Below are 144,179 nucleotides of genomic sequence, written 5' to 3' on the forward strand. Positions count from 1 at the left end.
ATAGAAGGTGTTTCTACCCCCAGGCTAGACCAACATGAATGACTTTCTGAGAGAAGCAGCCTCTAAGCTAGGACCTGAGGGCTAAAGGAAGAGTTAGTGAGATAGGAATGGGGTGGCATGGAGTCCCGTGAAAAGGCGAGGAGGTATGAGGTATGGGAAGAGGAAAGGAAAGCCTGGAGTTGAGAAGGAAAATGGTGTGTCCCAGTAACTGACACAAGAGCTTATTTTTTTGAATTTTTTTTTATTCATTACAGACATGCTGAGTATGGATACAGCATGTGTTGGTACCACCCTGTCCCTCATCCCTGCCCCAGTTCTGCTGGGGGCCCAACAGAGGCAAGTTCTGTGTGAGTGCAGAAGAGCCGCCAGCACTCTCCTCCCCATGTGCGCACGGTCACTCTTTCCCCCTGCAGGCGTCTGCCCCCAGGCTACTGCTCAGAGAGGCTTCCTCTAGCCATCCCTGGCATCTGCCAATACCACCCACCATATACAGTCCCTATTTCCCTCTTGTATTAGCTCACTATTGTTGTGTAACAAGTGGCTCCAAACCTTAGTGCAATGAGTATTTGTCAGCGCATTAAATTTTAAGGGTTCTGTCTCAAGTCAAGTCAAGATGTTGACCAGAGCCACGGTGCTCTCACTCTGTATTAGTCAGGGTGCTCTACAGGAACAGAACCAATAGAAGGAATTGCATAAAAAGGGAATTTATGGGCTGGAGAGATGGCTTAGCAGTTATGCGCTTGCCTGTGAAGCCTAAGGACCCTGGTTCGAGGCTCAATTCCCTGGGGCCCACGTTAGCCAGATCACGAGGGGGCGCATGCATATGGAGTTCGTTTGCAGGGGCTAGAAGCCCTGGTGCTCCCATTCCCTCTCTCTTCCTCCCTCTTCCTCTCTCTCGCTCTCACTCTCAAATAAATAAATAAAGATAAAACAAAAAAAATATTTTTTTAAAAAAGGGAATTTGCCGGGCGTGGTGGCGCACGCCTTTAATCCCAGCACTTGGGAGGCAGAGGTAGGAGGATCACCGTGAGTTCAAGGCCACCCTGAGACTACAGAGTTAATTCCAGGTCAGCCTGGACCAGAGTGAGACCCTACCTCAAAAAAAGCAAAAAAATAAAATAAAAAAGGGAATTTATTGGATTAGCTGATGGAAGTCCAAGAATAGCTACCTATAGACTTGAGAGTCAAGGAACCCTGCAGCCTGCTCAGTCCACATGGCTGGATGCCTCAGCAGTCCCAGTCCTGAACTGAAGGCCTGCAGAATCCCCAGAGAACCGCTGGTCTTCGATCCACGCTGGAAGGCTGAAGAGACTTGGTTCCAATGCCAATGAAGGATACCTGAACAGGGTGGAGGCACTCACCAGTGAGTAGAATAGCACAGGCAGCCAGGTGGGAAAAGGGGACTGTTTCCTCTTAGAACTTCCTTCAGTATTGACCACCTCCAGGAGAGCTGGCCACTCTGGAGGAAGGACTCACTCTGGAGAAAGGGCTTCCTCCTTCAGTCAATCCTTCCTGGAAGAAACCTCAGAAACCCACCCAAGAGGAATGTCTGTGGGTTTCCAATCAGATGGAGTTGACAACAGAACTTAACCATCACATACAGTTATCAGAATGTTTGAATGAGGCTGGAGGGACACACAGAGAGCTGCCGTAGAGGGGCTTAGCTTCTCCCTGTGGGGCACTGTCTCTGTAGGATCCTCACAACATAACAGATGGTATCTTCCACAGTATGTGATGAAAGAAAGAGAAGGCACAATACCTCTTGTGACTTAAAATCACATACCCTCATTTCTGACATACTTGTTGGAAGTGAGCCACTATGTCTAACAGATACCAGAGTAAAGGTGAGTTAGGCTTAGCCTCGTCAAGGAAGGAGCATGGAAGGATTTACACACATTTAAAATCACCTCTTCTTTGCTTTCTCTCCCCACCGCCCATGGCATTTCTTGTTAAAAATATTTTATTTATTTATTTGTGTGACAGAGAAACAGGAAAGAGCGAGAGAGAGAAAGAGGGAGAATATGGCCACACCAGGGCCTCCAGCCACTGCAAACAAACTCCAGATGCATGTGCCACTTTGTGCATCTGGCTTTACATGGGTTCTGGGGAACCAAACTCACATCTTTAGGCTTTGCAAGCAATCACCTTAACCACTGAGCATCTCTCCAGCCCCCTCCATGGCATTTCTAACTACCTAACACAAGCCATTTTTCTAAGCTCTTTATTGTTTATCTTACCTTACTGGACTATAAACTTAATGAGGGTGTGATTCTGTTTTATTTGCTGTTGGATGCCCAAAACAGTGTCTGGTACAAAGTGGGAACTAAGTCAGTATTGAATAAATGGCTTGATAAGAAATGAATACATGAAACAAAGTCAGACAGACCAGTCAAAGCCAGGCTGCAGAAGGTTTCTAGACCATGTCCAGAAGTATGCACTTGTTCCTCTGGGCATGGGAAGCCATCAGTGAGTTTTAAACAGATGATTGACCTGCCACCATGTCATGAGTAATGTAGGGAGAGTCATGCATTGAGAAGCATTTGAAATCCTTTCCTCTGAGCTCAAGTGTGGCTCCTATTGCAGTGTCACAATCCCTCACCAATGTCCCTGCTGCAGATGCCCCCAGCCCTACCCCAGAGCGCTACCTGTGGCTGAAGCAGACGCTCATCTTAGAAATTCCTAACTTTTAAGTACCTGACAAACTTTTGCTTTTGCTCCAGAAATCATCATCCACTGAATTATAAGGAACTAAATTTTTTAAAATACATTTACTTTACTAAAGAATTTTGTAGTTGCAAATATTTAAACAAAAGTTAGGAGCAAACATTGGGCTCTATTTTGAGGCTGAGCACAGTCCCTGTTTCAGAAGTTGACAACATTTGCATAGAGGAAGGTCCACATGGGAGGTGTTCTTCCCAGGATATGGAAAACAGGACAGTGAAACAGCAGCGATCCATCCAACTGTTACCTACGGTTGTTCTAGACAACCTGTCTACCCTGAAAAGAAAATCAAAATTGTCCCAAGAGAAAGTTACAAATAAAAAAAAAAAGTTTTCAGGGTTGGAGAGATTGCTTAGCAGTTGAGGTGTTTGCCTGCTAAGCCTAAGGACCCAACTTCCATTCCCCAGAACCTATGTAGGGCAGATGTACATGGTGATACATGTATCTGGAGTTTGTTTACAATGGCTGGACATCCTGGTGTGCCCATCCTCTCTCTCTCTCTCTCGAATAAATTAATTAAATAAGTATAAAAAATAAACAAACCCAAATTATGTACCATTCAGTAAGCTCAGTATTTTCCCATTGAAAATATGGCATAGAAATATTTTCCATTGGGGGCTAGGAAGATGACTCAGCAGTTGAAGGCACTTGCTTGAAAGATTTTCCATTATGCAGACATTATGCAAAAAGGTTTTTTATTGTGCACTTTAAGCCGTTTGGAATTTTCTTCAACCAGTGCTGGAATGGTTAATGTGAATGAACTTAGATGTGTGGCTCAGGAAAGAGACAGCATGGTGATTCCAGAAATTTGTTTGTTTTTCATGGAACACGGTCTCCTGTGTTGTCAGAAGAACTGTAAGTGGCATGACTTGTCCATTGGTCAGTCATTTATACCAGCTTAACAAGGCCTATGAGCAGCACCCATGTCTTCACTCAATAAACATCTATACCTCACCTCCTCCATGCTGGCCCTTAGGCTATGATTTGGGTGACACGGAGGTCCTACCTATGGGTGTTCAAAGTGCCCCATGCTCAGACAGTCATGGAAGTATTACCAAAACTGAGCTCACCCACAGCAAGGGCATCGCGTGTAAAGAGGAGATCTACAGAAAGCAAAGAAGACATTAAACAGCAAATGTGGTAAAGCAATGCTGTACTAGAACTTTATACAGAATATAATGGGGACAAAAAAGGGGGTGTGGTCAGCTTTACTTGGAAAGTTCTGTAAGTTTGATTCAAGGAGGTGATGTGCAAACTGAATGCGGTCGGTTGAGTAAATTCTCACTCACTGTGTAGACTAGGGAGTAAAGATCATGGCACGAGGAGGTCATTGATGGAGGGTAGCTTCGGAGAGGTGCTGAAACACAAAATATTTAGGAGAGGCTAAGTAAATTGGAAGCCTGCAGCGGGGGGGGGGGGGAGGGGTGCACTAGGAGACAAGAAAACATTCACCAAACACAAAACTGATAGAGTAGCCAGAAATGAATCATGAAGTCTTATGCTCTAGCACTTAGGAGTCACGGATTTCATCACCTGTGAGTCGGTCTTCTTTGAGTCACCTTTCCAATGGATATAACTATATACTGTGTTATAGTTCAACTGTGCTGGATCTCTGACAATGCCTGACACACAGAGACATGAAATCAATGTTTACCTCCTCTGGCCTCAGTGTAGAAGATGGGTTGAAGGTTGGCTGCAGATAGAGGAATTGAAATATATTTTCTCAATATGACATAGGACAGCTTATTATGCTTAGGAACATTAGACAACTCTCCTGTACTACAATTGAGAACAATTTAAAATCATAAAATCATTAAAAGAGGCATAAAAATGTGAAAAATGTGCACTAGGCAGCTTATGATGAAGAAACTTCGCTTATCATTTGGGAGCTGAATCAAGAAGGCAGAAGGTTGCCTTGCTTGGCTTCAGCTGTGAATATGCAATTTGTGGTCGTTGACCATTTCTGCAAGTGACAGAGAAAGTCCCATCAAGTATTAGCTTTAGAGTTACAAATAAATTTTAGCAGAGTTTATAACCACGATCTCAAGTAAGAAGAGTGGACTATGTTCAAAAGGAGGAATGTACGTCCTCAGATGCCAGTTTCAGGAGACTATTAGTAAAGAAGAATCAATTAAGAACAGTGAGCTCGTCTAGTGCCGGAAAGTGCTACATGAGCGACTGGGGGAAAATGGCCAACATCTGTCCAAGCAACTTGTGGTCTAAGTTACCCAGCAGCAAACAACCTGCTATGATGCTCACACAAGTGCAATAATGGCACATAGCCATGGTGGGAAACCAACTGCTCTTGATTTGGCTAACTGATCTGCCCAGTGGAATGGAACCCACAGATGGAGCTGGGAAGCAAGCCAGAACCATATCCAAAAATGAGCCCACTCTCCATTATCAAGTACCCACCAATTATGGGCTACAAGAGGGCCTACACCTATTCAATTCTCTTAAAAAAAAATAGTTATCCCATTTATCTGGCACTAACATTACTCTCCATTGGAGAATTTGCTTCTGTTTTTCAGATGCATGCAGATCCTAAGGACAGAAACAGCCTATCACACCTCAAAAGGGCCCCAGTTGAAACTAAGAGTAATTGGAGAAATAAGCAAGAGAGCTGCTTTCTTGCTGAACCTGGTATCAGCACAAGGGTGAAGGAGATCAACACAGAGAACACTCAACTCCTACCAAACCAGATATCCAGAGACATAGAGGATCCCAAGATCTCATCACTGAGGCAGACTTAAAATGAACCCAACATGGCTCAGAGAAATTTGCGGAAGAGGAGGGTGGAAAGAATGATAGAGCCACACATTGGGTCATTATGCACAAAGATATTGCCTCTTACCCATAACTGATGTCTAACCCTGCAATGCATGACCCATATTCCCCAATAAGGTGGGTCCCTGCAGAGGGGGGAGGACAGGGAAGAGGCTAATGGTGGTACCAACATGACTGTATACACACTGTGTACATAACTAACAATAATAATAAAGAATGTCATGTTTCACAGATAGCTCAAGGAAAATGAACGCTGGGTAGACTCCATTGGATGGCATCAGCTAAAGGTCATGGTCAATATTTGTAAGGGAATTTCATGGAAGTGGTTGAAACAAGAGCCTAGTTGCTATGCATCAGAGAATAATGAGGAGATGGAGAAATGGAGGGCAAGGAAAGAGGTGTTCTGGGAAATCTTGCTCTGCCATTCAGAGGGGTATATTCAGCACTGAAATGGAAGCTTTACAAGGGCTAAGGCTTTCTTCCCTCGTGTTCATAGCTGCTTCCTCAGTGCCTAGAACAGTGCCCAAAATAGCTTAGTCCTTATCTGTTCTCAGTGGACCTGGGAGGAACTTCTAAAATAATGGGCCCAGCACTTTAATTTACAGAATGAAACAAAAACTTGAGGCCAGGGAGGCTGAGTGATATATCTATAATCACAGGGCTAGCTAGAGGGAGCATTATTCTAGAAACACAACTCCTCTCTCCTGCTTCAGTGTACCTTTCTCCTGTGCAGTGTGGTAAAAGATGGGAGATAAGTGGAAACACGGGAGCCAAAGCACATCCTCACCATCACGGATGGGATAGCAACTTGGGAAGTGGTGGGGTAGACTTCCCAAGTGAAGAAAGCAAAATGCAAAGCAGTGCCCAGAGCATCAGCCCATGTTTATAAAATCAACATAATTTGTCAACATTGAAAAAAAAAGTGAGACCCACCACCCAGTTAAAATGATGTTATCTGCAGGGTGGAACTACAGGGGAACTTTACTTTTAACAGTATACTTTTAGTTTATCTAATATACATTACCTTTGTTAGGAAAAAAAATAGAAAAAAAAAACTTTTAGGAAAAAGTCCATTGTTGTTAGAAATGAGTTGTATAACATGTCCAAGTAGATTGGTAGATCTGTGACCAACATGTGAAAATGTTAAAGGATGCCAGCCACACCCCAGAATGGCCCCTGAAGCATTCTTTAAACCAGAGGTATCTAAAAGGATGGAGATGATAGAATTGCCACTGCAACATTGGAGAAAGAGAAGACAGTGAGAAAAAATGAAGACACATTCCAAGCAAAGGACTGAGGTGGGCTGCAAACAAACCACAGATAATCTAGGGATGAATGCTGAGCCCCTACTGAGAAAGTGACTCTGAGACCTGTAATATCGAGAAAGGAGGATTTCCTGCCTCCTCCATGTCCTGGCCCACTTCACATTCACACAAGCATGCTCCGGCTGCTCTGCCGTGCTCCTGCTGTGTGCAATTTGGAAATGACTAAACCCCTGGAAGCTAACTTTATTAGGACTGCTTGAGGAAACAATGCAGTGACACACAAGTGGTCAATCACTGCAGTGGGCTTACAATAAACACTATAATGGTAGCTGTTGCAATCAGGTTCACAATGCTGATAGAACTCTCCCAACCAAGAGCAGCTTGTGGGGGAAAAAAAGAGGTTTATTTTGGCTTACAGGTTTGAGGGGGAAGCTCCATGATGGCAGGGAAAATGACGACATGAACAGAGGGTGGACATCACCGCCTGGCCAACATCAGGTGGACAATAGCAACAGGACAGTGTGCCAAACACTGGCAAGGGGAAACTGGCTATAACACCCATAAGCCCACCCCCAACAATACCCTGTCTCCTGGAAGTGTTAATTCCCAAATCTCCATCAGCTGGGAACCTAGCATTCAGAACACCTGAGTTTATGGAGTACACCTGAATCAAAGCACCACAGTGGCCATATGGAAAGGTAGCCACAGGCTGCATACACCTTGGGTGAGCTCACTGCAGCCTGCCCTATGCTGCGCATAGATTTGTCTCACTTGAGCTTCATTCCAAGGCCTGGTTTGGACTCGGGCATCTTTCCTTGTGCATGTTTCGGGATGATGACAATGCTCAGAAGCCTTATGCAATTCCCCCTTCCCAGTCCTTTCTTGAGAACGCGTGAACAAGAAGCAATGGCGTAGGGAGCTCATTAGCCAACTCTCAGAAGCTCTCTCTCTGCCTTTCTAGGCCTCCAATTAATAGAATCGTTAGAAAAGTTAGTGAACACAAGATTTGGAACTCCAAGAGATAGTCATGTAGCATAAGGCTTTCAAACTAGATACCATGTGGTAGTCATTGAAGATTCCCAGTATTGGTTTCTGAGTGATCCTCCAATAGGGATTTTGAAATCATTACAAGCATCCAAGTAGAGCAGAAGACCAGCCCACTTCCCACCCCCACTGCCACACTCTCCTCGTTGCTGCCTGGCACCACATTATCCATCATATTCAGCTCCCTTGGCAAGGTGATTGGTGAGGGAGACATCCTGGTACTTAAGTACAATGATCCCTGACCAAAGGTAAGTGTTACCCACAAGGTGACTGAGCCAAGTTTCTTTCTCACTGGATCCCTGAGAGAAGGGCTTCCTCTCTTTATAAGAAATATCAGAAATGTGCCAGCACCATGGCTTGTGTGTGTAATCCCACCACTCAACACTAAGGCAAAAGGATTGCTGTAAGTTCAAGGCTAGCCTGAGCTATAGTATGAGACGTTTGTCTCAAAACAAATGAACAACAACAACAACAAAAAAAATCAAGTTATTAAAATACGCTCTAGGTCCAAAGCGAGGTCCAGATGCAGAGAGTCCTGCATGTGAGTGGACAGCGGGGAGGGGTGAGCAGTGGCTGCGGGCAGGGCTCAGGAGCCAGTTCCAGTTCCCACTCACAGAAAGACAGGTGCTGCGGGGGGGGAGAGGTGCAGTGCAGGCAGCTATGTCAGTCACTTTCCTGGAGGCTGCGAGCTTGCGGCCGCCCTCCACCCGCTCCAAGTATGCCTGGCCTGGCCCAGCACAGGTATAACTAAGACCTGAATCCATAGGCATGGGTGGAGGCATATCCCCTCCACCATGACCCCAACCCTAGCCAGCCCTGCGTCTTCATGCCCCCTTCCAGCTCCTCAGTCCTCATTGGGCTCTGGAATTCTCCCTATTTGCTCCCCACCCATCACCAGTGACCCTCACATTATTGAATGTTATTAAGGAATGATCCCCAGCCATATGGGATATGCTAATGGCAATGTGGCATGAAATTAAAAAACAAAAAGGACATACTAAAAAAATGTTCTATACCAGCCAGATACATCCACACTAGGTTAATGGAAAAGAATAGAAAGTGAGGATTGGAACTGTGTGTCTGCAGGAATTTGGTAATTGATAAAGGCAGTCTCTCTAATCAATGGCATCACAGTAGACTCTTCCAGCAGACCATGTGGGGACAATTGAGTGGTCAGCTGCAAAGACCCGTAGCTTATGTAATATGCATCAATATACCTCCACATAAATGAAAGAGGTGGCATTAAACTGTAAAAATACAAAACATAGGTAAAGCCCTTGTCACATCAGTTGGGAGAATCTTTCTAACTATGGCTCAAACTCCAGAGCTCATGAAGAGATACCTGCATGAACAAAAGTGCTCTGAATGGTAAAGTAACAGTAACCTCAGGAACAAAGTAAAAGATCAGAGATGAACAAGAAATTTCTTTGAAAAATTTTATTTATTTGAGAGAAAGTAAAAAAGAGAGAAAGAAGCAGATAGACAGCAAGTGGTCATACCACTGCAAACAATCCCAGATGTATACCCCACCATGTGCTTTTGGCTTTGCATGGGTATTTGGGAATCAAACCTGGGTTCTTTAGCTTTGCTGGCAAGCACCTTAACCACTGGGCCATCTCTCCAGCCTGAAGAAAAAAAATTAACTCATCTCAAGCAATGTCATCTTCCTAAGATATATTTTGTTACTGAAAAGGAATAAAGTTGCCATTAAGCATATGAAAAGATTATCAACCTGTTTGAAAAAAAAAAAAAAACAGCAACAACTGTCTGCATAAGGAAACCATTTCTGACCTATCAGATTGGCAAAAATCCAGCACTCCACTGTCTAGGCAAGAAGAAGAAAGCCCTCTTATCTAATGCTGATTGAAGAGGCCCAACAAAGACAACTGAACTGGAACTATCCAAAGTTTATTTACCTTTCAACCCAGGGATGCACCCTATGAATACAGAGACATAAGAAAAACAATGTACAGGTTTTTCCCTTACGATGCTGTTTGTCACTACAAGAGTGCAAGCTGCTTATCTGTCTACTGGTGGAGCCTGTGAGCTTAGGACTAGTCTAGCCATACAATGCAGTACTCTGAAGCAGGGGCGGCCCATGTAGTGCCCAGAAGGAGCACCGGGATGTGTCATGACATAATCAGGAGGAGGCAGCAGGAAGTTCAGCCTTAGCTTTAGCATGGGAAAGACAAATACAATATATTTGCATTTTAACAGCGTGAAAAGGATTATACAAATAGAATACAAATGTTTATCAATTTAGAATCAGATTAAGAAATCTGGAAATAAACTATGTATAAAACTAGATTGTTTTGATTTTGAACCATATGAATACATTGTTTTATAAATAAATAAAATGTCAGCATAGAGACCAAAAGGTACCCCACCCATATGTCTCCTTTCTTTACTGCAACATATATGTCACATCCTCAGGTAAACCCGCCAAGCTTTTCAGAATGCAGCTTTCCTAAGGATAGTTGACTGAGTCCTTTTCCCGCTGAAGGGAGGGTTAGTGGGACAAAGGTCTTTAACCGCAAGGCAGGCTTGTTCCAGGATTAAGCACAGCAATGGATCAAGTACAGACTTCCCATTTGAAGGGAAAGCAGTATTAGATGCATGGTGGAGCATAAGCAATCACTGTAACCCTTCAGCTTCGGAGAGGGAGCCCGGCTCTGCTGCACAGCAAGCACAGTCCACAGTCAAAGGACTGCAGTGTGTGGATTCAGTGTGACTGCTGGATGGATGGCTACACGTCTTACAACAGGCAGCCTGCCTGGTACTCAAAGCTGGGGTCGCCACCAACAGTGAGGCCCTCGACTCACCATTTATGTGGGATGTGAACTTGGCTCAGTTCCTCATTTTCTATTAGCCTCAGATTCCTCATCTGTGAGATGCATAGGATGACCCACACGGGGGCACTCTGCAATACCCGGCACGTCCTAAGTGCTTCGCAAGTAGTGCCTGTAGTGACGGGAGCCCACTGTTCTGCATCACAGGAGGCAACACACCAAGCACAAGCATGGCAGTGTTGGAGCACAGATAGCACCTATCTTCCCCAGCTCCCTCTTTTTCTGTCCACTTCAAGTCGTATCTTAACCTTAAGAGTACAAGATCTTCCTTTGTGCACCGATTGGAGCCACGGGTATGAGGATGCATGGGCTTCTCACATGCAGGTCTGCGGAGCTACCCCTCTCAGAAGAAAGCAGGCCATTTATGAATTCATCAGAACTGAGGTTTGACTTCTTGGCCAGCAAATCCTCTTCCCAACCAGTTAAATCACAATCCCAACCACCCAGGAGGCCACAGCAGGAGGATCACAAGTTCAAGGCTTGTTTGGGCTAACAAAGGAGTTCAAAGTCAGACTGACTGATCAACTAGGGAGAACTTGTTTCAAAAGTAGTAGTAATAAAGGGGTAATTAGGAGTAGAACACTTGCCTAACACACACAAGTCCCCAGGCTCAATCACTGGCTCCCGTCTGACTTCAGCTATTTTACAATCACCTTGGTGCTTCAATTTTCTAATTGTACTGTTTATGATAATAACATGTATATCTTGGAGGCAAAGAATTCATCCAGAATCCAGGAAGAAAAATCATTTCATTGCCACATCAGTCAGGAACATTTATCTACTGTCTTCTGTGATGCTGCAGGCCCCAGAAGGCTGGCACTTACCTGTCAATCCAATTTAAGGAAATTGAGCATACTTAACTCTAATGGTCTTTCTACACACTCAATTCAGTGATACAAGGAGGAAGCAAACTGAGTAAGAGCTCTATTGAAAGTGATACACTTGTGTGGCCTAGTTTCACAAGTACTTTGGCAAAGCTGTGTTCTCAAAAATCAACATTTACAGTTGATGTGCACGCAAGACTGCTTCTCGAGGACTTGGGACAGGCGAACTATCAGAAACAGGGCAAGGCTGCTTCAATATGGGAAGGCAGGATACAACAGTGAACAGAATGAATAGAGAAGATTCATGGCTACACACTGAGGGCCTAGACTAGACCAATTCATTTCAAATCCCTCCCCTGCATGCTACTAGCTGTGTTATTTATCCTGAGAACATTCCTGAGCCTCTCTCAGCTGGAGATGCTCCTCTGAAGATGGGGGAAAACAGATGCACTTTGCTCCTCATGAGATCATTCGTACAGAGTATTTAGTAATACACAGCAAGCATTCAAAACTGCCAACATTTTTATTAATTGGCAGAGCTGCTATATGTAACCGCATAACTCTGTCCATGTCAATGGTGACGGCGCTCACTCCGCACAGTGATTGTGGTGCTGAGTGAGTTAATATATTCAAAACACTCAACCAAATCCCAGAGCAACCCGACAGCCTGTGAGCATGTGAGCTACAGCGGTAAAGGCTTCAGCTCCTTTAACTCTAGTCATCTAGTCCTACTTGGAGGAAGATGAAAACTTGTGTTGGAATTGAGGTTGCAGTTTACCATTACTTTGATACTTTGATCCATGTCAATTGCTAACACTTGAACCATTTTGTGCCTGCAAAAATGGGCATTCCTTCTGTTTCAAATCTACTTTTAAGGTTCTGTTATTAAAACTATCTCCCCGGTGCCTAGCCATCTCTTTTCTTTTTATACAGTCCAGGACTTCATTCCATGGAAAAGTGCCACACACACAAAGTAGATCTTCCCGCCTCAATCTCTAATCACAGGCCTGTCCAGAGGCTGACCTAAGCTAAATCATCCCTCACAGGTGATTCTGGGTCCTGTCAGGTTGCCAATCAATATAAAGCATCACACCAACGCTCACAGGCATGGCTCCATTGCAATGAGCTCTGAGTCCTTACCCACACAGGGCATACTTGCGTGCTCTCCCACAGCCTCCAAAACCCCAGGAAATGTGGTGGTGCTGCTTGTCATCTTCTGAGAGAGGCCACAGACCTCACAGCCATTTCTGCTTTCTACCAGACATGGGAAAAGGAATAGCAGATAGCCTGAGTTTTGCCAACTTCCAGGACTCACTCAGGAAAGGGAGACAAGGCCCCCTTTCTTCTCAAGAGCTCCCAGAGCAGTAGCATGCTGGTAGTGTTTAAAAACATCATAGCACTCCATGGTCAACTTTAAGCTGCCACCAAGAGAACACAGAAGATGGATACAAGTTCCTGCCTGCAGGTGCTGGGAATCTGAACTCAGGTCCCCACACTTGCATAGCAAATGTCTTACCAACTGAGCCATCTCCCCCAGTCCCTATTGAACCATTTTTGTCTCCCATTCAGCACTAGAACATAATCCATTATTACCTACTCCATTCTATAGCCCATTAAAACCACAGGACTTGCATTATATAATAAAAGAAGTAGAGGGTCAAGCATTTAGTTTTTGTTTTCACAAGGTAAAAATTAGGTAAGTAAACCACTGGGCAAAAACAATTTCTCTTAGCCCCACTTTCCCCCCACCCAAATTAAAACTGGCCAGACTGGGGAAAGGAAAGGGATGCATACTAATGAGTTACTGAAGAAGAGGGGCTGTTCCTGGGGACTCTCCTAACCCTACATGGAGACCTGTCCAGTTGAGTGAGACCTGTGCATTTCATTGAATTCTGAGTGGTGACCCGGTGGAGCCAGCTTGAGCCGTGCGAGTGCAGTGTGTCATCCTGTCTGCACTCCACCTTCAGTGTTGGTGTGAGTCACTAACACAGGCAAACATGTACTCACATGCACACAGACCATACACAGCATATATTGCTGTGGCTTAGATGGACACCTTCACCATTAGTATGTAGGAAATAGCTTAACAAAGGGAACTTGGCACAAGAAAAAGTTATGCTGGCTCTGCTAGCCTTCAGAAAGTAAGAACTGGAAATTACTTGTCACTGAAAATCTATGAAGAATGAGTGGAAAATATTCTTTCTTCTTATATGGAATTTACCTAAAAGTAACTGCATGTCTTTTCTTTTTTTTTTTCCCTCAAGTTGTAATTGTGTCTTATTTCAGTAGGTTACTACTGAAACTGGGATTGATGGGTTATACATACCAGAAAGTATCTGTGGAATTTTTACATGTAGTTTGAATGAATGAATCAAATAATAAAAATTAGCATTAAATTTGTATAAATGGATATATTATGCCCACCAAATTGCCCTCCAAATGCTTATGTTTATGTTCATATATTGTTACTCGCACTTTTAGATAGAGAAGCTTCACTTTCCAGATGATGGTGACCAGAGGAGAATCAAAATTCATTAAAGTCCTGAGAAGGAGAGACAATGGAGTGTTCAACACTAAGGACATCACTGTCACTCCCTCCAAGGCTCAGGGGCCACAGCAGAAGAAGTGGAGGAAAGAATGCACGAAGTACAAAGAAAGCTTTATAAACTGGGGTCTCTATGGAACCAGACTGTTAGTATTGTCACACAACCTATTTTTTCAGTTTTGGCTTTTTTATCATCCAGCTCTTCTGACCTGAATAGCTTTTAACTGGAACATCAGGTGCAAAGGTACTTACTGTGGGCAAAATTTTCCTGAGTGAAGAGTCCAAACTCTGACTAACTGAAGTTATGAGTATAAAGCTGTTCCATTTTCTCATAATGTATGGCATTTAGATTACTTTTGTTTTCTTCTTGAAATGACAGAAATTAGTTTCTTTTTAGTTCATCTTAGAAATAACTTGCAGCCTTTGATATTGAACATATTCATTCAGGGACCAAGCTGGCCTATCTTTCCTTTCATCAGAAATTACCATGGCTCCCATATCTCTGCATTTCCTGACTCATGCCTGATAGCATCTCAATTCATGGTTACACTAATCTGGTTTGCATATATCAGGTAAATGATTCCACCTTCTATAATCGCTGAGTCACAACACTGAAGTTTTTCTGCTTTACCACATAACGGAAATATACAAATCATTTCAGCACCTTTACCCTAAACTGCCTGTGAGCTGAATGTAGGTCATAAAAGAGCTACGATGACAGATGCTATGATTTCAGGATACTATGTCTCTTGCTTGCTAGATATATCCCGAGTCTCTGAAATAAGTCTTTTTTCCTACTGTTTTTTTTTAAATGCCAATATAGTAAAATGAATATCTGGGGCTGAACAAATTTGAATAATGAATATCAAATCCCTTTATAGACTACCATTTAATCTTAAAACTACATCTGAGCTGATCTGCAAGATAAGGAATGAAAGCACCAAGCTTGCTTAAGGCAGTGTGAGGATTAGGCCAGAGGTTATTATAACTCCTACCTGAACATCAGAACCATCTGAAAATTATTCATGTAGAACCTTCAGCCTATCTCTGACAGGTCCACAGATCTATCATGGATGTCCCTCTATCAATCTGTTTTCTGTGATTTGGTTTTATTTTCTAGGTGAATTTTAACCAAGGAAGGAAACAAGCCAAACTTTTCTCTGTATAATGCTAGAAAGGGGAGAACAGACCTGTTTAGAAACTTGTTTTAGCTGCCTCTCCTCTCCTTTATAAAATGGACTGTTGGGCTTAAAAGTTGGCTTAGCAGTTAAAGTGCTTACTTGTGAAGCCTAAGAACCCATGTTCGACTCTCCAGGTCCCATGTAAGCCAAACGCACAAGGCGTTGCAAGTGCACAAGCTTGCACGTGCGAGCGAGGTGGCACACGCATCTGGAGCTTGATTGCAGTGACTGAGGCCCTGGTGCACCAATTCTCTCTCTCTAGCTTGCTATTATTCTCACTCTCGTAAAAAATAAATAAATAAACTGAAATAAAGATGAATGTACTTTCATTCAAAAAAAAACACAAAAAAATTGACTGCTTTCTCCATCAGACAAATGGTAGGGAAGGAAGGAACCCTGCAATTGTAGATATGAAGAATCAGAGGGAAGAAGCCCTGACTTACCGGATGTGCTGATTTCAGTGGTTTAAACATTCCTACCATAGCTAGCTTCAAAATGTACATGGTTTAACAATGTGCTCAAAAATTCCTAAATATGAGCTGGAGGGATGGCTTAGCAGTTAAGGTGCTTGCCCACAAAGCCAAAGGACACAGGCTCAACTCCCCAGTACCCATGTTAGGCAAATGCATAAGGTGGTGCATGCATCTGGATTTCATTTGCAGTGGCTGGAGGCTCTGGTGTACCCATTCTGTTTCTCTGTCTCTTTCTCTCAAATAAATAAATATAAAAAATTTTAAATTCCTAAATATTAGCCAGGCATAGTGGTGCATGCCTTTATTCTCAGCACTTGGGAGACAGAAGTAGAAGGACTGCTGTGAGTTCAAGGTCACCCTGAGACTGCATAGTGAATTCTACATCAGCCTGGGCTACAGTAAGACCTTATTTCAAAACAACAACAACAAAACAAAAAAAAAAAACCCTAAATATTTAAACAAGGGGCTCATGAACTAGCTCCATATACTGCAGGGTCTAGAATACATGGAGAAAATAATCAACAATTTCACATATTGTGAAATTTGAGTTGGTTTGAGCTCCTTAAAAAAATCAGTCTACATATTGGCCTTAGGCTCTGGCTTCCAAAGGCAGCTCAGTGTTCCCCAAGTCCTTATCCTCAGTTTCCAAGGAAATGCTGATAGGTATCTATTAGAAGAGCCTTTGGTAGAAAATAAGTGAGTGCCACCTTTAGGGTGGCTACCTGCCCTTACCTGCCCCATGGCAGGGCAGATAGGATGAGGCTCTGCCCCTTGCTTGAGAGTACCAGGGTAGGAAGATATATACAGTGGACTTAAGTAAGCTTGGCTCTTAAAGTTAGAGCAAAGGATGGGTCTTGGGGCTTGAGAGACGGCTTCGTGGTTAAGACACTTACCTGCACAGCTGAAGGACCCAGGTTCAATTCTCCAGGACCCATGTAAGCCAGATGCACAAGGCAATGCATGTGTCTGGAGTTTGTTTTCAGTGGCTGAAGGCCCTGGTGTGCCCATTCTATTTGTCTCTTTCTCTCTCATTTAAAAAAAAAAAAAAAGAATGGGTCTTTCCAACAGGAAAAAGGCACACATTTAGATTAGTAGTCAAGGTCAACACTACCATCAAAGTCCATCAGCACAGAGCTAAGAGACCCCTGGCCTGCTTTTAATCAGTGAGGTAAACTAGAGGGACAAACTGTGCCCAGGCACAAGAGGGCTGGGTACAGCCCTAGTTGTCAAATAGCAGAGACCATGCCTTTGTTTGGAGTCACTTTGGGGAATGAAATGAACCCTAAGTATATCAGACTACATACCACCCACCACACATGAAAGTACCCAAAACCAAATATAAACGATTCTCTGATCACCTGACATTTTAAGATTATTCATTCCTGGGCTGGAGAGATGGCTTAGCAGTTAAGGTGCTTGCCTGCAAAGCCTAAGGACCCATGTTCAATTCTTCAGGTCCCACGTAAGCCATATGCACACGGTGGCATGTGCATCTGGAGTTTGTTTGCAGAAGCCCTGGCATGACCATTCTCTCTCTCTCTTCTCTCTCTCTCATAAATAAATAAAAACAAATTTAGAAAAAAAGATTAGGTGGGCTGGAGAGATGGCTTAGCAGTTAAGCGCTTGCCTATGAAGTCTAAGGACCCTGGTTCAAGGCTCAATTCCCCAGGACCCACGTTAGCCAGATGCACAAGGCAGCGCACATGTCTGGAGTTCGTTTGCAGTGGCTGGAAGCCCTGGCGCACCCACTCTCCTCTCTTTCTCTCTCTGCCTCTTTCTCTCTCTGTCACTGTCAAATAAATAAATAAAAATAAACAAAAACAAGATTAGTTAATCCTTTGGTAAACTTCCAGAAGTCTTATTTTGGGAAACTGGTGTGTATCTACCATATGCATATACAAAGGTACATGTATCCTTAGCTCCTTGGAGAGTGAGCCTCAACAATGATCTACCTGAGGATGATCTTGCTTTGCACTATTTTCATTCTCATTCAGGCCACTGGAACAATGAATGCCTCAATACTCAGTCTGTTTTCTTGACTAGAAAAGCAAGGTAGATATTTATCTTTCAAGAAGACAAGGAGGAGAACTTAACTCCCAAATGAATCAAACAGGGAGAACTCATGATTCACAAGTCTTATTTTAGCATAGATACTTCAAAGAAAGTAAAGTAAGTAGAGCTTGAGTAAGAAGGCCTAGGTTGAATTTACGAGCTATAAGGTCTCTGGCCTGCTGCTGCATTGACTGTGCTATCTGTAAGAATGAAGGCATTTGTGCATAAATTGAATGGCAACATTTTCTGCCAGTGGACCAAACATGTTTGTTAGGTGCTTTATCTTCAATTCCCAATCATCCTTTAAACATTCTCTACTTGGAATTTGAACCTCCATAGGAATCCAGAGATGTGGCTAAAAATTAGCATGCAAGACCTCTCAGGTATGTACATATATTTTTGTATGTTTGCACCCGGATTCTCCGCCCAGGGAACACTGATGATAATGTCAGCATGTGCAGCGAAGATGGTGCTGGGGAGAGGGAGTAGGTGCATGCAGTGTGGAGAAAACAAGAACTTTCCACAGTGATATTAATGTTCTACTCTTTGGTCTGGCTTTTGAGATACCAACTTAAGACAAAAGTAGCAAGCTAGGGCTGGAGAGAAGGCTTAATTGGTTAAGTGTTTGCCTGTGAAGCCTAAGGACCCCGGTTCGGGCCTTGATTCCCCAGGACCCATGTTAGCCAGACACACAAGGAGGTGCACGTTCGTTTGCAGTGGCTGGAGGCCCTGGAGCACCCATTTTTTCTCTTTCTCTTTCTCTCTCTCTCTCTCTGCACCTCTTTCTCTCTCTCTCTCTCTCTGTCATCGCTCTCAAATAAATAAAAATGAACAGAATTTTTTTAAAAAAAGCCAAGCTACCCATGTATATAGATTATGGTATACTGCACCTCTATACATAGGCTTAAAATACAATGTATACTAAAGGTAAATAGTGAGTGAATTTGCCCCAAACTGCAAACAATCCCAAAGTCCCTCAATGGGTAAATAAATTCAAAAGGATCATGCATACCAAAACATGATGGCTCTCAAAATAATACATTAAGAGAAAGCCAGGCATAAAAGCTTTCATTTAAATAAAATTTTCCCACACTGCAGTTAACAAGAGAAAGCAGATTGGTGGAAATATGGATTGACTGCTAGAGGAAATAAGGAAACTTATAAAGTAAATGAATCTATCTTGATTGTTGTGGTTTTACAGATGAATAGACCTTCCCAAACTCACTGATATAACAATTCCAATTTATTATTTATTAAAGTATATCTTAATAATAGTTGATAAAAAAATCAACTAGGGGCTAGAGAGATGGCTCAGTGGTTAAAGGAACTTGCTTACAAAGCCTGATGGCCTGGATTCAATTCCCTAGCACCCACTTAAAGCCAGGTGCACAAAGTGCTGCATGTGTCTGGAGTTTGCAGTGGCAGGAAGCCCTGGTGCATCAATACTCACTCTTTTTCTGTCTCTCAAATAAATAAAATAAAATAAAAATTAGCATTTATAGATAATTTCATGGGAGTTCTTGTGTAAATAAGGCTACATGCCCATCCACTCAAATCTGTGTTCTTCAAATTGCTCTTCCAGTCCCAATGAGAAAGCACTGGTAATTCCTAAACTACTGTCTCCCTGGAGCCATGGAGGTTATAAGATAGAGGTGGTCAGTAATAACACTCTAGCGCTAAACTGTCATGACTGCAGTGTCATGATCTAGACCTATGAGAATCATGCCTGATCAAGTTAATACCTGGTAGATCAAGTTCATGTAGCTTGATTCACTCTGTGGGTGTACCTAAGAATTACAGACTGCACTGTACGAGATTGGCTGCCTGACATTAAAAACTTTTCTAACCGTATGATAAAGAAAAGTATTAAGACCTTTAAACTTCCAGAAACAGTAAGTTTCAAACATACTTTATAACTAACTAACTTGCCTCAGAATACACATTTGTATAGAGGCCAACTAGTATTCTATAATTCAGTTATTCCCTAATTCAAAGCTCTTATTTCTGTATCTAGTGTTGCAGTATATGTTTTTTATGTTTTAATATTTTTATGAGGAGAATGGGATGTAGGCAAAAATTTGTAAGCCTACAGTTGTACACAACTTTATAACATAAGATCTTCAGTAATTCTGCTGTGAGCTGATTTTTAAAAGCCCTTTCACCACACTAAGCTCTTAAGAACAGACTTCACTTGCTGTCTAACCAGCAAGCATTAATATTCTAAATATTTAATCATCAACACTGTGTTAGTCAACATTGTCATTGTGACAAAATACCTGAAAAAAAAACACCTTCAAGGAGAAAAGATTTATGCTGGCTCACAGTTTCAGTCCACAGACAGCAGGCTCCACAGCCCAGGGCCCATGGCAAAGCAAAGAATCATGGTGGGAGGCTCAGGGTGGAGCAGAGTTCCCTCTCCTCAAGGTGACCAGGAAGCAGAGACAAAAAGATCCAGGAGCTGGGGATAAAACATGCCCTTCAAAGCACCCCCATGAGCTATATCCCTCCAACCAGGCTGTACCCCTTAATCTCCATCTCCAAGGAGTGCCACCACCTGGGAATGGACTTTCAATTCATGACATTATGGGGTCATTCAAGATCCAGACTTGGCTGAGCATGTACCTGGATCTCTCATAGGAGGCTGAGACAGGATCAGGAGTTCAAGGACAGCCCAAGCTATACACTGAGTTCCAGATCAGCCTTGGAATCAAAGTGAAAGAAGAATCAGGGCTGGAGAGATGGCTCAGCAGTTAAGGCACTAAGTTCCTGCAAACCCTAAGGACCCACATTTGATTCTCTAGTACCCATGTAAGGTAGATGCACAAGATGGCATGTGTCTAGACTTTGCAGTAGCTAGAGGCCCTGGTGCATCCATTATCTATCTGCCCCTCTCTCTCAAGTAAATAAATACATAATTTTAAAAGATCTAAAACATAACAAGTACTCTGTATGTAGTATTGCAAAGATTTCATATAGTATGCTTATAAAAACAATTATTTTTCGAATCTTAGGATTCATCATGATTTCTATAATGAATAGTAAGACAACAGAACATCCCCTATGGATGAAAAACTTAACCAAAAAGTTGGTGTTACATGTTTATAAATGAGTCTGCTTTGAAAAATTTTCTATTTGTCCCACATTTCTGTAAAAATATTGTAAACTCAGCTTCACTGCATTCTATCAGTTGCAAAGCATAATTTCTGATTAAACAGTTACCAGTAGAATGCTTCTAAAAATAAAATTTATTTCACATAATAACATTATGGAGAAGCTAAACACACTTGATCAACTGTCGTTCAAAATGTCTACAAAGTTTTAATTCTCCACTATATAAATAATTTTTAACAGCCAGACATTATTCAAATGTATGCCAAAGTTATTATACAAATAGAATAAACCCAAGGGTCAAAAATATACATATTCTCTCAGCAAACTGTTACATAAGAAAAATATATACAGCTGGATTTTCAAAGTACACGTATCTTAAATAACACTGCAACCATCTACAGCTGGGACTAAAATAAACACTAAAGGAAAAGCTGAAAGAATAACAAATTCCTTTGAAGACATCCACAATACAAAGACAAATAAAACCAATCTTAATAGAATATATGTTCATACTTGGATCTTAATTTCCACTTTTCTCAATTTCTGTAGAATAGTCTCTGGATGAAATTCACAATCCTACCAGCTACCACTAATGCCTGATACAAAAGAATATGTTTTAGAAAACTAACTAGTCTATGACTTTATGTTTCTAAAACAGCTGCAAAGGAATCCCTCAAAAGTTAAATTTGGATAAGCCAGTGTTAAAAACTTCTGGGTGAAATGGACTGACTATTGAAAAATCAAGTAATTTAAGTTGGAAATGTCAGAAGAAATCCAAACATTCCAAAAATCTTAACACAGTGAGCAATGAAGAAAAATTATACCAATATTGCCCTAGATAAGAATAGCCCCACTGGGTTTATGTTTTGCCCCAGAAATTCTCCCTCCTTCTTTGCGCTCGCGCCAGAGTTTGAAAAGCCTGGAGGCTAGATGCTGCTGATCGCACAGAAATCTCAGACAATCTGTCCACATCTGTAATGAAAGAATCCCAGAATGAAAATCAATGTAAAAATACCTACTAAACAAATAGGCTTAACATTAACAGAAAATTTAAAATCATCAAAACTTAAATATCAACATTGTATGTAACAGGAAAAAGGTTATCTACTAAGCATAAGATTTTAACACTTTCATGATAGTTCATAGTGATTTTACAACCATTATAACACAAAGATGTCAAACATCTTTGAATGGTATGCGAACATCTTTTCCCCTCCTGAAATCCCATGCCATGAGCTAGACACAGCCCATGAATTCAGTATTATCTGAAAACAAGGCATCTTCATATTCTACTTTCAAAGGCACAGCTATATGACAGCAAAAGCTTTTCAAAACTTTTAAGAAATAAAATGCCATACCTTACTATGGAATTTACAGTTCTAAAGTAATTTCAATAAATGTAGGAAAAATGTTTGACTTATTATGCAATTCTTCATTATTACTAAAGTACCCCATTCTTAGTAAATCTACTTTAAGTTTATAAACATTGTTCTTTCTTTAAAAAAAAATCCAGAACTGAATTCAACTTGCTAAACACTTTATATTTCAAAATATAACAAGTCCCAAACTTGCTAAAGAGGGAAAATAAACTTTTAATGTATATAATCTTCTAACATGTAACTAATATTAACTTAGAACTTATTTCCTAATTCAAAGTTAATAAAGTTAGCAATTTTATACTTCTTGGAATGAAAATACAGGAATTTTGATTGTTTATATCAAGATTTCAAAATTCTTTCTGCCATTATTAAAAACAAAATTTTAAGGATGAAAACTACACAGGAAGTAAGTCCATTTTCCCCAAATATATATATGTGTGTGTGTGTGTGTGTGTGTGTGTGTGTGTGTGTGTGTATTTATTTATTTATTTATTTATTTATTTATTTATTTATTTGGGAACTAAAGGTTGCTTCACAGTAAATAAATAAATAAATGGCTAATGGGGCACTCTTTAGAGCTGGAGAGGCGGCTCAGCAGTTAAAGGCACTTGCTGGCAAAGCCTGCCAGCCCAAGGTCAATTCTCCAGGCACCTATAAAAAGCTGGTCAGACATTCCTTAGCAGCAGTAAGAGACCTTAGTGTCCCATACACACCCACACAAGCATGCAAATAAATTAACTAAATAAATAAATTTTTAAAGAGAACTACAAATTGTAATGCATAAAGTGCTAATCAAATGAAATATCACTGCGTTAATTAGAAGCTGGTATTTTATAAGCTAAAATTTTATGACACTAAAATACCTTCATCATTAAAGGTGTCATGCTGAGGTAACTGGAGATCATTCATCCTTGTTTTTCCCTCTTTAAAAAAAAAAGCAAAAGAAATTATCCTTCAGAGTCACTAAACAGCATAAATAATGAGATGGCTTAAGTGCTCCCTTCAAAATTCAAGGCAAAACTGAATTTCCATTGAGATGGCACTGGGATGTGAGAGCTTAAAAAGGTGTGAAGTTATCCCTCCACTAGAAGGAACCAATTGCCCGGCACAGGAGGGTCTGCAGTTCCTTTTCCTGATCTTCTCTCTACCTTCCTGCCACGAGGCGGTGCAACATAAGAGCTGTCACTAGATGCCAAAGCAGCCTCCCCACTGTGTGTTTTCCAGCCTCTAGAACCAAAAGCCAAGAAGTTTCTGTTAGGCTGGAGAGACGGCTAAGCAGTTAAGGCATTTGCCTGCAAAACCAAAGGACCCAGGTTCAATTCTCCAGTACTCACATAAGCCAGATAGATGCACAGGGGGCGGGGGGGAGGGAGTGCATGTATCTGAAGTTCGTTTGCAGTGGCTAGAGGCTCTGACATGCTCTTTCTCTCTCTCTCAAATAAATAAATAAATATAATATAATATAATATAATATATATATGTTTTAAAAGTGTCTGCTGAGTCTCAGGTGCTCTGCCACAGCAGCACAAAACATACTAACACAATGATAGTAAACTCTCAGGGAAGGCAGACAATCAGAAACATCATCATTAATTTTATATCTCATAAAACCTACAATCAGAATAATCTAAAATTCTTTTCAGTGATAATAATGATCTAACTTTTAAAGAAACATAGTAGGGTTCTACTGAGAGCTGACAGACTAAATCTACATATTTATAAAAATTACATAAACCAATAAGAAAAGGAATAAACGACAAGAAAACAACAAAATTTTGATAAGTACACAACTTTATGCAAGCAAGCTGAGGAGCAAAATGAGAAAGCAGTAACCACTTGTTCACCTGAAGGCCTGGGGCCTGGCATGTTGCTTCTCACTAAAAGCTGTAGTGAAGATGAGATGAACCAGGCAACTGGTTAAAAATCTGTGTTATTAAATAGCTACACCACTGGACTCTTCTTTAAATTTATTCAGTTACATACTGCCTCCTCCAAAAGAGGAGCAAAGGTTTTGTCTAAAAGGTTATCAGAGATGCTGTGACCTATGAACACCAGACTCACCTGAGAGTAAGAGGGCCAAATTCAAAATAGGGGGATTCTGTAATGAATGCATGTATGTATGTATGTATGTACATATGTACGTACATACATAGTGTGTATACATTTATCTCTTCAGAGATAAGATTCTACCCGTTACATAAGGGAATGAGATGCTATTTAAAAATCTTGGAAATTAAAAGTATGGCCAATTTTTAAAAACCAACAGAAGAGACAGAATCAACAACACTTTCATATTAAAATACAAGCACAGTGATAGAAAACAGAAAAGGCAACTGTGCCCAATATCTGAATAACAGGAATGGTAGACATGGAAGAGAAGAGATTAATACTCGCGAAAATTTCCCAAAAGGATTTACCAAATTGAAAGGTCTACAAGATGCTGATAGAATGAATGGCGAGGCAGAGACGCCTGCTTCAGGACACTAGGTCAGCATCAAGAGCACAGGACCTAACTCTAGATCCCAAAGCTGCAAGAAGGGAAGACCACATTCAGAGAAACAAGGAAAATCATGATGGGGCTTCTCAACCCTAACAGAGGAAGCGAGGAAACACACAGAAACGCCTAGGAAAGCCAGCTCAGACCTGGAATCTTACACACAGGCAACACTGGGCCACATCCAAAGAGATCTGCAGTGACCTTGCCTGGAGTGGTGGTGCTGCCGGCACCTACGGGTGCCCTATAGTGGGTTCTGCCATGGCAAGCACTTGAGACATCTCCACTCCCACTTTAGCAAAGAGAAAGTGAACTTCTGGGCAGCAGCACAATGTAGTGTCTCAAAGAGAAACGTTAAAGAAATACATTAACTTGGGCTATCTAACGAGATCTTGCTAACAGGAGGAGGAGGAAGGAAGGAAGAGAAGGAAAAAGGGAAAGTAGGGAGAGAGAAAGGAGGAGGGACAATCCATTATAAATTTTAAAAGCTAAGCAATGTAATTCATTCACATGTTGCATACTATAACACTGTACATACCAACGTATATGTTCATTTTAAAAGTCAAAAAATTAAAAGTTAAACAATTACCATTATGCTGAAATTCTGGATCTCTCATACATCCCTGAATCCTACGGGAAGGATGCCAGTACGAGAGAGGGCATGGCTGAGAAGGCTGTCCAGGGCTATTTGTTGGACATTCCAGAGTTTTTGAAACTGGAAGAGCAGCCTTGGTAAATCTGGAGATACTGGCTTCAGTTTCTTCCCGCAAAGGCAGGGGATCAACTGTTTTCATGCCCGCAGCAGGAGAAGTCATGAGAGACATGGCACAATTTCCTTGCTAGATGATGGAAAAAAAAAAAGATGTGTTCGTATGTCCATTTATAGATAAAGAAACTAAATATACAAATGCAAAACAACCATAAGAATAACAGAAAAAGGTGAAATTTTTATATAACCCCCAAATGGAGAGGATTTTATAAACACAACAACTGCATAGAGACTAATTATGTAAAATGAAAAAATATATACATTAAAACTGTATCTTTAAAAGACAAAATTAAGGAAAAACATACTTTAAATGACTGACAGTGAATTATTATCATGCTACATAAGTATTTCCTTAAAGCAATAATGGATAAATTTAAATGAAAGTAGAAAAGGCTATAAGTAACTCATATACACACAAACATAGCAAACATATTCCACTTTATTGGCTCTCAAAAATTACAAAATAAAAGCATTGAGGTAATAATTTTTCACTTACCAAATTATAAAAATTAATTTAACAACACATAATACTAGAGATGGTAAAGATGTAGAAAAACTGGCTCTCTCCATGTGGACTTACTGGGAGCATAGTCTTTCTTGGAGAGCGAGACAACAGTACCAGCCTTAAAACTTTGAAACTGGACTGGAAAAATGGTTAAGCAGTTAAGGTGCTTTCCTGTAAAGCCTAAAGGCCTGAGATTCATTTTATGAGTACCCACATAAAGCCAGATGCACAAGGTGGCATGTGCATCTAGAGTTTGTTTGCAGTGTCCAGAGACCCTCTCACATGCCTTTCTCTATCTGCTTGTTTCTCTCTCTCTCTCTCTCTCAAATAAAAAAATAAGTATTTTTTTAAAAAATAACTGCCTCCTTTCACTATGCAGTACCACTTGTGGAATATTTATGTAAAGATATGACGATATGAGCAAAAACATAGCTAAAATGATGAAGTTCTTGACCAGCCAGGTATGGTGGTGCCTAACTTTAATCCCAGCACCTGGGAGTTCAAGGCCATCCTGAGACTATAGAGTGAGGTCAGCAGGGACTATGAGACCCTACCTTTAAAAAAAATGAAAAAGGGCTGGAGAGATGGCTTAGCAGTTAAGGCGCTTTCCTGAAAAGCCAAAGGACTCAGGTTCAATTCCCCAGGACCCACTTAAGCCAGATGATCTACACAAGGTAGTGCATGCATCTGGAGTTCATCTGCAGTGGGTAGAGGCCCTGGCACACCCAATTTTCTCTACCTACCTCTCCCCCTCCCTCTCTCTCTCTCAGAATAAATAAATATTTTAAAAAGATAAAAAAGATAAGACTTCTCTATAGTATTTTTCAAAACAGAAAAAATGAAGTAACAATAGAAATCTGAAAGAAAACCAGATTTTAACAATATCTGGTTTGTAACTAGATTAAACTACAGATAGAGTTACATTGGCATTAAAATAAATGTTTAATGATACAGTAACAAATTAACAATAGAGAGCTAAGGAAACAATAATAAATCATAGATTGTTACAATCTGAGGAAAAAACAAGAGTATAAAGAAAAAAATTGGTTATAAAACATTACCTACAGTACAATACTTGCTAATATACATGTATACCTAAATATCCCAAACAGTTCACAGTGAATGTCCACAGACAATAGATATGAAAGTATCTTTTGTCATTCTGTCAGTATTTTCTGTTTTCTACATATTTTAAACAAGTGCAAACTACTAAAATGAAATACAGGCAGAAACTTTCTAGATCATTTCTTGTAATTGCTGCCTGTGCTTGCTCTCAGTCTAGATACAACACTGAAAATATGGGTTTTGAACCCCAGGTGCATTTTCTACACTGAAGGCTGACTACTTCAAAATGGTGATAGCTTAAATAACTCTATCAGGAAATTGTTCTTTATTTCTCCTTTTTCCACATAGGTCAACATCTCTTGTTAAGGTGGATTTAGTATTGTTAAAAATGCATGTGTGTGGGCTGGAGAGATGGCTTAGCAGTTAAGCGCTTGCCTGTGAAGCCTAAGGACCCTGGTTCGAGGCTTGGTTCCCCAGGTCCCACATTAGCCAGGTGCACAAGGGGGCGCACGCATCTGGAGTTTGTTTGCAGAGGCTGGAAACCCTGGAGCGCCTATTCTCTCTCTCCCTCTATCTGTCTTTCTGTGTCTGTCACTCTCAAATAAATAAATTAAAAAAATAAAAATAAAAAAAAATGCATGTGTGAAGGGGGAGCATGCATCTGGAATTCTTTTGCAATGGCTAGAGGCCCTGGAGCACCCATTCCCTCTCTCTCTCAAAAAAAAATAATAGTAATATTTTTCTTTAAAAGGCATGTGTGGGGCTGGAGGGATGACTTAGCAGTTAAGGTGCTTGCCTATAAAGCCAAAGGACCCATGTATGGGCTCTCCAGATCCCATGTTAGCCAGAGATGCACAAAAGTGAGGCAAGCACAAGGTTGCACATGCCCACTAGGTGGCCCAAGCGTCTGCAGTTCGACTTCAGTGGCTGAGGCCCTGGAGCACCAATTCTCTTTCTCTGTCGCAAATAAAAATACATAGATAAATGAATATATCAAACCCACAAAATATTTTTAATCCAGAGGGTTGGCAAGTGTGGTGGTTTCATTCAGGTGTCCCCCATAAACTTAGGTGTTCTGAATACTAGGTTCCCCAGCTGATGGAAATTGGAAATTAAAGCCTCCTGGAGGGAATGTATTGTTGGGTTCGGGCTTATGGGTGTTATAGTCAGTTTCCCCATGGAGTGTTTGGCACATTCTACTGTTGCTATGGTCCACCTTATGTGGGCCAGAAGATGATATCCACCCCCTCTGCTCATGCCATCATTTTCCCCTGCCATCACAAAGCTTCCCCCTCGAGCATGTAAACAAAAATAAACCTCTTTTTTCCACAAGGTGCTCTTGGTTGGGGGATTTCTACCAGCAATGCTGAACCTGTACAACAGTGAAGTGGAACCATGGAGTGGGATTGCTGCTAGACACCTGACTGTTTGGCTTTGGCCTTTTGGAGCTGATTTTCAAGAGGAATGTGTATATGAAACCTTGGCCTAAGAGATGCCCTGCAGTGCTGTAAGTACAGCTTGATGGACTATTCTGGTCAGAGTTCAAAGACCTGAATGAAGTAAGAACTATGGACTGTGAAGTTTGGCTTATGAGGGTGAGAAAGAGCTGTGCCTGGACTAGGCTAGCAGTTTGTGTGGGAAGCTTGCTGTCTATGCCTGGGTCCTGAGTTGTGCAGGGTTGCTTTGCATAGAAATGAACTGGTATGAGCAGAGGGATATAGCACAGAAAAAATGAAATCTTTGGGCTTAAACTGCTGCCTGTTCACCTGCAAACTGCTTGAGAGATAACAACTGTTGAGATTGGGCCAGCTGACCTGCACTACTGAGGCAACAGGAAGAATGCAGACTCTTTCGAAAGGGCCTGAGTGCTCAAGGAGTGTCCTGTTCTTTCAAAGTCTGCTTTATTTCCCCCTGGATTAACAAATTGGCACCCTACTTGGTACCATGGAGTATAAGAAATGCAGGAAAGAGAGGGTCACTGAGTTTGCAACACGGTCTTATGTTTTGGAAATGGTCATGGGCAGTGTGAAGCAGGTTTGCTGGTTGCCTGCATGGAGACCCCATGAGGCCATGAGGATGAGCCGTGGATTGCAGTGGAGACGCCAGGACCACGAGATGGCTGCTAAGGAGCTGCCGGCCCCAATAAAAAGTTCTCCAGGACTTTGAGTAGCCTAGCTGGAGGGGAAAATTGGAAGTCCAGACACTTGGTTGCTTGTTGAGTTATGGGGCTGGGAGATTTGTCACTAACTAGAGTTGTTGGACTTGAAGCTACAGAGTTTGGTGTTTGCCCTGTTTAAATCACATAATGCTCGAGTATTTATTTGCTATGCCCAATGCCATCTTTTGCAGTGTGAATGTTTATTCTGTGCCATTAACGGGTTTGAGGGGATATTTTGGTATTATGGCTCAGTTAGAAGATCTTGGACTATGGAGATGTATGGACATCATTGGAATTGATAAAAACTATGGGGACTGAATGCATTGTATTTTATATCATGTATGGATATCAGCTTCTGGGGGTCAGGGGCGGAATGTGGTGGTTTGAATCAGGTGACCCCCAAAAACTTAGGTGTTCTGAATGCTAGATCCCCAGCTGATGAAGATTTGGGAATTAATGCCTCCTGGAGAAAGTGTATTGTTGGGGGTAGGCTTATGGATGTTATAACCAGTTTCCCCTTGCCAGTGTCTGGCACACTCTGCTGGTGCTATGGTCCACCTTATGTTGGCCAGGGGGTGATGTCCACCCTCTGCTCATACCATCGTTTTCCCCTGTCATTGTGGAGCTTCCATTCGAGCCTGTAAGCCAAAATAAACCTCTTTTTCCCAGAAGCTGCTCTTGATTGGGTGATTTCTACCAGCAATGCGAACCCAACTGCAATAGCAAGTTTGCTGAAACTGACTGCATGGCCAGGTGGATCCTCCAGCCTCCTTCCTGGACGGCTGCTTCCACTCTCTTCACACACAGTGGTTCTCCTGAGACCACAGTAAGCTGATGTACTTGTAAACCCCATGCTATTTGCTCTGCTACTTCAGACCTCCAGGGGCTCCCCTAAGCCACTGGCATAGCATCCCTAATTCCTCCCCTCCCCTTGCAACCTCACCTCATTTTATACATTCTCTTGCTCCCGGGCACTTGCTGCCTACCTGGAAAACAATCCCCACCCCAGAGCTCCACAGCAGCACCTCCCTCCTTACTCAGTTCTTCTACAGTTACCAACAGTGACTGCGTTAGTGGCTTAACTACAAGACCTCAACATCCCTAGAAGGTCATTTGAACTTTAATTATAGTACTTCCTCTTACCTGGAATTATTTTCTTAAAAAAATCATTCGTCTGTTTCTTCTGATAAAAATGGAGTTCTGGGCTGGAGAGATGGCTTAGCAGTTAACACATTTACCTGCAAAGCCAAAGGACCCCAGTTCGATTCCCCAGGACCCACGTAAGTCAGATGCAGAAGGGGTACATGCATCTGGAGTTCGTTTGCAGTGACTGAAGACCCTGGCATGCCCATATTCTCTCTCCTTCCTCCCCCCCCCCCGTGTGTGTGTGTGTGTGTGTGTGTGTGTGTCTCTCAAAAAAAGAGCCTTAAAATTTTTTCAAAAAGAAATAAAATATACTTCCTGAGGTTACTATGAAGATGAGACATGCTAATACATGTACAGTGTCAGATGCCCAAATGCTGCTGTTACATAATACTGCCAGGATTCAGGGGATATTATTAACAGTTAACAGTGAAAAATATATTTCACTGTATTACCATAATAAATCTTCCCTAATTCCTGTAGTTAAAAAAAAAAGTATTTATGGAAGCTGCATGTGGTACACATGCTTTTAATCTTAGCACTTAAGAGGCAGAGGTAGGAGGCTCACCATGAGTTCAAGGCCAGCCTAAGACTACATAGCGAATTCCAGGTCAGGCTGGGCTACAACGAGACCCTACCTCATTAAAAAAAAAAAAAAGTATTTATTAGAAATAACAAAATAATGGGAATAATTTTCTGGAAACTAAAAGACTATGGGTATACTTCTATGTTTTAAAAAGAGCTCTCATAGAAAAAAATCAAGGAGAAAAACTATGCATGTATCAAGTTTAGTGACTTCTCTGCTACCAGTAACCAAGGGGGACACAATCAAAAATAAGCAAATACTGTCCAATTCCTAGGACACCTCTTCTAATGCTAGGAGCAAAAACTTCACATCATGGGTGATATGTCTAATCAGTCACCAGTAAGAAATCTGCTTGTTTCAGAAAAGCATGTAAAGAAAATATTACAATTGTATGGCCCCTGAGCTAGAGATTGGTATTCAAATGTCAAAATATTAGTCCATTTAGATTATTCAATAAACTAATTCCATAACAAAAGAAAGTAATTCATACAAATCCAGCTGCAAATACATATGAGGGTTTCCCACTGTGGCTGAATTATGCTTGTGTGCACAGCTGCCTAAAGTTTACACCATCCAGATGGCAGCCTTGACTCGAGGGAGTAGAACAGTCCATGGGGGCAAAGGATTCTAATATTCTATTCTGAACAACCCTCCAATAATATTCCTATCATCAATTTCTTTTAGTGAGCCAATATGTGCATAAACAACAGGACATAATTTAGACAGCCCATCACTCCAATCACATTCACTCAGCACACATTTAATAAATACATGCTATGAGCTGGGCTCTGTTCTAAGTAGGAGTGGAGAGAGCTCTGACCCTATCTCACAACTCTCCTCAATCCCTAAATACTCTTACTGTGCATGTTGGAGTTGATCAAGAGCCTTTATAAAATCCCACATAGATTTTCAGTATCTTCTCTGAATGATCTCTGTCATACTTCAGCAACATACACCATGATTATATGTGAAGCCTTGCCATTTCTTCTAACTGCAACCTTTCCAAAGTCTTAATATCTGAAGAATACTTCCTACTGCATTTTTGTGTGTGCGTGTGTGAGTGTGTATGCATGCATGCGAGCATGTGTACAGGGTGAGGACTGAATTGCAGGGCCTCACATATGATAAACAAGCACTCTGTCATAGAGCCTTATCTCCATCACTATAGCTCTCAGCCTTAGAACTAATCCCCATAGGTACCCAATTCTAACATGTCTAAGATCTGCCATCAACTGACCGTGCCCCATCTGCACTCACTTCTTCTTAACCTCTCAAGTTCAACTGTTCCTCCCTGTCCAACTCAGCTTCCACAGCCAATCATTATCATGACTTGCCTAAAACTACCTTAACTCTCTTAAATTCTTTCCTTATCTTATGCTCTTGACAAACATTTTACAGACCTAGTTAAGTCTGAGTACTATCTGTTCTACATCACTGTAACTACACATATCAAACAAATATTCATGCTATCCCAGGTACGTCGGGTCAATCCTTCGCCTTGTTCACATTCAACTCCAATACCTCTTGGTGAGGACCTCCTTGACCACTTCCTACACACTTCCCCTGCTCTATTTTTTCCATCGTCCTGACCAATATTGATGCATTTTACCTTGGCTATACTTACCCTACTAGAATGTAAGCTCAGTGAGGACCAGGACTTGTGTGGCTTTGACTGCTGTATCTACAGTGCTTAAACACTACCTGGAACATGGATGGAACACAACCACCACACAAGAAGTAGGAGTCATTTTCTCCTCTGCCTGTTGAGTCACTACTAAGAACACCTAGAAGCACATTAGCAGCAAGGCAATAAGATGCCCAAAAGCTGAGAAAACAGTTCAATGCCTTTGGCATTGTAAGGTTAACAGCAGTATCTCACACACAATAGGTTGAAATTGGACCCTACTGTTTACTGAGTACATGAATCCAAGAAGAGATGTCTTCCTCCAAAATGCAAAGATTTACCTTAATAAAGCCATTCTTTACCATTTCTGAGTCATCATGAGAGGCCATTCTTTTCCTCTGCTCTGGGACTGAAGGCTTCACTTTAGATGGAGACACTAAAACAGCTCCACCTGGAAAAGAAATGCAGGAGCAGTCAGGTGTCAATCACACTAAATTCCTATGTAAAGGGGGAAGGTTAAGAACAGCACAGTGAGGCTGGAGGGGTCACTTAGTGCTTAAGGCATCTGCCTGCAAAGCCTAAGGACCCATATTCCATTCTCTAGGTCCCACAAAAGCCAGATGCACAAGGTGAAGCAAGCACACAAGGTCACATATGCACACTAGCTGATGCATGTGTCTGGAGTTCAACTGCAGTGACTGGAGGTGCTCACATGCCAATTCTTTCTTTCTCTATCTCTCTCTCTCTCTCATAAAAAAAAGGCACAGTGTTTGACTATTACCAACAGCTGGAGTAGTGAGATCGTGATGAGTCCGCTGAATGCCGCCAAGTTCTCTCAACTTCGGAGTAGGCAGTCGGCCTCCTTTTCCTGAGGATATGGAAGAAAACTCTGACCTGAAAATTGAAACAATCTCTTAGGAAGCATTTCCTCCAGAGAAATATGATCAAAAATATATTGCCAGCATGGGCAAAAATAAAATATACGAGAAGTCTATTTTGTTTCTAAAAAACTATATCCATATGCAGGGAGCCTGGCATTGACATGGTGACACATGCCTCTAATCCTATCACTCAGGAAAGGAAGTAGGAGGATCATGAGTTCCAGGCTAGTCTGGACTACACAGCAAGACCCTGTCTCAAACGATTTGAAAAGGTTTGTTTGTGCCAGGAGTGGTGGTGCACACCTTTAATGCTATCACTTGGGGGGCAGAAGTAGGAGGATAGCCATGTGTTCAAGACTACCCTGAGACTAAGTGAATTCCAGGTCAGCCTGGACTAGGATAAAATCCTATCTCAAAAACCATAAAACAGGTTTGTTTTTAATTTATATATGGTTTATAGGAACTAAATACCAAGAATGGGATAAAAGCACTATAATCCAGCAACAATGCAGCTGAGAAGTCTTCCACTTCACCAGCACCCAAGTTCCACATTAAATACAATACCTTTGAATGAACAAGCCTAGGGTTGGGAATACAGACAAAAATGTGCCATGACCGAGGCTAAGGAACCACCCCACAATATTTGTATGTGAAACAACAGGGGTTGGCTACTTTCATAAATTACTTTTTTTTAAAAAAAGATCACAAAGCAGCCTTTCTTTTTGGATAAAACCATCTGATATTAATGAACGCCAGCTTTTTTTCCACGAACATAGTCATTCTTCCAGACACATTTGTAAATCTGGCTAGTCATAACTACAGGACATAAATGAAAACAATCCTACTTCCTCCTCGAGTAGTACAGTGTTTAAGTGTTCAATTACAATTCATGACAACTCAAGGATCTGAGTGAATCAAATTCCAGGTTTATATGTAGCAGTGACTACTCTGTGACATTAAACTAAAACTCCTGTTCCTTATTAGTCACAAAACTGAAAGTGCAAACCACTGTACCTCGTGACAACAAAATGCCTATCAGTCATGTCCCCTGAGAAAGTGAAGTCTCACCCTTCTTTTATTTTGTCTGCCTTAGATGTCTCACATAGATCGCGCTTCTCCAGCTCTCCCAAATAAGGCTGCTGCTTGTCCTTTTCCATTTCCCCTTCCTCCTCCTCTTCCCCCGTGGGCTGTTTGTGTGTGTCTTCATTGGTGTTTTCCTCATCCCAAGCCAGCCGCCGGCTAACAGGTATGGTCGGGGCATCTGACACACCAGGGGTGCTTTTCTGGAGCTGTTCTTCCAAGACAACTCTTTTGTCTTCCACTTTTGTAGGAGAATGTTTCTGTAAGGTCTTCTGGCTTGTTGGATCTCTGTATAACAAAATAAGTTTCATTTTACATCTGAGGTTGAGGTTGTTAGTCTATATTAGTTTAGTGAGCTCATCCTGGTCTTCCATGGTTCATGTTCCCTACACTGACTGCCTTGTTCAGATATGGAAGTCTAGTTAAAAGTACAGTGTGTAGTATAATACATGAAAGTTATCAACTAACTTCCCATTAAAATACTCCAAAATATATTAACCTTCCCTTACTCCTTCCTTCACACATAATGTGCCTTAGGACCTCTGGTGACAAAAGTCATACATAGCCCCAAAATTATACAAATAGGATCATACACAGTATAATTTTTGTTACTAAATTAACATCTGTGTACAAACTCAAGAATACTTGTGAACAAAATCTCTGATCAAATCTTCACTTTAGATTCATCTTTTCAACACATTATTAAAAGACTTGCATTTTGTGTTGAACTTTTAAGTCAGAGGTCACATAATTAGAATGTATAGATTAAGTTGATTTGTATGACTTTAATACATTATAACTAAAAAAAATTTTGCAATGTGCAATTTATGTTACCAACAGTTAAAATATATTCCCTTTAAAACCAAAACAGAGAACTCTTCCCATAACATCAGGGGCCCAGCTCCACATTAGCCACAAAATAAAATGAATGAATGTTAGTGGATGCTATTAGCTTCTATCCTCTCAGTGTTCAGCGTTACCTCTGTAAAGTCTTTTTACATCTGCTAGACAATCATTCTTGTTCTGCTATTGCTACAATAAATGTGATTAAATTCAGCCTTCCAAAATTATATTATGCATTACTCATACACAAACACAAAGAGCAAGTATATACAGCTTTATTTGTCACAGAGAATAGATTTAAAATAATGAAATAAGTGGCTGGCACGTTTCTGTTTAACTGAGACAACATGTCATTTTCCCTGTTATCACTCTATGAGCCACATAAGCTACAAAACACTTTTCCCACCATCTACAAAAGCATCTCACCCGGCAAGATCTAATGCCCGGATGTTGCTACTAATGGTTCCTTCTGAGCTCGTGGTTGAGGAGACGTCCCAACAGTAGTTGTTATCAGACAGAATCTGATTCAGATGATCCCGAGAAAAATGTGTTCCCTGAACTCGCTTCCTATAAAACTGGGCTTTTTCTCGGAGTTCTTTGACCTATGCAAATGAGTTCAGACATATTCTATTATTGTCAATGAACCTTTACAAACATCATGAAATACATATCAAAGACATTGTACAAATACAGCCAGAGACACAGGGGGAAGGAAGGTAGAAACAGCCGCATCCATTCATCAGCCTAGACACTGAAGCAGAAGTGACGCCGCCCAAGCTGAAGCACGGCAGGTGCTATGTTTCAGATCGGTGGGCAGGCAGGCGGGAGGGCGGGCAGGCATTTGGAAGCAGCTCAGGAAAGTACTGACACCTTTTTTACTCCAACTCAAATTATACAAATATTCTACACATTAGTAGGTTTTAAAAACTCAAGAAAAACAAAACAAAACAAAACAAAAAAACTCAAAGGCAACCAACCTCTGCATACCACATGGCATTTAGAGAGCCCTGGGGGAGGAATACAGAAACACACTTAATGACAGGTTAACGCCAAATGGAATCAATGAGATATTGTACGTCATTATATTCCTTCTCTTCTAAATATATACGAGCTTGCCAATCCGTATTTATTGCATTTTTAGTGGTGTTGAATTCAGTCACCGAGACATGTTATCTTACCTCGAGAACCAGCCACGTTCTGGCACAGCCGCGATGCTGCTGGTGGCTTCCTGACTACTATCCCTCACCCTCACCTCCAGAACAGTGCCCACATGCCTTAACTCCAGCTGGCTCTAGTCTCCAGCTCGACATATAGCCTTGCTGGCACAGACACTCCCTCCTCAAATCCTTCAAGTTCCCTTGGAAACAGCAAAAACCTCAGCTTTAATAAAATGTATTTACTATATAATTTAAAGTATTCCTGCTAAATAATTATAATGCATTCAACAAAGTAACAAAATATTTAAAAATTCTTTTTTACTGTAACCCAGCTAACCTGGAATTCACTATGGAGTCTCAGGGTGGCCTCGAACTCACTATGGTCCTCCTACCTACCTCTGCCTGGGATTAAAGGTGTCACCACGCCTACCCAGAAGTATTTAAAAATTCTTATGAGCTAAAGAATAATTTGAAATTCCTTAATATGTAAGTAACATACTTTCATATGAAAGTAGCCTTAATCCCTATATGAAACCCTTTAATTTTATACATCACACTGCCACCTGCTGGTTTCACTAAATGCAATTGCAAATGAAAAAGAGCTGAGCCCTTAAATTCTGCTTAAAAATATCTTTGAGTCGGGTGTGGTGGCACACCACAGAGTCTGTGGAGGCAGAGGTAGGAGGATCACTGTGAGTTCGAGGCCACCCAGAGACTCCATAGTGAATTCCAGGTCTGTCTGGGCTACAGTGAGATCTTACCTTGAAATAGAAATTTTAAAAAACTTGACAATATTTTTATAACAAAGGTAAAATGTTAGAGTATTAAAGGTGTACCAGAGTACCATATACTAGAATTGCTTTTGTTTCCCTTACAGGCAAAAAAGAAAAGAATGAAACTTGGCAATGCAAAAGCAGTTAGAGAAGCATTTCCTCAGCTCCTTAACAAGACACTGAATGCAGAGTTGAAAGCACTACATCTCTACGGAGATAACAAAGCAAAAGATAGCACTACTATTGCATAAAAAACCATACAAGCCCTGGGCAGTTCCAACTGCTCTAATGAGCCAAGCCTAAAAAATAAAATCATAAGGTTCATTTAAAATGTCGCTTTTTTTACTGCCAAAAACTATGTGCTATACTAGCATGACACAGCCTAAGTCACACACAGATGAAGTCTGCTGAACTTGATCTAATCAGGGTGTCCTGAGTGCACAAGAACCTTCATACTTTAGATATTCTGCATGCTGTTGTTAGGAAATGTTCACATGCTTCAGATGTTTTCATGGCCACTCCATCACCTCCGTAAAGTGTGGTATCTCCTCCTAATTGTGTTCTGAAAGGCCTCCTTAGTGAACCTAGAACCTCCTAGAGGCAAGGGCCAATGCGGCACAAGTAGTGTCCTCTGAGGGTAGACTACGCTGTAGGCCAAGAGGAGGCCAAACCATATCTAAATTATCCTAATACTGGAATAATCTATGCCCATGAACAAATGAGACACAGCTGAAGGAAAGGATCAAAAAGGATCCAACTAACACTGTGTACTGGGAGAACGGGAAGCAACAGCCAAAGGGGGTGCATTCTATGTAAATGGGAGCACCACAGCACTTGACGAACGACAGCAAGGGGGGCACTCCATGTACATGGGAGCACCACAGCGCTTGACAAATGACAGCCAAGGGGGGCACTCCATGTACATGGGAGCACCAACAATGACAGCCAAAAAGCTCGAGTTCCACCCACATGGGAGCAGCACAGCACTTGATGAACGACAGCTCCTCTATATACACAACTATCCAGTTCTTAGACCAGTCATATTTAGAAAACACTTTATAGAAATGTGGTAAAAGTTTATTCAGGAGCCGGGCATGGTGGCACACACCTTTAATCTCAGCACTCGGGAGGCAGGGGTAGGAGGATCACATGTGTTCAAGGACACCCCACATAGTGAATTCCAGGTAAGCCTGAGCTAGCATGAGACCCTACCTCGAAAAACTAAACATATATATATGTTCTATTTATTACTAATAACTGAAACTTTATGCTTTCAATTATTACCAGCAATTTCAATAACCTCACTGCTGTTAGAATTTTACAAATGCAAGCTTTGCAATGTATGTAACCCTAAAGAAGACGGGTACTTAGGAGGCTGGTATCTCCCAAAGCAGTGTCCTACTGGAAAGAGAACAACAGTTAATAGTGTGGGTTCCAGAACCACCCCTAGAACCAATGACTGGAACCACCAAAAATCCAACTCCAAACAACCTACTTTTCTGATTCAAGAAATGCCATTAGAGTACATGATACAAGTACTGCAAAAAGCATGTTTTCATTATTAAATTGCTTTCCCCAGACTGAGAACTCAACTAAGTTTAAAATTTACATGCAGAAAAATCAAATTCTGAAAAGTGGGGAGTAAAAACAATTTTTTTTCAAAAGTTATACCCCGAAAATGAGAAGTAATCTTACACTTGCTGCTTACAACATCTGTCCAATTATAAAATGTCTCTTAAAAGGATACATTTTGAATCAAAGCCCTAATCATCCTGAGAAATTAAGTCACAATCAGGCTAAAAAATAATTGAAGGGGCTGGAGAAATTGCTTAGCAGTTAAGGCGCATGTTTGTGAAGCCTAAAGACCCAGGTTCCGTTCCCCAGTACCCACATAAGCCAGATGCACAGGTGGCGCATTATTTCTGGAGTTTGTTTGCGATGTATGGAGACCATGACACACCCATTCTCTCTATCTGCCTCTTCCTCCCTCCCTCCCCCCCAAGTAAATATATAATATAATATAATATAATATAATATAATATAATATAATATAATATAATATATAATATAATATAATATAATAAAAAATAATTTAAGGGTCAGGTATGGTCATATATGCAGGGGCAAGATGATCACTATGGGTTTGAGGCCAGCCTGGACTACAGTGTGAGACCCCATCTCAAAAAACTGAAAAATATGAATTGAACATAGATTTAGTAATTCTTCTGATAAGGATCTGACAGTTGCAACAGCTGCTTGTAACTCAAAACAATCTTTTGTTATTACTATGATGATGATGATGATGATTTGAAAGTGAAAGACCAACAGACAGAAAAAGAGGCAGAGAGAGAGAGAGAATGGGTGTGCCAGGGCCTCTAGCCACTGCAAATGAACTCCAGATGCATGTGCCACCTTATGCATCTGGCTTATGTGGGTCCTGGGCAATTGAGACTCAAACCAGGCTTCACAGGCAAGCACTTAGCTGCTAAGCCATCTCTCCAGCCCCTGAAAGCAATCTTTTTTAAAAAGTATAAAGCAACAGTTTAAGAGACACACGACCAAGTGACAAAATCAACCCCCCAGTGGCTAAATAGGTATTTGAGACTTGGAATGGAATACCCACTGGTTTTACTATAAACAGATTGAAAAAGCATACTATTTGAACTCTATAAAAGGAAATAAAGATATATTTGAACAAGAAAACTATAATTACTCAAACAGTAAGTTAATACTCTCATGATCAAGTCCCTGATACCAAAGTGCATTTGAAGAGTATAAATATATCAGTTAATTAAATGTTAGGAGTACAGATGACAGATCACTTTATATTCAGACACCTTCCATGAAAAAAGTACAGTATTTAATTGTTTGTTTGTTTTTGTTTTTCGAGGTAGGGTTTCACTCTGGATCAGGCTGACCTGGAATTAACTATGTAGTCTCAAGGTGGCCTCAAACTCATGGCAATCCTCCTACCTTTGCCTCCCAAGTGCTGGGATTTAAGGCATGCGCCACCATGCTCGGTTCACCAATTTAATTTTTAAATGTTATTTCTTCATTCATTTGCCCACATATACATGGGTATACCAGGGTCTCCTGCCATTGCAAATGTTCATCCAACTTTATGTGGGCAACTGGAAAACTGAACGTGGGCTGGCAAGCTTGACAAGCAAGCACTTTTAATTGCTGGGCCATCTCCAGCCCCAATGTTTAATTATTTTGCTCAAAAAAAAGCTAAGGCAAAATATTCTCCTAATTTATGTATATATGACCACCAGTGGCCAATGATGCAGCAAATAAAAAAGTTACATCATCAACATATTAAAACAGGAAACCTATACAACAGGGAAAAGTAGATCTTAAATTAACAGCAACATGTTCTTTCTTCAGGGCAAAGTAAGGAGTTTTAGCTTATCATGACTTTAACATAACTATCCTCTCACTCCATTCAATGTTTAGATCTGGGGCCTATCAAATCACCTTAAAAACATCTCAGACATGAGCATAAATCTTTCCAAAACAGACTTTCCCTAGACTTCACCCCAGTGAAGATACCTGAATACAAGTGGTCAGCCAACTCCTATATACTGGCTCTTGATGGCCACACTGCTCTCCCTGGGTTTCCAGATTTTCTCCTGGCCTATCTGATTCCTCAGACACCAGCACCTTGCTAAGATCTTGGATGCTCTTAGGCTGCTCAAGAGTTTAGGGGACTTGGGTAGGAGGGATGGCTTAGTGTTTAGGTGCTTGCCTGCAAAGCCTAAGGATCCATGTTCCACTCTCCAGATCCCATGTAAGCCAGACACAAAAGGTGATGCAAGCACACAAGTTCACACATGCACACAGGTGGTGCATGCATCTGGAGTTTGAGTACAGTGACTGGAGACCTTGGCACACTAATTCATTCATATTCTCTCTCTCTCTCTCTCTCTCTCTCTCTCTCTCTCTCTCTCTCTCTCTGACATGTGCACGCATACAGGGGTGTGCACTTTCGCACTCATACTTTTTTTAAAAAAAGGACAGTCTACTGGGCTTGCCTCAAAAAAAATTAAATAAAAGTTTAGGGGACTTGATAAATCCACTTTCTACCATAACCACTTCATGTTCAAATGTTTAACCTGACTTCACCAGGGGCAGCTGTGCTTTGCCTCTCGTTCTGCCACTGCTCAAGCAGCCTGGGGAGGGAACAAGGAGCCTCCTCCAATAGCATACAGAGTACAGGAGCTGCCAGGCATGTCTGGGAGCTGCCAGTTCACATCAGCACGGCACCCCACGGAGATATATGACACGTAATTGTTGGCCATGGTTTTAAGCTCTGAGCTGAATAAAGATTCATCACTCATCCAAATTAACCCTTTATTCCATGGTAGGTAGAGAGAATGTTTATTGTCATCTAATCTTACTAAAAGCGTTTTGATTTAGCTTACGCACACAGCAAAGGATAGAAACCTATCAAGATAGGATTTTAAGCATGCTAATTATATAATAATCAAAATGTTTCACTCTTGAGCCAGGTGTTGTGGTGCACACCTTTAATCCCAGCACTCAGGAGGCAGAGGTAGGAGGATTGCCATGAGTTTGAGGCCACCCTGAGAATGCAGAGTGAATTCCAGGTCAGCATGAGCTAGAGTGAGACCCTACCTCAAAAATCAAAAAAGAAAAAAAAAAAAAGTTTCGCTCTTTATCCTTTGACTATAAGAAGCCCCACTTTTCAGACGTCTCAGATCTAAAAGACAACTGCCCTGAACTCAAGTCTCTATCTAGATTCTCAGCGTTTCTCCCTATGCCAGATACCCAACACCAGAACTTGAACCTCTAAGAGCTCAGGTTGTATTTACCCTTTTCCTACAGACTGTAGTGGCACAATGACAATGGGCCCATAATCAGGTGTATTATTTAATAATTGAAACATTAATCTTTGAGAGACTAAACATCTGGATATCATGAGACTCAAAAACATTATATTCCTATAAACTGAATTTATTAAAACAATCAGATGTGTGATGACAAAAAAAAAAAAAAACTAACTTGGACAATGAATATCAATCAACCTCCAAGGAGGCTGTTGGTATAACAAGTGAACACTGATAAATTATAACCTAACACATTCCTGGCATTTCATTGCTATTACTGTATCATCTGTCTTTGTGAATGAGACTCACTGTAAACTGCTATACCACCTGAAAGAAAATGTGAACACACACTCACCTGACTCGGCATGTTTTCCTTCATAGGAGTCCAAGCTCCTGCTTTATATAAATACTGAGCTGGGCTCAGAAACTTGGCTCTGTACTCAGAATTTACCTTCCTAAGAGAGATGAAATCACAGGTAAGTGTCTCAGAAGGTCAGCCATCGAAATATGGTAGATTCTCAGAAAGCACATACCCAAGCCGCTGGTGTCGCCAAGGAGTCGGCTTCTTCTTAGCTTGGTTTGGGTCTTTTGATGCCATGTTTGCCACGAATTTTAAAGGATCGTCTGTTTTATTATACTAAAATGTAAATAATTTAAACCTTTATATGTAAACATGTCACACATTCAAGTAAAAACATAGGTGTTATAAAAGAAATCTTGGATGTAATAATATGCTTCTGATTTTAAAAACTTTCACTACTAAATACAACAGAAATCACAACAAATCAACAAGCAAGTTTTCTAAGCAAGACACCTAGACAGATTCTGAGTATATGTATATGTGGTATATTTGCATGTGTATGCATTTTGTACTGCATGAGGGCACGTGTGTGCATGCATGTAAATGCCAAAGGTTGACACCGGATGTCTCCTATCACTCTTCACCTTATTTATTGAGACCGAATCTCTCTCCAAACTCCAAGTGCCCCATGGATTGTCCCATCTCCACTCTCTAGTACTAAGAATACAGGCATGCACCACCATGCATGGGGCAGGGGATCCAAACATGCTGGCACAGAAGAAAGCTCACTTCACTCACTAAGCCTTATCCCCAGCTCAGAGTCATTTCTTTTAAGTATAACTCAAGATATAGTTTCATTTGTTAAGCACTAAGAGTCAGATCTTTGTCTAGGGAAGAAATTTTAAGGATTAACAAATACTATGTAAATAAATAAGCTTAATGTTCATGCTAAACAGAGAACTTTATATTTGTCCTTTATGTCTAAATTTATTTACACCTTACAGTAATCATAAGGCTTTGCTAATTAAGCACCACAATGTTTTACTGAATAACATTTCCCCCCAAGAATGTCACAGGTCCAAAAAAAAAGACTTCTGTATACTTATGAAGTATGTATATACATGTATATAATTTTACTTTTAGTCATATACTTTCTTTCTTTTTATACTTTCTATTTTTAACAGCCACAAAGTATTAGGTATCAACATTACAGGAAATCCAAAAATAGTAATTAAATTTCCTTTTCCTATAATTTACAATGACTTTTAGCCTGAGGCCGCAACTTAAAATAGCTATAATTTCATACACAGAACCAGGTGTTTGTATGCAATGAAGCAAATGATGTGAATTACACTATAATTTAGTATACTAAAATCTTATTTTAAAATGTAACTGTTTTTCTAAGTTTACTTTCTATTATTTAACTTAAAATACGTGTTTCTATCATTTATGCTACCCTGGAGCTTAAACTACTGTTAAGTTAATTGTTCAATATCAAACATGGAAGACTTACCTACTATATTGCTAAGTATTGTAACAATGTATTGTTTTAATTATCTGTCTCTCCATGAACCCACTCAGTACTGACTCAGGGCCCAGCTCCAAGTAAGTTCTCAATGAATGTCTGACAGCCAATGAATCAATAAATTTGCAAAAGAAAAGGAATTTCAAGTGGTAAAGAAAAATGTGTACAGTGTAATCTCACAGAAATTCTGTCAAAAGGGAAGGAACTACCAGGCTTGGTGAAACATGCCTTTAATTCCACCAGGGGGGCAGAGGTTGAAGGACTGCTGTGAGCTCAAAGGCCAGCATGGAACTACAGAGTGAGTCCCAAGTCAACATGGGCTACAGTGAGACTCTACCTTGAAAAAGCCAAAATGTAGTAGGGGCAGGAATTCCTGAATACCTTCTTTTCCGGAGATAATGTTTCAATATTTCCGTTTTCTTTTAAATCATCTCTTAATTTTGGTTCTTTCAGTGGAGATAAGCCTTTAAAATTTCTTTTGTATTCAGTTTCATGGATGATTGAGTTACCTCTAGATTGTGGAACAAAGTTGCTTCTATTGTGGACAATCTTAAAATAAAAAAACTCGGTTAAGTTTTTGATTGGCTAAGTAATATAGAAGTGGTCAACTACGTTTAGAACTTCATAAAATTGTAATAGAACAGAAAAGAGCAAAATTACATAAGACTGTAATTTCATTTCACACATCCAACTAATATGCAAAGGTAAAATTTCTGTCCTGATTACTGTTTTGAAGAAATAGTAAGTGCAATCAAAATAATGCTTAAGCAAAGATAATACACTATTTCTGTATGTGACCTTTCTCCCCCAGAGTTCCCAGGCCATCCTCCCATCAATTTAGTAGTAGGAGGAGTGACACAGTATGATTAATAATATGAACACAGACATTAGCATTTATTCAAGCAACTCTTGTCAGCTCTACAAAGTATTCTTCTCCTGAAACAGTATAAAATTCTTGATATTTCGAACACCTGATATGTTCTGAGTGGTTTTGTTTCCTTTTCCTCTGCTTGCTTGTTTTAACCTTTCTCATTAAGGCAAGGAACTCCTTCCAATAATTACCATATTTCTCTTTTTAAATTTTATTTTATGTATTTGCAGACATAAAGAGACAGAGACAGAATAGCATGCCAGAGCTTTCTGCCACTGCAAATGAATTCCAGATGCATGTGCCACTTTGTGCATCTGGTTTTACAAGGGTACTGGGGAATCAAACTCAAGTTGTCAGACTTTGCAAGCCAAGTACCTTTAACCACTAAGTCATTTCTCCAGCCCAATATATTTCTCTTTTAATGTGTTTCCTTTTACCTATAACATTTTATAGTACAGTTTCCATACTATGGTATTTACCAGTGATTAAAAGGAAAACTATTGAAACAGAGAGGGAAAGCTCAGATAAGGTATACAGCATACAGTTGCTTATAGCACCAAACAGCCACAGCACATCTTCATATAGACCTGATCAAAACAGTCTATATTCCTTAGTACTATAGAACCTCAAGGGCTTTCCAGAAAAAAAACCAATGACTCCTTTAAATATTAATATGACTTCCTTTCAAAACAGTCATCTAATAACAACAGAATGGAGTGGCTCCTTTATGGGCTCCCATCAACAAACATAGAGAGGGCTTATCACAGAGTTTGTCACAGCTCTTCAATCCAGACTCCAAAACTGGTATGTGTGAATTTACAGACAGCATTTGCTTCCAAAAGAAGTTCTTTGAAAGCTGCACTAATGAAACCAATACATTAACTAGAGAAGTTATTACTGGCCATTTATTTCTATTGTACTTATAAACCTATGAAACATTTCTATAAACGCTTTCATTGGAATGTAAAATGTGTAATAGGGCTGTGCTTTGAGTCAGCTCTATGTCAAATGTTCTGCAAAACTGAAAAATTCCAATTTTCAAGTCATAAGGAATTTTTAGTAATAACTGGTATCCAAGAACATCTACAAACAAGCAAAAGAATCCTATCTATCTATCTGTCTATCCTATGCTATCCTATTCATTAGGTTAATGAAGAGTGCATATCAGAAAAAGAGTATCACTTCATGTTACGTCACACATTCCAAAAATGCTTCAAAATCAATGCTGCCACAATTCACATGATCAATGGTATGATTGTGTTAGTATAAGCTGGCAGATGTTACTGTCCTGCCAAATCTAACTACCCTCTCAGTGTTGGGACATCTATAAACTATACACATGAGCACTGAAGTGCAGGAGAGCTGATTGTCAGGGTGTGTAGAGCATATGTATGCTTATTAAAAATATTACAAAGATCAAGAAAAAAAGAAAAGACAAAGCTGTCATGAACATTTGAAGACAGTAAAAATGGAAGCATTTTGTACTTGGAACTGGAAGTATACCTAGGAACATAAATGACAATTAGGTATAGTTAAGAACATAAATGCATAGAAGTATAGTTAAGAACACAATGAGAATTCACAAATAAAAACACTGGTATTAAACGAAGTGTGCACTGAGAATGATAGCACAATCCTAAAATGCTACAAGCAATATAAGAAAATCTGATTTCACATTGAGCTCATTATAGTTTTGAATTACTTTTCAATTCTATAAGTATAGCTAAACTGACAACTGCTGTCATTGTTGATCTGATACAAGAGCAAAATGAAGGATGTATGTAGTGCTACTTTCCACCTGCTTTTTATTTATTAAAGTAAATCTCCAAAGTAGTTGTCTTACTTAAAAACAGAAATCATGAAAATATTAGTCTGCTAAAGGATAACATTTTAGAATTTAATTAAATAAATTTAATTAAATAAGTTTTTTTTATAATTTTTTTAAAGTTTTCAGCATGCAAACACCAGTCCCCAAGTTTTCATCATCCTGCCTCATATTTAGTGGGCCTGGCACCAATGACCATCAATAACTTAGGACAGTACAACAGTACTGCTATAAATCCTAAGTAATGGGGTGATTTTAGCAAAATGCTCACACTTGGTCTTCTAGAACCTACACCAGTGGGTACTTGGCTCTATGTTCTATATACATCTCCATCCCTACATCAGGTAAGAACACTCAGAAACATAGTACATCCATTAAACTACCTGATTGGCTGTGCACACTGGAGCACTTTCTTTAGAAGTCTTCCAAACAAATTGCCTTTGATATTCAGAACTCCTCAAGGCATTGTGTAAAGGAACAACAGTCAGTCCAGCTTTCTTCCGTAGATGTCTGTCCAACTGTTAGGGGAAAAAATGTTCACTCAAAGCCATTACAGATCTCCATGCAAACTTTCTTTTAAATTGTACTATGAAACATGTAACACAAAATCTACCCTCTGAACAAGCTTTAAATGTCCCATAAGTATTGCTAACTATATGTGCACTGTTGCACAATAAACTTTTTTCAACTTCCAAATAATGGCTTTTTAAAAAATCATTGGACAATTAGAAATTCCTTTCTTAATACTGTTAAGGCACTATAATACATTCCCCCACACACAAAATACAGCATTTCTCAGTTCCTTCCTTCTAATCATTCATAACTAAACCTATTACCAACAAAGAAAAAACACATGGCACCATGCCCTACCCACACCCTGCTTCTGTAGATACTCCCTTCCCTCCCACCAGAATCACGTATTCCCCTCCTTGGCTCCCCTGGCCCCCTTGGCTTTCTGAACAAGCCAGGGACCCTTCTTCTGCACTCCCCAGTGCCTCTCTCGGCTTCCGGTCAGTGGTGGAGGTGAACTTGAGAGAGCAGTAGGCTGCAGAATGAAATGTGGGAGGTGGTGAGATCCCCACACAACTGTCCCTTCAAGCCTCTGCTTATGTGCTTGCAGGGCCCTGCTGTAGGCCAGATGTGACATAAGAGAGCAGAACAGCAAGATCCTGCAAGCTAGCCAGAACGCTCCTTCCTTCTGCCTTCTGTCAATTGAGATTCTGTTTGTTTTCTTGCTTGTGCACAATAAGAAAGTGAAATGAGGGTAAGCAGAAGTCTGCTTGGCCCCGGTGCCAGGAAACAATGGCCTACTCCCCTTCTCTGTCTCAATCTGATCTCTCCCTTAGGACTCAGGTGCTGGTCTCCAGTGAACAAAATCCACAGGTAAACTGTCTATTTAATGAAAGCATGAGTCAGTATAACTAGTACAAAAATATCAAGTATTAAGAGAAAAACCATTCTTAATAACTCAAATTGGCAGCCTGTCAAGTACACCACAGATATGAGACCAAGAAATAACAATGGGAAAGTTTTAATGGCACAATGTGATAATGCAACCCAGAATGAACATTATGCTCTGGAAGAAAAATTTCGTGAATGTGCCTACCCCATTCTCTGCATTTTCTGAAAGAGGCTTGGTAGAAGGTTCCAGTTCCACATTTTCATCAACTGCTCCATGGTTTGTTACCACATCGTCATTCCTTTCCACAGTATCTGAAGCCCCTTCAGCTCCAGAGTCCACAGAATGAGATCTGGTTCTCTTGGGAACCCTGGAGGCCTCTAGTGAGAGAACTCTTTCTTGGTTAACATCTTTTTGTTCTGCCTCTTGTGATTTTGGTATTTCTGGGGCTTGGGGTACTGCTGAGACGACCACACCATGCTCTGAAATGGGTCCATTCCATTCGAGAGATTTTGAAATCTGAGTATCATGGTAGGGGACTCTTCTTTTTGAAATAAAATTTGGCTCTTTTGAGATCCCTAAAAAACAGAGTATACAAAAGTAGCCACCACCAAAGAACTGAGTGACAAACATAACTTTCAGTAACATCTGTAAGAGGAGAAAAATTTTAAGTTTAAAGTTCAGTTGAAGGCTGGAGTGATGGCTTAGCAGTTAAGGCACTTGCCTGGGAAGCCCAAGGACCCTGGTTCGATTCCGCAGCACCCATGTAAGCCAGATGCACAAGGTGCACAGGCATTTGGAGTTCGTTTGTAGTAGTTTGGAGGCCCTGGCATGCCCATTCTCTCTATCTGCCTATTTCTCTCTCTCTCTCAAATAAGTAAATTAAATTAAATTAAATTCAGTTGAGGTATACACATACGTAAACACATACAAATTCCACCAGAATATGTGATTTAAAAAAAAAACTAGCTATAGCTCTCAACAGCAAGAGGTAGTAAAAGTTTGACAATAACAAAATATTAAAAAATGGGGTCACAATGTTCAAGTTCCCCTCACATGGGTCACTGGAAGCACAGCGGGAGGGACCTGGCAAGTCAGGCAGCACATGTTACCTCCGTTTCTAATTACTTTCCTGTGCCACTTAACAGAACAATGGGCCCCGTCTGTCAAAATCTGGAACTTTCCACAAAGCTTCTCTTATGCTGAACAGACCAAGATGAAAAGGGATGAGATGTCGTTATGCTAGACCTTGGTTCTACTTCTGCCTTGATTTCCTGAGAATAAAAAGAATGAGCCCTTTAACAAAAGCTAAGGCACAATTTCTCTATATTTCTGCCTGGCAAGCAATATCCCAAAGCTTCACCTGCTGAGGTAAGAGGAGCTCTGCAGTGACAGCCACTGAGATAATGCCCTACTTTGGTCCATCCTTTAAATAGAAGACTGTGCTTGGGTGATGAAGGAAGAGTAAGACTGGAGCATCTCTCCAGGATGCTTCTGCTGTTGAACCAAGGGTTACTATCCTTCACTAGAACAGCGGTCTTCAGATGGGTGTATAAAAACTCCTGAGAGGAATGGGGTAAGCAAAAATGAGCATTTTCTAGATCTGAAATTTCCTATGTGTTCTTGCTTGACAGTGATCTCTCTGCCTGAGAGCTGCACCTGCCATTTGCAGTTCCATTTGCCATGGCCCTTCATGATCACCTCCTCTAACCCTCCAGAAGGCAGGCATACCTCTCAACCAGCCTGAAATGTATCTTGACGCATCATCCCAACCTGTCACAGAGGAAGGAAGACAAACAACAGGACAAGAGAGTACAGCTCCTCAGGAAAAATCTGATAGGGAAGCAAAGGCAGAGACTACAAATAACAAAAGAATGGCACTTTTTTTCATGAAGCATCTTTTCCACCCTCCTGTCTTAGAATTAAAATGCAGGTGCAAAGGGGGCTCTTATGCGAAATGCACATGACTATGCATGTTACTCTGAATCTGGAGGTGAACTCAGACTTCTCTCACAGACAATCACTCTAGTGCAGCAAGTCAACTTGTCAATGAAAACAGAAATTTTCCATAAACTGAATGAGCTGAGTTAAGACACTGGAAATCTTAAATATATATTTACATATATAAAAACATATCCAATATATATCAGGAAGTCTATCCTTTGAAACTATTTGTAAAATCTTACAACAAAACAGGAATCAATTTTAAAGTATAGTGGGGGGGTAATTAAATTTTTTAAAACATTTTTGGTGGCTGCTGGGGAACAAACTCAAGGCCTTACATATGTTGGACAAGTACTCTACTGCTGAGCTACACTCCCCAGCCTTCTACATTTTGTTAGAAAGCAGGGTCAGGATTTGATAATAAGTAAAATGAAAGGGGAAGATTGCCAAGTGGTCTGCTCTGGATCTCCCAGCACCAGCAAATCCCCAAAGGAAAGAAAAGTACTCTGTTAAGAAAACGCAGCCTGATGTGGTGGTGCATGCCTTTTATCCCAGCACTTGGGAGGTAAAAGGAGGATCAGCGAGAGTTTGAGACCACCCTGAGACTACACTGTGAATTCCAGGTCAGCCTGGGCTAGAGTGAAACCCTACCTTGAGATGCCAAAAACAAACAAAAAAAAAAAATTATATACCTGTAACTAGCTCTAGGGAAAGCTGCTGTGATTCCTTGTTCGCCTTCCACCTCCATCTCTAAATAGAGTTCTCACTCTGTCCCTCACTCTTTCCAAAAATTTCCACTGGCATTCTCCTACACCATCTGTCTTTCAAAACATCCCCTGCTCCACACACAGTGGCTTCACTTGCATGGGCTCCTCTCTGTCCTTAAATGTAACTGATCTCAAACACTATGGGGTCAAGTCATGGAGTTGACCAACTGTCCCAGTGCCTAGCTCTTCAGTGGGATGGCATAGATAAAGACAGAGGTAATTTAAATTCTTAATCTAATGAAGTTTTAAGTGGGTGGAATTTATGAGCAGAGGGGTTCCCAGCACCCTGCCTCAGAAGCAGGGCCACCCAAGTCAGTTAATGGACTATAAATAAACCCTGATGCCTCAGAGGCGCTCTAAAAGGCGCTGTTCATGAATCTTCAATGCTAATCTTGCAAACACTTCTTGTTTTATGACCTTCCCAGGCCTGGTATCCTAGCCATAGGTCCTGACTCAAACACCTAACATTCGAAGGACTTAAATACCCAAAATCAGTCATTCTCACATGACCCCTACCCAGCACTCAGCATTATTAAAGTACATATTCAAGGCCCTGGCCTAACAACATCTCATTTAATCCCTCCCCAACACTCCTATGTAGTGGGCTTCCTAAAACCCACTTGCCAAAACAGGTTCAATCTGACAAGGAAGGAGACAGAGACCTGCTCTCAGAGATCTTCTATTGCACTGAGGAGAAATTAAGCAGATACAATAAAGCCAGTCAGTCTCTTTTCTCTCTATCCTGCTGTGGAAAACCATTGCCCAGGTCTCACATTCCCTGAGGTTGAAGCAGCAGCCTGTGCAATGGGATGAACATGATCTCTGACTTCAAGGGCTCTAACAAAACAGATGACTTTAAAGCACTCCTATGCCACATCCTAACTGGAAACCTGGGGCAAGCTACCCTATCCATGACTCGTGACTTTAGGAATCCTCTTCCCCAGACCTGTCTCCTCAGTATTCATGTCCAAGCTCAGCTATCATCTTGTCAAAAAAAAAAGTCTTCCTACTACTGTTATCTGGCTAAATGGATGTATTATGCCCACCAAACTGGCCTCTAACTATATTTATGCCCATATATTAATGCTCGTCTCACTTTTGGTTAGAGAAGCTAGTCTTTTTAGATAGCACTGACCACAGGGGTGACTCCACACTCACTGCAGTGCTGGGGAAGAAGTGTCAGTGGAGTGTTCAGCACTATGTGATAGATATATCCCTATCACACCCTCCAAGGCTCAGGATCATTGCAGAAGAAGTGGTGGAGAGAATGTAAGAGCCAAAGGAAGGAATGGAAAGGCTTTGTAATACTCTTCCAGACCCAAAGGGGCCATGGTATTCATAACCTCACAGTGGCTCATGCTACCTACACCAGACCTGCACAATAGGACAAAAATGATGAAATCAAAATAGGTGAAACTAGTTGGAAAGAGGGGATTCAGTGGAGGAGGTATAGGTGAGGGAAGAAAGGGAAGGTGGAAAGAGCTGATAATGATTATAGGTATGTTGGCTACATGTACAGAAGTTGGTCAATAAGAAGTTTTAAAAAAAGTTTTCATACTATCAAACCTAAAGCGTTATCCCTTCAACTCAACTTTGTCTTATGTTATCTCAAACTATTTTATACACAGCATAAATTTTTAGTTCCCAAGTTTCTTGTTTCTTTAGTTAATGGACTTTGCTTCAGAGGCATATGACCAGCAGCTAGGAACACTCTGAGACCATGGCACAACATTAATAAATACTTGTTAAATATGAATGAGTCAACCACAGCCACTGGATTTTGAGTAAATTATTTTGTAACTTCACCCTAGGATTCTGATGTATAATCGCTATTAAATTGCTCAGCTTACCTAATTGATCTGATCTAAGTCCAGCCCATGGGTACTTCTGCCCCACTGAGGGATTACGAGACTCTGACAAATAGGACTTTTTCCACAGAAAATTTCTCTGGTATTCACTCAGCCCCTGTAATGCAAAGTACAGTTTGAGTGCAATGCAATTAACGAACAACAATTTGAAGCAGGTATCAATAACTATACCTTCTGAGCCTCCAGGGAGAGTTGAAAGGCCTAAGAATGATAGTTAAACACAGACAAGCTTCTTAATAATAAGTGATATTTACCCAGCCTGTGCTACGCAGTTTGTGTGTTATATCCTTTAATCCTCACCACTACTTGAGTCAGACGCCAGCAGGGGTCTGGGGCTCTCATTCCAAAGTGTGACCTCCTCTGATAATGGGTGACAACTTAAGTCCTCCTGAGTACAGATTTACCCTGAATATACACCAAGTACATAACATTATGTATTCTGTCTAGTTGCTTTTGACATTTGCATAAAGTCAGTCAGAGATAGTCATTCTGGCTACAAGTCCTTAAGAATCAGGGTCAGGATTTGTGGAACAGAGTGGTCACCTGTTGCGTGGACGGGTGATATTCCCTGACAGCTACCTGGAACTTTTATCAAGCCCGCTATCAAGTAAGAAAGCTCTATTCTACTCATGTTCTCCTTTTAGTACTCTCTTCACTTACTATTTAAAGGTCTAAAGGGAAGGGTGATTAAAGCTAGACTGGGAGCTGGACCACGGGTGTCCCCAGTCTCAAATGTCCTCCTCCCATGTCCGCTCCGGGCGCCCCCAGGACACGTCTGTCCAGATCCCTTGGACCTGCCCACAGCAGCGCGGTAAGCCGAGGGAGCTGGGCGGCGGGAGCCCAGCATCCTCCAGCAGAGCATCCTCTGGACCAGAGCCCGCTTCGGGGCGGGAGGCGCCGGTGAGGAGCGCAGCGCACACCCCAGCGCGGTCCCCACACCCGCCGCGCGCGCCGCGGCTCCGAGACCCCGACTCACCTTGAAGCGCACCGGCATGTCGCCCTGCGCTGGAGCCCCGCCACTCCGACAGTTAAGCGGACCGAAAGCCCCGAGGGGGCGGGGCGACAACAGCCAGTTCCCTAGCAAAAGCCTGGACCCGGCGTCCCCGACGACGCGCCGGCGCACTCGGCGCCTCTCGCCAGAGCCCTGTCGCTCTGCCTAGTCTCCGCCCATCTTGGGACCTAAAGACCAATGGCGCTTCTTACCGTCATTACGATTCGACCAACCAGAGCTCAGCAGGGGCCGCTCCACCTCCGGGGCGCTAAGAATGGCGGGCGGAGAGCCGGCCAATGAGGCTGCGGGAAGTGGTGTGGGCGGAGCCCCGCGGGAGGAACCCCTCGGCCTGTCCCGCTCTGCTCTGCCCTGCTCTGCTCTGCTCTGCTCTGCGCCACAAAGGCCGCTCTCGAGGCCTTGTACTTGACGTCATAGAACAGGAAATGTTCCATCACGCTTGACAGAACCGAATGTTTTCTGCTTTTAAGAGTGTCCAGGTCTGTTTGAAACTTAGCTTCTACAACCCACAGTCACGTTTTACTAGGATTGGGAAAGGAGTAAATTACTCAGAGAATCCTATGACATACTTGAGAAAGATGGACCTATACTTACTAAGTAACAGTATAATGTGTGCCGTGCTCAGTTTACAAATGAGAGGTGTGAATAAAGAGTTTGGAGCACAGAGTACCCTGAGAGAGGAGATGATTAGAAATGGCTCAGGAGGAATTCAGACTTGGTCTTGAAGACTTAGAAGAACTGACAAAAGGGGAGTTGAGACGATTAAAGAGCAGATGTCTAAATGGAAGGCCATGGGGCTTCTTCCAGAAATAATGAATATACCTTATACCGTCGTCATTTGTTGACTGAAAAGAGTATACCTCCTCTAAATGTTCAAATATTAGCACCAGCCCTTGATGCTGTTAGGCATTTTCTGAAGAAAAAAAATAATAACTTGTCTTCCTGGTTCCTAATTGATGTCTCTGTTTTTCTTTGTCATCATTGAGATCCTTGAAAATTCATTTGAAGGAGCCACCTGATATCTGGAACAAAGAGAATATTAAATAATCCTTGTGCAGTCATGCATCCAGGGGGCCCTTGATTAATGTTAATTGGCGCGGACAGCCTCTCTGCTGTGTGAATTAAGGATGGAGCAAACAAGACACAGCCGAACATAAAACAAGAGTCCTCTGCAGGAAGGCAGCCCAGATCTCACAGCGTAGGAAAGACACAGTTCCAGTTATATGCCCAGCTTTTTTGCCACATAGGACTAAGGGAAAACAAGCAGAAGCAAGCATAAGAAAAGTAGCCTTTTTGTTTCAAAGGGCAATGATGGACTGGAGAGATGACTCAGAGGTTAAGGTGCTTGTCTGTAAAGTACCAGGGTTCAGTTCTCCAGTACCCACATATAGCCAGATGCACAAGATGGCGCATGTGCCATGCCTATTCTCCCCACCACCCTGTCTCTCTTTCTCTCTCTCTCTCATAAATAAAATCAAATTAAAAAATTAAAGGGCAGTGATAACTGTGTTTAGAGTTCTGCTGAGCAGGGAATAAATGACAGGAAAATCAAATGGGAGACTATACAGTTGACTTAATCATGTTCCAGGTTTGCTAGGAATATGTGACAAGGACTCAAGGAAGAATAGTTTACTTTGTTATTGTTAAACAAAAGCCTACCTCAGGTAATAAAGTAAAGATGGAGAATGAAGAAGGGACAACATCATGAATGAGTCTTGTGGGCTCTGGTTTGCCACCTCTTACCTTGTCTGCTACTACCAAAAACAGACCCAGCACCCAACAGGTCTCCACCCGCTTTTTTATGTTGTTGTTGTTCTGTTTGTTTTTCGTGGTTTGTTTTTTTTAAGGAGACACTAGAGTTGTTTCACATGTGCTTACAGTGTTTGCAGCCATGCTGCCATTTGCTCCAATAGCCACGCATCTGTAGGTGTCACTCTTGTTGCTGACCATGGCCACACTACCTAGACACCAAGTACTCACTGGGCAAAGCTGCTTCTCAAATTGTCTCACCTAGTACTAAATGAAAATGCACTGCCCTCCCTTTTTTGTGTTATGCTCTTTTAAGTGGGTGCTAGTTGTATTTTTTTTAATTTTATTTATTTATTTATTTGAGAGCGACAGACACAGAGAGAAAGACAGATAGAGGGAGAGAGAGAGAATGGGCGCGCCAGGGCTTCCAGCCTCTGCAAACGAACTCCAGATGTGTGCGCCCCCTTGTGCATCTGGCTAACGTGGGACCTGGAGAACCGAGCCTCGAACCAGGGTCCTTAGGCTTCACAGGCAAGCGCTTAACCGCTAAGCCATCTCTCCAGCCCTGTATTTTTGTTTATTTATTTATTTGAGAGAGAGAAATAGGCAGGTAAAGAGAGAGAATGGGCGCACCAGGGCCTCCCACCACTGCAAATGAACTCCAGATGTGTGTGCGCCCTTGTGCATCTGGCTTACATGGGTCCTGGGGAATCAAACCTGGGTCCTTTGGCTTTGCAGGCAAGTGCCTCAACTGCTAAGCCATCTCTCTAAGCCGAGAATATTTTTTTTTTTAATGTTGTAGCATTTCTTATCTTCACAGAGCTCAGAAGTAAGTCCAGAAAATGATTCCTCCAGTGACAGATTTCACGACATTCTCCAACTGGGGGACCCTCCTGTGGGGTGAAGTTACCAAGCCTGTTCCTTCTTCCCTTTGTAGGTTTCTCTAGTTCTCATACAAGTGCAATTAGTACAACTTCAGTGACAGACAATTGAACAATTTTTTGACACAGCAATTCCTCTTCTACAGATTAATCTCACAAATAGACTCATTTGTATGAATCTATTTATTTATTTATTTGTTGTCCATCCTTGTAGAAGTTGTCAATTAAAAGAAATAAGAAAAAGAGGGCTGGAGGGATGGCTTAGTGGTTAAGGCATTTTCCTGCAAAGCCAAAGGACCCAGGTTTGAATCTCCAGGACCCATGTTAGCCAGATGCAGAAGGGGGCACATGTGTCTGGAGTTCATTTGCAGTGGCTGGAGCCCTGGCATGCCCATTCTCTCTCTCTCCCTCTTTCTCTCTGTCAAAGAAATAAATAAAAATAAAATATTCAGAAAAAAAAGATAAAAGGGAGCTGGAGAGATGGCTTAGCAATTAAGGCACTTGCCTATGAAGCCTAAGGACTCATGTTTGACTCTCCAGGTCCCATGCAAGCCAGACACACAAAGCGATGCAAGCATGCAAAGTCATACATGCACACAAGGGCCGCATGTGCCTGGAGTTCACCTACAGTGGCTGGAGACCTTGGTGTGCCAATTCTCTCTCTCTCTTTCTCTCTCTCTCTGTCTCTCTTGCATTAAAAAAATGCAGTCCATTGCTCTTGCCTCAAAAAGAAAGGAAGGAAGGGAGGAAGGAAGGAAGGAGGGAGGGAAGGGGAGGGAGGGAGGGAAAGAAAGGAAAAGAAAAAAGGAGAAAGAGAAATGGTAACCTAGGAAGCAGCTCACACCCTGAGGCTGAAAGCAAAAAAAGGAAGTGTCAAGATTCCTAGAGGAAAGAGTTTTTCAGGAGAGGCTGATGAGACCTCTAAGAATAGATTACTACCTGGCTGGTGCCAGGACCTCTGAGTGAACAACATGAGGTTGCCTCTGACAAAGCCATAAAAAGGGAAAAGGGCAGCTGGAGCCTTCAATGAACTGCCACCAGGGTCACTCACTGTTCAGATACTGCTGAGACGACAGAGAGCTAAAGACAGCATCCAGCCTCTCTCTAGGGTACTTTCTTAGCAAACCAAACAAGTAGCTGGCCTTGTGGTTTGCAGAATCGGAAGAGTGAGACCTTAGCAACTGACGGGCAATTTGCCCACACTGTTGTAACCCTTAAAGATAAAGAAGTGTCTCTGTGAGCAAAAGCGAGACTCACAAAGAAACCAGCAAGCTGTAGTGGTGTGTGATCAGTCTGCACAGTTGAGAAAAAAGAGGTGAAGAAAAGAACAGAAACTTGTCATATGACATACAATGGGACATTTCCTCCTTGCTCGTAAGTCTGAATCCATGTCCACCAGCTACAGAACATTTTACTCAGCTCACTTTGAAGTATATGTAAACTTTAAGGCATTGATAGTTATCATAAAAGCTATTTTCTTTGCACAAAATAATTCCTGCCACTGACTTTTTCCTAGGGTCATCTTGATTTACATAGATGGTGATGCAGCCATTTTTGGGGGGAGTGCATTTGTGTGTCTCTGTGTGTAGAGTATGTGTTGGGGTATATGCACATGTGTGTGCAGATGCAAATGCCCAATGCACATGCATGCAGAGGCCAGAGGAAAGCATCTGTGCTTCTCTTATCTCTTATCATTCATTCCTGTATTTCCTTGAGACAGCATCTCTCCCTCAGCCTGGAGCTGCTGTCTGTCACTGACCCCACCCCCCAGAAGTCCCCAGTGTCTGTCCTTTGCAGACTGGGGTTGCAGATGTGCACGGCCATGACCAGCATTTTATGTGGGTTCTGAGGAGTTGAGCTTAGTGACGTCCAGCCTGCTGCTTCCGTGGTAGTCACTCCCAACCAGTAATCTCCTCAGCCCAGCATCTTTTGTTTTAAGAGTAAAATGACAACAAAACTCCTTTAAAAAAAAAAAAAACTAGTATCTGCACTTGAAATGTAGATACACTTATGCACTAGTCAATTCATTTAAAACCAGGAATCAGGGCTTGACTGGGAAGCCTAAGGAGACAGGTTCAATTCCCCCAAATCCATATAAGCCGTATGCACATGGTAACACATGCATCTGGAGTTTGTTTGCAGTGGCTGGAGGCCCTGGCATGCCTATTCTCTGTTTCTTTCTCTCTCTCTCTCTCTCTCTCATAAATAAATGTAAACTTAATTTAAAAAAAAACTAGGAGTTAGTCACTTTACACATCTATCCTTGGAAGCAGTTGCAACATTGGAGAACTTTCGCTTCTAACTGTATTTATTTTAACAACAACAACAACAAATGTATGAGCAAAGCACCATAAGACAGGGTTGAAAACAAGGTGATACAAAGACAAGGAAGCCACAGCACTGCCTTCAGAGGTACAATCTGATGGTGGAAGGGGGACATAAACACACAGGACACAGGAAGTAAAAAGAGGAAGCAAGACAATGTTACATACGAACACCGGATATTCTAAAGATGCTTTGCAAACTAGTGCCAGAAAGTTCCATTAGGATGGGATTAAAGAGCAGGTAGGATAAAGGAGTTGCTTTTCAAATCCATCCGGGGAACACCTGATCAGGTGCCTTTCACATTCTCTTTGTCACCAGTGCCCCGGGCAGCTGAATCTGGGCCTAGCCTTCCTTGGGAAGATTTATGAACGTTTGCTCCGTGTCGCTCCTCGAACAGGTAGATCACACGCTGCCATGCCGCAACATTCCCCTTCCCTCTCCCTGTTGCTTCAGAAGTAAGAGCAAGGAAGGCTGTGTACAAACTCCTTCATTATGAACTGAGTGACAGTAGCCTCCCTGTGCCCTCCTATAGGCAGTTTTCTCTGAAATACCTTATAAGGTAGTAGAAATTCCAGATTCCACTTCTTTGTCTCTGCAACTTTCTGTGACACAGAGCTGGGCATTCATTGGTTAAATTTTGAGCTCAGTCTTTGCAAACAAGAATCAGTCTGACATGTGCTTTCTTTTGCCTTCTTCTATCAGTATTAACTGGATTTTCCTCACGTGAGTACATTTCTGATTGCATAGCTGAAAGAAAAGAGGGAAAAAAAGAACAATTAAATCAATGCGCTCTACCTCGGAAGCTAGCTGCTTGCAGATCTTTCACAGTGATGTCAGTAAGGAACTGCATAAACAGAACTGTCATTAAGACTTACCAGTGAGCCCAGTGCAATTTGCCCTTCGGATTTTTAGCTGTAGGACGCCTTTGTTGACAAGGGAGGGTCTGGCTTTTGGCCAAGGTTCTCTTGACAAGGACTTTCTTCGATGAGTCTGAAGGACTCCTCACCATACAAGGCCATGGCTGAGTAAAGTAGTTCTTGGCGAGGCCTAGGCCACTGCGAACCTCACAGACCATCATAACAATGCTGTGCCTCAGCTTTAAAAAAAAAGAGGGGGAAACAAAATTTGGGTGCGCAAATTCCTTCCATTTTAATGCCTTCACTGCTGATGATTCTGCTGTCTAAGAATTGTCTTTCCTTTCCTGTGATGATTGTTCACAGTCGTAAGTCCAGAGCACAAAGACGAACACATAGTTGTTTTAAATTGCTAACTTCAGATTTGGGCACACTCATTCTCTGACAGCATGCCCAGATGCCACTTCTTTTTTAAATATTTTATTTATTTATTTGAGAGAGAGAGAGAAAGAGGCAGAGACAGAGAGAGAATGAGCGCCCCAGAGCCTCCAGCCACTGCAAACAAGATCCAGTCACATGAGCCATCTTGAGCAACTGCTTTATATAGGTACTGAGGAATCAAACCTGGTCTTTTGGCTTTGCAGGAAAATGGCTCAACCACTAAGCCATCTCTCCAGCCTCCCCCCACCACAAACTCCCATGACACTTCCTAAATCTGGATCAGAAGATGCTATCTAGTGATCTTCCTAAGAATTTTAAAAACTTCTACCCTTATGTCAAAATAAACTCAGAATATGTCTTTGTCACATAGAGTATGTGTACTTAATAACAGCAGGTCAAGGCCAGATGGCTATAATTGTTCCTTCTGAAATCACTTTTCTTTCTATTAGTAAAGCTCTGTCAAATGTCAACAAGAGAGCCAGGCATGGTGGTGCACGCCTTTAATCCCATCACTTGGGAGGCAGAGGTAGGAGGATCACTGTGAGTTCGAGGCCACCCTGAGACTACATAGTGAAGGTCAGCCTGGGCTAGAGTGAGACCCTACCTAAAAAAAAAAAAAAAAAAAGTCAATATGGAAGCAAGAATTTTTCAGAACATCAAAGTTTCTTCCTCTTGTACTTTTTCTCATTGACTATCCTAAAAGATTTTTATGAACTTTGCTGGAGCAAGGAGTCCATAAAAATCTTCTTTAAAGTACTTACTATTTGAGAGAGAGTATGGATGTGCCAGGGCTTCTTATCATTGCAAACAATCCAGACATATGCACCAAAGTCACCAGGCTTTGGTAGCAAATTTATTTAACTGCTGAGCCATTTCCCAAGCCCCACATATATATATATATATATATATATATATATATATATATATATATATATATATATATATTTACTATGTTGTTCATCCATCAGGCTCTCGATTTCTCTTTTTTTTTTTTTTTTTTTTTTTTTTTGAGGTAGGGTTTCACTCTAGTCCAGGGTGACCTGGAATTCACTATGTAGTCTCAGGGTGACCTCAAACTCACAGCGATCCTCCTACCTCACCTTCCTGAGCACTCGGATTAAAGGTGTGCACCACCACAACCGGGTCAGATCTCTCAATTTCTATTAATTGAATTATGTTTGACAGTACAGCCAGTTATTAAAATCCTGCACCTGCAATTTAAAGAAGCTGTTTTGTTATCACTGAGCACGGACTATAGAATAAGTTTTAGGAGTCATGTTCATCTGAGGTAACCATGGCTCTATGGCAGTGTGACAAAATCCAAATCTGCTATAGCTGCTGAATCCCTTTGTCTTGTGATCCTTGTGCAGTGGAAATGCAAGTGAGCTTACCTTGTGCTGACCAAGAGCACGTGCACAGACTGAGGGACGGAGAGAAGCTGAGCACAGGCATCGGCTGCGATGATGCAAGTCATGGCAGTAGCAGCGGTGGGTGGCTCTGGGATGGGCAGCTGTGCTAGCAGTTTCCTGTCCATAACATGGTGGAGCTAGAACTTGTAGCAATGGCTTCACAACTAGTGGAAGCTTCCTGGTTCCACAAGGTCCTAACCCTAGCTCCTTTCATGAATGTTATGTTATATCACCTGGAATCTAGTTCCTTCAATCCTCCTAATGACAGAGAAGAGACACAGAGCAGAAAAGGAGAGGGAGAATGGGCATGCCAGGGCCTCCAGCCATTGCAAACGAACTCCAGATGTATGTGCCATTGTGCATCTGGCTGTTCATGGGTACTGTAAAATCGAACCTCTGGTTGTTGGGCTTTGCAGGCAAGCACCTTAACTGCTGCAAAGTAAATCTCTCCAGCCCTCCTAATGATTCTTTAAGCTACTTGTGCTAATCATCTGTTGCTATGATACAGAAGTTTAACAAACAACCCCAAAGGCTTAAAATAATAACCGTGAGGCCGGACGTGGTGACGCACGCCTTTAATCCCAACACTCAGGAGGCAGAGGTAGGAGGATCTCTGAAAGTACTAGGCCACCCTGAGGCCACATAGTGAATTCCAAGTCAGCCTGGGCTAGAATGAAACCCTCCCTCAAAAATAATAATAACCATGAATCTATGGGTCAACTGGCCAGTTCTGCTGATCTACATTGAAGTTGGCTCATCTCATTAAACTTGTTCATGAATTTGTGGTCAGCTGATGGAACACCTAAAAGATTGGCTGGTCTCAGATGGCACCAGCAACAACTCTCACTACTACATGCGGGCTCTCTTCTTCAAGCAGCAAGCTTGAATTGTCCTCCTGGTGAAGGAGAGATACCAAGAGCAAGAGCAGCGTGTGCAGTGCCTCTTTTGAGGACTTGGTGGGTTATGGACTGAGGTGGCAGTTCGGTCAGTAAAGTGCTTTGCCTTGAAAGCATGTGGTACTGAGTTTAATCCCCCAAACCCACATGAAATTCCAGGCATAGTGGTGTGTGCCTGTAATCCCAGCACTGGGGAGATGGAAATAAGCTCTCTGACCAGCCCATGTAGCTTAATCAGTGAGCTCCAGATCAATAAGAGAACCTGTCTCAATAATAATAATAATAATAATAATAATAATAATAATAAGCATATGGTATTCCTGAGGAATGACACACAAAATCTCAAAATTGTCCGCCGACCTCTATATGAGCACTTATCACACACGTGCATGTACAACTGCACCCCCACACTAACATACATACCGTTACATACACACACACATACACATTCTGTCAGCCAAAGTAAATCAAAAGCAAATCCAAATCAAGAACTCCAGTCCAATCCAGATGTAAGGGCTAGGGATCTAGACCCAGCCCACCGATGGGAGAGTCGCAGGGGCGCACTTCCAAAGAGGAATGGGAGACCACTGGGGCAGCAAGTGCCTCACCTCGCAATTCCCTGAAAATGTCCTTTCTATTGAGAGTCGCTCAAATAAATTATTTTCTTTGCAATTGAGCTCTGATAGTGTCAGGTCACACGCATGCATTTATCTCTACTCCCTCTTAAAACTCCATGGAACGGCCATAAGTTAATAACTCAGGCAAAAATATGAAATCAAAATGAATGGCAGAGAAGACAAGTGCAAAATAGAGAGATCAACAGATAGTGGAGAAGAGAGTTGTTCGGAGATGAGGTTTTCTCTGAGAATAAGATAACGTGCTGTGTATTATTTGACATTCATTAGAATGTCACATAACCCACTGGGACTAACACTGGAGAAGGGAGGGCAAGGAAGCAGAATGGGGCAGCAGACAAGCTACAGGGAGGGTGTCTGATGATAGCCTCAGCTGGCCACAGAGTTTCGAACTAAAATGGCCTGTCAAAGTCATCCTATGTGAGGCCAAAATGGGCTGCCTTTGGAAGGCCATGGACTTGGGCAAGATGTCCCTATGACAGGAGGTAGTTTGCTGATAGCAGAATCCTCCTAGTAGTGGTACAGTGCATCCTTCCTTAATGTGGACATGGACAGTACACTCTCAAAAGCATGATAGCGCACACCTTTAATCCCAGCACTCATGAGGCAGAGGTAGGAGGATGGCTGTGAGTTCAAGGCTACCCTGAGACTACATAGTGATTCAGGTCAGCCTGGGATAGTGAGACCCTACCTAGAAAAAACAAAAATAAATAAATAAATACATAAGGCATGTCCCCCGTGGAACAGCCAACGTTTTTAACAATCAGCACATATTTGAAGGCATAGACAAAATTAAAAACCTCCTCTCCTGAGGAGAGATCTGCTCAATGTAGCCCTGACAGCTTTAGCCCTGAAGCATCCAGGATGAGGCACAAAGGAGGGCGCCTGTTAACACTGGGTCCTTTTGCCACACAGTACAGAGACTTGCTTCAAACATTGCCTCAACCACTCTGGTTTCTGCCTTAGCAAAGAACTGATTTTGAGCACCGTGGGGGCATGAGAAAGAGCCCCTTGTTCTGTTTTCTTTCAAGCCTCTCTGGCCCTTAGTTCTGGCTCAAAGCTCCAATGGGCAAAAGGCTAGAACGAATCCCAGCCTTCCCCCTCCCCGGGCTTGCCTGGTGGTAAAGCCATTTCATTCTGCCCTTGCATCCAGAGACCACAGCTGTGTGCTTCTGGAGACTTTCCAGGTGTCTTGCCATTCAAACCGAGAAAGGCAAGTCCATGGGACAGCAGTGACTTCTGCTGAGGATTTCCACAGGCAACAGATGGATGGAAACTTGGGATCAACAGAATCCCAATTCTAGAAGACAGCAAGGGGAGAAGGACCTGGGTCAAAGAGCTAGCCTCAAACTTACCCTTTGCTCATAGGGATAAAACTAAATGGAACTGGAGGGATGGCTAAGCAGGTAAGAGAGCTTGCTGAGCAAGCCTCAGGACCTGAGTCCTATCCCCAGCACACACACTGAAAAAACAGCAACAGGGACTGAAGAGATGGCTTAGTGGTTAAGGGGCTTGCCTGTGAAGCTTAAGGACCCAGGTTTCATTCCCCAGTACCCACATAAAGCCAGATGCATAAGGTGATGTATGCATCTGGAATTTGTTTGTGGCTAGAGGCCCATTCTCTCTCTCTTAAATAAGTAACTACAATATTTTTAAAACAGCAACAACAACAACAACAAAAAACCTGGCCATGGCTATGCGTACCTGTAACTATAATGCTGGGAAGGGGTTTCCTAGTCAACCAGTCTAACGTCTAGCCAAAAAAATGAAGAGTGCCAGATCCTGGCTCAAGGAAATAAGGTGAAAGGGAGATAGAAAAGGACACCTGATGTCATCTATCCTCTACAACTGTGTACATGGAGCATGTGTGCATGCACGTGCACACACAACCACTATAAAGGAAAATTGTCAATATTGATGAACTAAGAGGAAAGCTAACATGGGATCCCTAAAATGAATCCCACTGGCAGTCATTTGTAAACCGACTACTTCTGTCTATTCCTAATCACCACACAACACGAAGACAGCTTGTGCATGTCCCAAGGTGTGTTCAGTTCAATGATCAGAGTGCTAAAGTCTGCAACAATTTGAATAGCCTGTGAGCCAAAGAGAGGTAGGAAACGTGAGCTATTCTCATAATTAGACTAAAAATGGTCTCTGTTTATACCACCCCTCAACTTTGTTCTTGCAAAGCAGTGAAATTCATACAATTTTATTAAACTTTTTGAAGAATACCCTTTGTTATTGGTGTTGTTGGCTAATTTGTTAATTAATTGCTACATGCCTTAAGACCGGATGATGAATCAGAATGGGGTGTGAGGGAACAGAGGAATAGGGGCTTCAAACAGAAGTTAGAGCTTACATGGACGTGTGAGAGAAGCGTGAGGAGTGGGAGTCTATAAGAGGACAGGAGAAACTGGGTTTCTAAGAATCTTGCTGTCACTATTCAGGAACAGTTCACAGTAAAAGCTGTGAGCTTTCACATCTAGCAAAACCCTACCTGATGAGCTTCAGAAGCCAGAACTCCAAGAACAGTGTCTCCCTTCCCTTCTCCCTTCCAAGTCTTGCACAAGACAAACACTCTCTTGATCTCAAACCCCAACCCCAATGTAAGGAGGTTTCTGGAAAAGGTCATTCTGGCCTTAGACAGGATTGATGCTGATGGTGCTGAGTTACCAGGCAAACTGGCCACTCTAATACATAAGAGGCAGGGAATCCCATTCACTTCTTGTTTGGAGGTGAGGTCTCACTGTAGCCCAGGCTAAGCTGGAATTCACTATGTATGTTTTAGACTGGCCTCAAACTCAGTGATCATCCTACTTCTGTGCCTATACTGGGATTAAAAGCATACACCACCACACACAGCCCATTAACACATTCTGGAAGATAAAAATGCTGATATATTTGACAAATTGCCTGAGATTACATGCTAGCAGCTGGCAGAGCTAAAATTCAAAACTGACACTGTCTGAATCCCCCAGGGCGTTCATTAACAACTCTTCTCTTCCTGGCCTTTCCAAAACTACAAAAGTACCCACTGCCTATCATGGTACTTATTTTGATATTATGCCCTGGTCTCTGTGAGCACCAGAGACATACATTTTTACTCCTCTAGAACACTGTGAATAAGAAATAAAGATCCTCAGACTAAAATGATTCAATAAGTAGCTTGTCTCCTTTGGGGCCAAGCTGGGTCATTTCTGCTGTTCTCCATAACAAGTGAACTGTCAGCCCACTGGGCTGAATTATAAAATCGCTACTGAAAAACTAGTAACTATGGCTGTCAGTTCACTAGGCTCCCAAGTGCTGTGTTCTGCAGGACACTTCCTTAACCTCTTAACCTCCTTTGGGGAAAGGGAGGCACATTTTCCATTACCTCAGTTACTCAAAAAGTTGGGTGTGCAGTTCTTCAAGAGAACCACTGGGGGAGTTTAACAAGAGCTTCTTGAGCTTGGGAACCAGAATGGCTACGATTCAGTTCGCTTTGGGAAATGCAGTGGAGAAAGACTGCAGCTGAAGTAGTGGGTTTAATGGCAGGATGAAGAGAGGTGGGTGTGGGGCTGGAGAGATGGCTTAGCAGTTAAGGTGCTTGCCTGTGAAGCATAAAGACCCAGGTTCAAGTTCCCAGGACCCACATAAGCCAAATGCACAAGGTGGCCCATGTGTCTGGAGTTTGTTTGCGGTGGTTAGAGGCCCTGACACAACCATTCTTTTTTGTTCTCTCCCTCTTTGTCTCTCTCTCTCTCTACACACACACACACACACACACACACACACACACACACACACACACAGGCTTTCAAGGTAGGGTTTCACTCTAGCCCAGGCTGAGCTGGAATTATATTTCTAAGAAGAGAGACCGTAGGTTGCATTGAGCCCAAATGACACCTCTGCCCACACCATGGCAAGAGAGAGGGAGCCAACCTGAAGGGAGTCGCATTTGAACCAACCCAAGAGTGTTGTTTGGTGGGGGACCTGTGACCTAGAGTGCAATGTCACAAGTGGAGGTGCTGAGAGTGGGACAAAATGGCCTCCCACCTGCCCACACCAAGGAAGCTTCGATCATTAGTCCCCAGTGGGCAGACTTCCAAAGTGTCCCTCCAGGGACAAAGCGAGCAACTGTGCACCTGCCACCGCAGAGGAAAGCATCAGATTACAAAGCTCAGGAGCTACAAAGGGCTTTTTTGTTTTGCTTTGTTTTGTTTTTTACTAACCCCTCTCCCTCTGAACCTGGCTCTGGAAATTTAAAAGCATTATTTAGAACCCAGACCCTTAAACTGTGGGTGAGTTTAACTAAATGTGAAGGTCACACACACACACACACACACACACACACACACACACACACACAGAAATGGCAATAGTAAAAATGTTTCTAAACATAAAAGGACCAAAACATAATTCAAAATCAAATGCATTATGAGCCTACGGTGTTTCTAGGAGCACACACCCAAGTCACATCACACAACTTCACCATAGCCTTGGCTCTGGACACACAACCTGCTCACTGAGCATGCTGTCACACCATGCAAAATCAACAAACACTACCAGATTCGAGGCTACAGTATGCTATGAATTGCAGTGTTCTTAATGTTTTTTATTTTTCTTACAGAACCATAGTGCTTAATTATGAAAAACAACAACATTCAATACTTGCATTCCTTCACTCCTGTAGAGCATTTAAAACTAGTGTATCTTTGCATCAGTCTGTTCTATCTCAAAATAAAATTTAAAGGAATAGGGATGTAGCTCCATGGTAGAATATTTGTGGGGCAAATGTGAGGTCCTATGGGGGGAACATGTCCCACTCTGTTCTCCACGCTTACTTCCTCTACTGTATCAGGCCTGTCTTCCCACCGCCCCAGGCTATGCTACACTCGCTGGTCTGTCTTCTCAAATGCTATTCCCTGAAGCACTCTCCTTACTTTTCTCCTTCACTCCTACTGTCTCAGTCTACCTGTTCTTCAGCCTAGCTCCATCTCAGCTTTCTCCTGAGGTGCACAAACCCACGTGACCTCACTCCTTCCCTGACTACAACACCTGAAACCAACATCTGATTCTGATTACATGACACAGCGCATTACTACATGCAATGTCAGAATATAGCTAATTTCTGCACATTGCAATATTCTAAAAGTTTATGGGATTTCTGGGACTTCAGCCCCTTCCCTTCCCACCCTTCCCCACACTGCAACCTGGAAAAGCTATGCGCACATGCGCAAGAATCAGAAAACCTTGATGGCGATAGACAGCACACTGCATGCTGAATACTAGTCCAAGAACTTCACTTCTATGGCTTTGTTTCATCTTCACAGTACTGCTGCAAAGTACAAATATTATTCCAATTTTACAACTGAGAAAACTGTGGCACAGAGAGGCCAAGTAACTTGCTCAAGACTTCCCCCTGACCCTGAGGAGTCTTCACATACTGAGACATGTGAATCTAGGAAGACTACATCATTAAAAAAATGCTGAAAGATCAAGGAAAAGAAGTCCAAGGACTCTCAATTCAATGATATCAAATTGCTGGACTTGACCCAAGTAGCAAAGGGGACAGGAGAAGGTAAAAGGGAGAGATCATTGTATTTTTAGATGCAATTTGTTGTTTATTTTTCTAATTCTGAATGTCACAGAAGAAAATTGAAAGGAAAACATGGTGCCCTCCCTCCATTTTATAGGTGAGATCACAACAATTGCTTTGAGAGCACACCCAGCCACAACCCATTAGTCTGCTATGAAATAAGTAACACTTTAGACTGGCAACTGGCCAGCATGTGCTCTCAAAGAGTTATGCTTCCTCACACTGCCTTGTCACAGGAACAGTTCTGCATGTGTGCAAATAATGAAGTACTATATTAACCTGTGTCTTCATTGAAATAAGTGAAATGTTCCCCAAGGTGGCAGCCTGACCACACCTACCTACACTTCAGGTCCTCCCTCTTCAAGAGAGATAAAGGGGCTGAGTGATCCCTGGAAGTCACTGGCTGAGCTGCCTGTCCTTTAACACCCAAATCCACAGACCCCAAACTGGGCTCTTGCCTCAAGTTCATCACCTCCTGAGTGTGAAGGAGACACCACAGCCAGCCACCAATGAACAGAGCTGAACAATCTCATTTTCCTGTGACCTAAGTAGGAATTGGGACCTCCTTGTTTGTTGGCAGAGGAAGGAGTAGCAACGGCCTACTACCTCAGAAAACTCTGCCTAGCAAGAGGTCAGTCCTCCAAGGTGCTTGTCCCCATTGCTAGTTGCCTCGTGGAGGTTTTTGTAAAGCCAGTTAAATGTTCTCAAAATGGTTATCTTTGTTTACAGTAGCAAATAAAAAAAAATGAAATGGGAATTAGAGAAACGTTGCTATATAATTGGTGGTATTCCAACACGTTGGTATTCAAATATGTTTTTTTAAGCTTGGATGAATTCCATATGGGTAGAAGACTTCAGATTTGATTTTATTAAAGATAATTAAGATGGCTGTAAACAGAAGTTATCTGTATGTCATAGCAAAATATTTGTGTGAGAGAACGTTTCAGCTGCCATATACGTGCTTGACTGACATTCGAAGCTGATTATCAGCTATCTGGCCCCTAGCATTACTTTTGCTGCCAATGCTCCTGAAAGAGACTTGAGGCACTGCAGACTCCAAAGGCAGACTGCCAGATTAGGCAGAGAAACCATAGGAAATATACATATATTATGAGGGGAAAGTCATGCAATTCCCCTGAGACAGATGTGTGCTAATGTAACCATGGTTTTTAATCTCCTCAGATACTCTCTCTGTACCTATGCATGGCTTGTACAGTATTCTCAAAAAAAAAAAAAAAAAAAAAAAAAAACCCAGCATGATAATAGCTAACAGTTGGACTCTTTCTAGCACTTTCTTATCAAGTGCTTCCTACTTTGCAGTTTGCCAGAACAAAGAGCATCTCTGATCTTTAAGCCCAGAAGTTTGATTTATAAACTCAGCATAATGAACCCTGTAAAAATTTTATTACCAAGTCATTTTTTATACCACAATATACACATGGGGTGGCTATGGCACAAGGATGACTTATTTTTAACACATTGGAACTTTCCATATGTTATCTCTTTTTGGTCCTAGGAACCATCATTTCATCTTTGTGTTTCTTTCAATAGCTGCCATTTAGCCAGTGGACATAAAGATAGCCATCACCATCTGATTTCTTTGAGGGTACAATTCACAACGGAAAGTGTAACCTGTATCTTTTATTTGCATTGGAAAAACAGAAAGGACCCTGCTTACCATTGGCCTAACACCTGTGTGTTCTCTCTTATAAAAGCCAATGTCCTGGACTATGTCATCATTAGCGTAATCATTATAGTCCTGGATCTATGACTGCCAAAGCATTCAGTCCACAAGACAGCCGGGAACCAAGGTGTAATCAAGACTCTCACTGGTCCCTCGGGATCGGACGATGAGTCATCTTCCTTTCTCACCCAACTGGCACAGATAAATAGTAACTAAACAGTGTTTTATCTCCTGAGGAGTATAGTTTCATTAAATTACCATAAGGTACTCGTTCTCTATTCACTTTCAGATTCTGTAGGGCCAGGCGAAGCTCAGGAAGGCCAAACACATCTCAGAAAGCAACCAGCATGTGGAGAAACCCTGTTGCAGAGTTCAAAGCCTCTTACGAAAACAGAGTGAGCAGAATTGTCCTCATGGGTCACCTGCCTGGGAAACTGGAGCTGACAGGACCCAAACAGCGCTATGGCTCCAAGCAACGACACCTTCATTTGTTCCTAGTTTCATTTTCCTGCCCAAATCCTTCTATCACCTGCTTCTTCCCTAGGGGCTGAAGTAATAGGCAACTGTGACCTCTCTCAGCAAGCCCATCTGGTTCACTGAGATTTATCTCACACACAGTAACAAGTCAGGAAGAATAACACAAAGCGTCTTATTTCTGTATCTCCTGTCCGCCCACCCTCTGGTTAATGAAAGAAAGCAATAGCTTCCCTTTCAGTGCAGTAGCAACCTGTAAGGAAATGATCAATGATGCAGCATTGCTCTCAGAGGGATTTGCGCTCCAACACTCACAGCTCTCAAGTCTCCTGTTCTTGTCCACCAAAATTTAATAACACAGACACGCGGGGGGGTGAATTAAAAATTTTATTAAGGGGGGGCTGAAGAGTTGGCTTGGCGGTTAAGGCACTTGCCTGCAAAGCCAAAAGACCCAGGTTCAATTCCCCAGGACCCACATAAACCAGATGCACAAAGTGGCACATGCATCTGGAGTTCTTTGCAGCAGCTGGAGACACGCCCTGGCATGCCCATTCTCTTTCTCTCACACACACAAATAAATAAATTAAATATTTTAATTTTTTATTAAGAGAGAAAGCAAAGCAGGAAAGCCCAAGCCAAAAGAAATCCTCCCCACCCCCTACTTTCTGGGAAGGGGGTCGGAGACCAAACAATCTCCCTCAGGCTGAGAAAGGTCTCTCCAGGAAAGAAGCCTGGGGGACAGAGCCCACACACCAGGAAGCGATGCCAGAAAACACCCAGGCAGAAAGAAACTCTCCCCTTCCCAGCCAGCTGGGAGGTGGGAGGAGAGACCAAGAAAACGCTCTCACATGAGGAAGAAGGGGCGAAGAAGGGTAGAGGGATTACACATGTGTTGCAGGCCCATTTATAGCAATCAGACATCCAATTAGAAAGAGCGTCATCCTCAGGCTCAGGTGTGTAAGGGAAGGACTTAATTGGTTGTCAGAGCTCAGGAGGCACACCAACTCAGGAAGAAATCTACCCACAGGGTGCCAAGTCTTCAAAACTTTGAGGAAGAAGCAAGAAGCTGTCGCTAGAGTTGATGCCTGCAGCCATCGTGAATGAGACTGGATCAGATGCCATCTCAGCGGTGCCAGAGCAGGCAAGGTGGCATCCATGTCTCCATGGGCCAATGTCTGGCTAAGCACCTACCAGAAAAAAATAAAAAATAAAAAGCTATCTTGCTCCTAATCTGAATCAGTAGCAGAGCCTTCTGGAACATTCAACTACGACCCAAACTGTATTAATATGTATCAGGCTTGTTTCTGATATTTTATTGAATTTATATTAGTAAGACTCCAGTCTTCCTTTCTTTCTTAATTTTCACAACCTGGAGGGAGTACAAAACATTTAGGCATATGTGAGAAGTAGCAATACATTTACAATGTAAGCAACAAGCAGGGATATCTTCATCCCCCCACCCCCAAACCATAGATTCCTGCTGAATATTTCAAGCAGCTGCAGAGTTGTACCACTTGCTCATTTTCTTAACCACAAGTCAGATATTCAGTACTTCCCTCCCCTCGCCACCCCTTCTCTCATCTGTGGCTTGAACAGTTTTCCAAACTCTGTCTTCACAGTAAAAGAACACACGCTAGGGCCATTTACCTGGCATAGAATCCTAGTTCTATTATACTACCTGTATGTGTTTAGGGAAGTCACATAATCTCCATCGGGCCTCAGTTTTCTCATTTGCAACATGAAGATTGAAAGAAAACTAGTGCCTACCTAGCGAGACAAGTGTGGTAACATATGTTGCCAATAGAGGTGACATAGTTTAATAGCAGCTGGCTAATTGTTAAGTGCTAGATCAGGCCCTTTTGGGTTTCTCCGGGCCATATTAGACAAAAAGAATCCTCTTGAGCCACAAAAACACCATCAAAAGCTGATGAAATACAAAAAAGGGACTCTGTGTAGAATTATTTAGTCTGCCACCACAGATGACAAACAATATCCCCTATTACATCACATCCCTAGTTATGTGATACTCCATTTGAAGAGCTTTGTTCTGTTTTTGTTTTTGTTTTTCAAGGTAGGGTCTCGCTCTAGCCCAGGCTGACCTGGAATTCACTATGTAGTCTTGTTATGGGGTCCAGTGTCACACAAGCAAGACCATTGACTCATGGAATGTGAGGCAACTTTTTTTGGGTAAAGAAAGATAGAAAAGGGAAAAAAGGACAATCTGGTATACCAGGGCTCCACTTCAGATTCTGAGTGAAAGCCCTGAACTGTTCAGAGTGTCAGCTTTGATAAAAAAAAAAAAGAAAGAAACAGGATGGGAATTAAGCCATAAATCACAATTTACATGTGACAGTTACAGCTATAAAAGTTAAAAAAAAAAAGGGGGGGGAGACTTGCAAACAGATCTGTTGGTCAGTTAAGGAAGCGCCACCTGGGGCGGGGGGGGGGGGGGGGGGAATATGAGGTAGGCCTGTGACCAGGAGCCCCACATATCTTTAGGAAGCATCACCTGGGGGTGTGAGGTAGGCTTATGAACAGGAGTCCCACTTATCTTAAGGAGTTTGCTCAACAGTGCAGGCCCCAGGAAATGCTATTCATCCCAGCAGAGCCTCTTGTGTACCTGCTATTAGCAGAGAAGTATTAATAATGTAGGGTCCTATGGTAAGGCCTAAGAGTAGTAGTATCAGGGGCCTGCAATAGAAGAGATAAGGGAAGTTCGTCATGAAGACCAACTAAACATAGACTAAAACTAATTATTATTTTATCTAAAGCCATATATAGGCCCCTTGTTTTATAAAAAATGTAAGTCTAATCCGCTTTTATTTTGTCCCCTTAACTTTCACAGCTGTTGGAGTGGGAGAAGCCAAGTAACTAAAGGTTTAGAAAACCAGGTGGTGGGGTCCTCAGGCTTATAGTGGTCAAGCAGCTCCCTGTTTAAGTTTTAACATTTTGTTTAATATTAGATTCATTAACAACAACAAAAAATCTTGTCCCAAGACTATATATATATGTGTGTGTGTGTGTGTGTGTGTGTGTGTGTGTATCTCCAACTTTAGCAGTAATGAGGTCTAAGGCTAGACGGTTTTGAAGTACCACACTCGCGAGAGAGTTTAATTGTCTCTGGAGAGATTTGAGGCTGTTGGTCACCAGAGGCACCCAGAGACAGTGTCACACTGAGGCCCACCAGCAGAGGGATGAAGATCTCTTTTGGTTGGCACTGTTGCTTGGCACAGGTAGAGTTTGTAGGCCATAGAGATACATCTGTGAAACAATCAAGACTAGGGAACAAAAGGAGGGAGAGGAAATATTTATGCATGGGGTGATTACTCTTTTTGCACCAGAGAAAAGCAAGTGTCTTGACACAACTGGTCCTATTTATGGAAATATTGAGCAGGCTTTCAGCTCTTAGAGCTGGACAGGCAGAGAGACATAACTTGACCAGCATTAAAGAGGGTGAGGCCTGTCCTTTGCAGAGCCAGAGACATGAAGCACACATGGAAAAGCAGTTCTTTGGAACTGGGCAAGAGATAAGAAAAACTTTCTTGCCATTTTTACCTTCAGGTGTCCAGTCACACTAATTCTACCCCCCTTTATTTCTCCCTCTCATGTGAAGACACTCTTAACTGCTGTTAGAGGACAAAGGATGAAGATGTCAGTTTGCTTACTATTTCCTGCTGAATGGGACATGAAGTTGTGGCTTATGGCAATTAGAGAGTCTCTCCCAGAAAGGGAACTATTCTAACGGCCCCCGGAGTACAGGAAGATAGTCTTGAAAGAAAACATCAGGGAGAAAGAATAAAAGTAAGGAGTTAATGAGAATTGAGCACACAGCAAACTGGTCCTTTTTGTGGTTGAGGGAAATCCAGGTAGACAGGCTTGGGTTGTCTCAGGACCATCTGAGCATGAGCTGGCTGAGACTTTCTTCCAGAACCGCTCACCAAATGGCACAGTAGCATTCAACATGGCCTGAATCTTTCTCTATGGCTTGTAAAACAGATGAGATATTAGCAGAGTTATCAGAAACATATACACAATATTTAACCTTGGTAATAGAGAGTCATTGGGTGTCATTAAAGGCTGTGCAAATATAATTTTTGGTCTCAGAACTTGTTTACATATTCTAGATTTGAAACTAAACCTTTTGACATCTATAGTTGTTTTCCTTTATTATAGAATTAGAACTATGGGGGGAAATGCCTTAAGGTCTTGTTTATTTTCCCTCTTGGAAATCTCTTGTTGTGTTACTTAACAGGCCATTTATATATTTAAGGTATTTTTTTATCTTTGATTATACATTTATCTCTGAGTGTTTAAGACCAAACAGCCAAAATTTAATCAAGGATTAATTTTGGAGGTCACTAATGGCTCTCCAAAGAGACTTTAGGGACTCAGAAGTAGCCCTATAGTTTACTGGTATTTTCTGTCTGTTAGGATGAGTCAGGGCTGTGCTGGCCAAGTAATTGTCCCTTTTTTAGGAAATTAGGAGGAGTGATTTCTCCTTGATTGTGACTCTCCTGTTTCAGAATGTACACCAATTTTGTTTGGGTCTCTGTATCCTCCCTGATTAGGAAAACAGGTGAATTACCAAGGGGCCAGTGTAGAAGTGTCCCATCATCTCCAGTGGCCTCATGACTTGGGAGCACAGGCCAAAATATTGGCACTTTTTGCTCCGATTATTCCAGTTGGCTTTGGCTTCTACATAGGTGATTAACACACTTAGAAAGGAAGTTTCACCAGCCTGTATGTGCGTACATATAGAGCACATTTGATTACTGAAATAGATTTAGTTAAAGAATGGCACAAGAGCTTTTAAAATCATTTTGTTTAACCTTTTAAAATTTTGTTCTGTGGCAGCATAAGCCATATCTGAGGCATAGAAGGTCAGCACATCTTATATTTTAACAGCCTAATAACTGTATATACAGGCAGAACCTGTTACCAGTCTTTAAAACAATACCAATTAATTTAACCTAGAAATAGTCAGGAAAGGACAAGTAAAACAGTATAAACTCTTAGCACCTGTGTTTGAAAACATCTTTGATTAATTTAGATACCTGTGTGTGTACCAATTACCTAGAGAACATTGGGAACAGAACCACAGAACTTGAAATTATTTTTCTCAGATGAGGACCATTGTTTGACCATGAGGTTGTACCCTAAAGTAAGGACTATGTCTTAAGAGTTAGTTTTGTTATTAGTACTGGACTTAAGATGCCAGAAATGAGACAGTTACTTTACATCTAATAAAGCAGAAGCTGGTCCTTTTTGAACCAAAACAGCTAGCTAAATTTTAATGCAACCCTTGACAAATCTGCTTTGAAAAGAAAAAAAAAAAAAACACCACTTGACAATTAATGATCTTAGCTTAATCTTGATAGCCATTGATTTTATGAATCATAGAAATTTTTATTAACATAAACAATTTTATGTTTTACCTATTACTTAAATTTGATAAAGATAGGCTGGGCATGGTGGCACACACCATTAATCCCAACACTCAGGAGGCAGAGGTAGGAGGATTGCCATGAGTTTGAGGCCACCCTGAGACTCCATAGTGAATTCCAGGTAAGCCAGGACTACAGTGAGACCCTACCTCAAAAAACCAAAAAAAAAAAATTTTTTTTGATGAAGCTTAAGCTAGCTATTCCAACATATTTAAGTCTGAGAATTAGCTTTCTGTTCCTTTTAAAAGGAAATTAATTTTAGGCAAAATTTGGTCTTTTTGGGTCTCTGACATTCTTTCTACATACACACATCTTTATCCATATACTTTAACATTCTGATCTAAGTTCCACTCAAATAGTATTTTCAATAAGCATTCTATGTCCAACATTGAAAAATACCTTCCCACTTCTTTCAATCAACTCATCTCACCCCATAATTAACCATCTTTTTTATAAGACTATTAAGAGAAATTACACCAAATTGATTAATCTTATTACCCACTGACAAAGAAGTAAGTAGTCTGGCTTCAAAGAGTTCACCATCTTATTATTGGAAGTTTGTAGAAAAAAGGCCTTCCTTAGTATTTAGATTATCAAAACCTCTACTTGACAACCAGACTTGCTTTATAATACCTATATATATACTTTTAGATTTTATATAACCCATTGATTTGAGATATCTCTTGTTAATGAACTCCATGAAATACATTTTTTATGAATACAGGGCAAAACATGACAACCCCCAACACCTCATCACCGAAACAGACCGAAAATGAACCCAACATGGCTCAGGGAAATTTTGCAGAAGAGGGTGTGGAAAGACTGTCAGAGCCACATGTTGGGTCATGATATGCAGAGACATTTATTGTACCAATAACTGTGGGCTAACTCCACAATGCACGACCCATATACCTCAACAAGGAGGGGCCAATGGGGGAGGTGGTAGGTCACGGATGAGCCTAATAATGGTACCAAACTGCCTGTATTTGCTGAATAAAAAACTAATTTAAAAAAAACGTTTTGGATATAATCTTTACCAATACCTTTAACACATTTGGAAATGCATTTATTAGGAGTAACACTGCATTTATTAGGAGTAACACTGCCACATGGCTGCCAAACCAAAACTGAACCAGAAACACACCTCTGTTTGAAATCTCTGAACAGAACCAAGGAGGGCCAAATGTGGCCCTTTGGTCCCTCATCTAAGGGAATTAATGCTGCTTCCAGCTTCCCTCTTGGACTCAGAAAAAGTGTGCAGAACCAGAAAACCAGAAAAAAAAGGTAAACAAAAAGAAGAGTGGAGGGCTGGAGAGATGGCTTAGTGGTTAAGCGCTTGCCTGTGAAGCCTAAGGACCCCGGTTCAAGGCTCGGTTCCCCAGGTCCCACGTTAGCCAGATGCACAAGGGGGCGCACGCGTCTGGAGTTCGTTTGCAGAGGCTGGAAGCCCTGGCGCGCCCATTCTCTCTCTCTCCCTCTATCTGTCTTTCTCTCTGTGTCTGTCGCTCTCAAATAAATAAATAAATAATTTTATAAAAAAAAAAAAAAAAAAGAAGAGTGGAAAAAGCACCTCCAGATTTCTTACCCAATAAAGGAGGGCACCAGCAGTCCTAGGCAAAAGTTCCCCATCAATGGCTTGCTACCAACTCCAACACCAGGAACATGCAGATGGATGGAGATATGGTTCTCGGGCAAAGACTATAGGGGCTTTCCCAGTACAGTCGCCCCAGAGTCAGGGAAAGAGGTATTGAAATGTGAATCCCGGACAAGCCCCCAAGATGTCATGGGATCCAGTGTCGCACAAGTAAGACCATTGACTCACAGAATGTGAGGCAAAATTTTATTGGGTAAAAAAATATATAAAAGGAAAAATAGGATAACTGGCATATTAGGGCTCCACTTTAGATGCTGAGTGAAAGCCCTGAACTTTTCAGAGTGTCAGTTTTTATAAAGAAAAGAAACAGGATGGGAATTAAGCCATAAATCACATTACATGGGACAGTTACAGCTATAAAAGTAAAAAGAAAAAAAAAAAGAACTTGCAAACAGATCTCTTTGTGAGTTACAGGAAGCACCATGGGGGGGGAGGGGTGGTAGGCCTGTGACCAGGAGTCCCACTTATCTTCAGGAAGCATCACGTGGGGGATGGGGGTGAGGTAGGCCTGTGACCAGGAGTATCACTTACCTTAAGGAGTTGTTTGCTCAACAATTCAGGTCCCAGTAAATGCTATTCCAGCACAGCCTCTTGTTTACCTGCTATTATCAGAGCCTTCTGCTTGTCTGCCATCAACAGAGCCTCCTGACTTTTATATTTCTCTAGGCTAGGTATAAAGAAATACAGAGAAATATAACATTTTGCTCTCTTTACAGTCTCAATGTGGCCTCTTAACTCACAGCAATCCTCCTACCTCTGCTTCCTAAGTGCACTGAGACTAAAGTCATACACCACCATGCCAGGCTTGAAGAGTTTTTTGTTTGCTTGTTTGTTTGTTTGTTTGTTTGATTGTTTGTTTGTTTTAAGAGAGACACAGAGAGAGGAGAGATAGAGAACTGCCATGCCAGGGCCTCAGCCACTGAAATTGAACTCCAGACACTTGCACCACCTAGTGGGTATGTGCAACCTTGCATTTGCTGCACTTTTTGTGTGTCTGGTTTACGTGGGGTTTAGAGAATAGAACATGGGTTCTTAGGCTTTGTAGGCAAGCGCCTTAACTGGTAAGCCATCTCTCTCCCTGAAGAGTTTTTTTTTCTTAATCATCCATCAGGTCCTGAGTTTTCAATCACTAACTGATGAAATGTCATGGATTTTCAACATATTCTGTATTAGAAAAGTAAAAGAGGAGCTACAGAGATACCTGTGTCAGTAAAACCTTTCCTCACAAGCATGAGGGCCTGACTTTAGTCCCCAGAACCCACACAATGTGAGCATGACTGACCATGACCAAAATCCCACTGCTAGAAGTGGGGGACAGGAAGATCCTGGAGCTAATTGGTTATCCAGTATAGCCTAACTAGTGAGCTTCAAGCCAATGAGAGGGCAGGTGGATGGTGTACCCAGGAATAACACCCAAGGCTGTCCCCTGGCCTCCACATACACACCTGTGCACATATACCTACATACATATATGCACCCCCACACACATACAGACATACATGTACCCCCTAACATACACATAAACAATAAGTAGAAAAAAAGCAACATAAAGCTAGCCAGTTATCTGGTATTATATTTAAGAAAGCAATGCACCAACATCTGGTTTGTTAGAAGTAGTTGCAATTTCAGGGAGTTCTCAAGGTGCTCATCAGGTAGTTCAGTTCTAATTTTACACTTTATTCTTTTTCTTTTCTTTTTCTTTTTTTTTTTTTTTTTTTTTGAGTTACAGTCTCACTCTAGCTGAGGCTGACCTGGAATTCACTATTTCACTATATAATCTCAGGGTGGCCTGGAACTTATAGTGACCCTCCTACCTCTGCCTCCTGAGTTCTGAAACTAAAGGCGTGTGCCACCATGCCCAACTTACATTTCATTCTTGAAAATAATTGCTCACAAATGCAGATGCTCAAAAGGGGATGGCATGAATAAGACATTATTGTGAAGTGAGAGACATCTGTCTCTGTAAAGATAGGAGCAAAGAGACACAATCGAATTTTTCTTTAAATTGAAAGTCAGATTACAGCTATATGCATCCCATTTGAAAATGGGTAGGTAGCAAACATATTTATGTCAAAATGGAAATGGAGTCACAAGTATATCAAAATAGTGATTATATTCCCAAGAATCTTGAAATCTGTTTTCAAGTTCTTGTATCAAAATGTGAAAGTTTCTCCACGGGGCGATGTGAACACCCCAGATCAGGCACAGACTACAGACCAAAGGACACTTACATCAAAACTCGTTTTGAGCTAGGCACAGCAGCGCATGCTGCTAGTCCCAGCACTTGGAAGGCTGAGGTAGGAGGAGTATAGAGACTTCGAGGTCCGCATGGGGCTATATAGTGAGTTCCAGGTCAACCTGGGCTAGAGTGAGACCTAACCTTGAAAATATAAACGGTTTTGGTGAACCAGTGAGTTTATTGGGATTACTTACAGAGCAGAGTGAGGGACTGCTTTATGACTCAAAGGCACTGAAAAGCCCACCAACTCAAGAAAGCTGCATCTCTGGAGCCACTTGCAGGCAACTCAGTCTGAGAATCTGGTCCCCAAGCAGTCGTTTTTTGTTTTTTTGTTTTTTTTCCTTTCTACAGCTTTAGGTCAGGATTTTGCAACCTTTTCCCAGGCTTGTGGACTTCCTGAGTCTCCAGAGCTTCCTTCCTCCTGCCAGGAAGGAATGTTTAAATTCCTAATGAACATTGGGCAAAACTTGTCCTTAATCATTCCTATAACCCTGAGGAGTGGTCAGGTCTCTCAGACTAACTTCCCGGGCCTCCTTCTTCCTCTCTTCAGGAGGGAATGTTCCAATTAGAAGAAATCTGCTACACAAATCTAATGGGCAAGGAAGGGTACATTATTTCTCACTGTTCACTGGACTATGTCAAAATGCATAAAATTGTTTGCCTTAATTTGAGCTTGCCATAGTTTATTTTCATTTGGAATGCTATTATGATTTGAAACTTCATATTAAGTTGATTTTTTTACCTTGAGGATGCATTTTTAGCTTATTTAAATAGGCAGTGAAGTTTACTAAAAATCACAAGCCCATTTTCATAAAGTTCTGTTACAAATTTTGTTTTGATACCATAAACAATTTGATAACATGTCTCATATCATAATTTAACATTTGGCCCTGACTTAGCCATCTTACTCCAAAAAGTAAATGATGTCACCCTAGTCAGCATCAACACTTTTAAGGAAATACTGGAATTGGTGATGATTTAATCCCTTGTCCCTTATGAAATGCATTCTTAATGATGATTTGCCTGACGTGATCCATTTTGAACACTTATGTGAATAAATTTTCTTGATGTACTACTAATACAATGATGCTTCGTTAAACATAAGTTTTGGGAACCAATTATATTTTCTCTTAATTTTATAAGTCCTTCACTTTTACCTTCCATTGCCAGGAGCCATCAGTAAATAGATATGCTAACAATGAACCAAGACAAATCTCTTTAACATATTTTTGTTGCTTCATAGAAATCTCTTGAAGTACTTCTGTCTCTTAATGTCACTGAAGCAGGCATTTCTTTAATGATATTATATTCATCATCAGTACTTCTAATAAGAATGGCAGGTTGTGCTGTATTTGTAGCATGGGTGCCATCATCTGTTGCATTGACTTTTCCTGGGAGACATGGACAGACGTCTGCTCACCCCACATACCAATAGCAGACCAACAAAACAATCCAAACCAAGTCTAACTTGGCAAACCAATAAGTTTATTAGGGTTATTCACAGTAATGTAGGTGATTCAGATGCAGCCACATCATGAAGAGCTGACGCCAGCATGGGCAACAACTCAAGGAAGCTGCTTCTCTGGAGCTCACTGCACAGCCTACAGGGGACAGTCTCTCTTCCTCAGCCTTTGTCACTGCTAAGACAATGTTAGGGTAGAGCTTTGTGAAGCTTGTAAATCTTGGGAACGTCCTCAGACTTGTGAGCTGTTTACTTTCTGAGCATTGCCGTTTTCTTGACTTCCTGCATTTTTTAAACAGATATTTTTATTTATTAATTTGAGGGAGAAAGAGAAAGAGAGATGCAGACAATAAAAGGAATGAGGGATGGAGAAATGGCTTAGCAGTTAAGGCACTTGTCTATGAAGCCTAAGGACTCATGTTTGACTCTTCAGATCCCACGTAAGCCAGACACACAAGGCGATGCAAGCATACAAGGTCACATATGCGCACAAGGGGCCACACGCATCTGGAGTTTAATAGCAGTAGCTGGAGGCTCTGGTGCACCAATTCTCCCTCGCCCTCTCACTCTCTCACATTAAAAAGCCAATCAGTTGGGCTTGCCTCAAAAGCAATTTAAAAAAAAAAAGAGTGAATATGGGCTGCCAGGACCTCCTGCCATTGCAAAGGAATTCCAGATGCATGTGCTACTTTGTGCATCTGCCTTTATGTAAGGTACTGTGGAATCAAACCCAGACTGTCAGGTTTTGCAAGCAAGTCCCTTTAACCACCGAGCCATCTCTTCAGCCCTCTTCCTGACTCTTAATGAGCCTCCTTCTAGGATGAAATGTTTCAGTTTGGAAGAGACCACTATAGACTATCATCAAAACAAAAAATTTAAGATTAATAGCTCTACTCTCCAAACTTATTTTGGTACATCTTTCAATTTCTTCAATTCACTTGGCTATAGTCTGGTGAGACAGATTATAGAAATATCCTCCTTCTTTTCAGGGTATATTACATGTGCCACACTCTCCATACATGACTTAAACTCACTACCAGTATGTTATAGAAGAAGCTTAACAAAGAAACCAGGCCCAGATCATTCTCTAAACACAAGTTTCTATTGTACAAGCCTTTGCCAGGGAGACAGCATGACCCAGCGTCTCCTCCTTACCTATGCAGCTGCACCTGCTTGTATGTTATCAGGTCAGGGCAGCCACAGACCCAAACACCCCCAGCAAACAGCTTCTGTTCTGCATGTATACTTTATCACTGATCTGTTGCTAGGTAAATTTCTCTTTGTGGCCCCAGATCATGTGTCCTTAAAAACTTGGAACCCACCAACAGTGTAAAGAAGTCAAGGTGATGTCAGGCTACTTGCCATATTTGCCTATAAACCCTCTGAGCTATCAGAGCTCAGTCCTCTCTCAGGCTTTGGAAGTTATTCTCGAGTCCATGTCGACAAGAATAAATTTTCTGATTCTCCACTCTATCTCTGGTGCCATCTCTGTGTGACTCAGTTTCCCACAACAAGTAGATGGTTTTGATGTTTTGCTGTTAAGTATGCTACCATAAAATAGCTTTGTAAAGAAGCCCAGCGTGGTGGTACATGCCTTTAATCCCTGCACTCGGGAGGCAGAGGTAGGAGGATTGCTGTGAGTTCAAGGCCACCCTGAGACTCCATAGTGAATTCCAGGTCAGCCTGGACTAGAGAGAAACCCTACCTCGAAAAAAAAAATAGCTTTGAAAAATAGAACCTTGGTTGTTACTTTAAAAAAAAAAACAATTCTTGTTGAGAAGACACTGGATTTGGCAGCACATTTTTGCATATAATGTCTTTTCAAATTAGTCTATGAAAACTCACATAGATTCCCAACAAATTAAGCACAGTGTCTCACTTATTTGCCTCAACCAAAAAAAATGTAGTCATCTGTCAGTTTCAATAAATACTCTTCCTTCATCCATAATTTTTCTTTTGGGTGGTTCTACTTTTTTTTAGACATTGTGGAAGCCAGGCTGGGTTTAAAAAATAATAAGGGCGATTTACTTTTATTAAGAAAATTATTGACAGAAAATTACAAAGCAAAGTTTAAGCCCTCCCAGGTCTCAACTACCTGTAGTACAAAACATAGGACTGATTATAAAGTAGGGGAGGTGATATGGAAGTACCTTAGCAATCAAATAAGAATGCTCACCTTACCTATGTTCTAAGTAATATTAAGTTCCTGTTGTTAGTGATGATAAATGAACATTATTGATGATTGTTTTGTTTTACTTGCCAAGTCATCATGAGTATACATAATATTTGATGGTGCCAATTTGCCTGTCAATGCTTGGATTATAACACTAGAAGCAGCATACCGCTATAAAACTGAATCCAGGGGCTGGAGAGAAGGCTTAGCGGTTAAGCACTTGCCTGTGAAGCCTAAGGACTCCATTCCGAGGCTCCCAGGATCCACATTAGCCAGATGCACAAGGGGCACACACATCTGGAGTTCATTTGCAGTGGCTGGAGGCCCTGGCATGCCCATCCTCTCTCTCTCTCTCTCTCTCTCTCTCTCTCTCTCTCTCTCTCTCTCTGTCTTTCTGTGTCTGTTGCTCTCAAATAGATAAATAAAAAAATGAACAAAAAAAATTTTTTAAAAACCCTGAAGCCAGCATCCAGTGAGAGCACATGTTTATTTTGTGTCACACTGCAGCACAATGTTGCCATTTACAAAGTTCACACTTGAGAACCATGAAGTTGAGATGCAAAACAAAGTTAAAATGTTTTAAGTAAGTTTATGATTTTTTTTTTCTTTTTTGGGTCATGTGTAGCTATCCTGAACTACATGTGGCCTGTGAGCCATGGATTGGACACTCCTGTGCTACATGATTTTATTATGACTATTTTCTTAATACTATTTTGGTCTAAAAGATATTCCTGGGGAAACAAAACTCTATGGTCAGATAAGACTTAAAATGCTTCACACTGATGTATTTCAGTAAACCTACAATAATAAACCATCAAAAAATCTAGAATATGATGCTTTCTCAAAAATTTAACAATCTTCTTTTGTGGCCTTGTCCCTTTGACATGTGGTAGGCAATCCTTTTGTACCAACCTCAATAGCAAAACATAGTCTCAACTGTGTTTTTTTTAAAATCTATCAAGCACTTGGCTATTGCTAATAAGGAATTGTAGGGCTGGAGAGATGGCTTAGCAGTTAAGCGCTTGCCTGTGAAGCCTAAGGACCCAGGTTCAAGGCTCAGTTCCCCAGGACCCACGTTAGCCAGATGTACAGGGGGACACACGCGTCTGGAGTTCGTTTGCAGTGGCTGGAGGCCCTGGCGCACCCATTCTCAATCTCTCTCTCCCTCTCCCTCTCTCTCTATCTCTAGCTCTCTCGGTGTTAGGTCTAAGTATTTGTGATCCCTTAAATTTGGTTAAAACCTTAACCTTGGGATGGAGAAATGGCTCAGCCATTAAGGCCCTTCCTGCAAAGCCTAAGGACCTGAGTTCAGTTCCCTAGTATGTACATAAAGCCAGATGCACAAGGTAGCTCATGCATCTAGAGTTCGTTTGCAGTGGCAGAAGGCCCTGGTGCACCCATTCTCTTTCTCTTTCTCTTTCTCTTTCTCTTTCTCTCTCTCTCTCTCTCTCTCTCTCTCTCTCTCTCTCTCTCTCTCTCTCTCTCAGAAGTTAGTACCTTTGGAGGCTGAGAAGATGGTTTAGTGGTTAAGTCACTTTTGATTGGTCAACATGATTTTCATCTTATTTGCATGCACCAATCAAAGCCCACCTTTTTCTATATACGCTCCAGCTCTCTACTTCTACGTTATGAATACACTGGACTCCAAAGACAGAAGAGTTTCTCCATAGCCCAGGGACCACTCAGTTGGGTGTAGCCTCTTTGGGTCTGTGATGCCAAGAGCTGCTTGAGCTTGGGACACTGCAGACTACAGCCCCTGGATCCACGTCTGCTCTGGATGCTAAACTCGTTCCTGTCTCTGCAAGAGTAGAGCCAGTCTCTCTAGCGGACCACTTCTGATACCTGTGTTCTCAAAGCTTGGACTCTCTCCTGCCTCAGAGAGACCCAACAGGACACCCTGCGTCAACAGCCTGGCTCCTGGCTCAGAAAAGAGCTGCTGCAGATTCCCCGGCCTCTGGCTCCCGTTCCTATGGGACCTATTACTGTTCTGGTGGTCCTTGGTCCTGTTTCAGTATCTTGACTTGTAAGCTGAAGCCTGTGAAGGATCCAGAGCTGTAACGCTTTCAGGTCTTCTTGGCAGGCAACCAGCTGCCACCGAGAGTTAGCTATCACCACCACCTTTGTCCTCCTGGTTGTCAAACCTGCAGCCACCAAGAGTCTTGTTTTTTGTTAGTTATTGTGATAGACCTGTGTAAACAAATCTTCGTTTGTTGACTGTTTACTTTTCTGTCCCTCATCCATTTTGGGGGAATCAGACAAAGACCTGGAAAGAATAACCCTTTTCACCACTGTATGCCAAGGACCAACAGACTCAAACAGAAACCGTGGAGGCATGCATCCCTTTTGGTAACCAAGTGCAGAAACAATGTCCTGGAAGCGTGAAGCCCTGCCTGGTACCACCCCACGCTCTGACCAAAGCCAGCGCAGCTTCTTGGTGGTTGTCATAGCAACAAAGGAACCAGGGCACTATCTTTTGGTGGAGGAACATTTCCTTCCCAGGTTGGCCGGCTCTCCTGATTGGTCACCTCACCCAACCAATCAGGGCTTACCTTGGTCTTATATATCCCCCCCCCCCCAACCTCCCTCTCTCAGATTAATAGGACTGCCAATTTGCAAGCCACAGGAAGAGGGGTACCAGAAGGAGACCCCGGAGAAGATGCGCCTTGGGATCTAGATGTCTTTGTCTCTAAAGGCATTTGCACTGGGGCTGATGGACGTGTTCTTGTCTCCGAGTGCTCCCGGAGCGGCCGGTGATTGGCGGGTTGGATCTGCTCCTGCCTCCTCAGAGTCGAAGCTGATCTCAGGACCCAGACCTGTTTCGCTCAGAGTGCTTGGACTTGCTTGAATGGGAACTGCTATTTTGCTGGTCCCAGATCCTGCTTTATCGGGAAAAGGTGTTGCTTTGGTGTTTCTCACTCCTACTTCAACATGACTCCTCTTATCTGGAACCCCAGCTGAGGCCTTCCCAGAGTTTAGAGATGTGACACTCACTGGCAACCCTTCTGTTGGTATCCTTCCCCCACCCAGAGTAGAGAGCCCAGAGCTTTCACTCCATAGCCTTTGGCACCCTGCCAGTGGGCATCGTGCTGCTACTGAGAGGTAAGAGGTCAGAGCTCCCGTGTATTCCCATGTAAATAAGCTCCCTCAGTCTGTTCATCCTTCGCTGTCCTATCCAGCTAAGGGGAGAGGAGGTGGAACCCAGAAGGACTGTTTCAATACTTAAACCCCACTGCTCTGTTTCTATGCCTTCAGGCATAGACAATAATTTAATTCATCTCAATGCCAGTTCCTGTTGTGATCAGTCCATAATTTGCATTTTAAAGGATAATTAAGCATCACTGTATGTTGTGTTATGAATGTGCCTAGCTTGATTAGGATGATGATAACAGAAAAAGCTATGGCCAAGTTCACATGTGTACAGGTGGTGGCTACCTGCACAACCGCCACCTGCTCCACAGCCATCTTAAGATGCCATTGCCTGAAAAGTCTCCTAGCTCCAGAGATGATGAAAAAATATGATGGGAAAGCTCTTAGAATTGATGAAATATTCATGTCTCCCTTTGGAGAATTCTCAGTGTACATATTAAAGGTGCAAGGATGCCCTACCCTGAAGAAACCATTTTTCCCTGATTTACACCAGTGTTTTAAGCCATATGTCTCTCTAAAAACCATACAAAACAACATGACGGGGTGTGTTGAAAGAACCTAAACCAACTGAGCCAAGAAGTAATCAGAAAGAATTTTTTCCAGCCACTTTAAATCAAGCAGCGGGCTAGAGAGATGGCTTAGCAGTTAAGGCGCTTGCCTGCAAAGCTATAGGACCCAGTTTTCATTCACAAGGACCCAAGTAAGCCAGATGCAGAAGATGGTGCATGCGTATGGAGTTTGTTTGCAATGGATGGAGACCCTGGCACATCCATTCTCTCTCTCTCTCTCTGTCTGTCTCTTTCGTTCTCTCTCTTGAATAAATAAATAATATTTTTAAATCAAACAGCAACAAAGAGAAATACGAGTCATTTGTTGTCAGATCAAGGACCAAAGTAAACTCCACAGAACTCCTAGATACCAGTGAGAAGTCAGTATCTCCACATTATTGATGAAAACACTTGCCTTGATTTCAACAAGAGTTTTCACCGAGCTGAATCTAACTCCTTAGAACTGGCAAATTCCAGTTTAATAGATACTATTGAGCCATCAATATATACATCAGACCCTGAGATTAGCACTAGAACTACAAAATAATTATAAGACAATGTTGAATTATTTACAAAAATACACTGACAACACAGTAGCCACAGGACTGTTGAATGTATGCAACTGAGTGATGTCTGCATAGCCTAGCTTAGAGAGTTCCAGGGTCCATGTCAATCAAAACGACAGAAGGGCAATGTAGGAAAAGCTGAAGGATCCTGGACTGCTGTGACACCTGGCAGCCAAGGCCACTCCTTGTCCTTCATTCTATAAGGGTACTATAGAGGCCACAAAGCATAGGGCTTATATCCTCTGGTTAATCTTTTGTTTGGTTGGTTGTTTTGGTGTTTTGTTCTGTTTTTGTATTGTTTTGTTTTCTGAGGTACTAGCCCAGGCTGACCTAGAATTCACTCTGTAGTCTCAGGCTGACCTTGAACTTACAGTGGTCCTCCTACCTCTACCTGCCAAGTGCACCACCATGTCCAGCTCTGTTTTCTTTTGTTTGAGACAGGATCCGTCTGCATACTTTAGGCTGACCTCAAACTCAGGGCAATCCTCCTGCCTCAGCTTATTCAAATTCCTTTATGACGATAAAACCACAAGAACCAAATGAGGCTTCAGCCAACCTGACACCGGTCATCTGCCACCTGAGAATGCTGGGGTACCACAGAGCACAATGGCTCCTTCTATCTCCAGCCAAGCAGTTGGGGTAAGTAAGAGCCAGAGGGAGAGGTGGTGTCAACTTGAAAAGAGAACAGAGAGGATTTGAAAACTTGCTAGGACCATTCCCACCAGAGAGATTCTATAGACAAGTCTGTTTGTACTCAGGGTATTCACTTCATAGCCAAGTTTCCAGCTCTTTCTCTTTGTCTATGAAGCTTCCAGTGGCTCCTACAGTTTCATGGTGCTCTTCACAGCTATTCTGTGGCAAGAAGGTATCACTTAGCCAGGCAGCCTCCTGCTAGGAAAGGAAAGCTAAAGTTAGAGCAATGTTTGAAAAGAAATTATTCAAACCTGAAGCTGTCTGCTACACCATCAAAGCACCATAGTAGATCATCACTAATACTTTATATGAAGTGACTCAAAGGGGGTGTGAGGAGAAAACAGGAAGACAACTCCATACTGAAAAAGCAACCGCAGACAGCACCAGAGGACCAGCTGGGAATGCTTTCTTCAGAGCAAGTCACCATTTCCCATCACTGCAGGGACAGTTCTCTCTGCATTAGTGAATATCTGAACACAGAAAAACTCACCTAAACTACTCATTAGGATATTAACATTCCTTCTGGTTCCAGACAAAGTAGTGTCTTTTCATGACAAATATCTCTCAAAGGAACAAAGAATATTAGATTTTTTAAAAAATGTAATTAATTCATTTACAAAGGTTCACTAATAGAAACATCTAGAGCCTGGAGGGTGGTATGTAGTTTGTGGTGTGGATGTCAAACGTCCCTCCCCGTAGGCTCACGTGTTATATACTTAATCCCCAGCTACTGGTCCTGTTTGGGAAAGGTTGCGGAACCTTTGGGAGTTAGAACCTTGCTGAAGGAAATAAGTAACTTGGGGAAAAGGCTTTAAGGTTTGGTAACCAAGGTCCACTTGCTATTCATTCACTGCTTCTTGATTGTCAAGGCCGTGTGACCAGCTCTCCTCCAGCTCCTGCCCCCCTGCCTTCCTGGCTGTGGAACTGCCTTCTTGATACTGAAAGCTGAATTAAACATGTTCCTTCCTTATGTTTCTCTGGTCAGGTTCATGGCAACAAGAGATTAACTGATATATGATATGCATATTTAATCCTAGCACTCAAAAGCTAAGGCAGGAGGATGGTAAATTCAAGGACAGCCTGGGCTATACAAGGCACTGTCTCAAAAATAAAAAAAAAAAAAGAAAAGAGCAGTCAAATAACAGCAAAAAGAAACAATTTTGTACAGTATCTACTTAATTCTCCATACTCAGGAAACTACTGCCATGGATTTGATGTCACATGTCTTCAGGATTTATAGTTAGAGTAACGTACTTATGCACAGGAATAGAAACCTGGGTAACTAGTGGCAGTGAAGTTGGGAACGTGAAGTTGGCTCTGCTTCTCCATGCCAGCATCAACAGGGATAACAAACAACTTGTTGAGGTGGCAACGATTATGCCTATATGCAAAGAGGAAACAGCAAGGTAGGAGGGCTGAGGAGATTACTCAGTGGTTAAGGCACTTGCCTGCAAAACCAAAGGGCCCACATTTGATTCACTAGTAGCCACATAAGGCCAGGTGCACAAGGTGGTGTTTGTATCTGGGGTTCCTTTGCAGTGGCTAGAGGCTCCGGTGTGCCCATTTTCTCCCTATCTCTCTCCATCCCTCCCTCCCTTTCTCTCTCTCTCCATACATATACTAGGAGATAAAGGAGGGATGGCAAGTGAAGTCCCCAGAATGACTGTAGGGATGTGTAGAGGATAATGCAGAGGCACTATAAAGAGGCATTCCCAGAAAAGCTGGATAGTGAAGGAATCTACCAGGCAGTGAAGAAACCTACAGATGATAGGAACAGGGAGCTAATCACTTCGGTGGCAACCTCTGAGATGCCTGGAAGATGGAGAAAACCTGGAGAAAAGTGGCACCTATCATTTGTTTCCATAGCGATGACTAGACTGTCACCAGCAGTACCTGATGTCTCCAGAATGACGATGACATGGAAGGGTGATCCATACTAACATCTCCTTTTCAGTCCCTCTCCAAGCTCTTGGTGTTTATTCATTTTCATAACAATTGTGAAGCATGAAATATTATCCATTTTATTTGAGAGATTAAGAAACCAAAACGGGAACAATCTAAACAGACATACTGCCTGAAAAAAGTGAATTTCATTTAAAAAATATAAACTTGTGAAATAATTGATATGAAGACAGTTTAACAGGTACCCGTGATAATGTGATGAGTGTTTTGAGCAAATCATTTGTGGAAATGTATTATCATTGTATATTGGAGCACTGGAGAAAAAAAAAAAAACATTTCTAACAAGTATCATATATTTTACCTCTGTTTTTAAAAAGGTAAAATACAAACTGATAAGTTTTTCAACAGCTCAGCACTGCTTTTCAAAACTGTGGATCTATCTTCTCTAGGTGTTCTTTTGATTGCAACTTGTCAGTTGAAAGTCTTCCAGACCTTCTTTTGTCTCCTCCCCTTGGGCTTTGTATCACCTTCATTTTCAGCAGCTGTCTTTCTTTCATGTGTTCTATAATCCCTCCAAACACACCTTCACCACCAGCAGTGGAACCCATGAATAAATCACCCTAAAATTTACGACAAAACATACATGGTGGGGCTGGAGAGATGGCTTAGCGGTTAAGCGCTTGCCTGTGAAGCCTAAGGACACTGGTTCAAGGCTCGGTTCCCCAGGTCCCATGTTAGCCAGATGCACAAGGGGGCGCACGCGTCTGGAGTTTGTTTGCAGAGGCTGGAAGCCCTGGCGCGCCCATTCTCTCTCCCTCCCCCCCTCTATCTGTCTTTCTCTCTGTGTCTGTCACTCTCAAATAAATAAATTAATTAAAAACACACACACACACACACACACACACACATGGCCTTGGAGAGAACTGCACTATGGTTGAGATGGCTTTGGGATCAGGCATATGGGACTTTAAAGTGTTCCCACCCATCTTCCAATAGGGTGATCTACAACCAACTATTTCTCTAACCTTAATTTTCTCCACAAAATAAAGTTATGTTCATTTGAGCTTCCCAGGGTTGTTGTAAGGACAAAACTGGATAATGTATATAAAGCATTCATCAAAAACTATTGGTGAGGGGCTGAAGAGATGCTTTAGTGGTTAAAGTGCTTGCCTGCAAAGCCTAAGGATCCAGATTCAATTCCTCAGTACTCATGTAAACCAGATGCACAAGGCGGCACATGCATCTGGAGTTCATTTGCAGTAGCTAGAGGCCCTGACATTCCCATTCTCTCTCTTTCTACCTGCCTCTTGCTCTCTTCCTCTCTCAAATAAATAAATAAAATTTTAAATTATTGGTGAGGTTGTGAAAATACATTGGTCTCTCCCTCAACTCATACCTTATTTCACAGTCCCCACCTTGGCTTGTGAAGCCTTTTGACATTAACCTCCTTTGGGGAGTTCTCTCTGTTCCTAGTTTGAGGACAGAGAATAGATGCTCATAAAAAAAAGTCATGTTCGGGCTGGAGAGATGGCTTAGTGGTTAAGCGCTTGCCTGTGAAGCCTAAGGACCCCGGTTCGAGGCTCAGTTCCCCAGGTCCCACGTTAGCCAGATGCACAAGGGGGCGCACGCGAAGCCCTGGTGCGCCCATTCTCTCTCTCTCCCTCTATCTGTCTTTCTCTCTATGTCTGTCGCTCTCAAATAAAAATAAAAATAAAAAAAATTTTTAAAAATGTCATGTTCATGCCCAGCATTTGCTAGGACTCAGAAAGTGGCTGAGGGACTACATACCTATAAGCTGACATTTTTACTGCATTCCCTCATTACAAACCATGTGACCTTGGGCAAGGTACTGTCCAGCCCAAACCCTCAATGTTCTTTTCTATAAAATGCTAATTCATAGAGACCTTGTACATGTCATATTGATTGTGAATGTAAAAAACGGCTTGTATATGTTGTGCCCTTCTAACTGCCCTCTAAACATTTATGTTTATGCCCATAGATTAGTGTTATTCTCACCTTTGATCAAAGAAGTTTCTTTTGTAGATGGTAGTGACTACTGGGGAATCTTAAAACTCAAAGTGTTGAGAATAAAGGACTATTGAATGCTCAGTGCTAAATGATACATCTCTATCACCTTCTTCAAGACTCAGGGAAGATTGCACAACAGAGGGTAGAAAGAATGGATGAGCCAGAGGATGGGGAGTGATGTGGAGTACCAGACCTGTACAATATTGAGCTCATCAACATTCTGTCATAGATTATGGAGAAAGGAAAAAATAAAGACATCAAAATGGAGGAGAGACTAGTTAGAAAGAAGTATTTCAATGGGAAAGGGGGCAAAAGAATGCAGTGGGAGGGGATTATGATCAAAATACTGAAATGGGGAAATGGCTTGGGGTTAAGACGCTTGTCTGCAAAGCCAAAGGACTAGGGCCAATTTCCCAGGACCCACGTAAGCCAGATGCACAAGGTGGCACACATGTATGCTATTCATTTGCAGCAACTGGAGGCCCTCACATGTCCATTCTCTCTCCCTCCCCTTCTCTCAAATAATTTTTTTAATAAAAAGAATCCAATCCAATCCAAAAAAAAAACATACATTGGGTACATGTGTAAAAACTGTCAAAAAGACTTTTTAATGCAAAAAATAAAGGGCTGGTTATATGGCTCTTTCTTACAAAACCTGACAGCCCAGATCTGATTCTCCAGCATCCACATAAAGCTGAACACAAAGTGGTTCATTTGCAGTGACAAAGAGACCCTGGTGTACACACATACACACACACACACACACACACACTCACACACACAAATAATTATTTAAAAAAATTCTTTAAACTGCCTTGTGTAAAAGAATAATGCACAATACATGGCTCAGTAGGTTATTAACCCTCCGAAAATTTTAAAAATTCCCTACCATTCTCACATTACTAAAATTTAATAGCAGTTAAATTCTTATGGTATATATCCTATGATAGTTTACTAAAATCATGAAGAATGTATTATATATATATATAAATTTTAAAGTTTTTCAAGGTAGGGTCTCACTAGTCCAGACTGACCTAGAATTCACTATGTAGTCTCAGGGTGGCCTTGAACTCATGGCGATCCTCCTACCTCTGCCTCCCAAGTGCTGGGATCAGAATATTTATTAACAAGAGAAAATTCTTATGACTTATAGTTAAGTGAAAGTATTTTTTTTAATTTTATTTATTTATTTATTTGAGAATGACAGACACAGAGAGAAAGACAGAGAGAGAGAGAGAGAATGGGCACGCCAGGGCTTCCAGCCACTGCAAACGAACTCCAGACGCGTGCGCCCCCTTGTGTATCTGGCTAACGTGGGACCTGGGGAACCAAGCCTCGAACTGGGGTCCTTAGGCTTCACAGGCAAGCGCTTAACCGCTAAGCCCTCTCTCCAGCCCAAGTGAAAGTATTTTATATCATCCTTGCTTTTTCAAAAATCTATGAACACTCCCAGCAATGGGGAAAAGGTCGATTTTGCCAAAATATTTGCCATGAGTATTTGTCACCTTTGGTCCGGAGGTATCTGTATGAGTGTTTTCCTGGTTTCTATACTTTGCATTGAACATTCCTTTGAGTTTGGGGACAGAAATTCAACACAAAATTTAGAAAGGCTATGGTTTAAAAAAAAAATTGTGGTGATTCTTGGGGACACTGGAAGCAGCCTCTAAACACAGCAGGGAATGTGGGTGGAGCAAGGATCAGTCAAGAAGGGGGGTCAGAGAGAGGACAAGCATTAAGCCAGAGCTAAGACTCCATAAGTCTTTTCCTCTTCCACGGGAATGGTCGGTGATGGGCCAAGGCCTTGCCAAGCATGCCTCGGACACAGAGCTCATGAGAGAGTCCTGTCTTTTCTGTCTCCCCTCCATAGAAAGGATGATTTACCTGCCTGCTTACTTAAAAGCGACAGGATGACCTAGGTGGCCTCTCCTGTGAGTTCCAAGGAGACTTTGATTTACTTGGTTTTGATTTACTCTCTTCCAGCAAGCAATAAACCAAAGCTGTCACCACTAGGTGGCATGCCCCAAATACTATTTAACTTCTAAACGGGCAGAAAAGTTGCCCGGACCACAGTAAGGGAAGGTGTACTGGGAGGCATGGTCCTCCCCGTGGGAACTGAGGGGTGCATCCCTGACCCCACAGAGACTGCTGACATCCCACTGAAGGGCATAAGAGGATAACCAGATGGGAATACAACCACTTTGTCATATGTTCACATATTAAAGTTCCCAATTAAAAAAAAAAGAAGAAGAAGAAGTTGCCTGGAGAACCTCAGATACCCTCTATCAAAAGCATTGTTAGCAGCAACAAGACGTAGACCATGAAGGTTTTCATTGACTCCCTGTTAAAGACAAATGCCAACCAAAACCGCCACCACCCCAGTAGACGTCCATCCTCTCTGGAACAATGCACACGATGCGCCTCTCATGGACATATCTGAGAGCATGAACAAGAGACTCATGCCCTCACAATCAGTGCCTATGGCCAACAACCACTTTTGCGAGCCAAAATAAATAAGTGACCCCTGTAACACTCCAAAAGCAGAAGTAGATCTGTGGTGTTACCAAAGAATAGTGTCCAGCCATAGATGCAAGACCAGTTGAGGTGTGAGAAGGGTCTCTGTCACAAATAAGGAAGAACAAGAATGGTAGCCATGCAAAAAGAGTAAACACAGGCTGGAGAGATGGCTTAGCAGTTAAGGCATTTGCCTGCAAAGCCAAAGGACCCTGGTTCGATTCCCTAGGACCTAACGCCAGATGCACAAGGGGGCACATGCATCTGGAGTTCTTTTGCAGTGGCTGGAGGCCCTGGCATGCCAATTCTCTCTCTCTCTCTCTCTCTCTCTCTCTCTCTCTCTCTCTCTCTCTCTCTGTGTGTGTGTGTGTGTGTGTGTGTGTGTATGTGTGTGTGTGTGTCTCAAATAAATAAATGAAAATAAGAAATAAAATATTTTAAAAAAGAGTAAATGCCTTCTGAAATAATAATCTTCTCTTTCTAAACACCGGTGCTACTATCAGGACTTCTGTACTAAGCTAGAGCCATTTGTCATTTGCACCTCAGCATGGACTAGTTTTCTCGACTGTTTGTTTCTTTTCTCCTAAAGTTATATAGTTTGGGTTATCTACCAAAATAGAATTTTGAGCTGAGCATGGTGGCACATTGTTATAAATATCATTATACTCAGGAGGCTGAAGCAGTAGAATTGCTATGAGTTCAAGACCAGCTTTGGCTACATAGTGAGTACCAGGCCAGCAAAGGCTATGTGACAAGTCTTGGTCTCACAAAAGTCATAAATAAATAAGTAATAGGACCTTAATCAGATAGGGATCATTCTGGAGAATGTGAAAGGAATACTCTAGAAGAATGAGCCAGAGTGAGTCCTTGAACTTGAGAAGCTAAAGTAGATGGTGAAATCATTAAAAAGAACTGCTAAAAAAAAAAAAAAAAAAAAAGATGTGGCAAGACATTGTTTGCATCATTTACAGATTTTCCATAGACTATCTTATTATAAAGCCCTAGTGATGAAATGTGAAAAAATACAGGCATTTGGCATTTCTAACAGGAAGTTCCCAAGATCCCTATTTATTTAAATAAATATATGAAATACATAGGCAGATTATTTTGCTTGTATCCTGAGACAGGTGACTCTATGGCTCAGGCTGTGCTTGAATGCACACAATCCTTCTGCCTCAGACCCCAGCATACTGAGATTACAAATGTGAGCTACCACACCCAGCTAAGGGCAGATGTTTTTTTTAAAATCAGCACACATGATATACAAAGAGATATTACCTCTTTCAAGCCAGTCACTTCAGGAAGCTGATCGCTCATTTTGCTAATGCAAACCACTGTGGGACCTCCTCTTTTTAAATTAATTTTACCATTTGACATATATCTTTTGAAAAGCCACAGTACTGACAAAACATCAGTCCTTTTAAAGTGGATTCCATGTGCTCATGGAACCAAAGCTTACTCAGAACTAAATGTGGCAAATAAATAAGAAAGATGAGGGCTGGAGAGATGGCTTAGCAGTTAGGCGCTTGCCTGTGAAGCCTAAGGACCCCAGTTCGAGGCTCGGTTCCCCAGGTCCCACGTTAGCCAGATGCACAAGGGGGTGCATGCGTCTGGAGTTCATTTGCAGAGGCTGGAAGCCCTGGCGCGCCCATTCTCTCTCTCCCTCTATCTGTCTTTCTTTCTGTGTCTGTCGCTCTCAAATAAATAAATTTTAAAAAATTTTAAAAAAAAGAAAGATGATTGGCAAGAATGGTCTATTTCTGGACAAATAAATAAAATAAGGTGGACTTTGGAATATTGACTAGAAGAATACTCCCTAATTTCACACTGATCCTCAGTCCCTATTACACGATTTCAGTAGCTTTGTGAGCACAGCACATTCTGTGCCTCACTTACCACAGCCATAAGACACAAATGATAACGTTGCTGTGAGATTAAAGAAGATAATACATGTGAAATATTGCACAGTGCTGCTATGAACTCATGCTCAATAAATAGAGCATGTGTGTTATGACATACACATGTATTACACACACATGCAAAACAAATTTTAAATGTCATAGCACACATGCAAGTTAGTGAAGGTCATTATTTGAGGGAGATTATATACTTTTTAAAAAAAAATTTATTTATTTATTTATTTGAGAGCTTCAGACACAGAGAGAAAGACAGATAGAGGGAGAGAGAGAGAATGAGCACTCCAGGGCTTCCAGCCTCTGCAAACAAACTCCAGACGCATGCGCCCCCTTGTGCATCTGGCTAACGTGGGACCTGGGGAACCGAGCCTCAAACCGGGGTTCTTAGGCTTCACAGGAAAGCGCTTAACCACTAAGCCATCTCTCCAGCCCAAGATTATATACTTTTTAAAGATCATAAGCCACATGTTACTATGGCTGTTATGAAATCTACCATTATCTATATTTCCACTACCAGTTCTGTTTATTGAGCATGGGTATATATATAAACAACACCATGGAGTATTCCATATGTGTCATCTCCCTTAATCTCATAGCAATATTATTTTACAAACAAGGTAGAATGATTGGGGAAGACATCTGACATTGACCTCTGTCATGTTCATGTGTGAACACACATGCATATAAATATATGTAAGCACATAATATATGGGAATGGAGAGGCCAGTGGTCAGTGTCAGGGTTCTTCCTCCATCACTCCTCCACCTTAATTTTCAAAGGTGTTTGTTTGTGTGTGCGCACACATGCACGTGGGTGGGAGGGGCCCATCAGGGTTTCTTGCCACTACGAATCAGTGTTACTTTTCTTGTCCAACTTTACATTGGTGCTGGGGGAACTGAACCTGGTGAGCAGACTTTTCAAGCAAGCACATATAACTGCTTAGGCATCTCTCTAGTCCATCTTCCACCTTATTTTGAAAAATATTTTTATATATTTATTTATTTATTTATTTGAGAGAGAGAATGGCAATCAGAAAGAAAGTGAGTATGAGGTTGTCAGGGCCTCCTGCCACTGCAAATGAAATCCAGACACATGTGTCACTTCATGTATCTGGCTTTACATGGATACTGGGGAATAGAACCCAGGCCATCAGGCTTTGCAAGCAAGTGCCTTTAACTGCTGAGCCAGCTCTCCAGCCCCACCTTTTTTTTTATTTTATTTATTTGAGAGCGACAGACATAGAGAGAAAGACAGATAGAGGGAGAGAGAGAGAATGGGCGCGCCAGGGCTTCCAGCCACTGCAAACGAACTCCAGATGCGTCCGCCCCCTTGTGCATCTGGCTAATGTGGGACCTGGGGAACCGAGCCTCGAACCGGGGTCCTTAGGCTTCACAGGCAAGCGCTTAACCACTAAGCAATCTCTCCAGCCCCAGCCCCACCTTCTTTTCTTTATACAGGTTCTTTCACTGGACCTGGTACTCATCAATTCAGATAGACTAGCTAGCCTGCAAGTTCTAGGGATCCTCCTGTCTCCAACTCTCCAGCACTGAAATTACAGATGCATGTCACCATATCTGACACTTTATTTGGGGGCTGGGGATCCAAACTCAGATCTTCATGCTTGAGGGGCAAGCATGTTATCAACTGAGCCATCTCCCCAGGCCCTCTGACATATGTTTTTGTCTTCTTTGTCGCTTACTAATCAACTCTTATTTAAACTCAAGTGCCATATATTTCTAAAGAGCTTCCAGTCTGTACAGCTTCTGCACCTGTGGTTTTATGTTATTGTACCAATACAATAACAATGAAAATGTTATTCCCTAGACCTGTCAAATTGTATGTCCTTTGTTAATTTACAATTAAAAAATTGTAAGAGACTAATGCAAATCATTTTTACAACTGCTAAAATAGATCTAATCAGTCACTGACTAAAATAGATCTACTCAATTGATCAAATAATTGCTTACCATCTATTTGGGACTGCATGGGCTGGGCTGGCCACCAGAGATGCAGAGATGAGACAAACAGACATAGCAGGTGGATAGAAAGTGCTCAGATTCTCAGAGCTACATGACGGGATGCAGAGGAGAGAGAGAAAGAGAGAACATCTCTAGAAAATCAGCCAAGATACTAGCACCAGTAGCTGCCTCTGAGGCACAACCAGCATTTTACTATTTTAAACTCTTTGAGTTACTAATCAAAGCTAAACATTAAGACTTTTACATAAATGTAAAGCAGCCTGTTCATACCACTGTTCCATTTATTTTATCTATGTGCTATCCTGCCTCTTCACTTAGGAAGAAAATTAAATCGTTTACTTCAATATGAAACTGTTATTTGTCCCTACCCATTACTCACTCCTAATTTCCCTTGTACACCCACAATAACAGCTGTGCAATCAGTCAATCCACGTGCCATGGTGACGGCCTGTTGAAATGCTCAATGAATGTGGTCGTGGAGCGGTTATCGGGGTCTTGCCATCTGGCTGGGTAACCATTTGCAATGCCAGGGAGCAGGGTCTGCAGCAGGGCGGCCCAGCATCCTCATCCATCAGCAGCATGTCTTTGAGAGGCACGAAGCAATGGCCTTCCTCTGTGAATGCTAAGGCTCATTTTCCTCCTTGAGGCTCACTGTCAAATGCTTGACTCCAGAGAGCACTGTGTCCTTCAGCTTTAACCTTGTCAAGGAACCCATCAATCAGTCCATCAGCAAGCGTTTAGTAATCATCTCTCATGTTCAAGGTATTATGATAGATGCTGTGGGGGATGTCAAGAAATCTAAGAGGCGGTTTCTAACCTGTAAGAGTATATTGTCTACTTCAAGATAGAAAATGCATACAGCTCTAAAGGTAGAATCACAGAAGGTAAGATATTGAAAATGACAAATTCAGGGGTGACGGAGGATCAAATGTCTGTGCACTGTGCCAGGTACCTCTCACATGCTCTGCACTTAATCATCCTGCCAGCCCCACTTTTAACTCCATTTTATAGACTTGGAGATCAAGAAAGCTGCATAGAATCACAGGATAGATACTGGCAGGGTCATTATAAGTTCCATCAGTCTGATTTCAAGGCTCTGCTCTCCCTGCTTTAAAGCATTACCATTCCCAGGATATGCCAAGCTTCCCACTGCAAATAAATGCTACAAAAACTAGAAAGACTTATTGCTATGAATAGCAACGTAAGGCATCGTCATGAGTAGGATGTGGAATTTGAAGAACTCTTGTACAAGGCTAGGATGGGAAGAATGCTACATGGAATACGGAAGGAAGACAGGCAGGTTTCTAACTTACAAGAACGAGTCTGCATTGTGGGTGTAGCAATGGAAAAGCTTAATAAAGAGGAGTGTTTCATGCTGTGTCCAGCCTTCCTGCAGTAAGATCCTCACAATACCAAAGAGCTTCAGGAACCAGCTATGAGTCAGTGAGCTTTCTTGGATGGCAGCATCACTGGGCATGGGACCAGCATGGGGCTGAGCATCCCAAAATTTTGCATTACTCTTCAAAGAGTTCATGTTTGTCAGATTTATCATACAAGCCCAACAATTTCAACTGCTTACAAGTAGTAAGTATATAGACTTTTTTCAGACAGATATTTTGGAGTGTAACCCAACATTAACATTAAAAAAAAAAAAAACTTACAAAGCTTTAATGCAACACCTTGCTTGTAATAGGATGCCCATGAACTCTTTCCCAGACAGCAGGGAGTCCTGGGCTGTTTGCCTTTGCCATTGGGGTTGCTCAGGGCAAGGACTGAGAAGGGCCATCATAGAGGAGACACACATGGTGTAAGAGGGCATTGGGAATGCAACGAACAGAGGGAATGCGAGCCCACAATGGTCTTCCTGGTCCTCGTGTCATTCTTTTTTTTTTAATTAATTAATTTATTTATTTGAGAGCGACAGACACAGAGACAAAGACAGATAGAGGGAGAGAGAGAGAATGGGCGCACCAGGGCTTCCAGCCTCTGCAAACGAGCTCCAGACGCGTGCGCCCCCTTGTGCATCTGGCTAACGTGGGACCTGGGGAACCGAGCCTCGAACCAGGGTCCTTAGGCTTCACAGGCAAGCGCTTAACCGCTAAGCCATCTCTCCAGCCCCTCATGTCATTCTTGTTGTGGGTGCTTCTTATAGGGATGAACTAGTAAACCTCCCACCAGGAAAAGTCCCTGCATTTTTCCATCTCGAGAAGTTACCCTCAGTTTTGCTCTTTGACCAATATCCCACATCTGGCACATTAGAATCCTGCTTGAAAAGGAGCCAAGCATCCAACAGGGTCACCGCCTCCACTACAGTGCCCCTGCCCACATTTCACCGCCTCCCCTTGAGGTGTTGCTGTAGCCTCATCGCTGGTCCCCTGCCTTTGCACTTCTCTCAGCGGCAGCCAGGGTGTTCGTGTTAAAACACGCACCCGAGATGCTCTGTTCTCAACCCTCTGAGGGGCATCCTAGCCCACGCAGTGTAAAAGCCCCAAATCACTAAGTGGCCTACAAAGCCTGTCAATCCTTTCCCATCATCTTACCTGTCCTGCCGATTCTCACCTTCCCCCAGCCATATGTACCTCTTGCTCTCCCAAGCAAGGCACCTCCTTCCTTGGAGTTTCCTGTTCCTTCTTGCTGCCATGCCCCTCCTCAGACATCCACGTGATGTCACCCCTCCCTCTGTTAGGTCTTGCGTAAATGTCAATTTTTCAATGAGGTTTTTCCTAATCACCTTGTGAAGCCCCCAACCTTCTAACAACTCTGACAGACTGCATGCTTACTGCCCCCCTTCTTCCACTAAAATGCCGGTTGTATGAGGGTCGGATTGGCACGGCGCCTGATGCTTAGCTGGTGTGCAACAAACAATAGTTGAATGAAGGAATCTGTCTGGGAAGTTCTTGGCTCAAAGAAGTTTCTCTTTCTTATTTTTATCTTTACAAAGCATATATGAAGTGAAACTACCTGCCAAGAGAAAGAAAGGAAATTGTATTTAAATAAAACTTAAAACAAAATTGCAGAATTTGAACCCCACTTTTTAATAATCTCACCTTTTAAAAATTGTGTTTGGATTATATTATGAATACTACTTATATGCTAACATCATAAATATTATGGTTACTTATAATATCTAATTATAAATGCAAATACATTAAGTAGGTTGCAATTACAAATACTTGTAATTGTACAATAAAACACTAGAAAATGACTTGGGGGACTGGAAGGGTGGCTTAGCAGTCAAGACGTTTGCCTGCAAAGCCAAAGGACCCAGGTTCAATTCCCCAGGACCCATGTTAGCCAGATGCACAAGAGGGCACACGCATCTGGACTTCGTTTGCAGTGGTTAGAGGCCCTGGTACATGTATTCTCTCTCTCTCTTTTTCTGTTAAATAAATAAATAAATAAATAAATAAATAAATAAATAAATAAATAAATAAAAAAAATATTTTATAAAGAAAATGATCTGGGGAGATGGTGCAGTGGAGCGGGTGACTGCTGGGCAAGCACCAGAATTCAGGTCCTCAGTGTCCCCTGAATTCCAGGCGGGCAGGACAGTCTTCCTGTAACCCCCGGTTTTGGAGGTGGAAACAGGATTGTTGAAGTAAGCTGGCTAATTAGACTAGCCACATCAGTGAGCTCGGGCTGCAAGGGAGAGTCCCTTCCTCAGTAAAGAAAGTGGAGAGCAACCCAAGACAACACCCAATGCCAACCTCTGGCCTCCACACGCAAGACCCATACACACATGAACATGCATATGCAGCATGTGCCCCCCACATGAACATGCATACACATAGCACAAATGTCTCCCCACACAAACATGTACACACATAGGCACAGATTCCTCTCCTCTCCACACAAAATTAAATTAAGAGCACTAGAAAATACACTCCAGTTTTTTAGAGTGAGGGTGGTTTTTGATGTAATGAGAGAATACTAGCTTTTACTTTACTTTTCCCTCCAAAAGTTGAATGATTTATAATAGAAACACATTATTTTATAACTGTCAAAAGAAAAATCACCGGAAGAAACTGTATGCCAGTGTTATTTCTACTGAAATTCTTCCTTGGTATAACTGCTTTGAGTGGATTTCTTTGGATTTGGGGCCTGAAGCCGGAGCTTATTCGTGCTCTCGGGACTTCGTTGTTCCCATAGTAAATATTACAGGTGTCTGCTGTCCAGATGGCTTTGGGTTTCATTTCTCATGGTTTCTTATTCCAATTGGCATGGTTAGGAAATAATAAGTAGTGCACACAAGATAGCCCAAACCCCCATTTTTTGCCTTATCTTTATGTCCCACACAATCTTAAGATTCTTGTCGCGGGCTGGAGAGATGGCTTAGCGGTTAAGCGCTTGCCTGTGAAGCCTAAGGACCCCGGTTCGAGGCTCGGTTCCCCAGGTCCCACGTTAGCCAGATGCACAAGGGGGCGCACGCGTCTGGAGTTCGTTTGCAGAGGCTGGAGGCCCTGGCACGCCCATTCTCTCTCTCTCCCTCTATCTGTCTTTCTCTCTGTGTCTGTCACTCTCAAATAAATAAATAAATAAAAATTAAAAAAAAATTAAAAAAAAAAAGATTCTTGTCGCCTCAGTGTCTCTGATTTCCCCATCTACAGCCGAGCAGCGTGGCGCAATGGTCCTTTGCTGCACTGCGGCCCCACAGAGATGCCGTGACCTTCAGTTTCACAACTCAAGCTCTTTCTGCTTCCGCTGGACAGATGCCCAGGAAAGCTGTGCCGGGGGAGTCTTAAGAATTTAAAAGGCTCAGCCCATTCACTGCATGTGGGGCCCACGGCCCCTGGCTGGCATTTGTTGTGGAGTTGGGCAATCAGGACTGCTGCTCACAGGGCACCATGGCCTCCACCATCCAGCACATCAGACTCCGGTGGCTGGTTGAGGACAGATGCTCTGCCACCCTGTGACCACACCCTTTCCCAGGCTAGGCCCACAGGAAGTCAGGCAGGAGGGAGGAGGCCTAGAGCTGTGGGAACCACACCATCTCCTGTATCACTGACAGAGATCTCCTCACCCAAGAAACTGGCTCAGACCTGCTTTCCTCTTCCTCCCCAGTCCTTCAGCCTGAGAAGCTGACTTGGGGGTGTTGATACTCATGTTTTCATACTGATGGGAGGTTGGGGTGAGGGGATCAACTTCCCACAACCCAGGCTGCACACAAGAAGAGTACCCTGAAACATATTCAGCTTCTATAAGTCGAATAATTAGAGTGGAAAGAAGCTAGATGCCTTCTCTCTCCCTCTCCCTCTCCCTCCCCCCCTTTCTCTCTCTCTCTTTCACACACACACACACACACACACACATGTACACACACATACTCTCACACATGCATGATTTTTCAAAAGTCAGGGTACATTCGCTAGATACTTGGTGTGTCAATAACCTTCTCATCGCTGGAGCAAAATATCTGACAAAAAGTCAGTTTAAAGGAAGAAGGGTTTATCTCAGCTGTCCATTCTGGGTTACAGTCCATCATGACCAGAAGATGTGGCGTCAAGAACTTAAAGCTGAGCAGGTCACGTTCCGCCCACAGTGAAGGAGCCGAGTGATGAGTACTGTGCTCAGCCGGCTCTCTCCTTTTCACACAGTCCGGGACCCCAGCCCATGGGATGGTGCTGCCCACCTCAACCTAATCAAGACGTTCCCTCACAGGTGATTCTAGGTCCTGCCAAATTAACAATCAATATAAACTGTCGCACTGGGTTTCAGCTGTCAGCTGGTGGAGGGTACAGCCTTGGTACAACTTCTCTAAAGAGGCAATTGGATAATGTGCATCAAAAGCCTTAAAATTTTGCCAGTCTACTTCAGGAAACATCAGGTGTACACTACAAGGATGTTGTTTCCAAGGTCATATCCATAAAAATAGAATACTTCAGTGTCATCCAAAATAATATAATATTTCAGAAATAGATGTGTGTGGGGAGGGGGGGAGAGAGACCAAAAGGATAGAGAATTGGCATACCAGGCCTCAGCCACTGCAATGGAATGCCAGATGCTTGTACCACCTACTGGGCATGTGTGACCTTGTGCTTGCCTCACCTTAGTATGTCTGGCTCATGTGGGATCTGGAGAGTAGAACATGGGTCCTTAGGCTTTGCAGGCAAGCACCTTAACCACTAAACCATCTCTCCAGCCTGATTTCTATATTTTTAAGTTGGCATACAGAGATTGGGTGTTATTCATTTTGGAATATTCAAGAACAGTTTCCTTTTTTAATTTTTTTTTGTTGTTGTTTATTTTCATTGATTTGAAAGTGACAGAGAGACAAAGAGGCAGATAGAGAGAGAGAGAGAGAGAATGGGTATGCCAGGGCTTCCAGCCACTGCAAACGAACTCCAGACGTGTGCGCCCCCTTGTGCATCTGGCTAACGTGGGACCTGGGGAACTGAGCCTCGAACCGGGGTCCTTAGGCTTCACAGGCAAGCACTTAACCACTAAGCCACCTCTCCAGCCCTAAGAACAGTTTCTTTTTGTTGATTCCTGTCCTCCCTCCTATCACCAATCTCTCTTCTCTCCCAACTTCTGTCCCCCAGTTCCCACCCCTCCTGTTTGCATGTCTCTTGTGTCCTTTTGCTCCTTCCTTGCCCCGCTTCCAGCACATCTCTTTATATTCACTTTTTGTTATGGTTCTACCTTTCTAGGTTTAATCCATATTTGCCCTCTCTATAGATACATTCTTCCAGATATTACAAGGTAAGATCCACATATCAGAGAGAACATGTAGTTTTGGTCTTTCAGAAAGATTTTTAAAAACATTTTTTTATTCTTACTTATCTAAGAGGGGGGAAAGAGGCAGGTAGAGAGAGAAAAAGAGAGAGAGAGAGAGAGAGAGAGAATGGGCACACCAGGGCATCCAGCCATTGTAAATGAACTCTAGACACGTTTGCCACCTTGTGCATCTGACTTATGTGGGTCCTGGGGAATTGAGCCTATGTCCTTGGGCTTTGCAGGCAAGAGCCTTAATCACTAAGCCATCTCTCCAGCCCCAGAAAGATTTTTAAGGATATAAAAAAATGCACATAAAAACTCAGGTCCAGTCTGTGATCCAAGCCACTCAGGAGATAGAAGGCTCATGAATTTAAGGATTGCCTTGATTACAGAATGAGTTCAAGGCTAATAGGGACAACTTAGTGAGACCTTGCTCAAAATCAAATTTTGAGAGATACAGCTCAGTGGTAGATTACTTGCCTACCATGTGTGAAACCCTAGGTTCAATCCCCAGTACCTTCCCCCAAAAGTGCTCATATAAAGCTCAGTATTTATGTGAAAATAAAAATATCCCTGTGTGGGCTGGAGAGATGGCTTAGCGGTTAAGCGCTTGCCTGTGAAGCCTAAGGACCCCGGTTCGAGGCTAAGTTCCCCAGGTCCCACGTTAGCCAGATGCACAAGGGGGCGCACGGGTCTGGAGTTCATTTGCAGAGGCTGGAAGCCCTGGCACGCCCATTCTCTCTCTCTCCCTCTATCTGTCTTTCTCAAATAAATAAATAAATAAATAAATAAAAATTTTTAAAAAAATAACCCTGTGTGCATGTGTGTGTAAAAAGAGATGTGTTCCTTTCTTCCAAAGGACTCTCTTACCTTGTCCTCCACTTCCTACACCCTCTACCGATTATTCCCTGGTCCCCTGGCTGCATCTTTGGTCCCCAACCTGCATCCTCCTCCTTTTTCAAAGAGACCCCACTTCATCCCTTATGTCTCCTCTTATCTCCCTTTAACTCCCCACACCTCCCTCATCTCATTTACATCCTCACTATACTGATGAGCCCCAATTAAAATATCTCTTCCAATCCTCTTCCCTGTGCCCCCCACCAACAAGTGCCTATTAGAAATCTTCACTCAGGTGTGAAGTTTTTATGCAAGCTTTGCATATCCAAAATTAATTTCTATAACCATTCCCACCCCCTCATACACAAACACCACACACCTGCTCCTCTTTTTTGTTCCCCATCTTGGTAAATAGATTGTCTTTTCACCAGCAATGGGACTTGGGAACCAGGATGTCATCTTTTGATGCTATCCTCCTCTCATGCCTTATAGTCACGCACTAGCAAGACCTGTCATCGCTACACTCACAAGAGATGCCCAACCCATCATTTCCATTGCCCACCCTATCCCAGGTCACTAGACTTCTATAAGAACTCCCAAACAGTCATCTAGAATCCACTGTTCCTGCACATAATCCATTCTATACACAGCGATTAATGACAATACACACACACACACACACACACACACACACACACACACAACAAAGGCACAGAAGCTATGGCCAATGTATTACAAGTTATCCAAGAATGATCAGATTGTGTGTGGCCTGTTCTCATCTTATCCTGAATGCTTCTCTGTGACTTGTCAAATTCCTAACAATAAACACATTTCACTTTTGTTGATAAGTCAAAATGCTGTTTCCAAAAAAAAATGAATTATATGTTTCAGCCTAGAAATTAGGAGTTTATCTTCCATGGATCAACTCTGGCAGCCAATACCAAACAAGCTGGAGGGTGGGGTGAGTACCCCATCTCCAAATGTCATTGCAGGGAGGAATGTGGGGAAGTGCCAAACCAAGGACACCAGTACACAGCACTTGTCATGCCACGTCAGCCTCCTTTACACATCTAGACGTCCCTGAATAGTTACCACCATTGCCTGTTGAGCTGGGACACAGTCTCAGAATCCCCCTCAACAGACACATGGAAGCAGCCAGCATTCAATTAGGATTGACACTTAGAGGAAGCACATTTATTTGTCCCCTGTAATGAGCATTCTATCCCAAGTTCATCAAGGTAACTTTTTTTTTTACTTACTCTTATATATAATGTACTAAACATGTGCAGATCCCTTTTATATCTCAAGACTCATAAATCATCACAAAAGCCCACAAGCTAGGTAGGGCAGATATTTTTATCCTCCTATTCACGGAACTGAGGGCTACAGAGATTAAAGTCACACTGCAGAGCGCTGGTCGCCTCATTGATACACCTCTGCGAGCTTTTCTGTGATTCCCGTAACACCCTGCAGGCTCCGAGAGAGGTCAAAACCGCACACCTCAAGGGTAGGCAGAGGTAAGGGCCCAGGGTTAGCTCCGAACCTGGACGGAGATAGCTGCAGATAATGAGCAGTTGGTTACACTAACAACTTTGAAATTAAATAGTGAGGAAATAGGTGAAGCAAAGTTCACATATTTCATAACAAACACCATTATGCTCTTCAGAAGCAGGGCTTCTGGAGGTCAAGCATGTTTGTTGGTTTCCCTAGCAACCATGAGCCACCATCATCTATTTGACCTACTCTGAAGTAGCTTTTGTTGGGGGACTTTCAAGCCTGCAAAAAACAGATTGCTCAACTGGCTTTAGCATCTTTTTACACTTCGCCGTTGTCTTCTCTGTGCACACACACACACACACACACACACACACACACACACACACACACACGCACACATAGGTTCAGTACCCACAAAAACTGATGTGTCCACGTGACTGTCACAAAGCAGAGCACAAATTCCCACTGTGCTCCATCTGCCTGAGGTAAGCCGCTTCTCCACAGGCCTTAAGCGATTTTAGCCGGCGCTGAAAACCATGGAACTCCCCAGTTCTTGGAAAGCCAATTCCTGAAAGTTTTATGGCAAGAAAATGTGGTGGAAAATCATATCCCCAGAGGAATCAGTGTGACACTCTAAAATGGCTAAGGTGTCCAGGACTGGGGCTCTTTCTGCAACATGCAGTGCCCATGGCATCCTCAGCCAGGTGGGAAGCTTGTCACCTCTGCAGTCTCCCTCTCCTGCTTCCTTCTCCCCCAATCCACCTCCCATTAACTGCTTCATCTGTTCCTTACCACCCCCAAGTACACTCTACCTCCCTTCAGATACCCCAAAATTAAAGCCTCCACATTCTTTTATCACTTCTATGCCTTCTTACTCCAATTTTTGGCATAAAATTCTGTATCTCTTTGGAAAATATCAAGTGAGAGGAACCACGCTTTGACCAAGGAATGTCTCATGATTTTACAGTAAGAATGATGGGTTTAAACTTGTGCTGCACACCGAAGTGTGAGGATGCAGTGAGGGCAGGAAAATATAGAGTCTCTGAGCTGAGATGCAAATCTCTTCTCCTTCAACAACCCAGTCTTAGGGCACCCAGCCAGGGCCAGGGCCACGGCTCAGTTAGATTTTGCTACAAGAATGTCCTTACCTTTCTCCAGCCATTCTCCCCTGTGTTGACAAATAAGAGCCTAAGACCTTCAGTGTGTGGAGTAGGAAAAATTATGAAATAATGTTTGTTATTCTTGATAGAATGATGGACTGAACAGCAGGATTGGAACATGGTGCTGACCTTTCAAATTACTATTTATGTATGTGGACTCTGTCTGCCTTCCCCTTCAGGATGATTGTTATAGAGTGCAGTGTACTCATGTGAAATAAACACAGCATTATCAGGGAATGCCACTGATACCAATTATAGATGCTGGAGAAGCAAAGTGAGATGAGAAAAACAAAGTGTAGTTTAACTGAATCAAAGAAATAATAAATTATAGTAAATTACTCGTAGGTTCTGCCTAATTGCCATCCAACCCAGTAACAATCCAATGTTCTATTAAACATGTGCCAGACGTGGTCTGTTGTTCCTTTAACACAATTACAATGATTGGAAGTATGCAAGGCCATTTGTTCACAATTTAAACCAAAAAAGGCACTTAGCCCCTTGAATGAGGCAGAGAAGGAAAACAGCGTCCTGTACAGAGATTCCTGGGTTGGCCATCTCCTCATTTACACACAGCTTTCTGGCAGCTGTACAGATCCTTCGGCTTTCCAGTTTGGGGCCCAGGACTTGACAAAGGGAAACAGGCCCCTCAGGAACTCATAACGGAGCTGCTGAAGTAAGCGAAGTTGGCAGTGCTGACCAGCGGGAGGGCAAGGTCAGTGAGAGGGTCCAGGCAGGCGGGCAAGGAGGAAGTGGTCTGCCTGGAAACAGGCAGTGGGCGGCGTATCAGAAGAGCAGCTGTGGAAGGAGAGGAAGCCATGGTCAGGTGCAGGGATCGCGACTGAATGGGGAGGGCTCCCAGCTGGCCCTCCCGTGAGCCAGCTGTGCAGAGACCTCCTTGCCAGGGAATTCGGCTGCTCTTGAGGGCCCAAGTCCTCACAGCGAGACAGTCCACCTGACCCCTGACCCCTGACAAAACTAAGCCAGACTCCACAAAACTCCATGTCATCAAGCCAACAACAGGACTCACAGGAAAGCCTTACTTCACTTTTAAGGTTAAACTGCGCAGTCTGAGTTGAATCCACTGTAGTCCTACAAAGGCAATATTGAACCCCATCCTCCTTCACCCCATCCTTCTGCAGGAGTGACGGCCTATGTGGTTGGCCAGTGGAGGTTGGATAACAAGACAGGAGGAAGCATGGGGGCCGTGTTTGCTGCCTGATAAAACAATAGGCTTGGGAGGAGCCTGGTCCTCCACACCCAGCAGGGAGGATGTGGGTCACAGGGTACAGAAAGCTGTGTGCCAGAGCTCACTGTGTGGATTCCCCACCTCACCCAGCCCCACACAAACGCTTTAGTCACACTCTGCCACTGCAGGGAGCCGCATCACCGCGTCTCATCAAAGCAATACCTCCAGTGGTTTCCCGTGGCCCTTTCATTGAATCCACACTCCTCCTGGGACCTGCGAGATCTGACCGACCACACTTGCTGCCGTAGTGTCTGCCTCCCCAGCCTCTGCAGCTTCCCTTCTTCCCACTCATTTCCCCGCCTCAGAGCCGCTGCACTTTCCTCGGCCTGGCCCTCAGACCCAGACTCTCCATATGTGATATGTGGCTCTCTCTTTCCTTTTCGTATGTGTGTGGAATGTGTGTATATATGAGTGTTCATGTATTCGTGTGTGTGTGTGTGTGTGTGTGTGTGATGGTGCAAGTGGAGGCCAGAGGTCGACATCAGATGTCTTCATCACTCTTCACCTTACTTTTGGTGACAAGGTCTCTCAGTGAAGCTGGAGCTCACTGATTGGGCTAGACAAGCTAGCTTAAAAGTCCCAAGGATCCTCCTGTCTCCACCTACATAACACTGGGATTACAGGCACACACCACCATACCCAGCATTTTATGTGAGTGCTGGGGCTCTAAAAAAAGGACTCACACATGCACAGTAAGCACTTTATCCACTGAACCATCTCTCCAGCCCTGCATGTGGCTCTTTCTATCACTTGCACAGATGCACACATACCTCCCAAGACCTTCCCTTCGCACAGACCATGAATGCTTCCTGAGGAATATTGCATGTTGAACCCGTTGTGGGCCAGACATAAGAGGGAGTAGGGAGGTCCTCCCTGGAAGATGTCACCTTTGAGTTGGAGGTGGGGGTGACCGTAACCAAGGAACCAGGAAACAGTCCATGAACTCTGTCAGACACGGGAAGAGGAAATGGGGGAGGGAGTTCTATCCAAACAACTTTCCCAGTATTCTTGCTGTTAGTAGTCATCCATTTCCTCCAAAATACTCACCACTGGGCAGGACTTTGTCTGGGCTTGTACACTGTTGCTCTATCTTCTCCACCTGAATGGAAAGTCCACAAAGGCAAGAACTGCCAAGTATCCCCATGTCATTTATGCCAGAGTGAGTGCAGAGTACCTTGAATAAGTGGTTGCATGAAAGAAGAAAAGGAAAAGCAAAAGAGGAAGAATATGAATGGAAGGAAGGAAAGAAGGAAGGAGGGAGGGAGGGAGGGAAGTGAAAAGGGAGGGAAAGACTGCAGATTTTTATTTTGTTAAGCTTTTTGCTTCATGACCATGGATGACAAGGTATGAGTAGGGCAAAGGAGATTTATTGAGAAAAGGTGAAAAAGCAGGTATTGTAGTTACTACTTTGTGTTGCAGGAAGAAAATATCCCGCAAAAAGCAGCTGATAGGAAGGAAAGCTTTATTTTGGGTTACAGCATGGCAGGGAAAGGATGACAGAGCAGAGGCTGGACATCACTTCTTGCCACCACAGCTAGGAAGAGACTGAGCTGAAATAGCACTGGCAAGGAGGAGCCGACTGTAAAGGCCCTAAGCCTGCAGGGGCAATACAGCTCTTCCAGCAAGGCCCCACCTCCCAAATTGCCACTAGCTGGGGACCAAGCATTCAAAACACATGAGTCTATAAGGGACATCTGATTCAAACCAGCACTGTGGACATCCAATGAAGAGAATGAAAGGAAAAACAAAACAAAACAGGAGAAGTTACACATTACGAGTTAGAACTCAAAAAAGCAGCAGCACTAACAGTAAGGGTCTGTGAGGGGCATCTGGGGAGTATTGTACATTATCCCATTAAGGGGCTAATTATTCCTCCCACATTTCCAGTATGTCTTTAGGCGAGGGGTTATCTCTTGACTAGCATACCTCTACCCTTCTCTTTTTCTTACCAGGAGAACAGGAGGGAGTGTCCCTCCTTTCATGACCTCCAAGCCTGTCATGTCTGCCTACCTACAACTAAAGGAGGAAGGAAAGGTAAGGAAAGGAAAAGAATGGAAAAGGAAGGGGAAGGGAGGGGAAGGGGGGGAGGGGAGGGAGGGGAGGGGAGGGGGAATGGAGAAGGGGGAAGGAGGGAAGGGGAGGCAAGGGAGGAGGGAGGGAAGGAAAGAAGGAAGGAAGGAAGGGAGGAAGGAAGGAAGGAAGGAAGGAAGGAAGGAAGGAAGGAAGGAAGGAAGGAAGGGAGGAAGGGAGGAAGGAAGGGAAAAATCTGTGTAATTAAACACCCCATTCAAGGCTGTAATGATCTGGCAGGATGAAAGCCACAAAATACAGCCAAAACACTGCCCTTGAAAGGAAGTGAGGACAGGGCTGGGGGCTGGGGGCAGCAGGCTCTGGGAGGTCCCAAGGACGTGGCCTTGGTGAGGAGGAGCGCAGTGAGCGGGGGCAGTAGATAACACTTTGGGAAGGCAATTAGGAAACATGCACTGAGAACTTGAAAGCCTTCAGGTTTTACATTAGGAATTTTAAGGAAACAGTTCAAAATGGAAATTCCAAAGACACCCAAAGATATTAAGAGAAAAATCAATAAATTAGAAGTAAAGCCATCAAAAATCTCCAGATGTCTAACAATAAAACTGGAATATATCCTCTTGGTACAACAGTATGCAATCATTAAAAAATGAAATCTAGCTGTGCGTGATGGCGCACGCCTTTAATCCCAGCACTCAGGAGGCAGAGGTAGAAGGATTGTTGTGAATTCGAGGCCACCCTGAGACTATATAGTGAATTCCAGGTCAGCCTGGGCTCAAGTGAAATCCTACCTTGAAAAAAAAATTAAATGAAATGAAATCTACAAAACTAGGTAAAGTTGAAAATATCTCATAAAGTTTTATGATATAATCTGTAACATCTATCATTGACAATCTATGTAAAATTGAAAACAATGAGTAAAGCAAAGGTTAAAAAGAAATGTTTGGCTGGGCGTGGTGGCGCACACCTTTAATCCCAGCACTCGGGAGGCAGAGGTAGGAGGATCGCCATGAGTTCGAGGCCACCCTGAGACTCCATAGTGAATCCCAGTCAGCCAGCCTGGGCTAGAATGAGACTTTACCCCCCTCAAAAAACAAAAACAAACAAACAAAAAAAAGAAATGTTTGGAAAATTTAATTAATGGTTCCACCTAAAGTGACTTTGGATTTTTTTTTTTTTTTCAGGCAGTGACCATGACATGAACCACTGAGGACAGAAAGGCAGGTTCTCAGAGAATCACTAAAATACGACATGATTAGTCTCTGGATGGGAGAAGTCTGTGGGTTTTCAAAGCACATAGGAGGGATTCCAAACTCAGATTTCTGGGGGAAAATGAGAGGAACAGTCAGGAAAGGTTTGTGTGGGGGAGGGTCAGAATCTAAATGTTAATGCAGAAAGAGGGGAAATGAAAGACTGAAAACAGAGAGAACTCACAGTGAGACAGAAAGATGAGGACCAAGAAAGGTGGAAAGGGCTGGAAGCAGAGGGAATATGAGATGGTGCTGCCTGCTGCAGAATCTAAGGAAATTCCATTTGGCAGGGGAGTAATGGGATGGGAGCTCAGAGGGACAGGAAGCTGAAGAGACAAGCACAGTCAACCTTGTAGAGCCATTTGGACACTTGAGGCAACAGGAAGCCTTTGAAGTGTGTAGAGTGGAGATCAGTGTTTTGGAAAGCGCTCTCCCTGGTAAAAGAGCAGGCTGGAAACCTTGATAATCCGGGACAAAGAGGAGGATGGATTTGTGCTTGGCTAAAAGGACCCTGAGAAGTGTTTCACCTTCCTGTGCTCCCAGTGTTCCCTGTCTTTAACCAGCTTGTGTTATTATCATAATGGGGAAAAAATGTAACATGTGTTAAGGAGATGAACTGGACAATGTTCTGTCTGAAAGTCGCTCAGAGCCTTTGGGAGTGTCTGCTAAGCCTGAATCTGAACTAGAATCCACACCCACATGCTGGACCATAATGCCCCAGGGCTGACCACAGCTCCTGCCCTGAGAAGATGCATTTTCCACAAGCCAAAGACTCAAGACAGATTCGTCAGGGGAAGCAGCACTGAGAAAGGAGAGAGATGGGGTAGTGCCTCTCTTGTAGCCCAGGCTGACCTGTACTCTTAGGCTGGACTGGAATTCACAGCGATCCTCCTCCCTCTGCCCCTTCAGTGCTGGGATTAAAGGCATGTGCCACCACACCTGGCTAGAACAGAGCTTTAAGTGTCAGTCTCATGTATTTATATGCACATTTACAAATGTAACTCAGATTTTTCCGGACTCCAACCATATAAGGATGAAGTTCAACAATCTTTTACCGGTGCCGCACTTGGGAGAATCCAAAGCCACCTCTGATATGTGTGATCACAGAAGGACTTCTTATGTTCTTTAAAAAAAAATACTTTCATGAGCCGGGCATGGTGGCTCACACCTTTAATTCCAGCACTTGGGAGGCAGAGGTAGGTGGATCTCTGTGAGTTCGAGGGCACCCTGAGATTACATAGTGAATTCCAGGTCAGCCTGGGCTAGAGTGAGGCCTTACCTCAAAAAGCCAAGATATGGATAGATAGATAGATAGATAGATAGATAGATAGATAGATAGATAGATAGATAGATAGATAGATAGATAGATATGGATATGTATGTATGTATGTATGTATGTATGTATGTATGTATGTATATATGTATGTATGTATTTTCCCACAATGTTCCCTGAGCCTTGGTGGGTCTGATAGGGATCTGATTTAGTGTTGCTTTCTCTGTAGCCTGTGGTTCTCTGTTCTGGTGAGGTTTGAGTGACCACAGTGCCTGTCACCATTTCCCTGGAGTGGTTTTCAGGCTGGCCATGAGGGTAGTACTCATGTTACCACTTCCTCTGTAATAAGTTTTGGGCCTGGACAGATGAGGTGGAGGTGACACATCTCATGGTAGACAATCGGCTCTCTCTTTTTGATGTAATGATGTACTCTTTTTCTCCCCAGTATTCTCCTCCATACATAAAATAGATTCTTTAACCAAAAGTGAGAACAGTTTGAACAAAAATGGATAAGCCTAGTGATTAGATATATTGATGTGTATGTCCACTTTCCTTAGTTAAAGAGCAGTGGAGGTTCTCTCTGGAGCCTATTGGTTCCCCGTTCTAGGGAATCTGGGTTGGTTCCCAGAGCCAGATATGAGTTCTTCCCTACTGAGTGGGTCTCATGTCCAATACATGAGCAGTTGCTTTACCTGCATCGGCTGTGTGCCACTATTGCACAAGAGCATACTTCTTGCTCAGCTGGTTGATTTTGTAACTGAAAGACTGTAAGAGCTTCAGGGTGGGTGGAAATAGCCTGAGGCGCCCTGTGTCTCCCACCCCTGCAGAGACTGACTGAGGCCTCTTGGTCCCCACAATGAACATCAATAACCCCACTAAAGAAGACCCTCAGCAGAATTGGGAAGGGGCGTCTAAGAGTACAACCATTTATTTATTTATTGGAGAGAGAGAAAAAAAGAAGGAGATAGAGAGAGAATGGGTGTGCCAGGGTCTCAAGCTGCTGCAAACAAATTCCAGATGCGTGCGCCATCATGTGTGTCTGGCTTACCTGGGATCTGGAGAATCGAACCTGGATCCTTAGGCTTCACAGGCAATCACCTTAACCACTAAGCTATTCCTCCATCCCAACAACCATTTCTTCAAAAAAGCAATAAATAATAAAAAAGATAGCAAAATAAATTCATTTATTTATTGGAGAAAGAAAGAGACAGAGTGACTGGGGCAACAGTTTCTTGCTGCTACAAACAAATTCCAGATATATATGTCACTTTGTGGATGTGGCTTTAAGTGGGGATTTGAACTTGGGTTGTTAGACTTTGCAAGCAAGCACTTTAACCACTGAGTCATCTCCCCAGCTTGCTTCCTATGTTCTTGTCCCCAAACCTTATCAGAAATGTTGCCATACTAAATGATCATCTTAACCCAGCTCTCTTTGAGAATTCTACTTTTCCTTTCTGGGGAAGAAGTTTATAGAAACCCCAAAACTGTAATGCTTGCGATAGCAAATCCTCTTCCATGAAAAAATGTGTACGTGCCCATCTCCTGCACACTAAGTGCTAAGCCAATTCAGACATTCAGGACGCGGTGAGCAGTTGTCCTAACAACGACTAGCAATGCCTGTGTTCACTCTGAGCAGCCCTTCCTCACCAAGCAACCTTGCTTGGAGATCTTTGTCCCAGAGAGTTCCTTGTAAAAGAAGAAATGCCCACCCTCACAGCTGTAACAAGTGAACAGAGCCCAGCCCTCCTGGCTTCTGTCAGCAGACCGCTCTCTCCTGTGAGCCCAAACCTAGGCCACAGGCTCGTCTGAGAGCAGCACCCCGGTGCCTCCTCTACACTTTCTCATCAGCACTAGGCCCTTACGCACAAATCTCTCCTGGGTCAACCTCCTCCACTGGGGACCTCTGGGAGCATCAGACAGGCCAGCTGGAAAAAAAAAATGCTCAAGTTAGGCTTGGAGAGATGGAGAAAAATCACTTCAAAAAGATTAGGCATGGATTCGGGGAGTATTCGAGCAGAAAGGTACACCCTACACCATTATGTGAGGAGGGACTCACAAAGAGGAGAGTGTCAGGCCAGTGTACGACACGGGGGACACTGAGAGTATCAGCCCAGATGGGGTATGGCTCCTTCCCCGACCCCCTCAAAGCTGGACCCACTGTCTCTCCCACACGCCCTCTCCATCAGCAGTGAGTTCCCGGAGGACAGAGAGATACATTGCAGGAACTGCTTAAACATTAGGTCAGTTCCACCATGAAGCCCTTCCAGAGCCCCCACTCCAGATGCAGACTTCTGATCTTCTATCTTTATGCCTCCCTGGCGAGTTCTGCAAGACTGCTTTTACCTGCCTTCACACTTGTGCAGTGACTGGTCTACCCATTTCCTGTACCGAAGGTAGACACTCCATCCTGAATGTTAGGGCTCACCTCAGAAGCACAGGTCTCCCGTCAGTAACGTAGAAGGCAATAGTAGCCAAAATCCCAGATCTCTCTCTCTCCCCCACCCCTTCCTTCCTTCCTTCGTTTCTCCCCCTTTTTCTTTTGGCAGTATTGGTGATTGAACCTAAGCTTTAGAACATGGTAAACAAGTAATTCTCCACTGAGCTGTACAACCAGTCATCTCTATACATTTTAAGAATGAATTGCTCAGGCTGGCCTTGAACTCACTCTATAGTCCAGACTGGCTTTGAATTTGTAATCCTCTTGTTTCAGTTTGTGGATTATAGGCTTGTGTCACCAGACATGGCTGGGGGACTCCTTAGAAAAGTGAGAAATTGTTGCAGATTTTCTGGCTCTGTCTTTTCTCAGATTCTCTCCTGGTACAAATGAATGTCAGAATGTTTCCCTGGAACGGATAATGGCCCACATAGGGCTAAAACCCAGCCATTCCCAACCTCTATGACCTTCAGGTCTACATCGAACCTGATTCAGGGTGGCCTCATCCTTGGTCTCAGTGGGCACATTCACCAAAAGTCTAGATGCTCAACTTCCCCTTGAGTTTTCCATTATGTTTGCAGATTCCTCCCTTTTCTTCCAACAGACTCACTCCCTTTGGAAAGCCAGTTTAGTTCCTTCCCTTTGGTGGGGCATTCCCCTGGCCTCTTCTCACAGCAGGGTGAGCACTCAGATCCACACGCGGCATGCTCTCTTGTTCTATACCCAGTCGCTTTTTGTTTCCACTCCCCCACACCACTCCCCGGCTTCCGTTAGCTTACATTGCACTTGCTTTCGCAGATCTGGCAAAGCAAGTTACCTGGCAGAGTGGGAGCTCAGCAAATAGTCCCTGGATGAATGAAGGGGCATGACCCTTGCAAATGGGATCCAAGAAAGGAAGGAAATCCCTTGAGGCACTCAAAATTAAAGTTCATCTTGATTTGTTATATACAGGCTCATGTCTTGTGTCTTGTTTTTAATTTGAAAATAATAAGGGTCAAGCCTGGGCACCTACTAAGGTGCTGAGTGTTTGAGACATGTTATTGTGTTAAGTTCTAAAACCACCACCTGAGGCACAAGCTATTACCTCCTTTTACAGTTGAATACACAGAAACTGAGCAAGGTTCGGAAGTGTGTCCACATTCACCTCCCTGGTAAGTGGGAGTCTGTGTGATATGCCAACCTTCTGTTTCCTGTGCCTGGCACGTTTCTCTCTCACTAACCTATTTTTCATGTCTTCATAACACCAAGGAGGAGTGTCTACAGCTGTATTACTCGCAACTCAAAGTGAGATGTACTAGTAGGCTCTTACATTGCTAGAAGCACATTCAACTTGCAGGACTCAGCCTCCACCCCAGATGCCCTAAGTCAGTCTGACTTGTTCACTAGAGAGAGGTTGAGGGAAGGTCTCACTATGTAGCCCAGGCAGGCCTTGAACTCACACTCCTCTTGCCTCAGCCTCCCATGTGCTAGATTACAAGTATATGTTACCATCCCTACCCATCTGCATCTTAACAAGTCCCGTAGTGGTGTATACATGCATTACAATTTGAGAAGGACTGGTTTAGACTAGTAATACATGAAATATAGCCCACACACCAAAATGAGCCCGTCAACTTGTATGGCCTAATTGCAAATAATATTTTTTATATTTTTGATATGTTGTTTATTTATGAGAGAGAAAAAAGGCAGTTAGACACAAAGAGAATGGCCTCCAGCCATTGCAAATGAACTCCAAACACATGTGCCACCTTGTGTATCTGCCTTACATAGGTACTGGGGAATCAAACTCAGGTCCTTAGGGTTAATAGGCAAGTGCCTCTTTCTCTCTGTCTCTTTATGTCTCAGATAAATAAAATATTTTTAAAAGTGTATAGATCAAGCACTGATAACAAATCATACAGAAATTTATTTTAAAATAATTCTTTAGTATACATATAATTTTACCACTTGCTTAAAAATAAAGCAAATTTGCATACCAAAGAATAAGTATGTATTGGTTTTATTTTACAACATATAGGTTAAATGTTGTCTGAATACTTGATATTACAGGAACTAGAGTATCTTCAGTGATTTTAGAGTTGATCAACATTTTGATTTCATAATTGTCAATGCTGAGAAAGCTAGTTCACATAGATATGTATGTAGTACACAATGGGAGAAGTATGCATCAAGCCACTTCAGAAATTATTGAAAATTCTATTCTAATCGCAAGCCAAAATTCATTTTTCTTGCAAGCAATTCAAACAGCAGTGTTTAAAATCAAATATTATAACACAACACCATCCAAAGATACACTAATTAGATACTTATAAGCTGAGGAATAAAGATAGGAAAGTATTGTTTTGTTTTCCATCATTAAGCCATTGTGTTTCTAGAAGAAAACCCTGTAATAAGACCATCATAATAGGAGGAAAAGATGATGATATCAAAATAAAAGAGAGACTGATTGAGAGGGGGAGGGGATATGACAGAGAGTGGAGTTTCAAAGGGGAAAGTGGGGGGAGGGAGGGCATTACCATGGGATATTGTTTACAATCATGGAAGTTGTTAATAAAAGTAAATTAATTTAAAAACACAAAAACAAACAAAAAACTTGGAATAAAATAAAATCACTATAATTTCTCGCACACAAAATTCTTGAATCTGAGCCCTGGTATTTGAAGCAGTGTTCCTTGGTGTTGCACAGCCTGAAGGCATGCCTAACGCAATACCATGGCTGCAGTGAAGTCACGACATGGGTCTCTGGTTAGTGATACCAGAAAACACTTAGGTTCTTTACAGATTAGCTTTCGAATTAAGTTATTGATCTTCATGTATTCAGAAACTTTCTACTGTTGCCAACATTTTCACAGCCTCCACATTCAGCTGTCCACAGCTTTTAAGAAACTATATGTTAACTCACAGAAAATATTTGTCACACCTTTCCTTTCTCATACTCACCTGCTACCAGAGCTATGTGCTTTATAATGAAATAATGGCAAAGGGAAGCTGGCAGCGGGAGAACTTAGGGAGAAGAGTGGCCCCAGGGAGAGCCAGAATTCAGCTGGGGCCACGGCTGAGGGACTTTACCATGAGGCAGAAGTCCAGAAGGAATCGAGGTAAGGATGGGGCAAGTGTGCAGTACCAGAAGGCAACCAGACCAGGAAGAGAAAAGAGCAAAATGATGAAAACATGGAAATAGCAGTATGTGGATGACATAGAAGGCAGCTCCTCAAAAGCTGCATGCAGGGTTTGGAGAGATGGCTTAGTGTTTAAGGCACTTGCCTGTGAAGCCTAAGGACCCAGGTTCAATTTCCTAGTACCAACGTAAGCCAGATGCACAAGGTAGCACATGCGTCTGGAGTTCGCTTGCAGTGTCTAAAGGCCCTGGTATGCTTTCTCCCTCCCCCTCCCTCTCATAAATAAATAAATAAAATATTTTTTAAAGGTTCATGCAAAAGGATGGACAAGGCCAAGGCCAAAAATAAGGGATCATGTGGCACTTTCAGTCTTGGCCTTCTCCCAAAGTGAACAGTTGCATTTGTTTTGAGATAACTCCAGATTGAAGAGTCTGGAGGTATCTGAATTGCTGGAATTCATAGACTTTTCCTAAGACTCCCAAGCTATGAGTGTGGAAGGTGTTCTCATCTTAGAGGAAATCCAAGGCTCAAGCTGTATAGTGATGAAATAAATCAGCTCTGTGGAATTGTCTTGATACAGAAGCAGTACTGATTGCAACGAGCTTGTTACAAAGGCATTAGCTAAGAGAGGGCATAGGAGAAGCTCAGGACTGAAGAAGCCAAGGATCCTAATCCAGTGATGTCTGAGGAAGCTCCAGAGCACACCATGCCTCTCCGCAGTGACATGAAGATCTCAATATTGGATAAACTAGGGGCTCAGGATCACTCGAGGCAAGTAGTCGAACTCTATGTATGTATGTTGTTTGCTGATTTGTGTTAAAGTTCTCCCCCTTCTACAACTACTTTCACATCTTATATGATGGGGAGGAGTGTAGCAGAACACGCTCTTCTGGACATACAGCAGAGGTCGCATTTGTGACCTCACAGTGGCTCTCACTACCTACACAAGACCTGCACAAAACTGTACCCACCAGCATGTGTCACGGACTGACAGAGGAGGGAGAAAAGTAACATTGAACCAGAAGAGGCACTATTTAGAAAGGAGAAGGGCTCTGTGGGAAGGAGATGGAGACAAAAGAAAGGAATGGAAGGGGATTATTATCAAAACGCATTATGTATATGAGTGATAATTGTCAATAAAAAGTGTTTTATGGGCTGGAGAGATGGTTCAGCAATTAAGGCACTGCAAAGCCTAACAACCCAAGCTTGATTCCCCAGTACTCATGCAAAGCCAGATGCACAAAGTAGCACATGCATTTGTAGTTCATTTGCAGTGGCCTGAGGCCCTGGCGTGCCCATTCTCCCCACCGCCCTTGTTGGGCATAGTGGTGCATACCTTTAATCCCCAGGAGGCCAAAGTAGGAGGATCGCTGTGAGTTGGAGGCCAGCCTGAGACTACATAGTGAATTCCAAGTCAGCTTGGTCTACAGTGAGACCCTACCTCAAAAAGAAAAAAAACAAAGATTTTAAAAAGAGGGGCTGTAGAGATGGCTTAGCGGTTAAGGCACTTGCCTACAAAGCCTAAGGAGCAGGTTCGATTCCCCAGAACCCATGTAAGCTAGATGCACATGGTGGCACATGAGTCTAGAGTTCATTTGCAGTGTTTGGAGGCCCTGATTTTTTTTTTCTCTCTCTCATAAATAAACAAATATAATATAAAAATAATAGAAAAAGAGATGGGTAAGCAGAATAAAGACAGGATGAGAAATTAGTGTTTATTTTACTATGCTGCAGAGTGGCTGTGAAAGTGTTTTCTGCTTTTCAGTTCTGTGTGTGCATGTACGCGTGCGTGTGTGCTAAGGAAATTATGCTGGAAGCAGCCTCATTTGAGGTTCAGCAAAGACCCTCAGCCCTGTTTTGGCTTCTCAATGCACGTTAGTTCAGCTTTGTATGTAACAGCTTACTGCCCTATGACAAGAAACATTCCTAGGCTCCTGAAACTATGATGCAAGGTTGCTACTAAGAATTAATGCACCTGGGCTGGAAAGATGGCTTAGCGGTTAAGCGCTTGCCTGTGAAGCCTAAGGACCCCAGTTTAGGGCTCGATTTCCCAGGACCCACGTGAACCAGATGCACAAGGGGGCGTGCTTGTCTAGAGTTCGTTTGCAGTGGCTAGAGGTCCTGGCATGCCCATTCTCTCTCTCTCTCTGTCTGTCTCTGTCGCTCTCTCTCTCTCTCTGTCTCTCTCTCTCTCTCTCTCTCTCTCTATATATATATATATATATATATATATATATGTATATATATATATATATATATATATATATACACACACATATATATATATATATGCTTCTCTCTCTCTCTGTTACTCTCAAATAAATAAATAAAAATGAACAAAAAATAAAATAAGGAATTAATACACTTAAGTAAACTTTCCAGCCCACCCAGAAATATGAGTCTGACCCTTAAGGAAAGTAAAACAGGGAGTCGGATCCAAAGAAGGCTGACACTCCCTTCCCAGTTATTTTCAAATCCCAGAGGCTACATCTGTGCATGATATCATTTATGTAACTTATCTTTGCAAGAGCCCTCTCTGTCCCAATCTGGCCTCCACACCCATCGTTCCCTAGATGATCAGCAGAAGGACATTCACAGTGCCCCACCCTGTTGTGGATTTGCAATAGTTTAAGGATGTGCACATTGAGTAAATAAACACTCAGAATGCAATTGACCTTTTGTGCAACCAGCTTTCAGAAGTTACAGTTCTGTTTCTTCAAGTTTAAGATTTTAGGGCAATGGGAGAAGAATGCCCAAGCTAGTGTGCAGCAATTTAGGAACTTCCAGCAGTAAGTAACACTATATTACCTTGAAACGAAATATTTTTACTTTTACTGTAGCTTCTACATAAGGATATCATAACTAATCTAAAGCAAGCTTGCTAGTTTCTACATGGCAGGTTTATAAATCTATGATGAAACCATATGTTAGTTATATTAAACAAACTCTTACTAGTAATGGATGACCATCACAAGCTGGAAACTAACTAATGGTATTTTGCTTCAAAGAATCTGGCCTATCAAACATGACATTAAATATTCATTTATTTTAAAAAGCTGAAAATGTCAAGGCAAGAACAAAGCTGTCAAAAGCTAAGAGTATTTCATGAAGAAACAGCCTCAAACAGCAATGAGAGCTTAGTAAATTTGGGGGTTCACAAGCTTCTCCTACTGGCAATAGCTACTGAGGCTATCAAAGTATCAAATAAGCAAGAAAATAAGAATATGGTGTTCTGAATTCCTTACTTTCTACATTTCTCCTAACCCAGACCTACTGTTAAAAAAAAATGTATGTACATAAATGAGCATCACTTTCAGTGGGAAATTGTGATGTCAGGCCTATGGTAAATTTGATCAGCATAACCAGGCTATGAGGAATGGATAGATAACCAGCACATGGGATTTCAAACAGATCATGTTAGCAATTTCTTTTGAGCTTCTCTGCAAAGTGTTCGAGGTGGGGATGCCTTGGGCTGCAAGCCACAGAATACCCAACTACTAAGTGAAGGAGGTTTGGGTTTTCAATTTTTATATGATAAAACACCCAGGCTTATCAGCTTGAGAGAAGTGGATTTTGCTCACAAATCTCAAGGTGGGTGGAGACCTGTCTTCTCTACTTGGCATCGGTTCACAGGCAGCACCAGAGTCCCCTGTGGGCTGGCACACTCACATTCTGGCTGGAAAGCCCCAGAGAGCAGGAGGCAGGTGCTGCTGGGGCTCCGCAGCCTCCCACCTGGGTTCTCCACCTTCCAGCTTCCGTGTAGCCTGGCTGCCAGCATGTCAGCTCAGGGGCTGCAAAAAGACCTCAGAGAGAAGAAGAGTGTGGAAGAAACCTCACCACCTTACACGGCCTTGTGCCAGAGCCATGCACTGTCACTTCTACAGGAGTCTGTTTGCAGGAAGCAAGTCAGAAAGACTGGCATCATTCAAGGACCAGGAATGAGCCTATATTCTTTGATGGGAGAAGTGCCAAAGATCTTGTGGACATATATGTTAAAGCTACTAGAAAGAGATTTGTTTGTCATGAATGATGTACAAGAGGAAGGATACTTGTGGGATGTGGAACACCATAAAGTAGAAAAAAATGTTTCTTCTGTAATTAGGAGGGCTGGTTGAATTTGCTCTGGGGAATTTGTTCTTGTATTGTTTGGAAAGTTTTATTTTTTTTTTTTTGGTTGTTCAGGGGTTTTTTTGGTTGTTGTTTGTTCATTTGTCTTCTGTTTGTGTGGTGTGCATGCATATGTGTATGCGTATTCATATGTGCATGAGGCCAGAGGTCAATGTTAAGTGTGTTCTTCATTCATGTTGTTCTCTCTGAACTCAAACTTCACCAATTCAGCTAGCCAAGCTAGCCAGCAAACCCCAAGGATCCTCCTATCTCCACCGCCTCAGCTCTGGGATTACAGGCTCATGTCACCACACCTGGCTTTTGACAGGGGTGCACTTTACCCAATAAACAATACCCCTATCTCTTATTATTTTTTTTTGTTTTGACTTTTTTGAGATAGTACCTGCCTACACAGCCCAATTTGACTGGAAACTTGACATCCTCCTACCTCAACCTCCCCAAGTACTGGGATTACAAGCATGCATTGCCACACCTGGCTTGTGATATTATTTTTAGGTGATTGCATGGTTTCAAAATTGCAAGATGGGGGCCTGGAGAGATGGCTCAGCAGTTCAGGTGCTTGCCTGCAAAGGCTAATGACCGGGATTCGATGCCCCAGTGCCCATGTAAAGAAAGATGCACAGTGGCGCACGCGTCTGGAGTGCTTTTGCAGTGGCTGGAGGCCCTGGTGCGCCCATTCTCATTCATTCTCTCCTCTCTGTCTCTCCTCTCAGTCTTTCTGCTTGAAAATAAATAATAAATACTGCAAAATGACTGCAATAGATGCAGACACTGCAACCCTACCCAGGACTAGAAGCAGCAGAGGGAACAATGACAACCGCTTCTGGACCCTTTGGTGAGCAAGAGGGAAGCTCTTCAAAACCCTCTTCAGTAGACCTGGGCTGGTGTCCATTGGCCAGAATGCTGTCATAAGGCTACCCCTTTCCCCCAGAGAGGCTGAGACAGAGAACACTTGGCTTCCTCATTCTGCACTGTAAAAGTCAGCAAGGGTGAGGAGCCTGCGATGGGCAATGATCAGCTGAGCCACATTCCTGCCCTAGTAGCACCCCAAGTCAGACCCATGTGTTCGCAGAGAAGAGGAACCTACAAGCACTGCTTCTCTCCCTCAGCCAAAGTCAACAAGGAAACGACCCAATATGGTTAGCAGATGAAAAATGCATCCACTAATGAGTGGGGTCACTTACAACTCTCTCTATACCAATAGGCTCAAAAGCTATCTATTGAAACTAATGACTCATTTGCACAGTTTGAAAAGGAAAAAGAGTTGACTCACCACACAGACATGTGCAACAAGATAGAGAGGGCAAAGCAGGTCACCACTGACTCCTAAGGAAACAGCAAAGCAGATTAGCTTAAGTTCAGAGACCCAGGGCCTAAAATAAACCTGAGGACAAGGCTAGAAGGAAGCGTTAACTTGTAAACTTAACTATAATTTCATATCCAAGTTTATAGACTACTCCTTTTGGGCCTTTGTTGTTGAGGAGTGAATGGAGGCAGGAAAAATATCATGAACTGATCCATTTTATAGACCCTCTGCAGTGATCATTCAAAGTTAAGTATTAAAGTTTTAAAATACAAGGCTAAAGAAAAAGAAATCAAGATTTCTTTCTTTTTTTTTTCTCCTGTAAACACAGATTTTTCCCAGCCTACTGTCATACAGTGGTCTCTCAGCAATATAGAAATCACTCCACAGCAGGGATTTTTCTAAGCACCTCATTCAAACAAACATTTGAAAATGATAGCTAAAATGAAAGATGAGATGACTAGATTTATTGACTGTGGTGGTGTCTAGAACCAAGTATATGAACAGGTGGGGCACGCCTTTAATCCCAGCACTTGGGAGGCAGAGGTAGGAGAATCACTGTGAGTTTGAGGCCAGCCTGGGATACAGAGTGAGTTCCAAGTTAGCCTGGGCTACAGTGAGACCCTACCTCAGAAGAAAATTTTCTTTTCAAGATCAGATGTTCATGAAAATATAGAAAACTGAATGTGACCAAGACTGAACAATGAGAACCCTGAGCAATCCCAAGCTGGAACCTGCAATGAATATAACGTAATAAATATCTCATTATTATCAGAGAATAAAAAATGAGGTATGCCTACTTCCTCTAAGAAGAACTCTGACATAGGCAATTAAATAATTGATCCCAAATGATATAGTTCATATTAAATAAGCATTCAAACAAGCACCAAGACATTTGCAAGCAATTTTTACTCACATTTCAGTTTGTAATAGAGTGTAATACAAGTCTTTATTCCATGACTAACTTGGTCAAATACAAAAAGGACTCTTTTTTATTATTAGTTTTCTATTCAGCAAATACAGGCAGTTTGGTACCATTATTGGGCTCATCTGTGGCCTACCACCTCCCCATATGCCCCTCCTTGTTGATGTATATGGGTCGTGCATTGTGGAGTTAGCCCACAGTTATTGGTACGATAAATGTCTCTGCATATCATGACCCAACATGTGGCTCTGACATTCTTTCCGCCCCCTCTTCCGCAAAATTTCCCTGAGCCATGTTAGGTTCATTTTTGGTCTGCTTCAGTGCTGAGGTGTTGGGGGCCTCTGAGGCTCTGGCTCTCTGATTTGGTAGGAGTTGATTTTTCTCTGTGTTGGTCTCCTTCCCCCTTGTGCTGGTATCCGGTTCATTAGGAAAACAGCACCCTTGCTTGTTTTGCCAATGTTCCTTAGTTTCAGTCAGGGCCCTTTTGAGGTATGATGGGGTGGCTCTCTCCTTAGGATCTGCATCTATCTGAAAAAAAGAAGCAGATTCTCCAACAGAGAGTAAGTTAGCACCAGGACAATTGAGATAACCCTTACTTTATTTATAGAGACTTTAATAGGTATAGGCCCTCTTGTAGCCCATGATTGATGGTAGCTTGATATTGGAAAGTGGGCTTATGTTTGGATATGGTTCTGACTTTTTTCCCAGCTCCAGCTATGGGTCCTATACCACTGAGGGGATCAGTTAGCCAAATCAAGAGCAGTTGGTACCCCACCAAGCCTGTGTGCCACTATTGCACTTGTGTGGGCATCACAACAGGTTATTTGCTGCTAAGTAGGTTAGACCATGAGTTGTTTGGACAGATATTGGTCATTTTCCTCAGTTGCCCATGTAGCACCTTCTAGCACTAGACATGCTGACTGTCTGGGGACTGACTCCCTCCTGGCTTTCAGCCATGCCGTTCCATTTTACGTGTCAGCTGCATATGGTGGTTTCAGCAATAGGGTCCTACCACTGACCTTTGGTGGGTCATCAAGTACTCTGACAGAAATCTGTCATTCTTTTTGGAAACCTTGTAGGTTTCTCTGATCAAAAGCTCATTGTGGATGATAGCCCCATGCTGGTACTGGGAATTACAAATCAGATCCCTCTAAGAAAATGAGGAGAAAGATAATTAATATACAAGAGTTAGAGAGGGGAGAGAGAGAGAAGGAGGAGGAGAGAGAGGGAGGGAAGATGTAGAAGATTTAGGTTAGACTTGATCCTACCTTCTCCCCTGTCTTGTGGTTCAGGTGTTTCCTGTAAGGGCCTGGTGAAGGTTCAGCCATTTGGTCTGCCTTTTAGGAAGTAGAATTTTATGGTCCCATTGCCGTTTGGGTCTAGATTAGTGTTTCCCACCCCTTCGATGCCCCCCCAATCCATTGTAGTGTCTAGTCCATGAGATACTTGCTGGATATGTAAGGTATCTTGGGTATATTCAGGTTAGGTGCTGTAGATGAGTGAGACTATGTGGCGATTTACAAAAGGACTCTTTAAGCAAAAGTCATAAAATATATACTATGGTAGTTACTGTAATTTTTATCATGACCTGATACTCCATTTTCATTGTTTCCTTTCATTAGCAAATTTCAATTAAGAAGCAATGAAAAGGCTTATGAAAATCATGACTCCACATTTCTTATTCAATTTTCAAATTATAATCAAGCCATGATGATTTTCTTTTCTTTCTGGAACACATCAAAAAATATACTTGAACTTTTTAATTAAAAAAAAATGCCAACTTAGGGGCTGAAGGGATGGCTCAGCAGTTAAAGGTACTTGCAAAAACTACCATAAAACTTACTTTGTGGCCTGAAGATATGACTTAGTGGCCAGTGTGCTTGCCTGCAGAGCCTAACAACCCAGGTTCAATTCCCCGGTACCCACATAAAACCAGATGTACAAAGTGGCCCATGCAAATGGAAATTATTGGCAGTGGCTAGAAGTCCTGGAGCATTCATTCTCCCCCTCCCTGAAATAAATAAAAATAATTTACTTTGTAATTCTCAAAACCAATTTTCAATATTTGTAGGCCCAATGTAATGGTTCAATCCATGCTAAATGTCATTGAATTTTTAACATCACTGGCAAATTAATGCATATTCTTTGTACATGAAAGTATTTTTTAATTTAATTTTTTATCTTTTCACAATTTTATTAACATTTTCCATGATTATAGAAAATATCCCATGGTAATACCCTCCTCCGCCTGCACTTTCCCCTTTGAAATTCCATTCTCCATCATATTACATCCCCATCTCAATCATTCTACTAACATATATACAATACCAGCCTATTAAGTACCCTCCTCCCTTCCTTGCTCTTCCCTTTATATCTCCTTTTTAACTTACTGGCCTCATCTATTAACTATTTTCCTTCTCACACAGAAGCCCAATCATCGGTAGCTAGGATCCATATATGAGGGAGAACATGTGGCACTTAGCTTTCGGGCCTGGGTTACCTCACTCAGTATAATTCTTTCCAGATCCATCCATTTTTCTGCAAATTTCATAACTTCATTTTTCTTTACTGCTCAGTAGAAATCCATTGTATAAATGTGCCACATCTTCATTATCCACTCATCAGTTGAGGGACATCTAGGCTGGTTCCATTTCCCAGCTATTATAAATTGAGCAGCAATAAACATGGTTGAGTACGTACTTCTAAGGAAATGGGATGAGTCCTTTGGATATATGCCTAGGAGTGCTAAAGCTTGGTCATATGGTAGATCAATCTTTAGCTGTTTTAGGAACCTCCACACTGATTTCCACAATGGCTGGACCAGATTGCATTCCTACCAATAGTATAGAAGGGTTCCTCTTTTTCCACATCTCTGCCAACATTTATGATCATTTGTTTTCATGATGGTAGCCAATCTGACAGGAGTGAGATGGAATCTCAATATAGTTTTAATCTGCATTTCCCTGATTACTAATGACGTAGAACATTTTTTTAGATGCTTATATGCCATTCATATTTCTTCCTTCAAGAATGCTCTGTTTAGCTCCATAGTCCATTTTTTCATTGGCTTATTTGATTCCTTATTATTTAACTTTTTGAGTTCTTTGTATATCCTAGATATTAATCCTCTATCAGATGTATAGCTGGCAAAGATTTTTTTCACATTCTGTAGGTTGCCTCTTTGCTTTTTTCACTGTGTCCTTTGCAGTGCAAAATCTTTGTAATTTCATGAGGTCCCAGTGATTAATCTGTGGTTTTATTGCTTGAGCAATTGGGGTTGTATTCAGAAAGTCTTTGCCAAGACCAATATGTTAAAGGATTTCCCCTACTTTTTCCTCTAGCAGTTTCAGAGTTTCAGGTCTGATGTTAAGGTCTTTAATCTATTTGTACTTAATTCTTGTGCATAGAGAGAGAGAAGAATCTATTTTCATCCTTCTACAGATACATATCCAGTTTTCCCAACACCATTTGCTGAAGAGGCTGTCTTTTCTCCAATGAGTATTTTTGGCATTTTTATCAAATATCAGGTGGCTATAGCTACCTGGACTTACATCTGCGTCCTCTGTTCTGTTCCATTGATCTTCATGTCTGTTTTTGTTACTATGGCTCTGTAGTATAGGTTAAAATCAGGTATGGTGATACCACCAGCCTCTTTTTTGTTGCTCAGTATTATTTTAGATATTCGAGGGTTGTGATTCCAAATGAATTTTTGGAGTGTTTTTTCTATTTCCTTGAAGAATGTCTTTGGAATTTTGATAGGGATTGCATTAAATGTATAGATTGCTTTTGGTAAGATTGCCATTTTCACAATTTTGATTCTTCCAATCCAGGAACAAGGGATGTTTTTCCACTTTCTAGTGTCTTCTGCAATTTCTTGCTTGAGAGTTTTAAAGTTCTCATTGTACAGATTCTTTACTTCCTTGATTAGATTTATTCCAAGGTCCTTTATTTATTTATTTTTTTTGATGCAATTGTGAATGGGAGTGATTCTCTGATTTCATCCTTTGTGTGCTTGTTGTTAGCATATATGAAGGCTACTGATTTCTGTGTATTTATTTTGTATCCTGCTACATGGCTGTAGGTTTTGATCAGCTCTAACAGTTTGCTAGTAGAGTCTTTAGGGTCCTTTATGTATAGAATCATGTCATCTGCTAATAATGATAACTTGATCTCTTCCTTTCCAATTTGTATCCCTTTTATGTGTGACTCTTGCCTTATTGCTACGGCTAAGACTTCCAGAACTATATTAAATGAAAGTAGGGACAGTGGACACCCTTGTCTTGTTCCTGATTTTAGTGAAAAAGCTTCCAGTTTTTCCCCATTTAGTAATATTTTGGCTGTAAGCTTGTCATAAATAGCTTTTATTATATTGAGATATGTTCCTTCTATTCCCAGTCTCTGTAGGACTTTTATCATGAAGGGATGTTGGATTTTGTCGAACGCTTTCCCTGCATCTAATGAGATGATCATGTGATTTTTGTCCTTCAACCCGTTTATATAATGTATTACATTTATAGATTTGCATATATTGAACCATCCCTGCATCTCTAGGATAAAGCCTACTTGGTCAGGGTAAATGATCTTTCTTATATTTTCTTGTATTCTATTTGCCAATATTTTGTTGAGAATTTTTGCATCTATGTTCATGAGGCAGATTGGTCTGTAATTTTCTTTTTTTGTTCTATCTTTGCCTGGTTTTGGTATCGAGGTGATGCTGGCTTCATAGAAGGAATTTGGTAGAGTTCCTTCTTTTTCTATTTCCTGGAAAAGCTTAAGAAGCAATGGTGTTAGCTCTTCCTTAAAGGTCTGGTAAAATTCAGCAGTGAATCCATCTGGGCCTGGGCTTTTTTGAGTTGGGAGATTTTTGATAACTCTTCAGATCTCCATGCTTGTTATAGGTCTATTTAAGTGATTAATCTCATCTTGATTTAATTTAGGTAGGTCATATAAATCAAGGAAATCATCCATTTCTTTCAGATTTTCATACTTTGTGGAGTATATGCTTTTATAGTATGTCCCTATGATTTTTTGAATTTCTCTGAAATCTGTTGTGATGTTACATTTTTCATCTCTAATTTTATTAATTTGTGTCTCTTCTCTCTTTCTTTTGGTCAGAATTGCTAAGGGTTTATCACTCTTGTTTATCCTTTCAAAGAACCAACTCTTTGTTTCATTAATTTTTTGGATTTTTTTTTGTTTCTATTTCATTAATTTCTGCCCTAATCTTTATTATTTCTTCCTATCTAATGATTTACCTTGTTCTTCTTTTTCCAAGGCTTTAAGGTGAAGCATTAGGTCGTTTACTTGCGATCTTTCTAATTTCTTAATATAGGCACGTAAAGCTATAAATTTACCTCTTAGGACTGTCTTCATTGTGTCCCAGAGATATTGGTATGTTGTGTTCTCATTATCATTTGACTCTATAAATTTTTTGATTTCCTTATTGATTTCTTCATTGACCCATTCATCATTTAGTAGTGTATTGCTTAGTTTCCATGATTTTGTGTATGCTTTATAGCCTTTCTTGCTATTGATTTGTAGTTTAATTCCATTGAGGTCAAATAGAATGCAAGGAATTATTTCAATTTTCCTGAATTTGTTAAGATTTGCTTTGTGTCCTAATATATGGTCTATTTTAGATAATGTTCCATGTGCTGCTGAAAAGAATGTATATTCTGCAGCCTTTGAATGAAATGTCCTGTATATATCTGTTAAGTCCATTCCTTCTATGACCTCATTTAGTCCAGATGCCTCTCTGTTTATTTTTTCCCGGGATGACCCGTCAATTGATTTTAGTGGGGTGTTAAAGTCACCCACCACCACTGTGTTTGGTATTATCTGTGACCTTAGTTCTAACAGTGTTTGTTTGATGAATTTTGGAGCCCCCATGTTAGGTGCATATATGTTTTGGATTGTAATGTCCTCCTGTTGGAGTGTGCCCTTAATCAATATAAAGTGACCTTCTTTATCTTTCTTGACTAACGTTGGACTGACGTCTACCTTGTCAGATATTAGGATAGCAACCCCTGCTTGTTTTCTAGGCCCATTTGCTTGAAACACTGTTTTCCAACCTTTCATCCTAAGATAATGTCTATCCTTTGTAGAAAGGTGAGTTTCATGGAGACAACAAATTGGAGGATCCTGCTTTTTAACCCAGTCTGCAAACCTATGTCATATATATATATATAGCTATCATAAAACTTACTTTGTAGCCTGAAGATATGACTCAGTGGCTAGTGTGCTTACCTGCAGAGCCTAACAACCAAGGTTCAGTTCCCCGGTACCCACATAAAACCAGATGTACAAAGTGGCCCATGCAAATGGAAATTATTTGCAGTGGCTAGAAGTCCTGGAGCACTCATTCTCCACCCCTGAAATAAATAAAAATAAAAATAATTTATTTTGTGATTCTCAAAACCAATTTTCAATATTTTTAGGCCCAAGGTAATGGTTCAATTCATGTTAAATGTCATTGAATTTTTAACATCGCTGGCAAATTCATGCATATTCTTTGTATATGAAAGTATTTTTGAGATAGAATATTTCTCACACTCATTCCCAGCTAGAAAATTCCACTGGGTTTTGAATGCAAAGATTTATTAGATGCTGCTCAAGTAGGTGACAAGACAAATAGCCTCCATTAAACACTAATTTGTTTTTATTCTGTAAAGGCTAACACAGATGTAAACCAGAGGTTCACCACCCCTGGAACACATGCTAAAATAACAAGAACAATGATAGTAAGGAGGTACATAAGCCAGATCTTCCTGCAGAACCTCCTTTTTCACTGCTAGGTTTGCCAGGAATGAATGCATTAGAGTGTGTGTTTGTGTGTGTGTGTGTGTGCATGTTTGTGCATGCTTTTATGTGGGCATGTGTGTGTATGCTTGTACATGAAGAAGCAACAAGTTGGGGGCTAGAGAAATGGCTTAGCAGTTAAGGCGCCTGCCTGAGAAGCCTAAGTATCCTGGTTCGATTCCCCAGGACCCACATAAGCCAGATGCACAAGGAGTCACATGCATCTGGGGTTTGTTTTCAGTAGCTACAGTCCCCAGCATGCCCATTCTCTCTTTCGCTATATCTGCCTCTTTCTCTCTTTCTCTCAAATAAATAAATAAAATTTTACAAAAAGAAGCCAGAAGTTGGCATAGGGTGTCTGCCTTGTTCACTGTTTATTTAAAGAGGCAGAGTCTCTTGTTTGAACCTAAAGCTTACCAATTAGGCTTGGCTAGCTATCCAGCTTGCCCCAAGGATCCCCTGTTCTGTTCCCCAAGTGCTGGGATTATAGACAAACCACAGTGCTTACCAGGCATTTACATAGATCTTAGGGGTCCAGATCCAAACTCTAATCCTCATAGTTGCATGGTGTGGTGATTTGAATCAGATGCCCCCCTATAGACTCTTGTGTTACGAATGCTTGGTCCCCAACTGTCATGGTTTGATTCAGGTGTTCCCCATAAACTTAGGTGTTCTGAATGCTAGGCTTCCAGCTGATAGAGATTTGGGAATTAACGCCTCCTAGAGGCAGTGTATTGATGGGGACAGGCTTATGGGTATTAAAGTCAGTTTTCCCCTGCCAGTGTTTGGCACAGTCTCCTGTTGCTGTGGTCCATCTCTTGTTGGCCAGGAGGTGATGTCCACCCTCTGCTTATGCCATCATTTTCCCCTGCCACCATGGAGCTCTGTGTGAGAGATTACAACCATTGGAATTGGGCCAACTGACCTACATAGGGACAACAGAAACAATGCAGTCTTTTGAAGTGGTCTGAATGCTGAAGTAGTTCCTGTTCTTCAAATTCTGCTTTATTCCCCCACTGGATTAACAAATTGGCACCCCACCTGGTATTATGGAGCATAAGAAATACAGGAAAGGGAAGGCCATTGAATTTTCAATGTGGTCTTGTGTTTTGGAAATGGCCATGGGCAGTGTGAAGCAGGTGTGCTGGACGCCTGCATGGAGAACCAATGGAGTCGCAAGGATGAACCGTGGATTGCAGTGGAGAACCAGTGGAGTTGCCAGGACCATAAGATGGCTGCTAAGGAGAGCTGATGGCCCTGGATGAAGTTTTATAGGACTGTGAGTAGCCTAGCTTGAGGGGTGGAATTGGAACTCCAGAGACTTGTTGCTTGTTAGAATTATTGGACTTGGAGATTTGTCACTGACTGGAATTGTTGGACTTGGAGCTACAGAGTTTGATGTTTGCCCTGTTTAAATCTTTCACTGGTTGAATATTTCTTTGCTATACCCAATGTCATCTTTTGCAATGTGGACGTGTATTCTGTGCCATTGTGGATTTTTTTTTTTTGTTTATTTTTGATATTATGGCTCAGTTAAAAGACTTTGGTCTATGGGGATATTTGAACATCGTTGGGACTGACAAAAACTATGGGGACTTCTAAAGTTGGATGAATGTATTGCATTTTATATCATGTACGATTATCAGTTTATGAGGGCCAAGGGCAGAATGTGGTGATTTGATTCAGTGGTCCCCCATAAACTTAGGTGTTCTGAATGCTAGGTTCCCAGCTGATGGAAATTTGGGAACTAATGCCTCCTTGAGGCAGTATATTGTTGGGAGCAGGCGTATGGGTATTATAGCCAGTTTGTCACACTCTCCTGTTACAGTTGTCCATCTGGTATTGATCAGGAGGTAATGTCCACCCGCTGTCCATGCCATCATTTCCCCCTGCCACCATGGAGCTCCCCCTTGGGTCTGGAAGCCAACATAAACCTTTTTCCTATAAACTGCTCTTGGTCAGGTGATTTATGCCAGCAATGCAAACCTGACTACAACACCAACTGATGGCAACTTGGGAGGTGGAGTCTTGCTGGAGGAGGTGTGTTTTGGGGAACACTCTTAGGGGTGTTATAGTCAGCTCTCCCTTGCTATAATTTGTCTGCCTCTCCTACTGCTGTTTACCACTTTCTGTGGCAAGGAGGTGATGTCCAACCTCTGCTTATGCCATGCTTTCCTCTGCCATCATGAAGCATCCCTTTGAGTAAAATAAAATAAAGCCAAAATAAAGCCTTTCCTCTCATCAGATGGTTTTGGTCAGTTGCTTTGTCCCAGCGATGTAAAAGTAAGTACAATACATGGCAAGAGCTTTATCCACTAAGACAAACTCCTAGCCCCCAACTTCCTCAGTGCTAGCAATTTTTAGATATGCAGGGAACACATACACACAGAGTTTCGATCAACAAGTACTTGATGAGTGTCCATTATCAGGTGCCATGCTGGTTATAGGTACAGCTTTGGGAGTCAGGCTGACTGAATTCATAGCCCAGCTCATCACTCTTGAGCTACACAGCTGCACAGCTGCTCAGCCTCTCTGAACCCTACCTGCTTCCCCTGTCATAACTTAAGCAGCACTATTATTATCACCACCACAGAACATGGTTGCTCAGTCTTTTGCCCCAGGTAAAATAGGATAAGAAGATGCCCACTGTTGTGCTTTGGTAAACGGAGCTCAGAGGACAGATACTTAGCTCAGCCTGGAATTCTAAGAGGTCCATGAGCCCACAGAAGAATGATGTGTGCAGTTAGATGAAGAGAAGAAAGAGCTGAGTTCAACCATGAGGAGAGACACATTGTACACAGGAACTAGATGTGGTTTGCTGTTAAGAGAAATGGAGTTCACAGTGGTGAGAGATCAAAGATGAGGCTTCAAAGAAGGTGAAGACCGGGTCACAGGAAGTCTTCTAGGTCATGTTGGGGACCTGAATTTCTTTCTGTAGATCAGATTCCTTAAGCCACATTCTGTATGTAATATGCTAGGGTTTATAGAGGTATGTCATGAGATGTTCCTTGGCATTCTTCAAAACAGTAGCTTCACTGTGAGGTGAGTTTAGAAATACTCTAAATTTCATCTCCTCATGACTCACAATGCATACACTAGCACTTTAAGGCTTTGTGAATTACTACATAAAGAGATCTATGTAGATTGCACAATAGGACATCATTTTTATAGATGACTAGAAAAGAGTTTGCCATGGCTTAAACTGACCAGTAGAGTCAACAGGGTAGCTTAGGAACTTGCTCCCTCTACCTTCAGAGGTGGCTTTACATGGAGAACAGGAGTGACATACTTATGACCCAGGATGAAGGGCACGGAGAAATTCAAGAAACACTTAAGAGTTAAAATCACTGTCGCTGATACAATTATAGTGAGGGAGACAGAATTCTCTAGAATGGCCTCAAGTTCTTGCATAAGCCAAAAGAAGAGTAGTGTCACTCATTTCAAAGAAGATTCAAATTTAAAATAAAAACGTGATTCAAGGAAAGGAATTGAAGATGAGTAAGAACTTAAATCGGAACATGGTAAATTTGAGGTATCATTAAAATTCCAAGTTAGATTTCAGGCAGGAATTAAGTCAGCAAACCACTATTAGGTCCCGATCTAATCTAGACTCATTTGGTAAATTTTTCCCGGCTTTTCTTGCTTAAAATTTCCAAGTTAAGTTTTCATAATATGTTATTTTAATTTTAACAGCTGATTTCCTAATAAGATTATCAGCTATGTTTAAAAACTTTAACTTAATAAATTTCCAATTTAAAATACAAAAATGTTCATATATAGACAGGAAAGTTACATTGTTCAGCATAAATTACTGAAATTCTCATTTTAAAAAGTGAATCTGGGGGCTGGAGAGATGGCTTAGCGGTTAAGCGCTTGCCTGTGAAGCCTAAGGACCCCGGTTCGAGGCTCGGTTCCCCAGGTCCCACATTAGCCAGATGCACAAGGAGGCGCACGCATCTGGAGTTCGTTTGCAGAGGCTGGAAGCCCTCGCGCGCCCATTCTCTCTCCTTCCCTCTACCTGTCTTTCTCTCTGTGTCTGTCGCTCCCAAATAAATAAATAAAAAATTTTTTAAAAAAAGTGAATCTGGGGCTGGAGAAATGGCTTAGCGGTTAAGGCACTTTCCTGCAAAGCCTAAGGACTCATGTTTGACTCTCTAGGTCCCATGTAAGCCAAATGCACAGTGACACAAGCGTACAAGGTTGCACATTTGTACAAGGGAGCACACACATCTGAAGGTCAATTATAGTGGCTGAAGGCCCTGGTACAACAATTTTCTCTCTTTCTCTCTTGCATTAAAAAAAGCAGTCTATTGGGCATGCCTCCAAAAAAAAAAAAGTGAATCTGGGGCTGGAGAGATGACTCAGCAGTTAAAGGTACTTGCTTGCAAAGCCTGATGGCCCAGGTTCAATTCCCCAGTAACCATATAAAGCCAAATGCACAAAGTGGTGCATACATCTGGAGCTCATATGCAGTGGCATGTCTATATTCACTCTCTCTATCTGCCTCTTTCTTTCTGTCTCTTCCTCAAAGAAGTGAATCTGGGGACTGAGGGTGATGGTTCAGTGAGTAAAGTGCATGTCACATAAGCATGAGGAGTAGAAGTAAATTCCCAGCACCCACATACAAGGCAGACATGGTGGCATGCACCTGTAATCCTGTGCTGAAGAGGCAGGGACAAGGGAAATCATGTGGCTCTAATCATGTGGCTCTTCTCACTGAATCAGAGAGGTCTAAGTTCAGTGTGAGGCTTTATCTAAGGGTGTATACTACTAGCCAGGCAATAGCAGTGGTGTAACAGTGGCATGACTGTTTGGGGAGTAACCAATTGCTCTCTGTAGTCTTCCCTAATATACCTTATTCCCCTCATGTGTTTACAAGCTAATAACCCCCAACTCTTACATTCAGCTCTTTCTCCATCTGAACTTGAGGTTTGTTTTTCAACCTTACTTTGACCATTGCAATGGTCACCAGGAAACTCCGTATGTCCCTGGTTAAACTGCCAGTTGCCTGTTTCCACAATGTCTACCTGTCACTTACTCCTGATAAAAATGTACCTGTTTTATCCAGTGAGACAATGTGTCCAAATAAATCTCAGTCTCCTCATTGCACACATGGTATGATTTTGGTCAATAAGATAGAAGTGAAGCTCTTTGGGGTATTTCTGAAAACAAACTGTTGTTTTCTTCACAAGAATATGACCCCTTCCTTCCTCCATTTTCCCTGCTTTGGGTGCTCACACTACCTATGCCTAGAGCTGCAGCATATCCATCACATCAAAGAGAATAAGAAACACAGAGGAGGCCGAGGAGCACGGAGAATGTGCCTGGGATATCACGGCACAGGGCTACCATCCCAGCCAGGTCCATCTTAGAAATGCTTTTTGCATAGAAAATAAATTGATTAATTGACTGATGAATCACATAGCTTACTTGTTTAAGATGTGGTTAGTCAGATTTCCATTCTTTGAAGAAAAACCCAGTCCTACCTGACACAACATACAAAAGGAGTTTGACTTTCACCTTCAAAGAGCAGTTGATGACTCACCTCTTAGACCTGTTCATTTCCAGTAGCCATCCATGCTATAGCTCAAGAAAAAATAATAATAATAATCTGGAATCATACTTAATTTCCATTTTGTCTGTGTCTCTAACTCTGTGTTCACATTCTTCTCTTTTCCATTCCCACCAGTTGCCATGTAGCTAACCCAGGATCACACTCTACTACACTCTAGGCTACCACCTTCCCCTGCCAATCCATCCTCCACACAGCATCCACAGTTAGTTGGAAACATGTATCAGGTCATGCCCTGTTTTTAAATCTTCAAATTGTTTCCTATCTTACCTACAATATATTCTAAATGTCTAGGTGCTATGGACTGAACGCTTATGTCCCCCAGATTCATATGTAGAACCTCCCAGGTCATCATGGTAGAGTCTTGTAATGAGATTAGCACCCTTATTTTGAAAATCCTAAATTAATCTCTCTCTCTCTCTCTTTCTCACTCTCTCTCTCCCAGATATAAGAAGGCATCCATCTGAAAATCAGGAAGAAAGCCCTCACCAGTGGCTAGTAGCATCTTGATTTTGAATGTTCCACCCTCCAAAACTATGAGAAATAACTTCCTGTTGCTTAAGCACCTTGTCTATAATAATTCTATTACATTCGCCCAAGTAGGACAAGGACACTGAATACGGCTTGCAGAGCACTGCATGCTCTGACCACATGTTAAGCTTGTTTTCTCTTGCTCACTACATTCACTATACCACCACTGTTTTATTCTTCAGAACTGGCCTCTGTACTTGCCGTTCCTTCTGCTTCAAATGCCCTTCCACGCCATTCTTCCTCTGGGAGCCTCCCTCTCATTTGTATTCAGGGTCTTAGCACTCTTGTTTTTCCTTCTTTATGCTATCTAAAATTATATTTTTTTACTTGGATTTTTGTGTGTCTTGTTGTTTATTTCTCCTCTCTTGGTGACTTGCATTCTTCATGAATACAAGGATTATGTCTAGTTTATTTCCTGCTCCCTCCCCAGGTCTAGATCAATGTGGGCACATAATAGGCCATTACTAAGTATTGTTTAAAAAATGTAGAGAGATGAGTTTTTGAAGAAAACAAACACACTCTTGGACTCTTAAAATCTGTCAGTTTATGGCTCTGAAACATATCATTTTCCTTTAAAAGCTCTAAGACTCAAACCAAATTTTATATGTAAATAAAAGCTTATTCCAACACATTTAACTTAGAACTCACTGAATATACTTAATCCTATTAATTATACACTACTACAGGTAGATATTTTTGCTTACCACATAAACTCTTTGCCCAGTTAGAGGGACTAGACCCTTGATTTAGGCTGCCAAGTGCCATGTCTTTATATAAACAAGCCCTTGAGAGTCTGGAAGGGAGCCTCAAAGACTCAGTTGAAAGCTTCCAGATCCATTTACATGTGGTAATGCTCAGAAGGCTGTTCCTATGGCTAACCTCAAATGTCAGAAGCCTTCCCATACCTTCCTTTATAATCCAGTCAAAATAAAGTGTGGAGCAAAAATCGCTCAAGGTGATGAACATACCCTTAAAAGGACAAATGCTTTCAAACCACACACAGAAGGGTACATATTTCTGGTTTGTTATATTTCTAGAGGGTTTATTCAGTAATCTCAAGATTTTATAGCACCATGCCAGTGTTTCATTGCCATGCTCTTACAGTGGGAAGAAAAGGCAGAAACAGTCTTACTCCTTCCGCTCTTTCTAGTTGTAGAAGGTGGTAGCAGAGAAAGGAAAGAAAGCTGAGTGCTGGAGACTCCCAAGACATTGTTCAGTTACATCATGGACACCAGGAAAGAAGAGAAGAACAGGCGGTGGTGTGACATGTCAGGCCACATACAAGACAGAATTGGGGATGGAGGAATACTCCTTGTGGTGGTTTGATTCAGGTGTCCCCATAAACATAGGTGTTCTGAATGCTAGGTTCCCAGCTAATAGATATTTGGGAATTAAAGCCTCCTGGAGGGAGAGTATTGTTGGGGGCGGGCTTATGGGTACTATAGCCAGTTTCCCCATGCCAATGTTTGACACGCTCTCCTGTTGCTACTGTCCACCTAATGTTGGCCAGGGGGTGATATCCACCCTCTGCTCCTGCCATCGTGGAGTTTCCCCTCAAGCCTGTAAGTCAAAATAAATCTCTTTTTCCCCAGAAGCTGCTCTTGGTTGGGTGATTTCTACCAGCAACGTGAACCAGACTGCAACACTCCTCTTCCTTGGAGCCTTTCCTTCCCTCTGCTGTCACCTTCTGAAAGGTGACCTGCAGTGTCTTGGAGACCCTTTAAGGGTATCAGTGAGAACAAAATTATTTTCACAATATCATCAACAGCAATTTTCTGAGGCTGGGGAGATGGCTTAGCAGATATGGAGCTTACCTGTGAAGCTTAAGAACCCAGGATTGATACCCCAGTATACATGTAAGCCAGATGCACAAGGTGGCTCATGTGTTTAGAGTTCATTTGTAGTGACTAGAGGCCCTGGCCTGCCATTCTTTTTCTCTCTCTCTCTCCTGCTATCTCTCTCAAATAAATAAATTAAATATTTAAGTTCTTACCTATGTGGATGTTGACATTGATGGTACAAAAGTAATAATACTGTGTCCAGCCATCAGCACCTTAGTACAGGTCAAGGCAGTGGCACCAAATGTACTGAAAGCCCACCTCACATTCACTGTGAACAGAAAGGAGTGGGTGGGGGAAGAAAGAGAGAGAACTTAAGGGTCTGTATCCATTACCTTGAACATTTCACTACATATGTTCTACTTACGAATGTTCTTAATGAAGCATTGCAACTCACTAATTTCATTGGCGCTTTGCACTGTTCTATGTGACTAACTGGGAAGCAAACATAAAGTAAATCTCTTGCAGACAGAGCACGGCTGTTTCCAGGGAAAATACTTACATTCTTCTTTATTGTACAAGCATGTGATCTCACTTGTTAAGAAGGTTTTTTAAAAAATTTTTATTTATTTGAGAGAAGAGAAATAGGGGGAGAGAGAGAGAGAGAAAAAAAAAGAGCACTTCAGGGCCTTCAGCCACTGCAAAAAAACTCCAGACACACGCACCCCTGGCACATCTGGCTCATGTGGGTCCTGGGGAATTGAACCTGGGTCTTTTGGCTTTGCAGCCAAGCATCTTAACCACTAAGCCATCTCTCCAACCCCATCTCACTTCTTTTTAAAATTATATTTAGTTACTTATTTGAGAGAGAGAGAGAAAGAGGGAGAGAGAGAGAGAGAGAATGGGCATGCCAGGGCCTCCAGACCTGTCCTGGAGAATCAAACTGGGATCCTTTGGCTTTGCAGGCAAACACCTTAACAGCTAAGCCATCTCGCCAGCCCCCCATCTCATTTGTAATTGAAACACTATCTCATTCAGATGTATCAGATTATTTTCTCGTAAATGAACAAGGTGAGCCTGTCACTACAAAGAAAAGATGTAGTTATGTTTGTTACCCAATCCTTTTTGTAGTTGTTGTTGGTTTTTCGAAGTAGGGTCTCACTCTAGCCTAAGCTGACCTAGAATTAACTATGTAGCCTCAGGCTGGCCTCAAACTCACAGCCATCCTCCTACCGTTGCCTCTCGAGTGCTGGGATGAAAGGCGTGCACCACAACACTTAGCTGTTACCCAATCCTTTAAGAAATCACGTCCAACTGAGATTTAAATAGTGGCTAGAATGATCCAAAAGGCCACTAAAGTCGTACTCCTTTTCCTTACACATCCCTGAATGTCATGTTTTTTCATATACTTTCATGAAACCAACATATAGCAGATTGAAGGTAGAAGCCAACATAATAATCCAGCTGTCCTTTGAGCCATGCTAATAAGATTTGTGGGGGAGAATCATAAAAATAGAAGAAAACACTAATTTCCTATTGTTTCAAAATATTTTATAGGGCTGGAGAGATTGCTAAGTGGTTAGGGTGCTTGCCTGCAAAGCCTAATGACCTAGGTTCAATTCACTAATACCCATATAAATCTGGAATCACAAGGTGGAACATGCATCTGGAGTTCATTTGCAGAAGCTAGAAGCTCTGGCATGCCCCATGTCTCTCTCTCTCTCTCTCTCTCTCTCTCTCTCTCTCTCTTGTTCTTATTTTTTCTCTCTCTCCTTGAAAATAAGTAAATAAAATATTTTAAAAGTATTTTTATAAAAATGTTATAATATGCCAGGTGTAGTGGCACACACCTTTAATTCCAGCACTTGGGAAGCAGAGGTAGGAGGATTGCTGTGTGTTCAAGGCCAGCCTAGGATTACAGTGTAAGGTTCAGGTCAGCCTGGACTAGAGTGAGACCCTACCTTGAAAAACCAAAAAAAAAAAAAAATATATATATATATATATATATATATATATATATATATATATATATATACATACATATATATACATACATACATATATACATAGTATATACATATATATGTATGTATATATATGTATATACATATGTATATATATACATATATATGTTATTATAGATTTACTGTATTACATTTACTATTATATTAAATGAATTAATAAATCATTGTTTTTAAATGTTTCTAATATAATTCGATACAATACAAATCAACATAAGCTCTTTGGGAGCCTCGGCAGTTTTTAAGTGTAAGGAATCTTGAGACCAAAACCTGGAACAACAGTTTTAAGTGTATAATAGAAAATGTACAGTTGAAACAAAATGTGTAATAGAAATATGTCTCAGAAATAAAACCATGCACATCTAATAACATAGGTGAGATAATTTTCATTCTACCATAAAAGAAAGATGGTTTTTAAGCATGCTGTTAAAGGAAAAGTTCAGGTAGGAGAGCCCAGGTTGTGAAGTAACATGTCATCATAGGAACTGATACCTTTTTTTTGTTTTTAGTTTGGTACTCAGTGAATACAGTTAAGCTGGTACCATTGTTAGCCTCCTCCATGTCCTCCCCCCTTCACCTGGATCCTTCTTGTTGGGGTATATGGGTCGTTCATTGTGGGGTTAACCATTAGTTATGGATAGGAAGAAATGTCTCTATGTATCATGACCCAGTGTGTAGCTCTGACATTCTTTCCGCCCCCTCTTCT

The 144,179-nt window shown here is 42.1% G+C and overlaps 1 protein-coding gene across 2 annotated transcripts; it reads right to left on the reverse strand.

The window, feature by feature from the left end:
* Positions 1–21,013: 21,013 nt before the first annotated feature.
* On the reverse strand, positions 21,014–53,767 carry Mdm1 (Mdm1 nuclear protein). Of its 2 annotated transcripts, XM_045153725.1 has the most exons (15): positions 53,636–53,767; positions 52,642–52,756; positions 48,288–48,658; positions 47,065–47,199; positions 44,367–44,534; positions 42,693–42,796; positions 42,515–42,614; positions 36,357–36,386; positions 35,806–35,981; positions 34,525–34,824; positions 33,357–33,469; positions 32,917–33,026; positions 25,315–25,564; positions 23,095–23,154; positions 21,014–21,824 (listed from the first exon to the last, which is right to left on the reverse strand). In XM_045153725.1, the coding sequence occupies exons 1-15, from the start codon at positions 53,651–53,653 to the stop codon at positions 21,712–21,714; spliced, it is 2,163 nt and encodes a 720-aa protein (XP_045009660.1). In that variant the 5' UTR covers positions 53,654–53,767; the 3' UTR covers positions 21,014–21,711. The 2 variants fall into 2 exon arrangements, with proteins under 2 accessions (XP_045009660.1, XP_004650137.2); XM_004650080.2 differs by lacking the exon at positions 36,357–36,386.
* Between the last annotated feature and the right edge of the window lie 90,412 nt (positions 53,768–144,179).

This window comes from Jaculus jaculus, chromosome 6, assembly GCF_020740685.1.
Source record: "Jaculus jaculus isolate mJacJac1 chromosome 6, mJacJac1.mat.Y.cur, whole genome shotgun sequence".
Lineage (NCBI taxonomy): Eukaryota > Metazoa > Chordata > Mammalia > Rodentia > Dipodidae > Jaculus > Jaculus jaculus.

What these genes read in the sequence shown, in the direction of transcription:
- Mdm1 (XM_045153725.1), bottom strand. An exon ending in ATGCCATGTGGTATGCAGAG is followed by an intron (nt 35,982 to 36,356) that starts GTTGGTTGCCTT and finishes TCATTTGCATAG; the next exon opens with GTCAAAGAACTCCGAGAAAA. An exon ending in CGGGCATTAGATCTTGCCGG is followed by an intron (nt 34,825 to 35,805) that starts GTGAGATGCTTT and finishes TTTGTTATACAG; the next exon opens with AGATCCAACAAGCCAGAAGA.